Source organism: Lissotriton vulgaris, chromosome 11 (assembly GCF_964263255.1).
Source record: "Lissotriton vulgaris chromosome 11, aLisVul1.2, whole genome shotgun sequence".
NCBI classification, from domain to species: Eukaryota; Metazoa; Chordata; class Amphibia; order Caudata; family Salamandridae; genus Lissotriton; species Lissotriton vulgaris.
This window is the reverse complement of record NC_141699.1, coordinates 48,672,852-48,817,030: the sequence shown is the minus strand read 5'-3', so window position 1 is coordinate 48,817,030 and position 144,179 is coordinate 48,672,852.

The window sequence follows — 144,179 nt, the reverse complement described above, 5'->3', positions numbered from 1 at the left end:
GACTGTACACCAAAGATGAAACACTGCATGATGACGGGGGAAAAGAGTTACTAGCGAACATAACCACACCCACACTGTCGGACCAAGAACGAGACATCCTGGAAATGACCATAACGGGGGATGAGATAGAGAAAGCCATAGGAAAGCCTCAAAGATAACAAGGCACCGGGGCCAGATAGTTTCACAGCTGGCTTCTACAAGCAGTACCTAAACATACTCAAACCCACAATGAAGGAAGTATTCACAGCATGTGCCCAGAGCGGACACCCTCAATGGCGGAGGCAAACATAATAGTGATACCCAAGGAAGGGAAAGACACAACAGAGGCGAAGAACTTTAGACCGATCTCCCTCATAAATGTGGACTGCAAATACTGTGGACTGCAAATACTGGCCAACAGACTCAACACATACCTTCCGAAACTCATACACAACTCGCAAGTAGGCTACCTTAAAAACCGTATGTCACACGACAACACAAGACTTCTATGCCACATAATTAACCACTCCTCCCGAAGCGACAACGCAGCAGTCATGATAGCCCTAGACGCTGAGAAAGCCTTCAATAGAGTCTCATGGCCCTTCTTAGATCAGTGTATGGGGAAATTCGGGCTAGGTCCAAACTATAGGAAGATGGTGATGGCCCTATACGAGGACCCCAAAGCAAGGGTGGTGGTCAACGGGGGAACATCAAACATACTCAACTTGGGAAGGGGAACTAGACAAGGATGCCCTCTGTCACCAGCCCTTTTCCTACTAGCCATAGAACCGCTCCTCACGATGATCAGAACTAATGAGGATAATTGTAGGGATACCAATAGGGGGAGAAACTTTCAAGCTAGCGGCGTGCGCAGATGACGTACTAATAATCACAGAAGACCCAGAGAGATCCATAAAAGCACTTACTGACACCATTGACAACTACGCCCAGGTCTCGGGGTACAAACTCAACAGAGACAAATCTGAGTGCAAACCTTTAAACATCCACACAACAAGAACAGTATTAGGAACGTCAGGACTAACATGGCAACCGAAACCCATAAAATATCTGGGTATCCTCTTTGAGAGAGACCTAAGAATGACACTGGAACATAACGAACACGCTACAATACAGAAAATTAAGGACAAAGTAGAAGGGTGGTCCCCCAAGTTCACAACATGGTGGGGAAGGATAGAAGCAATAAAAATGATGCTGACACCGATGGTCAACTATATGTTAACTATGCTCCCACTGACTAACACAGAGAGCTTCCACAAGACACTTGACAAGATACTGAACAGCTTCCTATGGAGGGGGAAAAAACCCAGAATAAGCCTACACAAGCTAAGGCTATCAAAAGATCAGGGCGGCCTGAACATAACGAATTTCAAACGATTCCAGACGGCATGCATAGCTAGACAGGGGCTACACAGGAATACACCCCAGCATGGCTATCATTTGAGCGCGGACTGCTAAAAGGCATGAACCCTATAACACTCCTGACAGCTACACGACACCCAGCAGTGAAGGATAACCCCGTCCTCAAGAACACAAAGACAGCTCTTCTGAGCGTCGACAAACTACTGACAACAAGCATCAGGGGAGGACAATTTGAATCCCTCTGGCACAACCCCATTTTAAAATACAGAGATAAGGTTCTAGACATGCCTGAGTGGTACGGACATGGTATATCCACGGCCCAAGACCTTCAAAGACAGGGCGAGAACACACTCAAGGAATCGCACAACCTGCAAAACATAGAATTATACAACTTCCTGAAAATAAAAGTAGCAATTAGGAAGGCAAACCTTAACAGCCAGACACCTTCGCTCTTACAGCTTGCAGCCAATCTCAACACACTAGGACACCAAATAGCACACCTATACAAAGCCCTACGCCCCAAAAACACCAAACTTAATGATAAGGTCACAAACTTCTGGGGGACTTTAGCAGGGAAGGAACTAAGCGAGACCGAAAAGGCAGAATTATGGAGATCGACCACTAGAAAAAAGATAACTGCTTCACTAAATCAGACCAAATACTGGTTAGTGCACAAGGCATACTGCACACCGGCCCGCCTATCCACCCTGGGGATCTGAGAGAACGATACATGCTGGAATTGTGACAGTGGAAGGGGGGACTTAGAGCATCTCCTGCTCAGCTGTCCTCAGATCAAGGACTTCTGGGAAAGAACTGGGAAGCTTATCAATGAAATCACTGGAGTAGCCATACACATAGATTTCCCAAGTCTAGTCCTGGGCTTTGCATCCCCGTCCATCACAACAACAGAAGACCGCGACCTCATTGACCTACTGTTGACGGCTGCAGTCAAAATAATCCTAAGCAACTGGAAAGATACCACAAAAGCGACACCACAGGCGTGGCTCAACTGGGTCACATTCCTAAGAGGGGCAGATAACATTACAGCGAAACACTCACCGAAAACACACAGGCAATCAAACATATGGGGGCCCCTAGACCTCTACCTTTCATCACATAAACCCCCCTAGGCGCAGACACTAGACACTAGACATCCATCAAGGGACACACTATAGGGACCCACACTCTAACAAAAGAAACCTGCGAGGAAGAACACTCTCCTATCTCCTTTCCTACCTCTATCCCTCTCTATCCTCTCTATCGTCCGGGGCGTTATACCCACCAGGCAGTGCAAAAGGGGGGACAGAAGACAACGCCAAGCAAGACTCGGAAAACGGACTTCTTCCTTTTTTTTTGGACTATTCGAACTATCCGACCCCACGTACCATTGCAAAGATCGAACTATTGCAGGACAATATTGCTATACCCCCCCCCCCCCCTCGGCGCCTTCTTTTTCTTTTTTCCTTCCTTTCTTCTTTCACTCATGTATGCTCCATGTAAATATATATTTTTTTATATACAATAAAAAATTACAGAAATAATAAAAAAAAAGTAATTAGCATAGTTTTAGATTTTGAAAAATTAAGAGCCAAGTTGTTTGCAGACAGAAAAGCAGATAGCACCGATAGCTGTCTTGATAAGCCAACCTTTGTCTGACTCATGAGGACGATATCGTCGGCGTAAGCCAGATGTGTCAATTGTAAGTTGCCTAATTTTGGCGGGTGGGCGTTACATCCATTTAACTTTGCTGAGAGGTCCGAAATGAATAAATTAAACAGATGTGGGGCCAGGACACATCCCTGTTTTAAGCCAGATGTTGTGCGCACTTTTTTTGATAGTCGTGACCCGTCTCCTAGCCTTACTTGCGTCCAGGTGTCAGAGTAGAAAAGCAGCAGACCCCTTAATAAGTTTTCTGGAATCATCCAGGCTCTTAATTTCGCCCATAATAGGTTCCTATCCACGCTGTCGAAGGCTGCTTGGAGGTCAATGAAGCACAAGTTCAGATCTTGTTTAATGCGCTTACATTTATCCGCGATCATGGAGATGGATACAATATTTGTTATAGTCCCGATCCCTTCTCTAAATCCTGTTTGATTTAGTGGGATCAGGTCCCTCTCTCCTGACCACTTTACCAGATCAGCTAATAATAGCGATGCAAAGTATTTGGCTTCGACGTCCTGCAGGGCAATTAATCTGTAATTTGCAGGGTTGGATCTCTCACCGCCCTTGTATATTGGCATTGTGATAGAACCGCGCCAGCTTTCAGGCACAAGATTCTATGTTTGGATGTCTGAAAAGAGTTTCTCAAGTAATGTGCTCCAGTATTCTGGTGCATCTTTGAAAACAGCTGGCGGTATGCCGTTTGGCCCGGGGGCCCCATTACTTTTGCCCTTTTTAATTATTTTCATTATCTCCTCAACTGATTTTTTTCCATGTAATGCGACAGAAGTAGGATATTTAGGCTGGCTAGTGATTAGTGTTTGACTGGTGCTGGCTTCTTCCAATGTCTTTATTTGTTGTTGCGATGATAGCTGTATATTCCCAATGGCAATTGCTGGGCGAACTTTAAATTTGGAGGAGAGAAAGGTAACCCATTCGGATTCCTGGACATTTGAGGTCAATGCATTGCGCGGTCTTGTTAATTCATTTACTATTTTCCAGAATTTGTTTGAATTCGGAAGCTTTGAACTAAACGACAAAGTAGTCCAAAAATTTTCGTTAGACCTCCTTTTATGTTCCCAGACCTTCTTTTAATATAGACGTCTTTGCGCATAAAAAATGTCCCACTGCGGCGCGTCTTTATCCTGCGTCTGTAGCTTCTTTTGAGTTCTTCGCAAATTCCTCTTTAGTTCTAGAAGTGATTTCGGTAGTTTATTGTTGGGCCTTACTGTTTTAGCCTGTTTGCCCGGTAATTTCATTTTTGTCACCAATTTATCCAGAAAAAGATTCCATATCTGGATATTATTCTTTGACTCGTCGCACACCTCTTTCAATGTGGCCTCTATTATTGAAAACCAGTCTGTTTTATTTACTTCCGACCAGTTAATGCGCTTTTGGTTAATTGAGCTTAGATGACCCTCCAGTATGCATGATGGTTGGAATCTTTCCGTACTGAGGTTAAATTTAATATGCTGCATCGCATGGTCACTCAAGGGCGTGTATTCAATGTAGAAGGATTCTACTAAATGAATTAGTGGTAGGCTTACTACAGTGTAATCCAACGTTGAATGAGAATGTGGACCGTAAAAAGTTTTTTTCGGGGGACGATCTTCGTTGGTCCTGCCATTCAAGACGCGCATACCTATATACTCTAGTTCTGTCACAAGGTGTATGCCAAGCTGGTCCTTACGAGCTCTCGACATGCTACATATTTGCTGTGGGACGCTCCAGTACATATTATCTGCGGATAATATTTCGTCTTCCTCAGGGGAGTGTATCAAATTAGAATTAAAATCGCCAGTTAATATAATATTCCATGACGGCTCAGTGAAGCGAAGCCCCATTATGGCGATGCACAGCACTACATTTTTTTTCTTTTTGACTTTTAAATTTGGTTGTGTGTAGTAATTAATCAGGATTGTTGTCTTGGTGTCGGTTACCTTCTGTCCTGTTAATTTGATTATTTGAATGCCTGGGTCGGTGGAATTAAGCTGCTCAGAATTAATGTTTAGGGCGGTTGACACGTAAACTGCTAGGCCTCCAGTCGCTCGACCGTGGGTTTTGGATTTTTCAGCAGCTACAGTGTAATGGGTGAAACCTACTAATGCGATATCTTCTTGCGACCAGGTTTCTTGCAAAGCGATGATATCGCAGTTTGCCCATTCATCTAATGCTTGTCCTTCCTCCAACAGTCTTTTTGCTCCAGCGATATTCCACAATATTACGTGTATTCCCCTGTATGCCTCTTGGTTCGGCGTTTCTTTATTTGGTCAATGCCTCCGCTTGTCATTTAGCATACTGGGAAGCCACTTCCAATGGTCCATTGAGTGTTGAAATTCCTCGACTTTTTCCTCTTCTATTACTCCCTGAGTAAGCATTAGGTTGCTTCTACCTTTAGCATTGTGTAAGATTGAGTAGACTGGTTTCTGGATTGCAAGGTCTGTAATTTTCCTGGTAAACCGCGTACCACTTTCTTTTTTTAATGGCAATGGATAACGCGGGGCAATGGGTTGTGATAATTGTATGCCCCATGATAGAAACTGGTCTGAACACCCTAATATTAATTGGACAATCCCTGGGGTTTTCCAAGTGGTCAATGTTTGCTCGTTGCTTGTATCCTTTGACTCTCTCTGAAATTGAACCTGTTCCAGGTCTGTTGATTTTATGTTACTTAGTTCATTAATTTCTGCCATGAGTTTCAAGATGTTACTCCTATTTAATGTATCATGCCTGCCCTGTGTCTTATATTCGGGAGTAAAAATTAGTTGACAGCGAACATCGGCTGGCTCGTTTGGAACTTTCCTTGTGTTCTTACTCATTTCTCCATTTGTATGATTAATGTCCTTGTTTGTTATACTTATACTTAGTTTGCCTTGATTTAAGGCAACCGGGGTTTCAAGTATCAATCTTTGAGAGTCGTGGCAAACTTTTACTTCTAAATTATGTGTTCCGGGTTCAGACAGTGCTTGAAAAGTAGAAGCGAAAAGACCCTTTTCCTCTGTTTCTGTTCGGGCAGCGGCTTGTACTTGATTGGTATCATCATTTACTGCCCTATTGTCTCCGGCAGGGAGAATTGCGTCATGCTGATTAGAAGAATTAACGTTTCCTTTTGATCCTGAAGCTATCAAGTGACTGTACTTGTTATTATTCACCCAAACTGAAGTGGTGACTTGCGATGTGGTAATTTCTTTGTTGATTTCTTGGTGAGGGTTGGGGTTCTGATTTAAGTGAGATTCTTTGCCTTTTTCACGGTGAGATAATTTTTCAGAAGTATTTTCACTTCCTGTGGATGGCCCATTGTTTGTTGTTTGCGGTATATTATGAAGTTTATCAGTCATTTGTTTCGAACTAGTTGGGCTATCAGCTGGCTGTTGTCCTTTAAGTGCCTCTGTCGTCGTCAATGATGTATTGATGGACATGTCGGCATTGGCCCTTTCGTCTGTGCCAGATTCCATGATGCTATCCTCTGCTAGAACCTTTGTATTAGAGTTTACAAAAATGGGATATATGTTGAGGTTTGACCGTGAGCCTACTTCACTTTTTTTGTTCCTTGCTTTCCGTTCTTTTTTCCTTTGTCGCTTTGTCATAGTTAGCTTTGTAGGAACTAAGTTTGTGACATCAGTTTTAATTTCTTTATGGATTTCTTCATTGATTGAGATTTTTTGGGACTTGGGAGGTTCTTCTATTCTGGCGTTCTCTAATAAGAGGTTATCATCTTTAAGTTCGTAGCTCTGGGTGTTACCTTTACCAGACTGGTCAGACTCTATGACTGGATGGACAAGGCGCTTGTTTAACGTAAAAATCTGGTCTAAAACTGTAGGTAATGTGCTTAACTTATCGAGTACTGGACCACAGGTACATGATGATTCAAGTTGGAAGGTATTAGCTTGAGCTCTAATAATCAGATTATTCAAGTAATCCAATTTTGTATTAATACCGGCTATATAGGCAGCTATTACATTCATTAGATCTATTTGAATGTCCAGCTTATCGGATTGCATTATTAATGCTGTTGTTGATGTTTGAAGTGCTTGTAGTATAGGCGCAGCAAGGGCCAGAGGACCATTATCTTTGTTATGCTGTTTATTGGTATCTGTGATTGCTGGATTAACATTTCTCTTCTCTGATGTAGACATATGATTTTCACTGTTTCCCCGCTGGGAAGTCGCGGATCCGGTTTGCTGCTTTTGATTTCTACTGGAGTATCTTATTCCTCCCAAATATGCTTTGTATTGGCCGAACGATCGTTCTCTTTGCCGTGGCAATCTATCAGGCTACGGTCAGGCCATAGGTGAGAGAGCGAGTTGTGGCTCGAGTGCATAACTTGTATATGATCCTGGCTTGCTCCTGAATCCACTACTTTTGTGAGTGGTGTTGGTTGTATAGTGGTGATATTGGAATCCCCGATGGCTGAATGAACCATTGCTGATATGGTAACTAATCTGTCAGCATCAGGCAAGATTATTCTTTTGGTTGTGCTGACTTGTTGATCAGGGCCTTTTGCGGATGTTAATGTGTCGCAGTACTGGTGGTGTGATTTTCCTGCAAGGGGTGCTTCCCTTGCATCCACCTCGCTTTGATCTTTTGCTACTGTTACTTTGACAGGAGCTAAGGGGGACGATAGCCCTTCAACGTCACCTGTTGTTGAGAACAGTACTGATCCTGGATCCTTTAAAAATTGAAATCGCATTGCCGTATCTTTTCTTAATGCAGATTTTTCAAATAGGGATGCGATTGGCGAGATTAGTGGATTTTTCGGGGGGTTGTTTGCCTTGTTATCATTAGATTTATCAAGCCTCCTTCGTTTTGCTGGCCCCTTTGGGGCGTTGGTTTTATCTCCTGGGGCCCTTCTCACTTTGCCAGATCGCATAATAACTTATAGATACGGCGCAGATTTAAGCCTGGTTTGTGCCTGGTTTGTGCCGCGGTATCTGGCGGTTCCCCGCCGGATGTTTGTATCTGGCGTTCGTGTTCTCTGTGTTCTCTGTGCTCTCTGTGCTCAGTCTGTGCCTCCTCCCTCAATGCTCGCTGAGGTACTGCAGCACAGCCGAGAATTACAAGGAATGAGAACGACTGCACAACTGCACTAGGACTTGGAGGACTGGGAGGACTATGGCAGATGGATCGCTCCCCGTTCCAATACTGCTCACGAGAAATACTGTCCCCGAGTTTACACAGATCTTCAACAGTAGAGCTAATGGGGGGACCAGGCGTTGTGGAACAAGACTACGGTGGTGTTATCGCAGCGCTTGACACCAAATTTAGCGTTTAACGTTATGCTCTCAGCGCTCACTCTCACCTGTAGTTAATACAATGGCTGCTTCACTGCTTCACTCATATGTGGCATGTAGCTAGTTGTCCTTATTGTTGCAGGGGCAATCTCCACTACTCCAAAGAAATGGCAGACAGATGGATCCTGCCGGGCTGGTTGCTGGTTGCAGGTTGCTGGTTGCAGGTCGCTGGCTGCTGGTTGTGGGTCGCTGGTTACTGGTTGTTAGCTGCCGGCTAGTTGAACTCTGGACGATCCAGTCCGGTCCGGTCCGGTCCGGTCTCAGGTCTCAGGTCTCAGGTCGAGTCTCAGGTTGCTCCCGCGCCGTGCCCCTTCACTCCTTGCGCCTTATTAGGAGAATTGGCGGGGGAAAGGCAGGGCAAGGGGAGACCAAGTATACCGCCCTGTCACTTGGTTGCAGTGCTCCAGCTCCCCCCTCTCGCAGCCCCCCTCGTGAGGGCGTAAATCTGAGAACAATCCGGGGTAGGGCGGGGACGGAGCTGTGTAATGCTGTGCTGTGCAGTGGGTCAGCTCCAGGCTCTGACCGTTGCTGCGGACTGGTGGTGTGGCTCTCACCCCTGCGGAGCCGGTGACTCTGGTGACTCTAGCGGCTCCTGCCGTGATTATGCAGTCACGGTGCCCTTGATGCCACCCTTGATGCTGCCCTTGGGGGGCCCTTGGGGGGTGAAAAAGGACAAGAATACGAAGCAAAGCGGAGCGCTCCTCGGAACACAGAACGCGGAATGCCGACCCGTTCGTCGCTTCGTTGCTCCGCGCGCTCGTCTCTCTGGCTCTCTCGAACGCAGCTCAACAGCGCCACACAGTGGTTCATATGGGGAGGCGTATTGCTACACAGTTTGCCACTCTTTGGTGAGTGAGAGGATCAGTTGAGCGTCGTCAGCGTAGGAGATGATGTTGAGATTGTGTTGGCGAGCGATGGCCGCAAGGGGGCTCATGTATATGTTGAAGAGGGTGGGGCTGAGTGACGATCCTTGTGGCACGCCGCAGATGACTTCAGAGGCCTCTGACTTGAATGGTGGGAGGCGGACTCTCTGGGTTCTTCCGGTGAGGAACGAGGTGATCCATTCCAGTGCTTTTCCTTGGATTCCGACGTTTCTGAGGCGCTGTAGAAGGGTGCTATGACAGACTGTGTCGAAGGCAGCGGAGAGGTCGAGGAGGATGTGGGCGACTGTGTCTCCATTGTCCAGTAGAGTTCGAATGCCGTCTGTTGCTGCGATAAGTGCAGTCTCAGTGCTGTGTTTGGCTCGGAAGCCGGACTGTGAGGAGTCGAGGGATTTGTTGGTTTCGAGGAAGGTGGCAAGCTGGTTGTTGACAGCTTTCTCGATGACTTTGGCAGGGAATGGAAGAAGCGAGATGGGGCGGTAGTTTTTGAGTTCAGTGGGGTCAGCTGTGGGTTTTTTCAGAAGGGCGCTGAGTTCTGCGTGTTTCCAGCTTTCCGGGAAGGTGGCGGAGTTGAGGGAGCAGTTGATGACATCTCAGAGGTGTGTTGCTATGATGGAGTCTGCTTTGTTGAAGATGTGGTGAGGTCATGGGTCAGTTGGGGATCCTGAGTGGATGGAGTTCATCAGGCGGATGGTGTCCTCAGTGGAGATTGGGTTCCAGTCATTAAGGATGTTCAAGGGAGGTGAAGGTCCTGCAGAAGGTTGGGTGGGTTGGTCTCCGGGTCGGTTGTCGAAGCTGTTGTGGATGTCTGCGATTTTGTTGTGGAAGAAGGAAGCTAGGGAGTCGCAGAGGGCTTGGGAGGGGTGATGTCGTTGGAGTTGGCTGATGGGTTGGTAAATTCTTTGACGATGTTGAATAATTCCTTGCTGTTGTGGGCGTTGTTATCTAGTCGGTCTTTGAAAGCGGCTTTCTTGGCAGACCGGATTAGTTGGTGGTGCATGCGGGTGGCGTTTTTGAAGGCGTCCCTGGTGCTGGTGTTTGGGTCTTTTTTCCAGGCCTTCTCGAGGGAGCGACAGAGTTTCTTCGATTTCTTAAGATCATCATTGAACCAGGAGGCGTTTTTGCTGCCTAGTTTGATTTGACGTTTTTTCAACGGTGCTAGGATGTCGGCGCTGTTGGATAGCCATTGGGTGAGGTTAATAAATGCTTGGTCGGGTTTGAGGAGTGGGCGGGGGGGTTTAGAAGAAGTGATGAGGAGATCTGGTCGATGGTGATTTTGTTCCAGTTTCTTCGCAGGGTGGGTTGAGGATGGTTGTGGATTGTGGTCTTATTGTAGATAAAGTGAACGCAGCTGTGGTCCGTCCAATGAAGAGCTGTGGTGTGACTGAATGAGACATGTTTGCTGGAGGTGAAGATAGGGTCGAGTGTGTGACCTGCAATGTGGGTGGGGGTAGTGACAAGTTGTTTGAGTCCGAGGTTGGCGAGATTGTCCAGAAGGGTGGTGGCGCTCCTGTCATTGCTCTTTTCCAGGTGAAAATTGAGGTCTCCCAATAGAATGTAGTCCTCGGAGGGGAGAGCGTGTGGGGTGATAAAGTCAGTGATGTCGTCACTGAAATGTGCCCGGGGTCCTGGAGGCCGGTAGAGGAGGGTGCCTCTGAGTGTGGTCTTGGGGTCGGTGTGGATCTGGAAGTGGAGGTGTTTGGCGCTGGCAAGGTTGGCGTCTGAGCTGGTTGAGATGCGGATGGCGTTCTTATGGACGATAGCGATGCCTCCTCCTGTTTGGTCGATGTGGTCCTTACGGATGATCTTGTATCCTTCCGGGATGGCAATGGTGATGTCTGGGGCTGAAGAGGCATTCATCCATGTTTCTGTTAGGAAGGCGACGTCCGGTGAGATGGTGTCTAATAGATTCCAGAGGTCGATGGCGTGTCTGTGGACCGAGCGGGTGTTGAGCAGGATGCATTTTAGGTGGTTGGTGTCAGGTCTCTGTTTGGTGTTGGTGGATGAGGAGTTGGTTTTGGTGCCGTCGAATTTGCAGGAGTTGCAAGAGAAGGGTCCATGGGTGTGTCCAGGAACGGCTTGGACGCAGTTGGGGGAACAGCCGGGGTTAAGGGCTAGGAGGGTGGTGGCATCGTAAGTGATGCGAGTGGGCTGGGCATTGCGGGAACCAGGGGGTCTGGCGCTGGGCGCGGTCCAGGCGCGGACAGGCGTAGAAGGGCTTACCTTTGGCGCACCTTCGGCGTGACCGCTGCACGTGAATGCATCTGTCATGTATGGATAGTGGAGGGGGAGGGGCGAGGCAGGGTCAGCTGGGAGGAGGGCGCGGGGTGTAGCTACAGCCAAGTAGGCACAACAAACAACAACAAAATGGCTGCAGGGAGGGGAGAGATGGAACTGGGTGAGCCTGGGGGTAAACAGAGGCACAATCGTCATACAGTGCTACAATGCTCTTAGCCACCAATGCGCAGCGTTACCAGTGCACTACCGATAAGATGACAGTCAAGGAATCACAATGCAGCAACTACACACGATAGGATGGGAGCGAGCAGTGCAGGCTATGGCAGTAATGCGGGGGAAGGTCGCGCTGGGATTGAGCCTCTAGGCGCTACGATACCGCAGGTCAGCAAGCAACAACCAGGCGCTATATTTCTTCAAAGCCAGCAAGCCTTGGGAGCGTGGTGGGAGGCGACCTCTTCTGCAGCAGGTCAGGAGAGTCACGGCGAGGGATAGGAGAGGCAGGTCTGTTGCTATCTGTGGGAGGCATGGTCAGCTGGGAGGCGGGCGCGGGGTGGAGCTACGGCCAAGTAGGCACAACAAACAACAACAAAATGGCTGCAGGGAGGGGAGAGATGGAACTGGGTGAGCCTGGGGGTAAACAGAGGCACAATCGTCATACAGTGCTACAATGCTCTTAGCCACCAATGCGCAGCGTTACCAGCGCACTACCGATAAGATGACAGTCAAGGAATCAAAATGCAGCAATTACACACGATAGGATGGGAGCAAGCAGTGCAGGCTATGGCAGTAATGCGGGGGAAGGCTTGCTTTTGTCACACCTTCGGCATGCTGGCAGCGCAGATGCGAAGGGGCCTCCATTAAGCAGTGGTCGGGCAGGGCAGAACAGCTGGGAGGGGGGAGTGGGGAAGAAGCAGCGAGTGGGAGGGGCCGCAGGGGCAGCGGGAAAGCGGCAGAAGGGGAAAGGTACAGAGGGAGAGAGAAAAGAGGGAATAAATAGGTATTGAAACTAGAGGACCGTGTGACAGGAGGTAGTATAGGTAAACCAGGGAAGAAAAAAGATGAAAAAGAAATAAAAAGAGAATCTAGACTTAACAGAAAAGACAAGAGCAGTCCAGGGGCGAGGCACAGGGCCTACAACCGCTGTGTGCGGTAATTAGAGGTAGAGCACTGCCTGGGTGAGCTGCGGACCTTAAATATTGTCTACTTTATATCCCTATTTTTCGTTTTGGTTAGTCTGAATTATTTTTTACCCACTTGGGACAACTTCATTTAGATCAGGACTATTGTGGGAAGATAGCCAGGTTTTTGTAAAAAGAATGTATGTCAAATGCCAGAAAGTGTTATAAGACTGCCATGATTGGCAAAGTTAGCAGAGGATGAATCCCGCTGGCTGCAACTCAAGGAAGATAGCATAGCAATGGATGTCAAGTCCTTCTGGTCCCTAGTTACTTGGGGGTCGCAAAGCAGGAGCATATTCACACCCTAATTATATCACTGGCCAGGAGTGGTATGACCACTTTTGTAAGCTATATTTCCCAGTGGAAATGGTCGAGCTTTAGGGGCATCCTTCAAATCATAAACTCTTTTCCCTGGGAGAAATAGAGGCTGCAATAGCCAGAATAGTGCCATCAAAAGCAGCTGGGTTATTTATTCCTACCCAACACCACAAGCTGGGTCAGATATATTCTTCTCTTGGCAAACACAGTAGCCAAGGGTGCCCCAGTCCCTACATCCTGGAATGGCGCAGACGTGGTGCCAATTTAAAAAAATGAGCTGGAAATGACCTTGCAAACTATAGGCCCATAATCCTGATCGAAAAGAAGGTCTTCAGCAGAGTCCTCCTGCAGAGAATCCATTTGTGGGCAGATGCCAATGGCATACTATTTCAGTATCAGGTGGGTTTTAGGCAAGGACAGGAACTTCTGAACAGGCATTTCGGCTCCTTCTTATTTATTGGAAGGTGGTGGTGATTGGCAAAGGCAGTGTATACCTAGTTTCATTGATTTGAAGACTGCTTTTGGTTTAGTCCCAAGGAACGAACTCTGGCTGGCACTTAAAGAGATGGGCATCCCCCCATTTATTCTTAACCTGGTAGTTTGGTTACATGAAGAGAATTAAGCACAGATATGGTAGGGGTGCTAGGACAACTGCCCGATTGTATCCCTGTCAGTAGGAGAGTTCGATAGGGCTGTGTTCTGGCTCCCACTCTATATTCTTTCATATGAACGGAGTGGTCAGCTTCCTGCAAGAAGATCCCGCAGATGCACCAACCCTTGGGGGTGAGAAGGTACCAACCCTCTTGTTTGCAGATGACACCCTGCTGATATCAAAGACTCTAGCAGGGTTGCAGTGATTACATAATAGATTCTAACTCTTCTGCAACAATAAGGGGTTGGTTATTAACACCACAAAATAATGTTTGTCCTTTAACCCCCATAAGTCATATAGAGGCAGTCCATGGCTGTGTGGGACTCCCATGGAAAGAGTTGACACCTTTGACTTTCTGGTTTCCGACTCTCAGATAAGATGTCTTGGAAACCCCACCTAACCAAGATGCTAATGGGTTATAAGCGAGGTGCAGAATCTCTTGGAAAAGAACATTGCTCCTCATTAAGCAGACTGATAACCACAGCTCTACAGGTCTATAAAGCAAAAGTTGTAAGCACAGCTCTGTATAGAGCAGAGCTTTCGGGATTTGACTAGGCCCACGATCTCTGCAGGTCCAAACATACGTTTTTAAGAGACCTTGGTATGTTGCAGCAAAACGCTCCCCTTCCTCCCCTGATGCTAGACATAGGTAGGATATCCATTGTGATATAGCAAGGTTATGCCCCTGCTCTTCTGGGCTGGAATTAGGCGGACCCCAGACTCTAAGCCATATGGCAAAGCCCTATCCGTGGTCATCCAGATAGACCTAGAGGCCTTTCAACTTCCCCAGATGGTCTCCCAGCCTACCCATTCGGGGGGGCATATTTTAGATCCCTTGTTTACCAATCTGCCGGGGACTAAAATCACCTCTATCTTACCGGTGGAATGGACAGACCACTTCTTGGTGTCCATTCTTTGCCCTGTCTCAGCCACCCCCTCCATCTCCTCGTCTAGACGAGTACAGAAGAGGGCCTGGAAGAAACTTAGGTTAGAAGATTTTCATCGTCTTCTACTAGAGGAGCCGCTGGGTCCTTTGACGGATGTAGAAAAGGGGTATGACCTCTTCTGTTCCTGGATCACTAGGGCCTTGGACTCTCTGATACCCATTGTATCGACTAAAATCAACTCTAGAGAGTCGAGTCCCTGGTACGATGGCGCCCTTCGTGCCTTGAAGGGTGCCTGTAGACGGGCTGAGAGGGCCTGGAGGAAGACCTATGGGGCTGATTTAAAAGCTGAATATGCCAGGTCCGTTAAGCTCTACCATCGGGCTATCTGTCGAGCTCGAGCAGCTTTTTATGCCGCAGAATTCTGGAACAGTACTAATCCATCAAAAGCCATTTTTAAGGCTGTAAAAGATCTCATGGCAAAGCGGACTACCTCTACGACCGTAAGTTCTCTCTCCCACTGTGATTCCCTTGCCTCTTATTTCCTGGGGAAAGTCCAAGCTATTTATCGGACATTCCCTAGCATAGGGTCCGGACGGGAAAGCACCAGTGGGACCCCCCATCAGACTACTCTGCTTGTCTTCCCCCCCCCCTCACCTTGGATGGGTTTGATAAACTTGCGTTGCAAGTCAAATCTGGATCCCCATCTGATCCAGTAAGGCCTGCTCTCTTTCGAGATCAGGCTTTTATAGGACGTTCAGCTGTATGTTCCCTTGTTAACCTTTCCTTGGAAACGGGAGTAGTTCCAGCTAAGTGGAAGCAAGCTGTGGTGTCCCCAATTATCAAAAAGCCCTCCCTGGACCCGTCCAAGCCTGAAAGTTATCGCCCCATTTCGTTGCTACCCTGGCCAGCCAAGATCACAGAGGCCGATGTCAATCTGGCCCTGTCTGAACATCTTGTATGGACCAATGCCCTCGACCCCACACAAAACGGCTTCCGTGCCGGTCATAGCACGGAGACCGCGTTACTTGTGAGGGTGGAACATCTCCGTGCAAGGTTGGATGCTGGTTAAACGGCGGCGCTTATATTGTTAGACCTTAGCGCCGCCTTTGACACGGTAGACCACAGCATCCTCCTGCATCGGCTTGTGGAGACTGGCATTGGCGGTCAGGTGCTGCAATGGTTCCGCTCCTTTCTAGATGACCGCTCCTTCTGCGTTGCCATCCCTCCCTTCAAGTCCAATTTCCAACCGCTGGCCATGGGGGTTCCGCAAGGGTCCTCGCTGAGTCCCACGTTGTTCAATCTTTAGGTGAGACCGCTGGCTGATGTCGCTAGGCAGTGGGGCCTAACTTTGGTCTCATATGCCGACGACACACAGCTGGCGGTTACTCTCAGCGGGGATGCAGAGATTGAGGCCCCTAGGTTTCAGTCTGGAGTGAAGGCGGTGGCTAGCTGGTTGACAGGCAACTGTCTCCAGCTAAATGCCACAAAAACGGAGGTGATGGTTGTCGGTAAGGGAGTGGAGATGTGGGGCGACCAATGGTGGCCCTCAGAGCTGGGACCCACTCCGACCCCGGTATCGGGGGTGAAAAACCTGGGGGTTTGGCTGGATGCGGGCCTTTCCTTTGTAGGGCACACTAAAAAAACTGCGGCCTGTTGTTTTGGACTGCTAAGGGGCTTGAGACCTGTTCTCAAGTTCTTTGACGCCCCGACCAGGCAGCTAGTGATCCAGGCAACTATCATCTCTCGCCTGGATTATGCTAGCTCTCTTCTGGCTGGGGCCAACCAGGCCGAGTTAACCCGTTTGCAGCGGGTTCAGAATGCTGCGGCTAGGGCGATTGTTGGCTTGCCCAGATTCAGCTCGGTGGCAAATGTCCTTCGTTCTCTACACTGGCACCCTGTAAGGAAGCGCATCCTCTTTAAGGTTCTGTGTCTTGCCTTTAAGATTCTGAGAGGTATAGGCCCGGAAATCTTGTCTAGCTGTCTCTCCTTTTACGTTCCCACCCGTACCCTCCATTCCCAGGGCTTGGCCCTTGCTGTGGTCCCCAGATTCAGGCTCAGTCGCATGGGAGGCCGCTCGTTTAGTGTAAAAGCCGCATCAGCATGGAACTCCCTTCCTGTTGAAATCCGCCTGCTGGAGGACCTCTTGACTTTCCGGAGGGCTATAAAAACATTCCTGTTTTAGCTGCCTTTATGTTTTTCTATTTTCCTGTTGTGTTATGCTCTACCTTGTCTCTGCGCCGGGTCGCTCCTTGGCTGGAGTATCTGTGCGCATAATAAATTAATATAACATAACATAACATAACATAAATGCAACAAATGTAGGATGGATCTCCAACGTAAGGAAGTTGATGGTGGCACTGGGCCTCCAAGGGACAAGCAGGACCCATCTTGGAAAGAAGAGATTAAGCGTCTCTTTTGGGAATGGGTGGATCATCAAGAATCCTGCAAACCTAGCCTGGGGATATTAACTACAGAATTTTATCTAGACAAACAGTCCATATATGTAAAGCCCTTTCTATATATTAATCAGGTCCCTTGGGACATGATGTTATACATCCATTTTTGATTTGGGACACTCTCCCTCTGTGAGAAAACATCTAATCAAGTGATCCAACACAGAGAGATTGTCCTTGCTGCAGGGACCCAGTAGAAAGTGTTTGGCTGTCAGGCGTATAATACGCCAAGGAAGAATTTGCTAAAACCAATCTGCCAGCAGCTGGCCAAACAGGACTACAGGGCTGCCCTGCGCTTTCTCAGACCAGATCCCAGATCACTCCTTGCACGCAGCGTAGCCAGGTTCTTAAGCCTTGCATGGCTTATTAGATGGAAGACCCAGGCAGGAACCCTATAGCAGCTTGCGGTATGAAGACTATTGGCACCTGTTGGTGGGCTCTGAGGCTGGTACCTGAAGATTTTTATATAGATTATGCATATGCACTTTATAGCTCTTGGTGCTGTCAAGAGGAAGGTTGGAAATGCCAACTATGGCCCATTGGGGATTGTTACATGGGTCCAAATGATAAAGAAGTATCACAATGCCTGTTTCCCCCCATCTTAACTTGTTTTTTAATATGTTTTTACTCTTGAATTGTATGGCTCCCGGACGAGAGCCCCTCCACTGAACTCCTGGGTTAAGGATCACCTATCGGTTTTTATCCCTGTATAACCCGCCCATTCATCCCTTTCCGTCACCCGGCTGCCCTCGCACGCATTCACACATTCAAATAGAGTTTACTTATTTCCTGAAACACTGCACAGACTAACCCCGACGGACCCCTCTCACCTCATCTGGGACGTCGGCCATTTCTCACTGGTGCTGACCGTTGGCTCAGAAGCGCTGCCTCGCCGCTGTGGACAAACAGGCCCCCAGTCGATTGACGCCTCGTAAATCCAGCGGACTGGGACTGAGGGCTGGGCTGCTGAGGGATGGACCCTGATCGCTTGCCGATCTGCTGGCTTGTTGGGTCCAGTCTCGCCCTCCCCCTCTGTAGGCCTCCATCGCTTTTGGGCCCCGAGCCTGTGTTCCCGCCGGAAGGTGTACCGGGCCTTTGGTGAGTCCTCCCTCTGGTGACAGACGCGCCGGCTGAGGCACTGAGGAGATTTTTGCTTTGTTGCCCTTTCCCGTCACAGTGCTGCCTCGCGCTGAGAGAGTGCGCTTGGAGACGCTAAGGACCCGCAAGGTGGTGTCGTTCTCCTTCGAGCCCGGACGATTGGAGCCTCTTGGAGCTAGCGGACTAAGTTAGGAGGCTGGGTTGTGGAGAGCTGGACCATTGGATGCTTGCCGGATCCGCAAACTTGGTGAGTCTGGTCCCACCCTCCCCCTCTGCCCGCCGCAGGCCTTCATCTCTTTTGGGCCCGTGCCTGTTTTCTCACTGGAGGGTGTGCCGGCCCTGAGGCGAGTCCTCCCTCTGGAGATGGACACGCCGGGCTCCAGCAGAGGCACTGGGGAGCTTTTCGCCTCACTGCCCTGTCCCGGTTCACAGTGCTGCCTTGCACGGTTGAGTGCTGGGAGAGTGCGCATGAAGACACTGGGGAGCAGTTTGCTGCCTCGACCCCCCTCTTTTCCAAGGTGCCTCACAGCAATTGTGCTCATGCCAGCAGTGATATCGGAGTGCATACAACCATGACCGGCAGTTGTCCAATCTGTTAGTGCAAGACTTTTGAACAATACTGTGATTATAAACTGTGAAACATGCCCAGAATTAACCTTAAAACTTGATTTTTCTCGGTTTCTGTGAAAACTTGTAAGTGAATTTATTTTTACCTCAGACCCTCTACCCTACAAAATGGCAGCTCCTGGCAATGACCACAGAAAGAGGACTGCACTCTAAAAACTTATTAGGGCCTACAGCTGTACCCCAGCCTAGCATGCTCAGACAGTGGCAACATAAATGGGACTGCACCAGCACAACAAGCTAGCCTACTTGCTCAGGTGGCAGCCATCTTGAAGTGGTACTGTCCAGCTGCAACATCCAGTAAAAGACTGATTGCTCCTTGAGAAAGTCCCGGGAATTTTCTTCTGCTTTCTTCTCACTTGTGACCTGGCAAATTTCATACCCCCAAACAGTTACTATCTCAATGACCGAGGTCATAAGGACATCTGCTACTTACTGACCCGGTCTCTCCTACTGTGCCCTTTCCTATCTTACATGGTTGGTCCTGGCCTGACCTCTACTGGGGCAAACTCATACACCCTGGCTTACCCCCCAAAACTCTCCAAAACCGCTACAAAAACCTTCCAACCCCTCACCCTGAAAAACCACCCGAGACACTGATCTCTGACCTACGCCTCAGTGCGGACAACGGAACAGTCATCAACGACCTCGTCTTCTACTCCAGAAGAATTCCTTCTTGGTGCAATGCCTTTTTGCATCTCCTTAATGTATGCTCAACCAGGAACATTCCTTACAGCACTAAGCTCACAATAGCGCCCTCCGCAATCGTGCGAGCTGACCTCACAATCACCCTCTACAAAAGAGGATTGTATTGATCCAAGCCCCAAACAAAAACCCTAATAAATTTGCGGACCGTTTTACCCTCCTCAGAAACCATGTGCATGACACTGGCAAGATGACCAACACCTGCCTTATCGATCGTCCGATCCTCCTGCCCGGGGCGACTAACCCCCCCCAACCTTGTCTCAAAGGGTCTCCAACACAGCTCTTCCTATTCCCTCCAGTTCAGTTACAGGCCTTGCTAACTCTACTGCACTCAGACCATTGGTCTCTTCCCCTCTATCTCCCCCTAGGGTCTCCATTGCTTCTAACACAGCTCATCCTAACCCCCTCAGTTCACGTACCGGCCATGCTAACTCAATCGACACAAGACCCTTGGTCTCCTCTCGCCAAGCTTCCCACTTGGACTCTGAGTCAGGTACGCCTCTAACTACCTACGATGCAGGACAAGCTAACCCTGCTAGGCTACAAACCACACCACCTATCTTCCCTAACACAGCCCACCCTAACCCTCATAGCACCTCTTCCGCGCCCTCCCCCATTTATGGACACAGATTCTCTGCACTTCAAAGCCACCATATTAATTCAGAGCATCCATCACTCCATCAGGGATCTAACGAACCTCCTTCACCTCCCCGAACTCTCCTTCGCCAGCCTCAAGCCCCTGCTGAATCCCACTTCCCCTTCTATCTCAGAGCTCCCCAAATACCCACTGCCGCTTTATATGAGGCACCTTCGCCCGCGAAAGCAACCTTGCCACCTATCCGAAGAGGAAACGCTAGCTCTTGCCCTCTCCTACAACCCTTCCCTCACCACACCAAACCTGTTAGACCTCACTGAAAAGGAAATCCTTGCCATTCTCCAGGACCACAAAGCAGCCCCAGTTACCCCTTTTCTAGAAGTCGTGAGGGCAGAACATCCCATCCGCACGGTCGCTATCAACCCCTGCAGACTAGCTCCCCTCAGTAACAGAAGTGTGATCAGAAGTAATTTAGCGCCTGTACACCTGTCTGCCCTGACTCCCGACACCCCGTCTGACACCTCCCTGACTGCTTTCCTAATTAACTGCCGATTGGCAGTAAAGCATGCCGCCGATGTTGCTGCTCTCATCCTGAACAACAACCTCGACTTAGCAATTCTAACAGAATCATGGCTTAATGAGTCTTCATCCCCTTGCCTAGACCTCCTAGACCCCACAACTATAACATTGCTAGACTAGACAGACAACATAGCAAGAAACGAGGTGGCATCGCCTGCATCTACCACTCTGACCTTCTTGTCACGGAGCTTCTGGCGGATACCACCGACGCCTGCGAATACCTCGCTCTCTCAGTTTGCAGTAACACCTCCCTATTGTGCAACCTGCACATCTTTTACCACCCCCCAGGAATTAACGATTCCTTCACTGACTGCCTCATGGAAATTCTCACAGCAAAGACCTTCTCCAACGCCAAAGACATTTCCCTTGGCGATTTCAACCTGCACTGGAACGATCCTAAGGATCCTCATGTCAACGCCATTAAAGACCTCCTGACCGATCAAGTCCAGACCCAAGCTTGCTCACTCCCAACACACTCGAAAGGGGCTACTCTTGACTGGATCATCTCCAAGGAAGCTACCATTAGGCTTATCTCTATAGACCCCTTTGTCTGGTCAGACCACCACACCATTACCTTCCTTCTACCGGGTACCCACAAGTCAAGGGCACCCCAACCGGTGCTTCCTAAACGCTAGGTCAGAGACACCAAGAACCTGGACCACAAGGAACTTGAGCCTTGTTGCAAATCTGACCTCCCTGCCCCCGCATATCACATCTGTCAGTGACCTCAACGATCACTACTCTGCAACTATGTCGACCATTCTGGATGACCTTGCCCCGCTAAAACTAAAAAGAACTCAAGTCAAAGATAGAAACCCCTGGTTTACCGGGTCCCTCAACAATGAGAGGCGATCCCTCCGGCAATCCGAAAGAATCTGGAGACAGCACCCCTCTGCCGCTCATCTACAACTTCTCCAAAAAGCCAGAAATACTTACAACAGGAATGTCCTCAACTCAAAAAAATAATTCTTCAGATCGGAACTAGGGAACACCCAGAACAGACCCCGCAAACTCTTTGAACTGATCAAACACCAGTCTAACAAACTAGCCAAAACATCGAAAGAAAACCCCAAGTCTCTAATTTTATCCGATGAATTCTCCTCGTTTTTTACGAACAAAATCAAAACATTTGGCAATGAACTGAGTTCCGCCCCACACTCTCTACCGCCCCCTGACATGCCTCCTCCACCCACGCCGCCTTAGCAGATCTCTCCTAAGAATCAAGCACACTGGACCAACTTCACTCTCTACGATGAAGACTCTATTGTGAAAATCCTTTCCACCTTAAATCCGAACAACCATTTCAACGATCCGTTGCCCTCTATGTCTCGCTGCCGCCGCTCAATCCATTATTCCTTGCTGGACTGCGATAATTAATGCCTCTCTTCGGCAGGGATCAATCCCTGACTCCCTCAAAGCGGGTCAGGTCCTCTCCATTTTGAAAAAGCCATTGCTGGATCCAACCTCCCCAGACCTATTTCCAACATTCCTCTATTAGCCAAAGGGCTGGAGAAATGTGTGCAACTGCGGCTAAGTCATCACATCAACAACTTCCACTTACTTGATGACTGCCAATCCGGATTCCGTCCTGGATACAGCACTGAAACCACCATGCTCCACCTCGTTGATGATGCCCTCAACGCCCTTGACCAAGGCAAAACCTGTCTCCTAACCCTCCTAGATCTATCCTCAGCCTTCAACACGGTCAACCATGGGAAGCTACTTGAACACCTCAAATTTAGGAAGGGATTAGATGGCCCTGTCTTCGAATGGTTTAAATCCTTCCTCCAAAACCGATCTCAGAGATTCCTAATTAACAGTAACCTGTCTGTTCCCTCCACAGTCACGGTTGGGGTCTCTCAAGGTTCAACGCTGTCCCCCACCCTCTTCAACCTTTTTTTAGAACTCCTTGCTGAAGTCCTGCGCACCGCAAATATCTCCTATCATATTTACGCCGACGACACTCAGATCTACATCAAAATCTCATCTCTCGAAGATAATCTCTCCCTGAATGAGGCACTGAAGCTGAACGTCCAATGGTTTTCTTCCAACGAACTCAAACTAAACGCAAAGAATACAGAATTTCTTCTAATTTCCCCTACTAAAATCGTCCCTGAGATCCAGACATGGATTAAAGCCATCACAGCCTTAAATTGTCCACTGACCATCGTGGACTCAGCCAAATTGCTGGAAATAACCTTGGATTGCAACCTGAACATGCGAGACCACATCAACTTAATAGCCAAATCTGCCAGATTTCACCTGAGCTACCTATGGAAACTGAAACCCTTCCTTGATGCTCCCGGCCTAAAACTGGCAGTACAAGCAGTAGTCATTTCTAGACTGGAATATGGCTGTTCCACCCTCTGGTTTACCCAAGATCTCCCTAGCACCTTTAGAAGCCTGCCTCAATGCTGCCGCCAGACTACTTACCGGCACCAGGAAATTTGATCACATTTCCCCACATCTGAAAGCATTGAACTGGCTTCCTCTCCAGGTCAGAATACAACTTATGCTAGCATGCATCGCACACAAGGCCCTACACTCAAACTCCCCTGCATATCTTGCACAGAAACTTGTGGTATCTGGAAGAATCAGAAACTCACGGTCTGCCAGTGACCTCCTGCTCAAGCCTTCGGAAAAAAAAACTATAATCGGGCATTTGCTGGGGCTGCACCACGAATATGGAACTCCTTCCCACCCGCCATCAGAAGAATCCCTTCTCTTGCAAATTTCAAACAGGAGGCCAAATCCTTCCTTATGGGTAAATTCCTCGGCTAAACCCCGTTCCCCCAACAACCACAGAGACTATTGCCTTCCTCCGTCTACCTTCGGCCAACCAAGAAACTGTAATACTAACTGTACTGAATACTTCCATCACTCTTGTACTCAGTACCCCCCCACCCTCCCTAATGTATGTTATACTCTTGTGATCCCATGCCTCTTGTACAACTCAATGACTCTAGAAAGCGCTCAAGTTCGCGCTCTATAAACACATAAAAAAATAAATATTTATAGTTTTATCGTGAACTTGTTGATTTGCATACTGTATTCTGGGTGTTGTTGGACACTTGATGACTCGCTTACACATATCTACTTGCAATGTGCTGTTGTATGGATTGTTTACATCTACATTGTTTTAATTCAATATGGTGTTTATGACATGAGCTCTCGAAATAAAGCTTATAAACTATGAAACGATGTCAAATAAAACGGTGAAATATAGGTTCTATATCATTTCTTTGAGCCATAGTTGAATAGATATAAGATAGGATGGTTTTGATATTGTTTACATTTAATGCAGAGGATTAATAGCAGGCTGAGCCAAGCTTGGTTGTTTGGGAACTAGCGAATACACTGGACTTGTTAAGTTTTAGTGTCTTAATGTGCCGATGGCCATCAGATTTAATCTAGGAAGTCATAACAAAGGGTAAATAGCAGATGGCTTGTATATCTTTGATGGATCTTTCTTGTTTTGTTTCTTGCTCTATCTGACCAGTAAAGACCACCCACCAGCACTTCTAACAGCATGGTGCTATGTGAAGATAGAGAACCGTAGGGCCTAGGAAAATAAACTAGGCGAACACATGCTTAATGCACTTTTTCAATATGTTCATAATTCTGCAGTGCATAATCAAAGTGTACATTGGTTAAAATAGTTTTAAAAATGTAAAATATGGCCCATAAGAATCCAGCCTTATGTAAAATTATCAGAGAGCTGTAATGGTTCGCTTTTAGGTTGCGCATATTCCCGAGTAAAGAGGTGAATGGAGGTATTATTCAGATTGTACGGTTGCGCATATTCCCAAGTAAAGAGGTGAGTGGAGGTATTATTCAGATTGTACGGTTGCGCATATTCCCAAGTAAAGAGGTGAGTGGAGGTATTATTCAGATTGTACGGTTGCGCATATTCCCAGGTAAAGAGGGGAGTGGAGGTATTATTCAGATTGTACGGTTGCGCATATTCCCAAGTAAAGAGGTGAGTGGAGGTATTATTCAGATTGTACGGTTGCGCATATTCCCCAGTAATGAGGTGAGTGGAGGTATTATTCAGATTGTACGGTTGTAATTAATGAGTACTTGGATGAAACAAGGAAGTCTGGAATCACTGCGCTGTGGCATCACTTTGAATACCTTCCTCTGAGGTACAGAAATACCAGGTTTTTGGAGGACAGCAGGAGGTGGAGGACGTTTAATCCAGATCGCGGTCTCTTTCCAGCCTGATGACACAATGAAATAAAAGACAGATGCTTGACGCTAAATATAGAAGCAAGGCTAAATCGAACCATGAGCGCTCTCTTAATCTCATAGTCCATAGACCTGCCTTTCATTATAAGGCAGGGAGAGGCTAAAGAAAAGTTAACACCTCACCACATCCTTGGAGTTATGGTATTTGGGAAGAGGAAGACAAAAAAAATAAGTAGGATGCGTCCTCCCACTTGAACTTGGCACTCACAAGTATCTTACAACTTGTATTGCCATTAAATGGCCTAATCTTTCAATGTATGAAGGATGCTTAGCTCTGTATAGAAGGGGTGAGTGCTTCTTTTGTTGTTAGACCCTCACACACTCTATTAGTGGCATGTTTCATCATCAGATCTCATCCTGAGCCCTAAAACCAGGATGAGTTCAATCATGTTCAAGGGAGCAGTTCGGATAATCACCTACTGGGGTCTTACAAAGAATTCAAAATACCTTAGCACAGCTTGCATTCCCTTCATGGTAGGTCTACAGGTACAATTAGTGAGGTGTTATGGAAATAATGGACCTACATCTTCTAAATAGTCAACGTGTTTCAACCATACATATAGTACCTGATTACAATTTTGGCAAATCGTGGTGTGGTTGTATGATGTTACAACACAAACCTTTAAAATGAGACTTCGGAAACTATGCCAAAATAGTGTTTTTTAAGCCCCAAAGATATATATACATATTGAAACACTACTTTTTGAGATCGCAGTAGGAATAAGAATACGACATAGCCATATAGCCTGCCGTAGCGGGCTATACCGGCTATTAAAGGCCTGCTGCAGCGTTAAAGGCCCGAGCCGAAGGTGAGGGACTTTAACAAGACAGCGGGACTTTAATAGCTGGTATAGCCCTGCTACGAAGGGTTATAAGGCAATTAGAACATTCTGCCATTAGATGGCAGAATGTACTAACAAATTAAACAAAGGCTTCAGGGAGCGCGAGGGGATTGAAATCCACTCAGCCTCTCTGAAGCCTTTGTTCACAAACAGAGCTGTGAACAAAGAAGCATTGGACTGTTGGAGCTCCGGGCTTATTCCAGCCATTAGAAGCCATGGTGCTCCCAACATTCCAATGTTCTAATAATGAATATGTTTTGTATACATCAATGATAAAAAATGTTATCAATATAATACTGCAAGCAAAAACAGCAGGGACATTACAAAAGCAACTTTTCAGATGTCCTTTCTCTATTTTAACTCTATGTCTGAATTCTGTCTAACACAATGGCTATCATTCTTAACAGGAAATAAAGAAGCAGTGTTTCTAAACAGTTCTCAACAAATATAGCTTTTTGACAGAGCTAGAATCCCAGTTAAAAATACATTTGAAATAATGTATTGTTTTAATTCATTATTCACCACACAAAGCGTATAAATGGAGCATAGTGGAACACTGACTTCGCAGGTGTCCTCACACATCGGATTGAGGAGGAAAAGAAAGAGACAGTGCCACCCTCAGACTGAGTAAGTAATTCAGTTACAATAAACACACATACAAATGAAGTAGTAAAGCCATAAGCATTTGGTAATAACCTATTTTTAAATAATCCACAGACATTTCACAGACTATCTGCAGTCTTGAAAATAACAGCATTCAATGAACCCTTACACAAGTAAGTCTATGCAATATAAATATGTAGTAACCTGCTTCTTATGTAATGCATCTCCCTGGCCCTGGTTCTCTGCCTGGTGCTCTGGCTATATGATGTCATTTGGAATGTTATGGATGTTTGTACTTGAAGGTGGAGCTGTTGGAGAAGAGGGGCTGAGCAGCCAGGAGGCTGCTCCTGGTGGGGCTAATATTAGGACTTACATTGGAACTTACTAAGATGTAACTTGAATAATAAACTACCAACTACCAGAGCTGTCTACGAGACTTCATTGATTTCTACAATGGAGACAATTTAAAAGGAAAATAACTTATGCGTGGAGAAAAGAAGGCTATTTGATGGATACTGGAACTTAAGGTACTAATATTACTAAAGACATTTATTTATTTATTTATTTACAAGCTTATATAGCGCTGGAATTGACTCCATCAGGAGTATCTCTGCGCTTTTGGGCCAGTTAACAAATACAGATGAAAGTACTGATATGGTTTAGATCTCGTTTTTAAATAGAACAGTTTTAAGGAGTTTTCTAAATTGTAAGTGAGAGGTACAGAGTCTGAGAGTTAGGGGGAGTCAATTCCATAGCTTGGGTCCTGCTACGGACAGTGCTCTGCCTCCGTGTCTGGTCTTTTTGACACGAGGAACCACCAATTGATGGCTTGTGCTGGATCTGAGTGGCCTAGACCGGATATAGGGGGTGAATTTCTGTTGCAGGTAGGTAGGGCCTTGTCCATTTATGTTTTTATGTATTATACAACAAATTTTAAATTGTACTCTTTGTCGTATGGAGAGCCAATGAAGTTGATGTAAAAGGGGTTTGGATGCTGTTCTTGGTGGGGCATTCAGGACTAGGCGCGCCGCTGTGTTCTGGACTACCTGAAGTCTGGCCAACACTCCCTCGTTGGCAGATAGGAGCAGGCCATTGCAGTAGTCAATGCGACTCAGAACAAGGGTTTGCACTAAGGTCTTCCTAAACGTGTCTGGCAACAGAGGAAATATTTTTCGCAACATGCTGATGACATGAAAACACGAACCTGCAACAAGGTTGGTGTGTTGCTTTAAAGACAGATCCTGATCGAGGCGGATCCCCAGGTTTTTCACGACCTGTTTGGGATCTGGGACCACACCAAGATCGGAAGGCCACCAATCCGGAGCCCATAGAAGCTTGGCTTCGCCAAAAAGCATAACTTCTGTTTTGCTAACGTTGCACTGTAGATAGTTAGTGGACATCCACTGTGCAACGGCCTTCATACCAGCAGAGAAGGAGTTTTTTATCTCAGCAGTGAGAGTTTCAAATGGGAAGAGGAGCTGTGTGTCATCCGCGTAGGATACGGGGATGAAACCAAATTTTCGCATTACTCTTGCCAGGGGAGCCACATATATGTTGAAAAGTGTTGGGCTCGGGAATGAGCCCTGTGGCACCCCTTTAGAAATCTCCACCTCTGCTGACCGGTGAGCACCCATGGTGACAGTCTGTGTGCGCTCAGTTAGAAAACTCCTTATCCAGTCAAGGGCTCTGTTCTTGACTCCTACATTCGACAACCGGTCAATAAGGATGTTGTGTGGCACGGTGTCGAATGCTGCCGACAGATCTAATAGCACTAGAATCACGGAGTAGCCTTTGTCTTGAAGCATATGTAAATCATCGGTAACAGACAAGAGGGCAGATTCCGTGCTGTGTTTCGGCCTAAACCCAGATTGGGAATAGTCTAGGCCGCCAGTGTTTTCAACATAGTGGGAAAGATGTTGATTTACATATTTTTCCGTCAGCTTACCCAAAAAAGGGAGCAGAGAGATGGGCCTAAGATTTGTTAGTTCAGTCCATGGAATGGCGGTATTTTTTCTAGTAGGCCTAACTAACGCCTGTTTCCATTGTCTTGGGACAGAGCCTGTTCTAAGTGAGAGATTGATGAGTTTTTCCATCGTGGGGCATAATACCTCCAACAAAGAGGGCATACGTCTGGCAGGGATTGTATCATTGGGAGTACCACTTTTGATTTGCGTGGTGAGTGCTGACAGCTCCTTTGGGGTAATGGGGGAAAAATATCCAAGGTGTGATCATTTTGGTTCCTCTCTATTTCGTAAGAAGCAAGGCCTGCTTCACAGATCATAGTTTTATTAGAGTGCATGATTTTCTTATAGATCAGGTCTATCTTATTAGAAAAGAATTGAGATATCTCATCACAAAGCTTTTGTGATGAAGTGTCAGGACTTTCGCTAGCTGTCGGTCTGACAAAAGATTGTAGTATTTGGTACAAAACCCTGGGGGAATTATCTGCCTCTGAAATAAGAGATGTTATGTGGGTTTTCCTTGCAGTACGAATAGCTTTGTGGTATGTACTTAGTGACTCCCAATAAATGCTTCTATCAGTATCTGAGTGAGAGCACCTCCATTTTTTCTCTAACATTGAACTATTTAAGGTTTCTGGCACCCGCCCACCAGTGACCCTGACAACAGTCGCCCTAAATAATTTTAGGTGCCAGATCCACCTGTGTATGAAACTGTAAAGTATATCTGCAGTCCTGTTTTAAAACTGTGAAGTCCAATGAAGAGGTATGTGCTAAATCAACCTCAAATTGTCACTAATGCTGAATGGGCATGGAGTGCTGTGTTGAAATGGACTATGATGTAGTGATGTTGGGGGCACACATCAAGCCCCGGTAGGGGCAAAGGTCATGCCCCGGTGTTGAATGCTGACAAGGCTCCGGTGTGCCCTGATAAGTGGCTGCACATGGTAGAAAATAATCGGGGGCAGATTTTGATCACATGCTTTTAAAGAATCATCAAGCCCCGGTGTTAAAAATGTGACACACAACAAATGTGGAGAAAACTTTGGATTGTAGTCTACAGGCCTTTGCACAGTCTATTGTAACTGTGCAGTGTTTGCCAACCACGACTGGTGTCTCCATGGTATTGAAATGGAATTGCAAGAAGGCCCCAGTTTGTTGTTGTGTCTCTGTGCTCTGTAGCTGACCTGGATTGCCATCAGAGTTAATTTCGTGAGTCAAGTACTGGTGATAAAGATGATTTTAATGTGAGGGTTGCCATGAGCATTGCTGCCTGAAGACCGTCACAGGTACTGTCATTTACACTAATTGAAAACTACATATTACTGAGAATGTCGCTTTTGAAAACTTAGAACTAGCGCAACAGCGGCATCTTCTGGCTATGGAGCGCAATTGCACCAAGAAAAGGAATTAACTGGTTCGCTCAGAGAAAAGAGGATTCAAAATTGGAACAGTAATGAAATATTTCTATAAGCAGTTAGAGTGTGGGTCAAAAGAAATAGGAAACCCAGAACTATACTGTGTGAGATGATTGTTAAGTATTAAGTTACTCACTTGTTTGTTGTGGTGCATGTGATGACAGCTAAGTCACTTAGTGACACTGCATTGAATTTGGTGATATATGCCAATGTTATGTATATCTGCTTTTGATTTGCAACGTGTCATTCTAAATTGATACTCAATGGGATTTTCATTTTACAGTATTATTATGGGGAGGTAGATTCCCCCTTTACAACTATTTGGGAGGTTACTGCGAGTCTGTGGTTTATAGGGAGGTGGATTCCCCCTTTACAACTATTTGGGAGATTAATGCGAGTATGTGGTTTATAGGGAAGTGGATTCCCCCTTTAAAATTATTTGGGAGGTTTCTGCGAGTCTGTGGTTTATAGGGAGGTGGATTCCCCTTTAGAATTATTTGGGAGGTTACTGCGAGTGTCTGGTGGTTTATAGGAAGTTGGATTCCCCGTTGGGAGGTTACTGTGTGTGGTGGTTTAGAGTAAGGTGTATTCCTCCTTGGGTTATTGTGTGTGGTGGTTTATAGTGAGGTGGATTTCCCCTTGGGTTACTGTGTGTGGTGTTTTATAGTGAGGTGGATTCCTCCTTGGGAGGTTACTGTGTGTGGTCGTTTATAGGGAGGTGGATTCCCTCTTTACAATTATTTGGGAGGTTACTGCGAGTGTGTGGTTTGTAGGGAGGTGGATTCCCCCTTTATAATTATTTGGGAGGTTACTGCGAGTGTGTGGCAATAGGGAGGTGGATTCCCCCTTGGGAGGTTACTGTGTGTGGTGGTTTATAGGGAGGTGGATTCCCCCTTGGGTTACTGTGTGTGGTGGTTTATAGGGAGGTGGATTCCCCCTTGGGTTACTGTGTGTGGTGGTTTATAGGGAGGTGGATTCCCCCTTGGGTTACAGTCTGTGGTGATTTATAGCTGCTCCTTGTGGGGCTTACATTGGAATTTACTAAGTTGTAACTTGGAGAATAAACTACCAACTACTGGAGCTGTCTACGAGACTTCATTGATTTCTACAATATATTTTCATATATTTTTTTTTAAATGAGATCAACTAAATTACGATGGTGGTGTTAAAAATGGCTAATGGTACCTACAAAACAGACAGTAGCATTATGGTATGCAGCATTGGCGAAACTGGGGTGGAAAAACAAACTCACCCCACTATGGGACACCAAAGCACTGGGACAATTACGGAACAGCAAGGGCTTCACACAATGGGACACTATTGGGATCTCCACGGTAGGTGACATGTGGGATAAAGGGACGGTGATCCCATTTACACAACTCCAACAACTATATGACTTGGGTCAGAATGAAACATATAGACATGGGCAAATTAGGCATGCATTGTTGACTACACTCCCAACTGACACTGACATTCCGGAAGCCTCACCACTAGAGAACCGTCTACTCACAGATTTCATGCAGCAACGCGCAACGTCACTCACTTACCGGAAACTACTTAACAATATGCCCAACCCTACACTGGCACTCTGTGAAAAATGGACGGTCGAAGTGGGAGAAATGGACGACATGGACTGGTTGATGGCCCTGGCATCCCCTAAAGAGGTGGGCATATCGGCTAAATTCTGGCTGGTGCAACTCAAAATATTACATCGAGTATATTACACCAGACCCACCCTACACAAAATATGATGAGCGACACATCCCTTCTGCCTTAGAGGATGCGGGGAGGAAGGTACACTTTTTCACATCCTATGGGACTGTCCAGTGATAACCGAATACTGGCGACAGGTACTGCGTACTATGACACAGACATTAAATGTCTCTCTCTTGCCTGAACCACGAAGGTGTATTCTGAATATATGGGACCCCACTGACCTCACTCGCAGGGACAAACCTGGGCTACACTCAGCATCATAGTAGCTAAGAGAGACATTGCGCAGAAGTGGGGAGTGACAGGCCCCCCCATGCTAGCATCATGGTGTAGAAATATGGATCTGATCATGGTAACAGAGCACACAGTTTATAAGACCAGGGGAAGCCTGCGCAAATGGAACAAAATTTGAGCGCCGTGGAACACTTACAGGGGGAACCTCCGTGAGATGCTACCAGAGGAAGATCTAGATAGTTCAGATGAAGAAGACGCAGAGGCGTAATGGTTGCAACATGTTGGAAGACCTTCTTATTTAATGGTACACTGTATGATGTAACAACTGTCTTGGGGATTGTAAAATTATATACGCATTGCTGATTTAACATAACAACATAACTGCTGTCAAACGAATTATTGAATAACATGAGATATACTAATCAAACTTATCTGCATATATGATCACTGTCATATCTACAACAGTTTTTTCTTCAATAAAAACATTTTTTTTTAAATTACTAATGGTACTATGCCAGGGGCTGTCATTTCGAAGTTACTGCTCAGTTTACCTCAAGAAAGGAGTCGGATGGAGGTGGGATAAAATGTACTATTCCTACTCTGACAGATGTTTGCCTCAGGGTGGGCGCCTGATAGTAGTGGGGGCAAATTTACTATCCCTACTCTGACATGTGTTTAAATCAGTAAAGTATTCATACTCCTCTGGGTGCTGTCCTCCAAAGAATGTATACAACTTTACTTCACTATGAAAACGAAAGTATGAGCAATAAACAATAGTTACATTATCATTTTTTTAAAAGATATTTGCATTTCTACCGTCCAAATAAAAGGACCCAATACCACAAGAGAACAGAAATCAAACATTCCAAAGAGTTTAAGAATATTGAGAGAGATCAACAGGTAAAAATGATGTTAAATACTTTTTAATTCCATAAAGTATCAACATCAGTAGCAATATTTAAAGGGAAATATAATATATCTCCAATTCAAATCTACCTAAACAAAATAAACGAATGTGTCACAGTAAATGCAGTGCATACAAACTAACTGTAGCAAAGTCATTGGGGCAGATTCATGTTGGGAATGCGCCACGTTTGCGTCACACAACTGCGGCGTAAACGTGGCGCATCCCTACCACCCATTTACAATGTGACGCATCTAGGCAGATGCGTCACGTTGTAAAGCCCTGCGCCACTTGTGGGCGTTCCAGCGCAGGGTGGGCGTTCCGGGGCAGGTGCGCCTCGCAAAAGTGGCTGAGTGAAATCTATAAGATTTCACTCAGTCACTTTCAGGCCAATGCTGCGTCAAAACCCTGCACCAGCTTGAAGCAGGTGTAGGTCTTGACGCAGCATTGTAAAGATGGGGCACCCCCGAGCCTTGCTGAAGCTGCGTCGCGCTTGCGACGCAACTCCAGCAATGCGCCATCTTTACGTCACAGATGCGTGACACATCTGTGCCGTTTTTGCCCCATGGTGCTGCGTCACACATCTGTGCCGTTTTTGCCCCATGGTGCTGCGTCACACATCTGTGCCGTTTTTGCCCCATGGTGCGCCGCATTGTAAATGCGGCGCACCATGGGTGGTGGAGCAGCGGCGCAAAATAACAGGCGCATCCCTGGAAATGCGCCAGTTATCATAAATCTTCCCCCTAGAGTCCGGGCGCACGTGCCCGGGGCCAGTTACTGCACCAGACTACCGAGTGGGTGTTTCAGTTACTTCTCACATTGTGGGCCTGAGGCCCAAACTCTACACTGGTGACGAGGGTGGGATGTGCCCGCGTGTGTAGCTGTTGTTTTGAAGGTGGTTGGGGTAGAGAAGGAGGAGGCCACGAGTGAACTGCCTGTAAGGTGTGTGCGAGGGCCCTGCTCACAATCGGAAAACAGAGGAAATACCCTGTGTCAGACCTCAGAAAACAAAATGACTGAGGAAGCGGGTGTTCCAGGAGCAGTGAGGCAAGATGGAAGTGGGCGAGAGAAACAGCCTGCGAGTTTCACCCCTCCCCGCCCGCATTAGTAAATGAAACAGCATTAAAGAAAGAGACACTCACCGTGGTGCCGAGGGAGCCCCTCGGTGAAGTCCGGTGACTTCGGAGTCCCCCGCAAAGTGGATTTGGACGGTCGCCTTTGGCTCATGACTGCTGAAACGAGGCTCGCAGCATGGGCAAACAATTGCTGAGGCCCATCCAGTCTCTGAAAAGGTGACTGCATCCCAGACAGCCTTCACCAAAGCACCGAAGTGTCTGCGGTATGTTACTGTTACATCGCATTTTTTACATCGTAATGCTGTTACAACGCAGCTATTACAACGCTGGTTCCATTACATCGGATGCTATTACAACGCAGGATATTACATAGCAGATGCTATTACAACGCATACCATTACATCGTAAGTATTGGTAAGTATATTATTTTTTTTTTATTTTATTTAATATTATATAATTAATTTAATTATAAATAAATATATTTATTTATGTTTTTTAATATTATAAATTAAATATATTAATTTAATTAATTTTTATAATAAGTATGAGTATAGGAGTATATGTTTTGGTGTACTGAGGTATATGTTTTGGGGTGTTTGGTTATTTTTAGGTTTTAGGGCAGTGTTTGGGTTTTGGGGTACAGGGGTGTTTTTAGGTTTCAGGGCAGGGTTTGGGTTTTGGGGTACAGGGGTGTTTTTAGGTTTTAGGGCAGGGTTTGGGTTTTGGGGTACAGGGGTGTTTTTAGGTTTCAGGGCAGGGTTTGGGTTTTGGGGTACAGGGGTGTTTTTAGGTTTTAGGGCAGGGTTTGGGTTTTGAAGTACAGGGGTGTTTTTAGGTTTCAGGGCAGGGTTTGGGTTTTGGGGTACAGGGGTGTTTTTAGGTTTTAGGGCAGGGTTTGGGTTTTGGGGTACAGGGGTGTTTTTAGGTTTTAGGGCAGGGTTTGGGTTTTGGGGTACAGGGGTGTTTTTAGGTTTTAGGGCAGGGTTTGGGTTTTGGGGTACAGGGGTGTTTTTAGGTTTTAGGGCAGGGTTTGGGTTTTGGGGTACAGGGGTGTTTTTAGGTTTTAGGGCAGGGTTTGGGTTTTGGGGTACAGGGGTGTTTTTAGGTTTTAGGGTAGGGTTTGGGTTTTGGGGTACAGGTGTGTTTTTAGGTTTCAGGGCAGGGTTTGGGTTTTGGGGTACAGGGGTATTTTAGGGTTCAGGGGTAGGTTTGTGTTTAGGGCTGATTAAATTATATTTACCATTTATAAATTAATTAAAATATATTTATTAAATTAAATTAATTATATTATATTAATTACATTTTTTAATTAAATTAATTAAATTAAATAAATTTTTTAAATTAATTTAATGTAATTACTATTTTAAAAATATTTAAATCAAATTAATTTCATTATATTTTTTAAATAAAATTAATTATAATTTTTTTTCAAATTAAATTAAATAAATTGATTTTAATTTATTACATTAAATTAATTACTATTTTAAAATGTATTTTAATAAAATTAATTAAATTAAATTAATTAAATTAACTTAATTAAATTTTTTTTAAAAAGGTATACTTACCTATACTTACGATGTAATGCCATGCGTTGTAATAGCATCTGCTATGTAATGCCATGGGTTGTAATGGCATCCGATGTAAAGGAGCCTGCGTTGTAAAAATTCCGATGTAACGGAATGCGATGTAAAAAACCGCGTTGCACTGACACCAATCCGTGTCTGCAGCTTGGTTTTGGAGCCGAGGGAGCTTCCAGAAATAAAATCCCAATGTTAGCCCTGCAGTGCCATCTAGTGGCCGTTTTGTGCCACCGCAGTTAGGTGCAAAGACAGTATAGTCTAAAGAACAAGTCTGCAACAAGGGAACCAATTGCTTCAGACTGCCTGAGATTAGTGCTGGAGCAGGTGGGGAGAAACAGCTGATTCCTATCCAGAACAAGAGCAAGATGATGGTATTAAGTGAACCCTGAAAAGAAATTCAAGGTGAAAGGCAGCGCAAGGACAGTGACCCTCAAATCCATTGACAGTGAACAGGACATCGGCACGAAAGGAACTGTGAGGACACATTAAAGACTGCCAGGACAGGCAAAGACTGAAAAACGAGCGGCAACTCCATAGGTAGATATTGAAAGGGAAACCCAGCACCAAACAAGTGCGCATCAGCACAGGAATAGCTGCTACAGTCTCAGGAACAGAAGACTGAACAGCAGCCAAGCTCATGAACGCACGGTGCACAGGAGAGACCCCCAGGCCACGATAAAGAAGACCCCAAAGAGGCCAGACTCGAAGAAGACCCCGAAGAGGGCAGACTCGAAGAAGACGCCGAAGAGGGCAGACTCGAAGAAGACCCCAAAGAGGGCAGACTCGAAGAAGACGCCGAAGAGGGCAGACTCGAAGAAGACCCAGAAGAGGGCATACTCGAAGAAGACCCAGAAGAGTGCAGACTCGAAGAAGACCCCAAAGAGGGCAGACTCGAAGAAGACCCCGAAGAGGGCATACTCGAAGAAGACCCAGAAAAGGGCAGACTCGAAGAAGACTCCGAAGAGGGCATACTCGAAGAAGACCCAGAAAAGGGCAGACTCGAAGAAGACCCCAAAGAGGGCAGACTCGAAGAAGACCCCGAAGAGGGCATACTCGAAGAAGACCCCAAAGAGGGCAGACTCGAAGAAGACCCCGAAGAGGGCATACTCGAAGAAGACCCAGAAGAGGGCAGACTCGAAGAAGACCCCAAAGAGGGCAGACTCGAAGAAGACCCCGAAGAGGGCATACTCAAAGAAGACCCAGAAGAGGGCAGACTCGAAGAAGACCCCAAAGAGGGCAGACTCGAAGAAGACCCCGAAGAGGGCATACTCGAAGAAGACCGCAAAGAGGGCAGAGTCGAAGAAGACCCAGAAGAGGAAAGACTCGAAGAAGACCCCAAAGAGGGCAGACTCGAAGAAGACCCCGAAGAGGGCAGACTCGAAGAAAACCCCGAAGGGACAGAGTCAAAAAAGACCCAGAAGAGGGCAGACTCGAAGATGACCCCGTCGAGGGCAGAGTCGAAGAAGACCCCAAAGAGGGCAGACTCGAAGAAGACCCCAAAGAGGGCAGACTCGAAGAAGACCCCAAAGAGGGCAGACTTGAAGAAGACCCCGAAGAGGGCAGAAGAACAAGACCTTGTCAGAGAGATGGTACCAGCAAAGTTTCCAAGAGGAAGTACAAGTCCTACCAACAGAACAGACCTGAGACAAGTCCACAGGGAAGGTGAGACCGTCTCGTGTGGCAGGTTGCCACCTCCAAGTGAGATCCTAGTCGAATGAAAAAGAAGAGAATGACATGAAGTCACTCCGCGGAGAGAGAAGGAACAGTGGCATAATGCCACACGACAAACTACCACTGCAGGCGTGCTGTAGGAAAGGAGCAGAACGACATCGGAGAAGACTCGTACCACCACCAGAAGAGCACACCCAGAGACACCAGGCAGTCACCTGCCGGACCGACATCCAGAGGGACAGCCCATGGAGAAGACCCAACTGGAAGTTGCAGCTAGCATGAACAGAGTTTCTCTTCAAAGTGTTCCAGTGAGACCGTCCAGTCCTGAAGCCAGACCGACGTCCCTGGAGATAGCCCAAAGAGGAGAACCAATCGTAAGCTGCCAGCGTAAAGCCAGTATCTCCAGCGTTTCCCTGCGCAACCTGCAGTCCCAAATACCGACGGGATAAGTCAGATGTCATCACTGCATCCCACGGCAGAAGACACTGGCGAAAGGCAACCTCAGCAAGATAAAGGCAAGCTGCGAAGTCCCCTGTAGCCCTTCTTGTTCCACAAACAACACAACAGACTGCCACCTGCTGCCAAACTGAGAAACAATCACCGCTTATCATCACCACCAAGAAGCCTCACACTACCAACATGAATCCACACATTCCAGATAACCGGAGTTCTATGAGCGACTCACTCAAGAACCGTCTGTGTGTGCCCCCGTTACCTGTAGCATACTGAAGTAGAGGGCACCCGACCATTGGAAGATCCACCCCTGGGATTACGCAGACTAGGCTGTGGCGCTGAGGGGAGTCCTGCAGTGACCCCTAAGTTCAGCCTACTCAAAGGCCTGCGCAGCACACTTGGTGACGTGGAAATCCAGGGGCAAGGGGCCTCGGCCCAGTTCCCTTGAAATGTGACTCTGAACAGGAGAAATGAGTCAGCAGCAGCTCCTCTGCAAACACAGGATTCAGGAAGGTCACAGTCAAAGACCTCTAACCCGAAGACCAGGAGAGGAAGGCCTCACGCACAGAGATCTTCCGGAGTGGACCCCACCACAACTCCCAGGGCACTAATGCTGGACTTTGTACATGGACTTTGACACTGCGAGAACAGACCGGTATAAAACTCTTTGCCAGGGCCAACTAAAACATCAAGACCACGCGGACCAAGGCTCCAGTGACGCCTGGCTGATGGCCTGAAGAATTTCAATTAGTGCTATTGTTGTTTGTTTCTCTTCTAGGTTAAACTTCTGTTCTTTTTTATTTTTATTAAGGTGGGGGGGATGTAGTGTCTAGCTAGACACTGTCTAGTGTTCCCCCTGCTAATGTAACACACATTACACCCACCCAACAACAGGCATCACCGGTCAGGCGATCCTGTAAATAAAAAGGGGCCGGCGCACGTGCCAGGGGCCAGTTACTGCACCAGACTACCGAGTGGGTGTGTCAGTTACTTCTCACCATGTGGGCCTGAGGCCCAAACTCTACATTATGTATCCTGGTGACCTAGACACAATTGATGTTTATTGAATGGACATGTGTGCCGCCCTTCAATGCTCTGTACATTCATTGCATTACTGTTCACCCTTATATTATTTCCATCTCCGAACACTCACCCTTTGTACTGTCACGTGGACTACCATAGAAGAATGGGATATTATTGACTGTCGAAATAAAATAGTCGATATTTAGAATGTTTACCCAGCAATATACCGCAACCTGCATCCTGGGCCTCAAACTGGAGCCACATCGAAAAGGTGAACTTATGGGGAAATTAATAGCTGCTAGTGATACGTGCCTCCACTGAATCATTGTGAGCACTGACCATAGCTGCCCCCCCCTCTATATTTGGAGAACTGATTTGAGAACGGTCAAGTGATGGCCTCCTTGGGTTTCTGAGCAATCATCGGCAAGCCAAAGCGTCCAGAAGAGGCGGGCACATGGGGACAGTGATCTGGTTGTGATGGAGGTGAATGACTCCCCCACAACTACTGATACAGTAGCCTTAAGGAACATATTGTAAATTTGAGGCTATCCTGCAAGCCTTATTGGATGTCAAGTCTACGTTGGAGCAAAAAATAGATGCAGTGGCCTTGAAACTAGCGTTAGAGAGAGTGGATCACAGAAAATAGTCGGAACATCATGTGGCAATCAATGAATCTGCACTAGCAACCACGAGACCTTCAGTGCTAGTCATGCAGACACAAATTCAGGAGCTGAAAGTGGATATAGCAGGTGGTCGAGTTGTCGCTCTTGTAGGAATAATGCACACATGTTAGGGTACCGGAGAGAGTAGAGGGCCCCAGCGCAGGTTGTTACCTGCAAAAAGGCCATGCAACAGTGCTAGCCAGTAATCAATCCAGGTTCTTCTCCATAGTGCAAGCATGCAGGGTCTCTAGATAATCACCACTACCTGAGGCAACCTAGAGCCACTCCCAGACCAGGGGTTGCGCGGCTGTTTAAGTACCGGAAAAGAAACAAAATCCTCCAGGTCTCTCACAGCAAGGGCTCCTTGACTGTTGAGAAGTACAAAGTGTGCATACCTAGTGATTTAATGACTGAGGCAGCCACGACCAGTGCAGGTCAGAGTGGTGGGGCCTGAAGGAATTTCAATGGACAATGATGAGGGAAAATTAATTATTTATTTAATTTTCCCTGGTCGTCGCTCGTTGAAAATCCCTCTACAGGGCCCCACCTCCCCACTGCTCTTACCTGCATGGTCCGCGGCTGTACTGAGGTCCAGAGAGAGACACAAACTGTCCCTGGAGTTCAAGAAAGATGACAACAACTAAACTTACGCTTTTCATTGACGCTCTTGGATGGCAGTATCACTAGATACTTCACCTTGCCCCAAGTGAGGTCTGGACTCGGCTTGAGTTCAAAGGGGAGCATTGACCAAATGGCCATCAGGACTCTGATGCTGGATGACAAACCTGGAAAGGCAGTCATACAACATTTAAGAGAATGTGCAATAAAACCACCTCAGAGCAAACCACTAGAGGACAGCAAAAGAAGTAAAGGAAGAAGAATCACAGTATAGCCCTGAAGTGAGGCCATCAAATGACAAAGAGGCTTCCCCTCAGGAGAGGAGGTAACAGAAGCCAAGGATTTCATGGCAGCCTTAAGGGGTGGCCCAATCGTACTTCTATGGCCGCTGAACAGGTCATGTGACTTCAGGATACTGTATGTTTTTGTTTACTGTTCCTCTTTTCTTTCTCAACCACAGAGTAGTAATACTCTGTTTCATGCTGGAGGGGGACATTGCATTGATATTGAAGTGGGTGAAGACACAACGATGCCTAAACAGGAAATCACAAAGTGTTTCCCATGCTTACTGCATTTAGAGGCAAGTTCTGTTGCCCCATCAGGGATTGGAGTTGGGGTGTTTTTGTTTTCTTGTCATGGTTGACCACTATGTCATCTTTCATGATCTGATAGAAATGTGGGGGGAGGGGGAGCAAGGAGATGGCTAATTGTCCCTCCTAAGAGTTCATGGCAGAAATTATTAGACACATCTATGTCTGTTACATGCAGGGGTGGGCATGAGTGCTGTAATTTTCTCTAATTTCTGCAAAATTACTTAAAATGGTGCATAATAATGAGAGAAGCTTAATCCAGCATTTGGAGCTATTTTGTAGTGAAAAATGCATCCTTGCAAAAAAAATGGGCCAGTGAATGCATTTTGTGCTAATGCGCTGCAGGGCACGTAGAGCTGTAGCCAGCAACTACTCGCTCTTTCTTAGTTTGTTGTTCCTGTGCTCCCGCAACAGCAATTCTTTCCCAAATCACTCTTTATTACTCAAGCCAGAGTAATAGCATAATTTGGGTAATTTTGCATCTCAAGGTAATGCGTAACTACTGAAATTACACTGGTTACTCTGGTATATTTAGAATTTATGTAACCAGAAGGGGGTATTGAATAACACAGGAAACTATGGCACCTGCAGTGTGTCATTTTTCGTCAATTAGTACAGAAGTGAAACGGTGCAACAGGTGAGGGAAAAACCCCTAAAACCCTCCAATGAGGACCACAAGGTCCAAAATGCAAAGCAGTCAAATCCTGTGCACACACGTATGTGTGGTTTGGAAAATCTGATCCAAATTACAAAGCCAAAAAAGTCTAGTCTCAATGCAAATGTTATTTTTTCCCATTTTAAACCAGAAACATCACAAAGTCCAGCCAACACGTGTTTCGTCTTTGGGGTGTAAACCCTAGACCTTTGGAGGTATGCGTCAGACCCCCCATCACCCACAGCCTTACGACTCGGACACAGCAGCACAGGCATGTACGGTGCAGATGGCACCGATGCGTACCCACTGTAGGGGGCGCCCTTGTGTGAGATGTCCCCATTCAGTCAATTGGAGCCCATGTACGCGTCGTACGACCGGCCCCCTTGACTTCTATGGGAGTCCGACCGAATAGAGTCCGGCAGCATGCTTCTGCATGGTACTTGCTCGGTCGGACTACAGGGGTCCAGCTCGGTTGGAGAACACTGCGGATCGGGCTTGCTTGGAGAGCTTTCCGACCCGGATCGGAATCAGCCCCTAAGTATTGAAGATGTAAGTCATAACAGAGGATATGGTGGCATGACGCAGGTTTAATGTGGCACAGGGCTTAACAATGTGACGCATCTCCCTAGATGCGTCACATTGTAAATAAGTTGCAACAGCTGCGTAAATGTGTTGCAAGGGGCTTGTAAATCTCCCCCCTTCGTGTACCTATGGCAGACTCACACTAAAGCAAAATATGTCACTTAATTAATATTAACCAAAATGGCGACCATGTTTAAGAGCCTGCACATGCAGTAAGGTGCTAATAAACAGCTTGTTCGTGTCCCAAGTTCCATCAAAAGTAAAACGTTTCAGGCATACCCCGTCCCATCTAAGGTGGGACAACTTTGACTGATTTGGCATTCCAAGGGATAGAATAAAAAGAAGGCCCCATATAAACTCTGCGTTGGGAGTGTGGATGTGAGCACTGAATACATGCTGAGAGGGTTAAAGGAGGCACTGTGGCCATGTCAGCATTGGGGGCGCCTCCTGCTCTGGTGGAGCCACTGGCTGCCCAGTTCTCCCTGCCAGGCAGGCACAGAGCTCTAGATGAGGAGGGTGGTTCCCTTCTTGTGATGGCAGAAGGGAATGATGAAATGCCATAATTGTGGACACTGGGGGAACGTCATTGTTGGAAGTAGCTTCATTCATCCACACACTGGTAAACATATTCAATTACGGAATACAGTAGTTTGTAACTCCAGCATTGTGGTTTATGCCATCAAATGTCCATGCGGGCTAGTATATATAGGCCGGACAACGAGAAAAGTAAAAATCTGCATCATGGAACATAAGAGTATGAGCAGGACTGCAAATACTAAATCAAACTTAGCTCTACACTGGGGAGAAAAACAGCACACAATACCACAACTAAGGTTTACCATTCTTGAAAAGGTTATTGAGTCCGAACATGCTGACATCAACTGATTTTTGTCACAGAGAGAAACATTTTGGATCCGGTATTTGAATACATTAATCCCCTGTGGACTGAATGATAAGATTGAGATGCTTTGCTTTCTGTAACGTTTTTTTCTTATTGTTTACTCATTTTTCACATTATATAATGATTGCATAAGCAAGCATGTAATCTAAGTTAGCGTGTAAATCTATATTAGGTTGTAATACAATGTGGCCTGAACATTGAGATGTGAGTCAATTATAGTGTACAATTTTTAAGGAGATAACACACTTTTCACATATTAGGCACTGTTTGGGAACTTAAGTTAGGGTTTTATGTATATACTTAGTTTAGCAGTTTTTTATTATTGTTATACATTCATTTGCATTTTCTCACATTTAACTCTTTGGTTGAATTGAATATGCAGCAGCGTCATTTTAGGACTGTTTAAGACTCATATGTGCAATGGCCTTGTAAGATCGAAGGCAGTATTGTGTTAGGAATCCCTTATTGAGTTAGGAGTCCGCCGTTTGGCTCGGCTATTAAGAATAACGTTACACGTCACCAAGGGGAGCCAGTAATAGCAACACATGGAAGTCCATTGTTTAGTTTGATTAACCGCATGTGTGTTACGTCCGATGCCAATAGTGGACGCGGTTAAATATCTAAGCACCTGGAGGTGAAGATTGTACGGAGGTAACGTTTGAATCTTGTCGCGGTGGACTAAGAAAATGGCTTGGAACATAAAGTAAGAGGTACGGTGGCGAGGTCCCATAGACATGCTTTTTGTATCTCCGATTACACTATTTTCATAGGAGGCTATAAAAGTTGGTACATTGGTTTATTTACCCTGCAGAATTTACGACTTGTCTGACAGCAGTTTGGGAACAGTTTCTGTACACGCGGCTCGTAGCAGTGTTTGGCGAAAGTATGTATCAAGTGGTTTTGAGAGATACTTGGCAGGTTTTTTGCTGAATAGAAAAACATGTAAGTTTATTTTGCACACACTCGCTGTTTTGCAGACACAGGTTGTTTGCCCGGCATATAGGTTAGTAAAGTATGGCTTTCAATATGAAAGGTTTACAGGACACAGAGCGCATCACATTTGAGTTTATTGGTGGCACATCACATAGATAATACACTTAGGGTAACCTGCATTACTGGATTCACTGCTCGGTGAGCATGTTTACAATGTACAACAAGTGTAGTGGAACGGGTCCTAACCCTTTCTTTTATTGTAAGAAGGATTCAGTTTTGATAGACCTGTTTTTTATTGATAGTATTCCCCTGATGAATGCTAACAACCGAAATGCATTGGGAAGTATAAGAATGTCATGACTTATATGTCTGGCAAAGATATGAAAACAATAAGAAGCAATTTTATGAAGAAATAAAAAGAAGACCAAGAAAGATTGTTGATGCGTTGATTTTTTTTTTAAGGAATTCCCCCAGAAAATTTGTTTGAGAAGTTTAATAATAGAACACAAATTGTGAAACTTCAAAAGTTTGTTATGATGTAAAATGTAACATATATGCTTAAGATGTTTAAGATGAATGCACCCATGGGGCTTGTGTAAAGTGTGTCCTTTAAAGTACAGTTTTTGTTCACTTCAGAAGGGGGTCTCCACCATCTCAGCAGAGTTCTTATAATCCTTTGCATGAACATCACTCAACCCACCCTCTGAATCTTCATAAATCTGTCATTTCTGAGTTTGAGGCAACCAGATACACTCAATTTCACATTCTGAGCTGGATTTTAATTATTCACCTGGAACTACTGGGAGGTCTGATGAGGAAGAGAGGGAGGTGCTTTTCTTAAACATGTTTGTAGGGAGGTGATCAATCTGGGTGTTCATCAAGAAGAGTTCCCCCAAAAGGACACACATACTTTTAGCTTTCTATGGATGTGTCAAGTATTGGTCACCAGGTCAGTCAACCGAGTCATCATAAACTATCCTAAATGTTAATATACACATCCTGAAGTCAGCTGGGTAGCCTGGAAGAGTTCAGAGTTGATTATGAGCTTTTGAGTGTGATCTGGTAGCACACATGCCACAGTAGTCACAAGGAGATAACAATGGGGACACATGGATATTCAAAAGATTTGACGACAATTGTTCTCACACATTAGATTCCTTTGCAATCAATATAACCTGTTCTTTCTGGTCCTTTGCTCACAGGGGGAGCTGATACTGTCCGATTGGTGAATTCTGGTGACGCCTGCAGTGGGAGGGTGGAGATCAAACACGAGAATCGCTGGGGGACGGTCTGTGATCGTGAGTGGGATAAGAATGATGCTGAGGTGGTCTGTAGACAACTCAACTGTTGATCAGCATCCAGAGCAGAAACAAGAAATTACATATTCAGAAATGGCGTCTTCCCAGTTTGGATGAGTAACGTCAGGTGCACTGGAGCAGAAAAGTCTCTGTTTGATTATCCACTCGCTTCCTGGAGTGCAGTGCAGAGGTAAGAGAAACCCACAGCAATCCTTCAAGGCCATCAAAAATCACAGACTAATTAAAAAAGTAGATTTGAATTAATCAAAAAATGCACGAGTCATAACAACAACACATTACTATCGAAATCAAAAGAAAAATGAATGAAACAAGAAAATATTCATCTTACTTGATGCAGAAAAATAATTTGGCAAACTGATTGGATTTATTAGGAGCTGGAGAGTCTAGCGATGTCCTTAGAGATTGCAAAGTCTTTGAAGGCAACAAAAGCAGAAGGAGAACAAGTGCAACAACCCTATATGCAGATAACTTACATCTAGCATCAGACCCTATCACGTCTGTCCTTCAGTATGTGCAGGTTATGAGGTAAAGACAGGTCCATCTCAAGGCACAACCAAGAGTTGGAACAGATTTGTTTTTCCTTTTCAAACTTAGATTGTTTTTTTTATTCTACATTGAAAAGCAACAGCGGGCTCGAGGCATGTTTTGATACAATAACTCAATCAAAGTCATGAGAAAGGATATATAAAGATGATGCTGAAGACATCATGGAAGAAAGAAGCGTAAATTCAAAGTAAGTAGCCAATACATGTGTTATTTCCACCATACTCTGTGTCAAGGAGGCTTTCCATGGGCATTGCAGTGGTTTTTCCCACGCAGCAGTCATAGATTTTTACCTAATGATGTAGACCCCGGGCAGCGCCAAAACCTTAAACCTCCCAGGAGCAGGCAGAATGAAGAGAACTATTTTCTGCATTCTGCAGCACATATCGAAAGATGAAAACTCCTCTCAGAATTGCTTTTGTGCAGGGAGGCATAGTCCTCTTTCTAAGTGTCCTGCATTCTGCAACACACATAAAAAGAGGGGGCGCGCCCACGTAATGCCCACAGAATGCTCTTATTTCCTGAGTTCAATGCTATTCATGCCCTACCTGTAGACTCTTACAGTGATGACATGCTATGGAATGTTGGGAATCAAATAGTCACAGTTAACTGGGCTGAGCAGCATGCTGGCTGCTCCTGGTGGGGTCTTGATTGGGTCTTTTCTAATCTTGAATAAAACTACATGAAAATTATCACTTGCACCTGACTCAATCACTACAAGTTTTTGGTGATGATCCTGAGAGAACCTGCGTCTGTCACCTCTTCAAACCTCATGCAACTCCAAAAACAGACTCTACAGTAACTCAAGCTAAGCATCTGCCTCAGCTGGCATCCTTGACCCCACCAGTGACCTACCATCGGTCACCCACACCAGTCTGCCAGTTGTTCCTGTGCATCTGGGAAGTGCTACTTCAGGAGCTGCCCTTTCAGTTTTGGGCGTCTACTCCCCATCATCACTACGCCTTTGTGCTGCGCCTTTAGTGAGGGTAAGCCTGTCATTCAACAACGTCTGCGTCCTCTGCTGGGCCTTCAGTGAGGGTAAGCCTAATCTAGTGTGTTCACCTGCCAAGTATCTACGTCTTCACACTGTCTGAGGAAGAAGTGTGCTGTTATATGTGTGCACCAGCCAAGGTGTCTACTACTATCTGGATGTCTGTTCCACTTATCAACATCTATGCTACCTTGGAAGAAGAGTGCTTCTGGGATTGTGTTATCTCAAGACAGTTCTTCCTGTGGCTACACCATATCCTCAAACGAGGTAATTGAACTGCTTGTCCTTCCAGGCAGTTCCAGTCAAAGTGTATTTTCTCTATTGGTTAGCTCAGCGGTATCCTGTGTGCCCTTCAACAAGAGGGGGTGCTTTGCTCGAGTATTTTCTTGTGCACTGTAAAAAACGGACATGTGATAGCAAAGTCAGTTGTGGTCAAGTTGTTTTTTTAAACTGTGGGGAGGCCGAACTCTTGGGGAGTCGTGTTGGTGAGAAGTTCTCTACCCAAGTCAAAAAGGAAGATCATCCTGGAGTGATTCTGAAGTCATTCGATGACTTCAGCCAGGCGATTCCTGCAATTAACTGGGGATGTCATCCGAAGCCATCCCGAAGTCTGCCCACAGGGCAAAATATTTAAATGGGATGACTCTATCTAGAGTCATCAGAGAAACTACTCCAGGATTAGGGCCTGATTACTTCAGTGGAAAAGATGTGATTAGCTTGAACTACTGCCGGATGATCCCATGCTGATTACAGGATTAGGGTGGATTACTCCAGGATGGGTCTCTGATTACTTTAAGGGAAAACATGCGATGACCTACTACTCCAGAATGATCCCACAATTATTTCAGATTAGGCTGGATTACTCCAGGATGGTCCATTGAGTATTTCAGGATGGGGCTGTATTATTACAGAATCATTTTGTGATGACTTCAGAATGAGGCTGCATTACTCATGGATGATCCGAGGATAACTTTAGAACGTGACTGGAACCGTACTAGTTGATTCATTAATAATGGGTATGTATTACCGGAGGATGGGTTCTGGCTGTATTACTGCATGGAGGTGTAGTAGTAATACTTGTTTGCCATTCACAAGATGTTAAGAAATACAGTTTTATTAATTTGTTAGCAGAGCAAATCCCAATGGTTGCTTGTTGTGTTTTTTTGTTATGGTGGGGCATAAATAACAGGAGAGTGATGGTCAGTCAGTCAGTGAGTGAGAGTCAGTCAGTGAGAGTCAGTCAGCCAGTGAGAGAGTTAGTCAGTCAGTGAGAGAGAGTCAGTCAGTGAGAGAGAGAATCAGTCATTGAGTGAGAGTCAGTGAGTGATAGAGTCAGTCAGTGAGTGAGAGTCAGTCAGTGAGTGAGAGTCAGTCAGTGAGTGAGAGTCAGTCAGTGAGTGAGTCAGTCAGTGAGTGAGAGTCAGTCAGTGAGCGAGAGTCAGTCAGTGAGTGAGAGTCAGTCAGTGATAGAGTCAGTGAGTGATAGAGTCAGTGAGTGAGTCACTCAGTGAGTGAGAGTCAGTGAGTGAGAGAGTCAGTGAGTGAGAGAGTCAGTGAGTGAGAGAGTCAGTGAGTGAGTGAGTGAGAGAGTGAGTGAGAGTCAGTCAGTGAGTGAGAGAGTCAGTGAGTGAAAGAGTCAGTGAGTGAGAGAGTCAGTGAGTGAGAGAGGCAGTGAGTAAGAGAGGCAGTGAGTGAGAGTCAGTCAGTGAGAGAGTCAGTCAGGGAGAGAGTCAGTCAGTGAGAGTCAGTCAGTCAGTGAGAGTCAGTGAGAGAGTCAGTCAGTGAGAGAGTCAGTCAGTCAGTGAGAGAGTCAGTCAGTCAGTGAGAGAGTCAGTCAGTCAGTGAGAGAGTCAGTCGGTCAGAGTGAGAGTCAGTCAGTAAGTGAGTGAGAGTCAGTCAGTCTGTGAGAGAGTCAGTCAGTCAGTGAGAGTCAGTCAGTGAGAGAGTCAGTCAGTGAGAGAGTCAGTCAGTGAGAGAGAGTCAGTCAGTAGGAGAGAGTCAGTCAGTGAGAGAGAGTCAGTCAGTGAGAGAGAGTCAGTCAGTGAGAGACAGTCAGTCAGTGAGAGTCAGTCAGTGAGAGAGAGTCAGTCAGTGAGAGAGAGTGCATGGGTGAGTGATATTTACAATGACTGATATGGGTGAATGGTGTGAGACAGTTGGAGAGTGAGTGGCTGAAGCTCATTGTTGGTGTGAGTAAAAGAATATGATTGAGGCTGTGGTTGATGGTGGGTTGGGTGAATGACTGGTGTTGTGAACGACTGAGAATGGATAATCAAAGTTGAAGGAGAGGGGTTTGATTAAAAGGAGGCAAACATTTGAGGTAGTATGCAAGTGATACAAGAAACAAACAAGTGCTAAAAGAGTTATTGAAATGGGTCAGTGTACTGACTTAGTAGTAAAGCACCAAAGGTGAATGGCTACTGAACATGTGTGTACTGAAAGTGGGTTTGTGAATGGTCTAGGGATACAAATGCCTGAGTAAGTTGGTAAGCAGTGAAGTTAGTGGTTGAGATGAAAGGTAGTTGTCTAGACAAGTTAGCATGTGTTTGTGTAATATTGTGACTGGTGGTTGCTGATAGTAAGTACTGGTGCATCTTCCCTGAAGGCTAGAGAGTGGAGCAATTGACTGGTGCAGTAGGTGGTGCTGTGAGTGTGTGTCATTGTGGTGTCCTGAAGGGATGACTGGTATTGCATACGGCAATGTGTTTTGTGAGGTGTCAGTGAATGAGTGATGGAGGCAAGTGGTATTCCATCTTGTGCATTTAGTGTCTAAACTGGTGTAACGGTATGGTCGGAGTCAATGGTGTTAATAATTTGTTCTGTGAGTGACGTATCAGTTTCTGCTGATGGTTGCTGTGTAGTGCTGAAAGTTGCTGAGTGGTGCTCTCTTAGGGTGTTATAGTGAATGAGTGAGATGAGCAATGAATGTTGTGATATAGTATATGAGTGATGATAAGAGTGAGTGGAATGTGCCACTAGCAGGACTAAGTTTGAAGGTTGGGGGATGAATGCTGTGAGCAGGCGATTGTGTGACTGAGTTATAATGAATGGGTATTTTTGAAGATTGATATTAAGTGAATTTTATAGGCAATTAGCTTTGCAGAGGTGAGTGTGGGGATAAGTGATCCGGCCTGAAGTGGAGTTATGGTACAAGTGTTTCTGCCCAAATAGATGGCTTGGTAATTATGTTCTGAATTGTATTGTATGGTTAATAGTAGGCAATGGTACATGGATTGTAACAAGTAGATTGCAAGTCCATGTAGGAGGTATGACTATTTAAATGGTGAGAGTGAGCAGTGTCGCAATTGTACAAATGTTGATCTATTGGTGTGTGCAAGTGAAGCCTAGAACTTCTGGGAATGGTGAGCGAGGGGTGATGTAAGTGTGTACAAATGTTGATCTAGTGGTGTGTGCAAGTGAAGCCTAGAACTTCTGGGAATGGTGAGCGAGGGGTGATGTAAGTGGGTATGGTAAATGCTTCTGGTGCAACAAAAATGTGTGGCTAAGTGGTGTAGGGGAAAGGGTGGTGTTGACTGGATGTTGACATGTAGTCAGAGCATCTTAAGAGTTACTGAGTGATACCAGTACTAATCAGTGTTAAGAAGCTTAGTGGCCCGGGCTATATGTCAAAGTCTTAGCAAAGTGACAAGGGAAGATGTGAGTGGTGTTAATAGGCATAGGAGTCGTTTTAGGAATATGGGGCAATAATCTCACTCCCCATAGTTTTGGACACTTTCTCAATCCTGAGCTTCTAAACTACACATTTTTGATACATGGTGTAATAGTCTAATTAGTTCAGTGAAAGCAACTCAGGACTGCAAGGCATAACATCGGAGTGGACTGTAAACCGAATGCAAAATGCCATGGAATAAAGTGAAATAACTGGTTTCGCCCTGATTGGCTGAGATTAATTTAAGCATTTCATCCATCACTTTTTTTGTGTACTTCACTGTGTCGTCCAGACATTCTGCTATACCTGGCCGAAGAACCCTAACTTGGACAAAACTGGTCCTGGGTTGCTTGTGTTCCGGTTAAGGGGGGGCCCTGGCTTGGTAGTTCAGACTCGGTAGTTCAGGTTCAACTGTTCCCACTAGTACAGGGTCAAGACTGATTTGCATATCGCTGGGCCTGAGGTGCAATGGTGTGGAAAATGAAGATGGATTGGGGTGTGGCCCGAGTAATTACCAGTGGCTGAGATTAACGTAAGCATTCCATCTATCACTTTTTTCATACTTGATTATTACATGGGACTGACAGCTGTCTTAGAGTCTGCATACGGAGGACATGTTATAACATCAGAAACATGAAGATATACCATCCATCGTAGGACCAGGTAAGATAGTCAGTGAATCTGGCTGCTGGCACTGGTGAGTTAGCCCTGGTAATAGATTCTTTGCTGTGGAGCTTCTTGATGTGTAATGGAAAGAAGCATACAGAAGGTATTGAAGAAAGCAACAACCATGCATGTCTAAAGGCTACAGAAAAAGGTATGGTGACACTGGAGTTCTCATTCACAGCCAAGGCCCAGCCGAATGACATCCTGAAAAGACACTGGACATGTCTTCTAGCCACCGTATTACCTGTGCTCTCCAACATCCACCAGCACCTGGTCTCTTCGGACAACATATTTGAATTTTGTAATGGAAGCCTTTTCTTCTTTCGAAACACTGCTTTAACTTTGTATTGAAAAGTGTGGGAGGTGGAGAGTATTTTAATTGCAGCAAGAAACAACTTTTTTTCTACAAATAATCATAAGGCCCACAAACAATTGTCATGACTTTAATGATTCTATAGGCCATCCTGTCACATACCCCTTTCATCCCTCTGTCAACTACATCACTGGATATGTGCTACTTTTGCCCATTCCATAATCAGTTACTGCTCTCTGATGCCAGTAGTTCTGCTAAGTTGGGATCACTCGCTCCACTCTTACCGCAGTCTCTCCCTTCGTGGAAAAAGCGCTTTGATGCCTTATCAGGGGTAGTAATCGCTATATAAATCAATTACAATACAATACAGTGCATGAACTATCATTGCACTAATTATCAAGCATGTATTGCAACGTGTAAACACTTACTAATGTGAGGGTAGGAAGGAAGAGTGGCAAAGGAAGGAAGAGAGGCAATGGAAGGAAGAGAGGCAAAGGAAGGAAGAAAGGCAAAGGAAGGAAGCAGACAGATGGAAGTCATGAAAGATGGGCAAGAAGGAAAAACAAAAGGAAGAATGTAATGGAGAAGAGATGGATGCAAAGGCACACAAAGAATTTGAAGCGAACTTGGGAAAGCAGAGATAGGAGTACAAGATTGGTGTGGAACATGGTGAAAGTCAAAAGAGGAGAAGAAATGAGTGAGAGGCAACGGAAGAAGAGCAGTCCTAGAGGAAAGGGTGTGAATAGAGAGAATGAGGAAAAGATGTGAAACTGAAAAATAAAAAGCGGTGAGAATAGGGAGAACAGAGAGAAAGGAGTAACTCTGAAACAGAAGAGCATGAAGGGGAGAAGGATAGAAGAGAGGTGAGAAGGGCAGGAAGAAAAGCTGAGTTTAGGAGAGAAAAAAAGTGTAGCTATTGAAGGACTGGGTTCTTTTGGACCCAGCGGTGCCAGGGCACAACACCTGAAACCTTCGTGGGTAACCTGCTCCGGCGTACAAGTCACAGAGACACGGGACACTTCCTTCGGCGTCAAAGAGTCAAGGTTTATTTACTGCAGGGAACACAGAAGTCACAGGAAGTACATCGAGTGTAGTTCGGGGAGACTGCTTCAAATTGGTTCTGTGGATCGCTCCTTTTATACAGTTTTTACCCATAGGATAACATTGAACACAAAAGTTTACAACCCGGTTCCCACATTTAGCTCTCAGAGGGGTCGCTTTGGTCACTTTGAAACACACAAGGTCCGGAACATAAGTGCGGAAACATTTGGCGGTTCCCAACTGTAAAAACCCATCTTCCCACCATTAGCAAATTCCAATCAGCAATAAAGTAGATCGAAAATAGGAACGAAGACAGGTGCAGAGGAAGACGGAGACAGTGGGGAGATCGGAAAGGGTGTAAAAGGGGAGGTATCGAGAAACACGAGATACAGGCATCAAAGGGACGTGCCTAATGAGATGCACGGCTGAGACAATAAGTCCGTGCGGCAAGATGAGCCTCGAGCGGCGCCATCTGCCTTACAGCAGCAACCCCCTCGTCATAAAGACACTTTCAAAGAACATGTGTCTTCCGCAAATATCTTGGGAGTCCCAGGGTCGCGAAGCGGACAGCGTCCGTTCGCTGACTACTTGAGGGCAAGAGACAAAATGGATGCCGTATCTAAGATGGAACCCGTGGGTACAGATGAAAAACCCACATAACAAACGAACGGTTTAAGTTAGCACAGCGAAACTGCGCACACTTACTAAACTCGTCATTTGTGGTTCATAGATACCAGACTCGACCATATTCGTGCGAGTCGAAAACACCACTTACAATTGTCACGGAACCTCAGACGCTCCTTTTGCCCTCATGTAGGCAAGCACTAGTCGGAATCATATTCGATATTCATCAGACCATCAAGATGTCGTTGTAGCATAGCTCTGTCCAATCGAGTCCCCTTGGTAACAGATGGTTGTCTCATACACGTTGTAGCACAGAGGCCACATAAGGCAGGACCACACTGCACACAAAGGCAACACGTGAACAGGAACACTACCACAACCCCGATGATCATCAGAATCTTCCAACCCCAAGTCGACACCAGGCCCCAAAACCACCCAAGTAGCGTCCAATCCCCTACATCCACGTGTATGGATTCGGAGATCTTATGCAACTTCGAGATGGCTTGATAGACAGTAGGAGCATTATCTGGAATGAAAATGCAGCAGCTCGAATGGATCACTTTACATACCCCACCGCGATCTGCCAAGACGACATCTAAAACCATTCGGTTTTGTAACGTCATAAGTCTCTCCGCCTGAAGTTCTGTGGTGATATTACCAAGGGCACTGGCAGTAATATTAGCTGTCGATTCTACCACTCGAGTCAAATGTCTCAGGTTCCTACTATTAACCATAGGTCCCCAAAACGGGAGGAAACCCTTGAAAAAGTCTCCTGCCTCTTGACCGGCAGTATCCTCTTCGCTAATTACGCCTCGTACAACTCTAGTCTTATGATAATCGGCATCTACAGTGAACGTCGGAGGCAACAGATTTGCAATGAAACATGAGCCCATGAAGTCTGCGGGCAACCATGTGTATGCACGATCATGACAGATAAAGTAGGTACCCTTGGCAGCCAGAAACACAGGGGACGGGAACATTGGCAGAACGTAACTTTCAGTGCAAGCACTTACTCCAAGTGAGGCTTGCGAACCACGACCCACAAGACAAAGATTACCAGTGTGGGGTACGACCCATATTGGAGGCGAGCTTTTAAGCTGCTTTTCATTAGTGAACATACTGTATTCCCCTCTACTTAGGACCCTATAGGCTTGTACCTCTTCTTTAGGGATAAGAAAAGGATCATGGATCTCGTCTTCCATATCCTCTATTGCCATCGATAGCAGCCTCTGATACGAGGTAGGACCAGAGTTGGGGGAACGTTGTTCTTGAGTGGGGTGGAAACCCAGTGCGCTTCGAAACATTGTTTGGAATGCTCGAGCTGACCCTTGGGAACTATACGGTAACACCAGATATGGAATTCCCTTACCCGTAGTATGTGGCATCAACCCACACACCCAACAATTAGTAGTGTTAACCACTAACTGATGCTGATGGAGGAGCTGAATAAAGGAATTGTTGCGGAATTCTACACGTCTAGCCTGCTCGTGTTCCGGTAACATATGAAAGGAATGAGGAGAAGCAGTAGAAGTAGTAGAAGTAAGGTTAGGGTAAGGAGTAGGAGTAGGGGTAGCAAGTAAGAAGTAAGACATAGTGTAATACACCCCACCCGCCAAAAATGCAGAAGCAGTCAAAAACAATACAAACAATTGGAATATAAAACATTTCGTACGACTGAGTTTCTGCAGCTTGACTCTGTACGCCTGAGCTCCTTCCAAATCATTCAGCTTCGAAAATGCCATTCCCTACGACCGTCCGCAACGTTTCTTGACGCACTTCGTTCTGTGCAGCAATAGTCAATCCCCAGGAGTTCCTAGGAACCGACGGCCTTTAGCCTAGCGTCAAGACCTACTGTCCAGAAGGAAGTACGCGCGCGGCCCTACGGCCCTCAATACACAATATGTATATATTTAGCACAATATTTCTCAGCTGTGGAAGGAAAAAGATACAAGGAAGAAGCTTGATATATGTACAAAAAACTTTCAATGATACGAATGTTCAAAATTGATCATGGGAAACGAGGATATTGCAGTTATCAATTTCAGCAAAGCAAGAAAATTTTATTTGTCCTTAGTGTGAGATCGCAAAGAATATCGATGTTTCCCTGGACGTGTCTGCTCGTCGAACAAAGGATCCGTTGAAGAGACAGCGTCCTGCTGATCAGTTGGTTGATCTGGTCTTGAGTCTTTTGCTGACAAGTGTTCAACAGTGGCTTTCTGCTGCGCTGAGGGTTCTCCAACAAGCTGTGCGTCGCTAAAAGGTACAAACGCCGGCAATGTTTCTGTTTCTGTTGACGCAATGCCTTTCCTTACCCACGGGTCTGCCGGCAAAGGAATAGGGACTCGCTTACAATGGGTAGCATGTACCCAATTTTTCCGCCCCTCAAGACGAACGGCAGTCCTCGTGGCCAGGAGTACCTGGTAAGGTCCGGTGAATCGGGGGTCCAGATTGTTTTTGCGTGAGAAGTTACGAGTAACCACCCAGTCCCCGGGCTGGAGCTGGTGGCCTGGACCCTCCGTCTGCGTCGGCAAGGCGTCGTAAACCTGTTGATGAATTAACCTCAGTTTAGCAGTCAAGTCATGTAAGTAATCAATCAACATCGGATACTCAAGATCAGAGAATATTCCTGGCCTAGGAACCCCCCACACATTCGCAGGACGGCCGAACACTATTTCATAGGGACTAAGCCCTATTCGGGAGTGTACAGTCGCCCTAGTTGACAGTAGTGCTAGAGGCAAAGCATCAGGCCACGAAAGTCCAGTCGTAGCCTGAATCTTCGCTAGCTTTAGTTTAAGGGTGCCATTGTACCCTTCAACCAATCCAGCTGACTGGGGATGATTGGCGCTATGGAATTTCTGATTAATTCCAAGGCCCTTACACACACTCTTCATCACACTTCCAACAAACTCACTTCCGTTATCTGACCACACGACTCTAGGCATTCCATACCGAGGAAAGTATTCCTTCAGTAGGATTTTCGCAGTAGACAAAGCAGTATTGTCTTTGAGGGGATAGGCCTCGATCCATCGGGAGAATGCGCAAACCACAACCAAAACGTATTTCAGGTTATTGCATCGCTCCATATGGATGAAGTCCAATTGAATCACCTCAAAGGGATACGAAGGAGGAGCAAAACTGCCAGGGGGAGTTGGGGTTCCTTTGCCAGGATTGTACATTATACACACCATACAATTCTTCACCAAACGTTCAGCACACTTTGTAATGCCATCATTCTTCCACACATCAGCCAGCAACTTGCAAATACCTTTCGCGCTAATATGTGCTAACCCATGTGCCATTGTCACAACGGCCAGTACATACGCATCAGGCAACATCCATCTTTTCTGATCCGACAAATCAATCCAGCAACCATTCACATCCAACTTTCCCGTACTTTCTTTCCACTTCGTCTTTTCAGTGTCGGTGGCCTCATTCTGAATTGCTTTCACGCTCTCTATGGTATCTTCACACATACTTGATTCTGCAGGCCACCTAACCGAACTCGTCACATACATTCGAGTGCTAAGGTTCCGGGCAGTCTCCTTAGCAATCTCATCTGCAAACGCGTTACCACGACCAACATCATCCGTCACTTTACGATGCGCACTACACTTAACAATTGCAACTTGTGCAGGCAAAGTCAATGCATCCAAAAGATCGTTCACAAGCTGGCCATGCTGTATTTTCGTGCCATGCGACGTCAAGAAACCACGCTCTCGCCACAACCGTCCAAAACTATGCGCTACACCGAAAGCGTACTGGCTATCGGTGTACACATTCACACGTTTACCTTTTGCTAACACACATGCTCTAGTAAGAGCAATCAGCTCTGCAGCTTGGGCAGAATTCTGATTCAATCTCGCAGTCTCAACAACAGTATTCAATGTCACAACAGCATAAGCAGTAGTCACATCGCCATTCGGCAACTTAAAACATGACCCATCCACATACAGAGTGCCATCCGGATCCTCCAATGGGGTGTTTTTAAGGTCCACTCGACCTTTTGTTTCCTCTTCTGTCCGCAAGTAACAGTCATGTTCTGCTACTTCATCTGACTCTGCACTAATTGGTAACAAAGTTGCCGGATTTAGGACATTACAACGTTTTATCTGAATGTGGCTTGCCAAGAGCGTCAATTCGTACCCAGACAACCTCGCACACGTCAAGTGCTGAGTTTTCGTACGATTTAAAAGAGTATCGACTGCGTGCGGAACCATCACTGTAAGCATATTATCCATGACCAATCCTGCTGATTGTCGGATGGAGACCGCAGCTGCCGCAGTTGCTCTCAAACAACTCGGCAATGCTCTAGCTACTGGGTCTAAGGTCGAGGAAAAATATGCACATGGACGTTGCTTACCACCAAAAGGTTGCGTTAAGACACTCAAAGCACAACCTTCCCTCTCGTGAACATATAACGTGAACGGTTTGCTGTAATCAGGGGTACCTAACACAGGAGCCGAACACAATGAATCACGTAATTCAGAAAAACTTTTCTGACATTCTTCCGTCCATGGTAAAGGAGTTGAAACATCCTTGCACGTAAGAGCCACCAATGGTTTCGCTAGCAATGAAAAATTAGGAATCCACTGCCTGCAGTACGACGTGATACCTAGAAAGGCACGCACATCTCTTTGGGTTTGTGGCACAGCCATTCGCGCAATCGCTGCAATTCTCTCTGGGGTCAATCTCCTTCCCTCCTTTGACAATAAGTGACCTAGATAGGTTACTTCTTGACAACAATATTGGAGTTTAGAAGGTGACACCTTGTGATTTAACTCACAGAGATGTTGCAGCAACGACACAGTAGCAATTTTGCAAATGTCCTGAGTATCAGCAGCCACCAATAAGTCGTCGACGTATTGGATTAAAGCCGCACCAACCGGCAACCTAAACGCATCCAGTTGACCCTTCAAGGCTTGACTGTAAATCGATGGACTTTCACAGTAGCCCTGAGGAGCGCGTTTGAACCGGAAGCTACGTCCACCAAGAGAGAAACCGAAAAGGTCCCTGCTCTCTTCGGCAATCGGGATGCTGAAAAACGCATTTTTCAAATCAATCACCGAAAACCATGAAGCAGTAGCTGGAATCAGAGTCAGTAGCGCCGTGATGTCAGGCACAACAGGGAATTGAGGAACCACAATTTTATTTACCTCCCGTAAATCGATAACAAAACGATAAACAGGCGGTTTGGTAGGATCAGTACGTTTAAGAATGGGCAGTACAGGGCTATTGCACACGTTTCCCCGAGTTTCTTCAATGACATCTTTCTCGATCAAGTCATAGATGATCGCTAACAAAGCTCGTTCACCATCAAGGGAGATACGGTATTGGGGAATACGTGGCAATCGCACATTAGATTTCAACTGAACAACATAAGGGGAGATATCAAGTAGGCCCACATCATTTGGACCCGTCGCCCACAAAGACGCAGGAAGAGAATCCAATTCCGGTGGAAGCTTATCGAGAGACAAATACATGGGAGAGACTACTCTCTCTCCTAACGTAAGCTTTACACCCGCAGGAGAACAATACAAAGTTGCATACAAGCGTTTAAGCAAATCCAGACCCAAAAGATTTTCACCACAACCAGTAGTCAAAATCAATGGAGCTTCGAGCTCACGAGGCCCAATTTTAAGGGGCAAAGGGCGCGAAACTGGATTGCTAACGGGGGCGCCAGAGAATCCAATGGAAACATTTGTTAAGCCAGACAAAGGTGCGCCAGGGAGTTTCGAATGCATGATAGAACTTTTCGCTGCACCAGTGTCCAACAGAAAAGGCTCAACGACGCCCGATGCAGCAACTGCGACGTAAGGCCCTCTCTGATCAACCGGAACTGATACCACTCCCTCTCCTTGTCTTTGGCTGTCCTAGTAATTACTATCGTCAGTTCCCTGATCGACGTAATAATCGTCTACATTGTACTGCGCAGATCGTCCTTGCGATGATCCACGTTGATCGAAACAGTTATTAGAATTTGATGAATGGTCAGAGCGATCATTCTGAGCACCACGACCTCTACCACGTGATGCGTGCTGTGCACCACCACGGCCTCCTCTAGACGAATTACCACTATTACGGTCATTTAAAGCAGGACAATTAAATTTAATGTGTCCCTCCTGTCTACAATAAGCACATTGATTGTACCCTAATGAAGATCTTTGGAAAGAGGAATCATTACGCGGCTGCGATCGATTCGATTGCGACTGTGATCTATTCTGCTGAGGCGCATTCTGATTAGAACGCGGCGGATACGCTTGTTGTAACAACACTTTAGTTTTTAGCTCTTTCGTCTTTTTATCAGCACGGTCATTTTCCTCTTTCTCTCTATTCTCATAATATTGTGCCGTAGCCAATATCTGAGCTGAGGTAGAAACGGCCCACGCACTTTCTGAATTCTTTAATTTATTGCTTAGATCGGGCAATAAGTTCGACACAAATTTATCCACAAACAACCTCTGTCCACCCTCAGTACCCATATCCTGTCCACTATGATCAACGAATGCTTCCTCGAACCTCGTAAAGAAATCGGAAACACTCTCATCTTTCTTCTGCTTACAGGCTGACAACTTGTCCCAATTTACCCTCATAGCTGGCATAAGCGTTTTCATTAATGTAATGATTCGCTGGGGAAGATCAGCAATCAACTGATCGGGTTTAGTAGCAGCCACTTGTCCAGCGTCTGCCGCTGTAATGGCATTCCAATCACCACCTAATTCATTTGCGTGATCTTGGTGACGAATCTTAGCCCATACCGGTTGCGGTACGATATTACCAAACAACATGTCGATATCGGCAAGATTCATTATCGTAGCGTCTACGAGCTGCGATAATTCCTTGTAATACCCTGCAGGATTTTTACGAGGATCGGGCAAAGATTGTTTCACCTGAAGCACTTCCGATCTTTTCCATGGGAGGTGTATCCACACTCTCTGGAAATGTGCCGCTACTGGCTGGGCAGCAGTATTATCAGCTGGTATCCAAACCGGCGGAACTTCACGCATAGGATATTGGCCAGACTCATCTTGTTTTTCAATGTCCTCAACGAACAATGCATGAGGAATAGGAGCGGGACGAAGAGATAGCAACCGCTCAATGGCACGTCGGACATTAGTGTCGACTATCAGTCCAGTTGCGAACTGAAGCCGAAGTTCAGACAGGGCGGTCAGCACCTCGTCAGGCGCATTGGCCACTATCTGATCATGTAGGAACTTGCACATTTCGTCAAACACATACCTCTGAGTTGGTATGTTGAATTGATCAAACGTTTCGAGGACAACACGAGGTGGATTTCTAACAGGGTTTACCATCCAACCCATCGCCATATTGTATAGCGCAACACGTTCTCTATTACCAGGAAGCTGGCTACGTCTCTGAGGACCATCAGAACCAGCAGAGCCAAAAACAGGTCCGAGCGACTGAAAGAAGTTTGTCGCAATGGGAGAATTACGATTACGAGTAGAGGGAGAAGAGTAAGACACAGGACTAACAAGAGAAGGAGTAGAGACATTAGCAACGACAGGGGTTAACAACACAGGAGCAGTAGCGGGAGCAGTAGCGGGAACAGGAGTATGTGGAAGCGGAGGAGCAGTAGGAATAGAAACAGGCAAAGGAGCAGGAACAGTCGGAAGAGCGGGTGCAGGTTGAGGAACAGGCGGAGGAATAACAGGTGGAAGAACAGGTACGGCAGGGACCACAGGAGCTGCGGTACCCTGTACGTACGGAGGTGGCGACTTCATAAGATAGGACATTAAAGGATCCTCAACTGCCTCTTCCTTCTTATCCGACTCCGTAGGCAAAGCAGGATAGCATTTATCTATGGACATACGTTGTAGTCTCTCAAACACTTCCTTATCCTTATCCTCCTTATCACGCTGAAACTGCTCAGCTTTCTTCACTATGGTAGCAACAGTATCTCGCTGACTACGTTTATTTTGTCTGATCTCTTTCTGTCGGGCTTCTTTGCGCCACAACCGAAAGGCATCAAACATGGCCGGCCTAGATTTGCGTTCGAACAACTTTATTTCTAAATTATCTAAGATCGACGCTTCGAAGCTACCGTGAGGTGGCCAACGAAGATCGCCGTCTTTCTTTGTATATTTAATCCAATAATCGTTAAAAGCAATCGGGCCTAGCCCATGTTTGCTATATAAGTCATAAGTAGGAGTTCCAACCGGAGGTATCGGACACGAGTCCTCCAGCAGGGAATCCGCACCACAAGGTCTACAACAACTGAACAAAGTACTGCGACCAGGCATCTTGCACACTAGCCGAGTTTCACAAACTTCAAGGGTTACGGGATTTACCAAGTCCCAGCAAAGAACTAAACCCTCGGTCTTTGGCGGCTGCAGTCGTCAAACAAATACAACAACAAAGTACGCTAGCAAAGTGTCACCGACAAAAACACTCACACAGCGTTTACAACAAAAACACTCGCTAAAGTGTTTACAACAAAAACACTCGCTAAAGTGTCAACAACCAAGAACTCTGGGAGCGACCCACAAATACTTAACTCAAAGATCAATGGCGTCCTCAGGAAGGCCCGTCAATCGTCTCGCTATACCAAGGTCTACGCCAGGCGCCAAAACAGGTCTACAGTCAGGGCAGCAGTCCGTCGCAGCCGTCAGGAGGCGGGAATCTTCGCGGGAAAAGTCTTCGGGCCACTTATTTCGACAACAGGATCGATGAAGCGGGGTGCACCTTCCCTCGGAGATTTCACACGAAGTTCCTCACGATCGTCGGGCTTGGACCGGTACCACTGATGCAGCCCCACGTTGGGCGCCAACTGAAGGACTGGGTTCTTTTGGACCCAGCGGTGCCAGGGCACAACACCTGAAACCTTCGTGGGTAACCTGCTCCGGCGTACAAGTCACAGAGACACGGGACACTTCCTTCGGCGTCAAAGAGTCAAGGTTTATTTACTGCAGGGAACACAGAAGTCACAGGAAGTACATCGAGTGTAGTTCGGGGAGACTGCTTCAAATTGGTTCTGTGGATCGCTCCTTTTATACAGTTTTTACCCATAGGATAACATTGAACACAAAAGTTTACAACCCGGTTCCCACATTTAGCTCTCAGAGGGGTCGCTTTGGTCACTTTGAAACACACAGGGTCCGGAACATAAGTGCGGAAACATTTGGCGGTTCCCAACTGTAAAAACCCATCTTCCCACCATTAGCAAATTCCAATCAGCAATAAAGTAGATCGAAAATAGGAACGAAGACAGGTGCAGAGGAAGACGGAGACAGTGGGGAGATCGGAAAGGGTGTAAAAGGGGAGGTATCGAGAAACACGAGATACAGGCATCAAAGGGACGTGCCTAATGAGATGCACGGCTGAGACAATAAGTCCGTGCGGCAAGATGAGCCTCGAGCGGCGCCATCTGCCTTACAGCAGCAACCCCCTCGTCATAAAGACACTTTCAAAGAACATGTGTCTTCCGCAAATATCTTGGGAGTCCCAGGGTCGCGAAGCGGACAGCGTCCGTTCGCTGACTACTTGAGGGCAAGAGACAAAATGGATGCCGTATCTAAGATGGAACCCGTGGGTACAGATGAAAAACCCACATAACAAACGAACGGTTTAAGTTAGCACAGCGAAACTGCGCACACTTACTAAACTCGTCATTTGTGGTTCATAGATACCAGACTCGACCATATTCGTGCGAGTCGAAAACACCACTTACAATTGTCACGGAACCTCACTATGCATTATTTAACAGATAGTTATTTAATATGTATGGTTGAGGGATGACACAGTAGTAGCATACTTGGCATGCTGCAATAGTGGCTAGTTGTGCTGTCCAATACACGCAATAATAATTATTTAAGTGGGTTAAGGTCTGCTGAATTTAAAATATATTTCTGTAGCATCACCATAGGTGCGCCTGATGCGAGATAATAAAGTGCCAGTAATGCCATCGGTATCAAACTTTGGTGGAGATCGGGTTCTGAATATTGAAAGAGTTATATTACATGATTAGGCTAGAAAATACATAATTCTACTGCCACCTCTTTCAAAATGAAGTAATTCGGACAGGCTTCCACGTGCACCATAGAAATAATTAAGCACGAAACTAACCCACCTGAGTCAGCTCAACGGTTGTGTTGAGATGTGAACAAACATTACCTGCCCCCCCCACACACACACACACATTTGCTGCAGTGTCTTAAAGTGCCAAGCGCATTCAGCAATATATTACTGGTTCCATTCGCACATTTTGAAGTAATTAAAGCACAGAGGAGCAGTGGACTCCTGCTTCCACCACCGCTCCCAAACAGAGCGCTACATTTTAGCTCCGAATATTAAAGAGTAGCGGGTTCCCGCCTTTGAAGGACATGGGGCAGCGTTTTCCAAGGAACCCAACGTGCGAGAAGAGGTGGCAAAAATCAAACCCATCGCACTTGCTGCCTCTTCCCCCTGCCCCACAGCCAAAATACCGAAAAAACAGAGGAACTATCTCTTCTTTGCCTCTTTAGAACGGTCTCCCCGAATCTTTACAAGGTGACCAAGAAGAACTTTCTCTGCTTCCAGTCGGTTCCCAGCAGCCTGCGCCTCAACTTCCGCTTCCGTCTGATGCAGAAGAGGCACTACTGTGTAGTTCAGGAAATAGAGAAAGGACTAAAAAACGGTATTACGGGTGTGTAGTCATCAAGCCCTGGCAATGACAACCGATGTACTTGCCTCATACAATGCAAAGGTAGGGGAGCCTACAAATTACTCCACGCAGCTGGTGAGCATCAGAATTAATGTGGAGGACTTTCAGCCACGACGAGGCGGCCGTGTTGCTAAGATAGCATGTGTAACACAGCAGTTTGTAACAGCGCACATAATGTGACACAATGCAATGTGCGTGATGAAATCTGTGAGAGTGCGTACCTGTGACCGTGTGTGCATAAAGCCATGTGAAAGTGTGTGACATCATCATTGATTCTGTGAGTAACAGTGTGCACTACAGTACACGTGACAATGTGTTGCTTTTTTGCCGTATGCGTTCGAATGATTGTCGTATACCTTTCATGCTTGCAGACTTGTACCAGTGTGTGTAAAGTCGAGACTTTCCCAATAAAGACTCCACAAATGGTTTAGGCTTAAACTGTGTTTATCCACTTTATGAGCCCTAAAGAGCGCTGAGCCGATCAGCCGTCAGTGCCGGCTTTCGCGCCTCTAATCATCGGTGCTCGCGCAGCCCCCAATATTGCCGCCAGCACGTCACGTCACGGCGTGACGTGCATCAACTAGAGCGCAACACCACATATCCCCCCTTTTTCCAAACAATGAAACTGTTAACTTACAGTCCGCTGTTCATGTCAAAGTCTCGAAACCTTGCCGGTTTCACCACCGCTCTTCCCCTCCGGGTCAGCCTCACCGGGGTGGATGGTGTCTCCCTCTCCTGAGTCTCTACGTCCGCTCCTTCACTTCCAAACGCAGCCGCACTCTCGTCTAGTCTCCTCATGTCTCTTTTCCTCGCAGCTCCCTGACTGCGTCATCAGCTCTCTCTTCCTGCTGCTCTCCTCTTCTCTCATCCAGCTCCATATCCGCTTGCTCCTGCTCCACGTTTCTTTCCTCCATGTCTTCTAGATCTGCTCCACCTTGGCTCCATCGTAGAATTCTGTTGCATCTTGCCATGCGATCCTGGGACCACACGTTTCCGTCGCTTAACAGAGCCGCTCTGCCATACACCTCCTTGACCTGCATAGGCTTACTATACTTGCTGTCTCTCTTTCTTTGTAGCGTGGCCAACTTTACTCGCACCCAATCACCACTTTCCAGTTCTGTCTCTTTCACATTTCTGCGGTTGTTGTAGTGTCTCGAGTAGATGGCCTGTGCCTTTTCTAAATTGGCTTGCACCACTGCTGGGGACCACTCGCTCATTATGGTTTTTTTCTTCCATACGCGGTTGTCCCGTGTGAATGGTTCACAGCCCCTCAGAATTTGGAAGGGGCTATGTCCTGTCCCTGTGGGGGTGATTCTGTACGCCCACACCAAGTGCCATATCTCCCTTTCCCAGTCTTTGTTGTTGGAGATGGCTGCCTGCACCGACCCCATCACTACCCTGTTAAATCGCTCCACCAGTCCATTTCCGGTCAGATGGTAAATAGACGTATGTTTGGCTAGGACATTCCTCTGCATAAAGTTCGTCCACTTGTCCGACCTGAATTGGGGGCCATTATCACTCAGGATGGACTTGGGGATGCCCTCTCTCACAAAGGTGTCAGACAGGAACTTTATGATGGTCTCTGTATCCTTCGCTTCGTCCACTTTCACCTCCGGCCATTTCGAATATCTATCCATGAGGACGCACACGTATTTTTGAACTCCTTGTTCATCCAGGATCGGGCCCAGGATATCCACCGACAACTCTTCCCACGGATTCTGCGGGGGGTCAAATTTTCCTATTGCTGGGCATAGCAGTTTGAGTGTTTTATCTGCTCCTTGGCACTGTAAGCAGTCCCTGACGTGTCTCTCAGCACGTACATCCATCCCTGGCCACCAGTAGTTTTGCTTGGTCCTCAACTTCATTTTACCTATTCCCAAATGGCCTTCGTGGAGCATGCTTAGTAATTTGGGGATGATGTTTGCCGGGGGGATGACCTTATCTCCCCTGTACACGAACACTCCTTGGTCATCCATCGACAACTCTTCCCCGACTTCGTAGTATGGTTTAAGGTCTGTCTTTTGTCCGGCCATCCCTTCGTGATGTATAATTTCACTTTCTTTATGGTCTGGTCTTCATCATAAGCTTCTTTCCACTCCTGATTTCCGATTACTCTTTCTTGGTCTTCTGTGAGTGCTACCAAATCTTCCGTCCCTTCTTGGTCTTCCTCGCTCTGTTCCTTGGCCGCCGCCCTGCTTAAGTAGTCTGCCACTCTGTTCCTGCTACCTGGGATGTACTCTACATCGTATCTGAATTCTAATAGTTTTAGGGTCATCTTCGAGATCCTGGGCGTCGCACTGGCGTGTCCGCTGGATGTTAGTACTTTCAGTAAAGGCTTATGATCCGTTTTTAACTGGAACCGTGTCCCCCACAGAAATTGCCTGAACCTTGTCATTGCCCACACGACTGCCAGCATCTCTTTTTCTATCATGCTGTATTTCTTTTCCGTTTCGCTGGCATCGGTAGAAAGCACTGTCTTTCCCTGGGGGTCGTATCCCTGGAGTGGTACTGCTCCTACCACCTCCCTTTTGATGACTTCGAATTCACTTTGTGCCTCCTTCATCCAACGGAACTCAGTACTTTCTCTCGTCAGCTGCCTCATGTGATGTGTCTTGGTGGCAAAGTGTTGCACGAACTTGCTGTAGTATTCCGCCATGCCTAAAAATGACCTGACCTCCTCTTTGTTGGTGAGCGGTGGCGCTTCACAAATTGCCTTTACATTCTCTGCTTTAGGGGTAACTCCTCGCACCCCGATTTCATGCCCTAGGTAGGTCACCAACTCCATGCCTATCCGGCACTTGGCCCATTCTGCTGTGAGGCCCTTACCATCTAGGATCTTCAGTACTTTGCTGAGTTTCACGTCGTGGTCTGGTTTGTCTCGCCCCATTACCAGGATATCGTCCTGAAAATACTGGATGCCATCCATGTCTTTAAACAGTTGGTGCATCAGTTTCTGGAACACCGCAGCCACTGAGGCCAGTCCGAACGGCATGCGGCGGTACTGATAGCACCCGAACGTTAATTTCCGGCTCTCTGGGTGTAATGCAATCTGATGGTAGGCTGAGGTCAAGTCTATAATGGAGTACCACTTGATTCCTCTGGTCTTGGCCAGCATTTCTTCAATTCTAGGTAATGGGAACTTCTCCGCGACAATGTTCTTATTCAATTTGCGTAGGTCGACACACAGCCTTACTTTCCCGCTGGGTTTCATAACTACCACCAATGGTGCCAGCCACTCCGCGCACGTGATCGGATCGATGATCCCCTTTTTTTTCTAAGTCCTTCAGCTCTCCCTGTACTGCCTCTCTCACTGCCAAGGGCACATTTCTCACCTTATGGACGACTGGTACGGCTTCCTCCTTTAGGATTATCTTGTGTGAGAATTTCTCCATCCTTCCCACCGTGCCTCCGAATACTTTGGGGTACTCTCTCTTCTATTTGTCCAGATCTGGCCAGGCTTCAAGATCGGTGAGTAGTATCTGTTCTTTGCCCCCTGGATCCAGCTTAATGCCCAGGTCGCATTGGTCCAGCCATCCTAACACCGAGGGCCCTCTCTCCGATATGTATAGCTTGCAGAAAGCGGAACGGCCTCTGAACTCAAATTTTAAGGGTCTGAATCCTGCCATGGGTATGCGGTCCCCATTATATGTGACTGGACGGATGTCCAGCTTCTCCAGTTCTGGGCCTAGATGTGGCACAAAGATTTCATTCCACACCGCTCTCTGGACGATGGTGTAAGGCGAGCCTGTGTCTGTCACCACGCATATCGGTACTCCCCCTATCGTCATTTCCAGTACCGGTTTCGTCGTTCTTCTGCCATCCACGCTCAACACTTGGTCGTATATGCAAAGTACAGTGACAACGTCCTCCTCTGTGCCTTCTTCCTGTTCTTCCCCATCTTGGCCAATGTATTTTACCATGCTTTTAGAAGATTTCCTCTGGCATACCTTCTCATAGTGGCCCACGATGCCACAGTACATACATTTGGCGCGGAACGCTGGGCACTTCCTGTCGTGCGCCTCGTGGGACCAGCTTCCACATCTGTAGCATGATTTCTTGTTGCTCCCCGTCTGCTTTCCTGGAGGGCCCGGGTTGCCTTCCCATTTGTTGGGCCCCTTCTCTGACGACCCCTTGTACTTGTAGTCTCTGCGGGCTCCTCCTCGTCGACTTTATTCACCATGGTGCTGGGCGCCGTCTCCTTCTTCGTCGCTTCCGCGCACCTGCGCGTCAACTCTGCCCTCTTGACTATTGTTATGTTATGTTATGTTATGTTATGTTATTAAAATTTCTATAGCGCACAGCTGCCCCAGCAAAGGGGCGTCCTGGCGCTTTGACAGATGCTGTAACATAACACACAAAAGAATTTAGCTAGAAACTGGAAAGAGGAAAGTTTTAATCGCCTGCCTGAAGGCGAACATATCCTCAAGAGCTCGAATGTGAACTGGGAGCGAGTTCCATAGGCCTGCTGCTAGTACCCTGAAAGAACGGCCACCCATCCTGCTCAACCTAAAGCGTGGACAGACAGCCAGATGAAGCCCCTCAGATCTCAAAGATCTCGACGGCACATAGGGCGTGAGTAGAGTGACAAGTGCCGGTGGCGAAGAAGTTTTCAAAATTTTGAAGGCCAGACACAGCACCTTGAACATGATTCGCTGTCTGACCGGGAGCCAATGCAAGGCAGAGATGGTTCCTGACACTGAACAGTGTCTGGGGAGGCCCACAATGGCTCGTGCCGCGGCGTTTTGTACTCTTTGGAGCCTTGAGGCTTCCGCTTGATTCACCCCTAACAACAATGAACTGCCGTAGTCCAGCCTAGATAGTATTGCGGCCTGAACTACAAGCTGTCTGGTAGGGGGATCAAAGTACTTCAAGACTGGCCTAATACCCCGCAGTATTCCGTAGCACGTGGCAGCCACCTTCTTGGTGTGATCCCTGAAGGTGAGCGCAGAATCCACCCAGACTCCTAGATTTCTCACTCCAGTCACTGGAATAGGAGTGACACCAAGCTCTGACGGCCACCACTGGTTGCCCCATAGCTCAGCGTGCTTCCCTAAGACCAATACCTCAGTTTTGGTGGCATTCAACTGGAGGCAGTTGGTGCGAAGCCAGCTGGCTACTGCCAAGAGACCCGCACGGAATCTCGAAGCTGCTACCTCGGGGTCTCCGCTAAGTGTCACCGCTAGCTGAGTGTCGTCAGCATATGAGGCCATCGTAAGACCCCACTGTTTGACGACACCGGCCAACGGTTTCACATAGAGGTTAAAAATTGTAGGGCTCAACGAAGATCCCTGTGGAACCCCCGTCTTCAGGGGGTAAGTGGTGGATTGGCCAGGTGGTATAGCCACTTTAAAAGTACGGTCAGCCAGAAAGGACCGAAACCATTGGAGAGCGACCTCAGTCACTCCCGCCTCCTGTAAGCGTTGGATAAGTATTTGGTGGGACACAGTATCGAAGGCAGCGCTTAGATCTAATAATATAAGCGCTGCAGTATGACCTGAGTCAAGTACCTGGCGAAGGTGTTCCAAGATGTAAAGAAGTGCCGTCTCGGTACTGTGTCCTGACCGGAAGCCGTTCTGGCTGGGGTCCAGAATCTGGTTGCAAGCCAGATGCTCAGCCAGAACCGAGTTGACATGCGCTTCTGTTACTTTGGCGATCCAAGGCAACAGGGAAATAGGTCGGTAGTTTTCTGGCAGACGGGGGTCAGAGTTGGCTTTTTTTAGTATGGGAGTGACCACTGCCTGCTTCCAAGCCGCGGGTACAGTTCCAGAGGACAAAGACAAATTAATGAGATCCAGTATGGGGTTACGACACAGTGGGGAAAGTGTATTAATGAAGGCAGGCTTTAACGGGTCCGCCGGGGAGCCTGATTTGACCCTGAGGCTGAGTCTGTCAAAGGCCTCAACCGACAGTTCAGGTAAGATAGCCAAGGGCTCAAGATCCGATGTATCAGAGACAGTGACTTCTCGATCCTGGTGGAGTGTGTCGAACCCGTGATATATTTTTTCCACTTTCTCCACAAAAAAGGAGGCCAATTTATCACAGTGTGAATCTGTGCAAATCGCCTCTGATGAGGATCTGTTTTTCATAAGGTCCTTCAGTACCTTGAAAATCAGTTTTGAGCGGTTAGTACTAGTGGCGAATTACCATCACCTCCTTCAGCGTGGTTTCCCCGCTAGCCCACAGCTTGTCCTGCTGTGCTCGTGGTGTTCATCACTATCTGATCTTTGATGAATTCTTCTTCCCATGTATCATATTTGCATGTGGCCGCCAGTTTCTTCAGGGCCGCCACGTATTCCTCTACTGTCTCTCCTGGACGTTGTTTCCTTTGCTGGAAATTGAACCTGTCTACTGATACACACACTGCCGGCCTGTAGTGTTCGTTCAGGTCATCAATGCCATGGGCATACACATCGTCTGCGCTTCCTCTTTGTTTGGGCACCAGGCTCTTTTAAATTCTGAGTCCTTCCGGGCCTCGGTTGAGTAGTAGGATGCACTTTTTCCTCTTGGGGTTGAACTGCTCCTCATTTTCATCTTCTAAGACTCCTATGAAGTTGTCAATACACTCCCTCCAGTCTTCCCACTTCATTAGTGGGTCTCCTGGCCTGGGCAGGAATTGCACTGGCGCCATTGCGTATCCCGCTTGCTCGCTCATCTTTTCACTTTTAATTGTGGGTGGTGTGCTTCCTTGACTTCTGGGACTGCCTGGTGTATTGTCTGGCTCCTGTTTTCTGGCTTGTAACTGGGGACTATCTGTGTTAGCCCCCTCGCCTTTTCCTAAGGCAGCCAGCACGGTTTCCCTTTATTTTTATATGGTTCACCGTGCAATCTGGTGTGATTACGCTTGATTTCGCTTGGGTCGTTTCTCTCCACCCCCTGCGTAATTGTCTTTCCCTCCGGGGTGGGTTTGGGCTCCGCCGCGCTCTTTAGGGTGGGGTACCTCGTGTGGTTGCTTGCTGGCCTCTCCTCGACCGTCTGCTTCCCTCGGCCACCTGGCACCGCTGTCCTGCTTCCTGTTTTGGACCTTCAGTTCACCGGTACCAATGATGTTTCCCTCGGTGTATTTTCTATTGTTTTTTTTTTCTTTGGTGTGCAGGGGTTCAGGATCCCGTCCTCGTCGCCATTGTAAAGTCGAGACTTTCCCATTAAAGACTCCACAAATGGTTCAGGCTTAAACGGTGTTTATTCACTTTATGAGCCCTAAAGAGCACCGAGCCGATCAGCCGTCAGTGCCGGCTTTCGCGCCTCTAATCATAGAGGCGCGCGCAGCCCCCAATATGGCCACCAGCACGTCACGTCACGTCACGGTGTGACGTGCAACAACTAGAGCGCGACACCACAGTGTGTACTTGTGTTTTATGCTTTTCAGCGGCTTGAGACCCTCATTATAAGAACACTTATTGATTGATATCACACGTCAGTCCTTCGGCGAGGGCAGTACTTTGTGTCACTGACATAGGCCAGATCCAATTACGTTTTTCGACGTGGAGGAAGGAAGCAGAGTGGTGCAAAGATACCGCGCATAAACAAGTTTGTGCATTAGATGCAGACATTTCAACCCTCCCGATTCAGACGGGAGACTACCGATTTCAAGGCTAGTCTCCCGCCTCCCGATTGCTGCAAGCCAAAACCCAAGTCCTCGGGGTTTCAGCTGCCAGGGATAGGTATTGTGTAACGTGCTAATTCTTTGGGCCATAGTCAGAGTGGCATGCAGGGGCTTTAGAAGGGGTGAAAAACCAACAAAGCTTCATTAACAAGCGAATGGTCTTTTAAAGACTTTAAGAAGTCTTTTAAAGACCCGTGAAGTATAGGGGGGTGGCTGTATGTGCCGGGGAGGCTGTCTAAGCCTGGGCTGCCACACAGTGGGGTGGGGTGAGGGGTGTTGTGTTCTGCCAGCAACCAGGCTAGTGCACAACACTTGCATCTTACCCTCTCTCTGCCTGCCATTGCGCTCAATGCTTCTGAAAGGGAAGAATAAAACGTGCATGTGCATTTCATATGTCCGATCCTGCAGCAGCCACTTCCAAAGCCCATACATGGCAGGCTCTGCTACTTAACTGAAGGGTTAATTTATTACAATCATTTTATGATATAAATGACTGGTCCAACAAATTATTTTTAGCGCGGCCACACACATCAGTTAAATGGAGAACATTGATAACATGTTCTCCATTTAACAGGAAAATCAAAACAATATTAATATTCTCAAATATATTAATTTATTATATTTAGGCAGGTGGCGTCTTTTAAATCGGCTTTAAATATCCGTGGTGGGGCCCTCATTGCGCTAGTGCGCTGTGACAACACTGGTACCAGAATCTCAGTTTATATGTACCAATTAAATAGTTTCTTTTAACATTCTGGTAATTTCCTCGACAAAGCTGCTGCCGGGTGGCGCTCTGGCCGAGTTAAATTACAGGAAGACCGACGCCTGTGTTTGACCTCCTGACCTTGACACACAAGTGTAGGTTAGTGTCCTTCCATTTCTGGTGCTTTGCAACACTTTTTAATTCTTTTAGGGGTTATGTTGATCAAATGCGTGTAATTATATTTATATAAATATTTCCCTCATCTTCATTGCTTGATTTTGCTAATAAGAAAGTGTCACTCAGAGTCGTTGATATGTCACTCTTAATTACACTGAAATTATAAAAATGTCACACATAGCAATCTGAAACCTTGGCAGACCAGAGTTACGGGTTGGCTCAGGCCGTAAAAGCTGGTGCATGAGCACAGTTAGAAAATATTTTGTGTCAGCATACAACAAATATCATGTTACATTAAAATACGGTGTCTTTACAGTTCAATTAAATATATCTCTTTTATATGCTGAATTGTGGTAAATCATATTATTTGCTATCTTTTAAACGTAAAAGTATACTGAGAAACATTGACTTGTCATAAATGTACAATGTTAATATTAAATACTCAATTTCAGTAAGACAGCATACTACACTCTACTTCCTGGTGTGTGAAGACCCCATTAGTATGAAGCAACATTTATTTATATGTAAATGAAAACTTGTGAATTAGCTAAATGGCGTTCATTGTTCACTAATCAACAAGTAATTCTTAAATTATTACTAAGGCGAGAAAGGTTCTTCAAGTAATAAGCAAGCTGTCCTCAAAACATCAGGGCCAGTTTAATTTGGTGAGTGCCTCTGAAGTAAACAGATAGTCATCTTAAAAGCATCCTCAAATCATCAGGAACCCTTTCTCATCTTGAGACGTCATCGACTGCTAATCCTCTGATTATCAGAAACAATCACACCTTGTCATAAGATACTCATTTTCAACTCCTCCTCAAATCATCAGGCTCACTTTTCTAAGGTCTGCTGATGACCTCAAGAGCTTGATGATGTCTGATGATGTGGAAATGACTTCTAGAGTAGTTGGATGGTCATTTAATGACTCTGGGATGGCTTCTAAAGTGATCCTGTTTGACCCGGGATCTGCAGTGATCTAGAGGTCACAGATTTTAATCATTGTGAATAGAAATGTCTATTATTAAGTGCCAATAAACACATGCCAATGGTTGTTTCATGTGTCAGGCTGTGGCACATTCAGCAGTTGTGGTTGTAGGACACAAGGTGGGCCAGGAGGGCACGGCCCCCATCGGGTTCCCCTCTAGAGATGCCAGTACCTCGCAAGATAAAGAAGCGCCCACCTTTCCTCATGACTTCGTGCACACACAGATACAGAGCGCCCTTTTTACAATAACATCTCTAGAATGCTGGACTTACAATCAACATAACTGTGGTAGGAAGAGCTGTGTGGCTCTTAAAATTACACGGCCACATCAAAGTGGAAAGTTGCATAGAAATCTATTAATCGGGTACATTTAACAGGCCCTGCTCCACTAAATTAACCATCAGTGCTTGCCTACATCTACACTACAACCGCAGTGCACAGTAACTCACATTGCATCCATGTATTAAAGGTGTTGCACTTTGTTGCTTCTGCTGCTTACCTCCCCTGAGATATGCCAATCATCCTGGGCAAGTGACCAAGAACAGACTTTACTAGTGCCCAATAATGGCGCTCAATTAACCTACCCCAAAAGGTATAGAGGATGTGGTTTAAAGGCTAGAGGCCTACCATGAAGCTGGGGAAGTAAGTTTGCGTCTGGCGGGAGGCTCAAACATCCTGTGATTCTGGGCAAATCGACTAATCTCCCTGTTCCTAAAAATGAATGTGTCCGTCTTTAATGGAACTGGTTGAAGTACCGAAAATTATTTACCACCTCCCAGTTATAGTTATATTCACAAAAAATCCCATGCCCAATTACCAATAATCAGTCAGTTGGCAGTGTAGAAGGTCCAAGCATTTATTAGACAAACAATACTCTGCCAGAGGAGCTCCTTGCGACCTAACCCCATGAGGTCCGCCAAGAAGACTGCTGGCACACTGTCAGGACATCACATATATACAGTTGCATTTGCTAAATCATGGCCCAACATGGAAAAATACAAGCTGGTACAGGTTGGTACAAAAGGAAAGGCCATATATGGCACACAAAGCACTCTTAGTTTAGCTCATCCCAGATTGGCAAGGTCGAACGGGTGACTCCCTTCTGCCAGCTCCTAGACAGTCCACCCCGCTCCCCTCCTGGAATGTGCTTATCGGGCCTCCTTCTGCTACCTACAACCTTGACAGGCCTAACGAGCTGAAACAGCAATTCTGCAACAGTTGGGTTATTTCTGAGGAGAACGCTTTCAGCAGACTATAATGAATGGGGTCTGTTAATGCAAGGCATCGAGTGAGGCCACAAAATGGCGCTGGTTAGGCTAAGGAAGTGTGAATTGCGGGGAATGGTGAACGCTAGAGTTCTGAAATATGACAGGTGAGTTTATGCTAATGTTTGCGTCTATATGCTAAAGCATTTAGATACATCATGCTAATTATAAAGTATAGATTAAAGACACTGTATAGTCGAAAATCGATGCCAGTTCCTCAAACCCTCCTTTTAGCGTGGTGTAGCTAAATACAGAGGTCATGCTTGTTAATCCTTAAAAACATCTTCGTTAATGGCCATCAATTCATGAATCTCCTTCTGCAGCATCTGTGCTTTGGATGGCACGGGGACAGGCACACAAATGGTGGTGATCCGGGAAGCACAATAGGAGCAACACGCCAGACCACATTGTATCAGAAGGCAACAGGTAAAAATGATACCAGCTGCTCCGGCAAGAATCAATAATAACTTCCAACCCCAGGTGGATAGGAGCCCCCAAAACCACCCAGACAATGACCAGGACCCATTATCAACATGCATTTCAGAGGCAATGCGGTGCAACTTTTGAACGGCCAGATGAACAGAGGGGGCGGAGTCTGGAATATACACGCAACAGGAGCTGCCAATCACGCGGCATGCTCCACCTCGATCAGCTAAGATGACGTCTAAAACCATACGGTTTTGGAGCGCAACGAGCCTCGTCGCCTGAAGCTCAACAGTGAGGTTGGTCATGATATCAGTAGTTATGTTAATGACATTTTCCACTATCCTAGATAACCTCCTTATTTCCCTGCTATTAAAGATGGGGCCCCAGAATGGCACTAAACCCTTGCTAAAATCTGTGAATTGCTGTAAGGAGGTGTCAGTTTGGTCGACCTCAGTCTTAATAAGCTGCCTACGTGGTCTTTGAGGTACCGCTGAAGGCAAGGGACCCACGGGTCGTAATTGGTGCGTCCTGTGATAATCGGAAGGTGCTATGTATACAGGTGGATAGAGGAAGGACATGTAGCACCGTCCCGCCCAGTTACGTGGTAACCAGGTGTATGCATTTTCGCCACAAACAAAATAGACGTTGGGTGGGGTGACCAACGGAGGGCTGATGCGTTTCTGTAGACGATAGGTGTAATTGCAGATACTATCTCCAACCTGTATACGGCCTATCCCTTGCACACAGAACACTAAAGAAACATTCAAAATAGGAATAGGTACAACACGGTCTCTTGTAACATGTCGTTCGATAAAAAGTTGGAAATATTTGGAAGCATTGAAATTTCTAAAATCATAAAGTTCTTCCTCCATCCAAGCTTCATCCCTAACCACCAGGTACCGCTGCATACAGGCCTGCGGGTCTATTGATCCTCGCCCCCCATTACCCATTTTCTTAAAACCATAGTGTGCATCGATGTAATCCATAACCATGTTGTGCTCATTGATATCAAAATCTCTACGCTGTTCACCCCAATGACAGTATATGGCCTAAAACAGTCTAAACCATGCCTTACAGCTTCCCAAGTAGGTCATAGGCAAAGAAAGGAATAGATCATGGTTATGAACCACCGAGGGCAGGAGCCCACATACCCAGCAATCAGTGGTGTTAATTACACTGTGTGTTTGATGAAGCATCTCAACAAAAACATTCTTAGTATAAGTCTGACGATGTCGTTCTTTGTGGGGTGCTAACGTGTACAGTAAATGCTCAGGTGGGGCAACAGTAGTCGGCAGGAAATCTTGCAAAGGGTACTTATGTTCCAGATATACAAATAACCCCATAAACACAGCTATTATAACAGCTATAACCACTACAAATGCTACTTTGACCTTTGTGGTCCATGTGGAGAACATTGGCTCATAAAACGGTATATAGCGTGGAACAATTGGAATTTCTTTGTCTCGAATAATGCGGCCAAATGGGTACATTCCTAGCTAAAAGTCCAAAAATAAGCACGGGCCTAGCAGACCGTCCTGCCAGAGGGTTCTTCTTCCCTGTGTCCGTCAGAGTCTCACAGGCAGACTCCTATCATTCCCAAGAGAACCCAAGTTTGGTGGTCATAATTATTCCGTTGTACAACCTGGCCTTTTGCTGACGTTAGTCTTTCTTTCTGAACAGAGCACAGTGATCAAAGTTCCAGCTCTCAACGTGTTCAGTCCAGTGTCTCGCTCAGTACCTCAGACCAACAAGTTAGCAAGCTCTATCTATGCAATCGAGTCTTTCCTAATCCCCTGATGTTGGGGTCTGAGGCACAGTTTTTCTGTTTTCTTGGCCGTAGGTTGTATCGCACATTACCCAGCACTTCCTGATCAGGGAATAGTACACCAGGCGCTTCTTGCACATGAGAATTCTCGTTTGCCGGGGTACTGGGAACAGGATTCAAAGCGCTTGCAGATTCAGCAGAGACCAAGTCATCTGGTCTCGTTGCTCCCTCCTCCAGCCTTGTTTCGATCTCACAGGCATCAGAAAAGGGTACAAATGCAGCAGCTCTCTCACTCTCCTGTGTCAGAATTCCCCCTGAGCGTTGTTGATCATAGGGAAGTGGAAACGGCAGCCTCTTCAGTTGGGAGACATGTATCCAGTGTTTTCTCCCATCCACTTTAACCGCCGTCCGGGTGGCCAGGAGAATCTGCCGGGGCTCGGACCACCTTGGAGCTAGGCTGTTGTCTCGTTCAAATTTCTTCACCAGTACCCACTGGCCGGGCTGTAGTCGATGTCCGGGGCCCTCTGGCAGCGGCTGCAGTACGGAGGCTACCTGCTGATGAACAGAACGAAGGTCTTTAGTCAAAGCATAGAGGTAATCGATCAACATTGGATATTCAATATCAGAAAAGGATCGTGGCCTGGGTACCCCCCATACGTTAGCTGGCCTACCGAAAACAATCTCATGAGGAGAAAGGCCAGATCGGGAATGTGGGGTAACACGTAGTGCCATAAGGGCTAGAGGCAAGGTGTCAGGCCATTTCAACCCTGTGCTTTCCTGTATTTTGGCCATCTTGAGCTTGAGAATACCGTTATATTTTTCCACGAGCCCTGCAGATTGTGGATGCTGGGCCGCGTGGAACTTTTGCTTAATCTGCAGGCCCTCGCAGATATGCTTAACGAGGGCCCCATGGAAGTGCCCCCCGTTGTCCGAGCAGATCAAGCGGGGCAAACCAAAGCGGGGCACAAACTCTTTGAGAAGGGCTTTAGCTGTGGCCATGGCAGTATTTTCTTTAGTGGGGTAGGCCTCAACCCATTTGCTAAAAGCACAAACCACCACCAAAACATATTTCAAGTTTTTGACGCGCTCCATATGGATGTAATCCATTTGGAGTACTTCAAAAGGCAGCGTTGGGGGTGCAAAATTCCCACTCAAAACATTCTCTCCCTTCCCCGGATTGTGCTGTAAACAAACCATGCAGTATTGGACCAACCGGACAGCCGTCCTTTGAATATTTGGGTTGTTCCAAACTGGATCCAGAAGCCCACAAATACCTTTCGCTCCTATGTGTGCAGGGCCGTGCGCCATAGTCACAACGGCCTGTACTAATGCGTTGGGCAATAACCATCTTTGCTTTTCTGTCAGATCAACCCAACAATTATTTTCATCCAATCTTCCTACCTCTTTTTCCCACCTTTCTAATTCTGCGGGTGTAGCCTCCTTCTGTAATACTCTCACACTTTCCATGGTATTATCGAACAGTTCAGGCTTCTCCACCCACCTTGCGGTAGAGTTCACGAACATTGTTGGCATTGGGGACTGTGCTGTCTGTTTGGCCACCTGATCTGCGAAGGCATTACCCTCCCCTACCTCATCCACTATTGTTTTCTACGCACTGCATTTAATGATGGCTAGTTTCTTGGGCAAAGTGAGGGCATCTAACAGTCGCAAAACCAAGGGGCCGTTCTGTATCTTCTGACCATGGGAAGTAAGAAAACCCCGCTCCCTCCACAGCCGCCCAAAGCTATGGGCCACGCCAAAGGAGTATTGGCTGTCTGTGTATATGTTGACTTCAAGTCCTTCACTCAGCTCACAGGCTCGCAATAAGAACATGAGTTCAGCTGCTTGGGCTGACCGATGAGGGACTCGGAATGTTTCAACCACTGTCTTCAAAGTTGTAATTGCGTATGCAGCTGTTGTTGTTCCATCTGCTAGTTTAAAACAGGACCCATCTACATATAACTCCCCTTGGGGTTCAGCTAAAGGAGTGTCCGTGAGATTGATCCTGCCCTTAGTTTCTTCCTCAGTGCGATAAATGCAATCATGTATGTCATCAGTAAGTTCACTCGTAGGGAGTGGTAACAACGTGGCAGGGTTTAGTGTTGCACATCGGGTGATCGTAATATGTGGTGCAAACAATGTAAGTTCATATCCAGTGAGGCGTGCACTCGTAAGGTGCTGTGTTTTTGTTTTATTTAGCAATGTGTCCACAGCATGCAGCACCATCACTGTTAGGTTGGAATTTAGGATGAGCCCTTCCGACTGCCGGATTGCCACCGCAACAGCTGCTGTGGCCCTCAGACAGCTAGGAAGTGCTCTTGCGACATTATCCAATGTGGCTGACAGATAAGCGCAAGGTCTTTGCTTACCACCAAAGTCCTGCGTTAACACCGAAAGTGAGCAACCGTCGACCTCATGCACGTATAGTACAAAAGGTTTACGGTAGTCAGGAGTGCCCAAGACAGGAGCGGAACATAGAGCAGTTTTCAAAGAATCAAAAGAGTGCTGGCATTCATCCGTCCAGGGGAGGGGTTCATGCACGTCTTTAGTAGTCAGATGCAACAGAGGTTTAGCAAGAAGGGAAAAATTAGGTATCCATTGGCGACAGTAAGAAGTTATGCCAAGAAAAGCGAGAACTTCGCGTTGCGTGCAAGGAACTGACATTTTAGCAATTGTAGTAATACGTTCAGGTGTTAGTCGCCTACCCTCCTTCGATAGTAGATGACCTAGGTAGGTCACCTCCTGTCGACAGTATTGAAATTTTGACAATGATACCTTATTTCCCGTAGCGGCTAAATGGTGCAGTAGTTTAACGGTCACAGTTTTGCAACCTTCTTCTGTGTCCGAGGCAATCAGTAAGTCATCCATGTATTGCAAAAGGACGTTGCCCTCTGGCAAGTCCAGATCATCCAATAGAACCTTAAGGGTTTGGCTATATATGCTCGGACTTTCAGTATAGCCTTGGGGTGCGCGACAGAAGCGGAAACTGCGCCCAGATACTGAGACTCCGAAAATCTGTCTGCTATCAGGATGAATGGGGATACTGAAGAAAGCATTCTTCAGATCAATGACCAAAAAGTACTTGGCAGTGGGTGGAATCATGGTAAGAATCGTGGTGATGTCAGTTACCACGGGATACTGTGGTACCACAATTTTATTGACAGCTCTAAGGTCAATCACGAAATGATAAGCAGCGTCGGCTCACCAGAATCAGAACTCCTCTTCAAAATCGGAAGAATCGGGCTGTTACAAAGATTAGCAGCTGTTTCCTCCACTACTCCCTTGTTGATCAAGTCTTGGATAATTGACAGCAAAACCCGTTCCCCTGCAGGTGCTATTTTGTACTGCGGGATGCACGGCATTTTCGCACCTTGCTTCAGCGTGATGTGAACCGGGGGGGATATCCAATTTATCTACATCAGCATCCCCTGTTGCCCAAAGCGTGGCTGGGATGCCATCGAACTCTGGGGGAAGGCGTTCGTTTTTGGCAAAACTCTGCTTCATGTGGTCAGTGCAGGGTTGACTTGTCAAATAAACCCCGTCAGCAGAACAATGTATGGTCGCGTTTAATTTTTTCAACATGTCCAAACCTAATAAGTTCTCTCCACAATGTGAGGTCAACAAAAGAGGGGTGTCAATGGTGGTGGGACCAATCGAGAAGGGGAGAGGTCTGGAGATGGGACTGACAACTGGGACTCCCGAGAATCCCACTGAGACATTATTTTGCCCGGACAGAGCCGCCCCTGGAACCAATGATCGAGCAACAGAACTATTCATTGCTCCCGTGTCAATTAGGAAATTCTCAGAAGTCCCCATCACTTCCCCTTTTACATAGGGTCCCTTTTGATTGACCGGGATCAACACTTGGCCCCTACTCTGTCCCTGGCTGTCCTATGCTTGTATATACGTATCCTGATCCTCATATTCATAGTCATCATGATAGTACTGTTTGCTCTGATTGTGATCGAAATGATTACGCTCAGACTTGCCTGATCTGTCTTCTCTGCGCATGTCACTCCGTTCAGGACCTCCTCGTCCACGTCCACACCCTCGGACTGCTCCATTTTGGGCGAGCAACAGTGGACACTGTGCTTTCCAATGTCCCTCCTCTTTACAATAGGAGCACTGGTTCAAACCCACAGTAGGAGCTCCGCCCGCGCTTCGGCCTGTACCCGCCCCTCTGGACATGGGCCCTCTAGCTCCTCTTCCCCCTCCTTGTCCCCGGACTACCTGTTGTAACAATACCCGAGTCTTAAGGTCCTTATTTTTCTTTTCCACCTTCTCTTTAAATTCATTCTCTCTATGTTCATAGTACTGGGCCATACTTAAAATTACGGAAGGGGTAGAGGTAGTCCAAGTACTTTCTGCCGCCTGTAAACGTGCTGAAATTTCCGGAGCCAGGTTCGTAACGAACCTATTCACAAACATGCTGATTCCACCTTCCGTAGCCAAATCCTGCCCACTTAAGTCAATGAAAACTCCTTCAAATCTAGTAAAGAAATCAGACACACTTTCTTCCTTTTTCTGCCGACAAGCGGTTAGCTTGTCCCAGTCAACCTTACGCGGGGGTAACAAAGAATGCATAAAAGCAATTATGTTTGCAGGCAGCGATGTTATTTCGTTCCTAGGCTTGTCCCCTGGTTTACGATCTCGATCCCACCCTCGCAACTCGTCCCACGTCCCGCCCAGTTCAGCATGATCAGAGTCATGCACCTGCCGCCATATATCAACGGGCACAAGTAATCCAAAGAATAGCTTGACATCTGCTAAGGTCATTACGGCAGAGGCCGCAGCTTCGGTCAGTTCCTTGTAATAGGTGGTAGGGTTCTTTCGGGGGTCGGGCAGTTGGGATTTTCGGGAAAGGACCTCACTCCTTTTCCATGGAGTGTACACCCATTGTTCCTGGAATCGGGCATCTACCCGTTGCCGAGTAATGACTTGGTTATCATCACGTAGTTCAGGAACCTCGGGATGATAAATAGGATGCACCTCTCGCATGGGGTGCTGCGAGGTCCACTGAGTTAGTGGGTGTTATGAAGTCCACTGAGGGCTTTTTAAGAACAATCTCCCTCTATACTGGACCAAGATGACTACATTTTTGTGCTCTTCTTGTGGGGCCAAATTAAATCCGTAATCCCAGTCTCGAATCTCCTATAGTATTTGAGGAGCGCTCCCGTCATTGAAGCTAACCTCCCAAGACCAAATAAGGGAATTAGACATTTGGACTATCACATGCTGTTGCATTACCGGCTCTAAATCTTTGACTGTACTCCATATGTCTTCTACTGTATATGCATCATTCCTTATCCATTGGACAGCCTGATCTGCTAACACTTCCTTCTCACCATATGCCACAGATGATCTAGTGAACAGTCGTTTACCATCTAACCCTCCGGATGCCCCTCTCGGGGTCTGATCCGCCATACCGGGCGTGGTGCTGGCCGAATGGGAGACCCCCACAGAGCTCGGGACGCTCAATTGTACGCGAGGAAATGGTAGGGTCTGTCTAGGGTCAGGGACAAGGGTGACCAGGTTCCCCGGGGTGGGGGTTGGGATGCCGGCATCATGCTTACGGGTGACAGAGCGTTGTTCCTCCGGCGCAGATGCTTGGGACGCGGCCGCCGCTTGAACAGGGACCGCTGGATATATGCGCTGCGGGGCATATGGTGGAGGAGGTCTCTTGTCCAGTAAATCCTCAATCTCATCCTCAGCTTCATTTCGCGCTACATAGCTCTTATCCACCTGCAACCTAAATCGCCTATCTTTTTTTCAATATTCTTTTCTGTTCTATTTTTGTTGTGTGCAATGGCTTTCTGTGTTAGTGTTTGCCCTTGCTGTATCTTGAGTAATTTTCCTGACCGAATACGTCTTCTCTTTGCCTCTTTCTGCCATTTGTTAAGAGTGTCAAACATGGCCTGTCGGCTACGTTTAACAAAGAGGCGCTCTTGTAAATACTGAATCTTTTTCTCATCAAAGGATCCAGTTTTTGGCCACTGTAATTCTACGTTATCCTTGGTGTACTTATGCCACAAGGAATTAAAGAGAAGGGGGCCAATACCGTGTTTGCAATACATATCATGGCTGGGTGTCCCTTCCGGAGGGGCAGGTTAACTTTCGTCTAACCTCACGCTCTCCCGGTGGATACATCCGAAGCATAATTTACTATAGCACAGCATTTTCCTTCTCTATTCTCCGTGAGCTGAAAGGAAATCGAATGTTATTCACAGAATACAGAATCAAATATAATTAATTTACAGTTCTCTCATTCACATGGCCATGTTTCCATTCAAAGTCACACTCGTATTGCAGAATTATAACCTTTCAACTTGACATATACCACAAAACAGATAAAACAAAGGACAACAAAGCCAATGCTGCAAAAGGTGGAGCCCGTCGACTCCCACCTATGGAGAACTCTTTCAAATATCCAAGGCTGCAAAGAACATTTTCCAATAACAGTCTTATCCTTAGACTGCCTGGAGATAGTCTACACAGGTTTCTAAACCACAGACCAACCAACGGGCCATCCAACAGCATTCATGGTTCACCTCCCAGACTATGCTGGCTAAGCCTGCTTTCTCAAGCACCGCTCCAGATGGAATGTGCCTATCGGGCCTCCTTCTGCTACCTACAACCTTGACAGGCCTAACGAGCTGAAACAGCAATTCTGCAACAGTTGGGTTATTTCTCAGGAGAACGCTTTCAGCAGAATGAAATGAATGGGGTCTGTTAATGCAGGGCATCGAGTGAGGCCACAAAATGGCGCTGGTTAGGCTAAGGAAGTGTGAATTGCGGGGAATGGTGCAAGCTAGAGTTCTGAAATATGACAGGTGAGTTTATGCTAATGTTTGCGTCTAGATGCTAAAGCATTTAGATACATCATGCTAATTATAAAGTATCAATTAAAGACACTGTATAGTCGAAAATCGATGCCAGTTCCTCACAGGGTGCCTTCTGAGAATAAGAGAAGAAGCCAGAAGGGTGAGATGTCACTAGAAGAAGATTTACAAATGATGAAGTGGATCGGTCCAGGGACAGCCTTCATTGGTACCCGGCAGTAGCAGAGTTTGACACTAAGTACAGTGGTAGAGAAGAACTCTGAGGGGGCATTGATGTAAGTTCAATGATGGCAAAACATGACCAGACTTTGGCTTAATGTGGTGTGTGAAAGGTAGCACAGAAGTCGAGGAGAATAAGGACAGATGAAAGAGGGGCAGAGATAACAGAGGGTATGCAGAAAGGGAGGATGCTGAGAGGAGTTTTAAAATGTATCCTGCTTGGCTGATCATAGAGGATGTGAAGAGATGCTGGTGGTAAGGGAGAATAGGACCCTGTGGAGGGCAAATCTTTGAAAGGTTTCAGTGAAGAAGGTTTGGGGGTTACAATGAGCGTCAGTGAATGCAGTGGTTGTGACATTTTCAAAGTAGGGATGAAAGGTGGACCCAAAAAGCAGTGACTGTCAGCTAAGTGAGATTAATTGAGATTGTGTGGGGCCACTTTCTGCTGGCATCTTATGGGTATTTATGCAGCCATTATTACCCCTAAAGAGGTGCTAAAGCATTTTGTGGATTGCTAGAATAAGGGGTCAAGTTTGTCATTCTGTTTCCATTAAGTGTCATTCAATTTGTAATATTCCTCTTGTACTGACTTGTGAAATTTTGTTCACACTACATTTGTGGTCGCTAATTTGAGTTATTGGGATTTGTAAGAGTCATGCCTATGAATGCCAGCTGTTGTGCTGTTTGCTATCTGGTTATCATGCCATTCATGCGTCGTTATCATGACACGTTTATAGTGATAGGTTCCACAAAATACAAACAGCATAACAGTGCCATTTAATCTGTTAGGTACGTTGTTTGAAACTACAGGCCTGATTTATATGTTGGCGGGAAGGGAATTCCGTCACAGCGACAATGGTGTTCTGTCTCTGCAAACATAGTGGTCTGCCTGCCCGACCTATATGCGGGGGACCTTAAGTTTGGCTATTGCAGAGACTATTACGTCTCTGCTGCGGTAAAAACCTCTCCGATGGCACTGCAGAGTAAGGGCCATTGGAGAAATGGCTACATGTCTACCAGCACAGCATCACTCGGGGCCACATCAGTATCACCCAGGGCCACATCAGTATCACTCGGGCCAAATCAGTTCCACTCGGGGCCACATCAGTATCACTCAGTATCACCTTTGCACTAGTACACCACCGCATCATCATCACTCAGCAAGACCTGAGTATCATTCAGCATCACCCCAGCATAGTCTCTGCACCAGTCACCACCACTACCACCTCCGCATCACTCAGCATCACCACCGCATCATTCGGGGCCACCACCGCATCACTCGGCGCCACCACTACCACCTCAGCCCACTCTCGGAATGTATTTATTCTCCCCTAGCGTCTGCCCGTTGCTAGTGTTATAATACAGGTACCAGTTCCTAACCTTCGCCCTCCGGTTGTTTATGCCCCCTCAAAAAAAGCTTAACAAACAACCATTGGAATAGGCAGAAACAAGTTCCCAGCATTGCAAGAACAAAAGAAAACAGAGGACATTTTTTATTGCAAATACTTTTTAGATATGGTTGTTCAGTTGTACATAATGCCTTCTTGGTCATATATTAGGTAACAAAAATGCTTCTGTCACTATGCAACCTCACTGCCATTAGAGACCCATACTGTGTAACAAACACTTTTTTCATTTCTCACTTTCTTTTCCTATGCGCTGAGCCTCTATTTGCACCACACAAACATAACTTTTTATTTACTAAGAAGTAAGAAACAGCAGCTCAATTCACTGTTCGTAAATGTGCATATCTTTAGAGCCAATGTTAAAATCTATCAAAGGTCACCTAACGACCTAATCTATACTAGCCTGAAGACGGGAACTTTTTCCATAATACTCATTGACCTTAATTCAAAATACCTCCATGCTTCCTTCACTTGTATTCTAGCCTGGCAACAAGGTATTTGAATTGCCCGTATTTGTGTGGAAATCATAAAAAATGCATTTTGCCAGGCCCCACTTCAATTGGAATCTCTGAGGGAAGGTCCTGGTGGGCATGATGTTTCTCCGCTTGTTCTTACCATCCTAGCTCTTTAATTCTCCCTGCATTATTTGGAAGAGGCAGATGCAGGACTGCGCCTCTTTTATGATGTTTAACAATTGTGGCTTTTTTGTCGTGCGTAAAAGACCATGAAACAGGTGTAAGAGGACCCATGTAACTACCTGTGCAGGGTTAGAATGAGGGCCAAAAGTAAAGAGTACCAAGTCACGGCATCAGTTTACAAAGAAATTGAGAAACTTCCAAAAGCAGCATTTGCAATGCAATAGGTCTTGCCTTTTAGTTATATGTTTTGTTTTGTTACGCACTTTGACCTTTCCAGGTTTTCTGAACACATAAGTAAAGGCATTGTCATTTACAATGTCAATAGCTCAGACTGTCGTAAATGCGAGACCTATTGCATTTCAAATGCTTATCAATCTTGCAACTACCTTTCATGGTTTCCACCTCTGTTTCCGCTGTTCCTTACACCTCCATTTGAGAGTTTTTGCACACTGTAATCCAGGTCTGGTATATTAGTAAAAGATGACTTATTCACTGTGGAGATGGCTTTTACATTTTTGTGCAGTATTGGTATCACCCAGTACTGTTTGTTCAAGATTCAGCTGCCCAGTCTAGTTCTCACTCAGACTCCTGGGAAACTGCATCATGCAGTCTTCTCCAGACAGTGACCACAGCAACAGAAAAAAATTTCAACTTGCCTCCCTCACCCAACCAGCATAGACCACAAAACGTAGAGTCACTCTCTCATGATGACGCTACTGCTCAGCAACAGTCACAGTGAGGCCAAAAAGTAACAGGCTGGGTAGAATCTTGTGTCCCTTGCACATGGCGCCATTCCTTAAAAAAATGGTTGCCAGACCTACCATCACTGCCTGACTCCCCCTCAACTGTGTGACATGCTTATAATATTTCCAGTTGTATACTGACGTCACCCTCATTTGGATCTTGAAATATGTACATGTATTTAGCTGTTTGAGTACATTTTGACTGAGTTTGAATGTTCTAGAATATGAAACAAACAATTGTAAAGCTAATAGGCATTTTGGCTTTGTTATTGTTTGTTTTCTCACAGTTTTTGCAAATCTTTATTAATGTGGAACCTATCGGCCGCACATCCATATTTTTTTAAAAAAAGGACTAAAAGCAAATATATTTTTGATCTCAAAAGGACGCTTTGCCATTGTAGTCACTGACTCTAAAGGGCACTACTTTGTGTGTGGATTTACTTCTTGTGAAGGGAAAGAATCCCATCACACGCAGTAAAGTTAGCCAATAGCTTGGCTCACTGTCCTGTCACAAGCTGTACGCTGCAGTGGAGGGATGAAAAATGGGAAATGACACAATAATAGACCAATTGATGAGAGGGTTGGCTGAAAGCCTCTATAGCTAATTCGGTGTATGTATATGTGTGTGTGTGTGTGTGTGTGTGTGTGTATATATATATATACATATATATATATATATATTACCTACTGGCGGTCGCCAGTAGGTATATATAGTTAGGATTTTTTCCCTATGGGATTTCTGAAAATTCTACGTCTAATAACTTTGGCATTTGTGGACGGAATCGGCTGAAATTTTCAGGAAAATGGCACATTTTGTTTCTGAGCAGCTCCTGGAAATTTGGGGGGGGTTCGTCAAGGGGGGGCCGAGAAAAAAGGGGGTCCCAAAACGCGTTTTTCCCATGTTAATTTCCATAGGGCGGTTGGACTCACTTTTAGCCCGAACGGCTGAATGGATTTCCACGAAACTTGGCAAAATTGTAGGGACTGTTAGCCCGATGTGCCTTTGCTAGGTCTCAATATATGTGCTTCAGTGGATTTTGAGAAATTAACGTTTAAATCAAGATATATATCTGTAACAGCGGTCCGGGCAGCGATCCGGTTCGCGTACTTTTCGCGTAACGGAACTTTGCGCACGGAAAGCTGATTGGCTCTTCGGTGTCTGTCAACATTCTAAACAGTCCGGTGCAGCCGCCATCTTGTCTCTCGGTAGGATCGAGAGACAAGAGGAGGCCAAAACAAAGGGGGAAATTTCCATAAGGGGGCATAGTAGATCCTCCCTGACCCCCTAGGTTTTATGTGGAGGTTTTAAAAGGGCCCAGCAGGGTCAACATTTTTTTTTTTTTTTTTTGCGCGATGAGCGCCTAGTACGCGAACCGGAAAGTGTTCTGGGCAGCGTACTATAAGGATAATAGAATGATACACTTTTCAAAGACTGTATGTTAATTGTTTGTTGTTTTTGTTGTTTTTTTTTGTTTTCTTTATTTTTAAAGTTTTTTTTTTATTTTGATTGTTTTTCATAATTTATTAAACTTTCTAACATTTCAGTGTCTGAAATGTCATTATTTTCTTGAAATATTGTTTGCAATCTGTGAGGTTGTAAAATGTCCTCATTTGCAAGGAGGGCATCTACTGCTTGGACACATTGCAGCAGTTCATTATCCAAATTTTCATCCATAAATTCCATGTCAATTTGTTCAATCAATTCCTGGCTGCTCTCTTGCAGGTCCATTTCAAAAGAAACTTGGTTTTCGCCTTCCATTTTGCCTGAAATTTGGATTAAAAAAATATATATTAGTAGAGATAGGGCACTGTTGGGATTAATTTTAGATAGGCAGTTTTTATCAGTGAACTTATCTTTTGGCAGTGTATAGTATCAGAGTGGAAATAGGACTATAAAAAAGTGTATGTGATTTAACCAAGACAAGCCTAACTCCATTCATAACTATAACAGAGAAGTCTATCTAAATACATTACTACTACAGAGGGATAGTGTATATCTAGCAGAAAAAGTCTACTATATTAAGTTATAGTGCACAATATATTTCGTTTTTAAAAATTATAACTTACCTTCACAAAGAAGTTGAAGTTTTTGGAAGCTATTGAAATGTGATGTACAACAAGAAGTAGTAGTCAAAATGGCTGTGTTTTCTTCTCTTCCTTTATATATATTCAAGTATATAACCAATCAAATGTCAGGTAATAAAAGTAGAAAACGAAAGTAACATTTTCATTGGTTGTCAATTCCAACAGTTCAGATGTGTTTTGTGAAGTAATTTACCTCACGGTACTTGGAGAGGTCTACAGGCTAAATGGCTAAATGAAATTTCAATCAAATTTGTGAGAATGAAAGGGATTGTTATGTAGTATGAGCTAATTTATATTTGGTGAGAGTGTCTGTAGTCGTTTTTCTGTAAATTACTTTCCCACCTTTTTTTTGGACCGCTTCCCGGAAAGCGGTCCGGCCTGCGAACTAGGAGCGTAACGGGAGTCCACCATTTTGTGTTTCGGTCGAATCAAAGTATAAAATGGAGGGTAAATAATGTTCTGAATGGGTAGAAGGGGGCATGGTACAAGTATTTTGCCCCCCTACGTTTTCTGAGGGTGGCTGAGGAGGACTATATGTGCGAAGAAAAAACTTTTTTTTTGAAATTTTGCGCGGTTAGCTTCCAGTTCGCGTACCGGATAGCGCTCTTTGAGCGTAGTTTGTTGAAAATTACAGAAAAAAGTTAGAAAAAAAATAATAAAAGTGTGTGATCAGATGAAGGGTAGCTCTGAGAAGAGCTTTTGGGTTTATGGTACATTTAGGTACTTATAAGTAGGTACCAATGCACAGTCTTAAATTCAGAATGAAAATTCTGTTGCCCTCATCTGAGAAGTGAACTCCATCTCCTCTGTAGATATCTTGCATGTAGTAACGCAAGTTATTGTTGTACAGAGAGCCCATTCCATGGTCTCTCATGAAAGCTGAAACAGATTTGTTTACATGCTTCCTCGCTTTCTCAATTTGTGGACAAAATTGGTTGGACCACCTCCATTTCTGTCTTTGGCATATATTGGAATATACCAAGGCAGTTTGAGGAAAAAGTGCCGTTAATTGCTCAAAGGTGTCCTTTAAAAGCATTTCCAGACCTACCCCTGTCAAAGTGCCCAAATCATTACCTCCACAGTGCACTATTAACAGGTCAGGTTTTGGCAAATGCATAAAGGTTTTCACCAATGGTATCAATTGGTGACATTTTAATCCTCTTTGGCCCAACCACTTAATTTCCACATCCTGTAAATTGAGGTTAGGTAAATTTCTGTTCTCAGCATACCTTTGAGCCCAGTGGATGTAACTATGTCCAACAATCCAGACCTTAAACATGGTGGGAGAAGGTTGTTCTGCAGTCAGATGAAGTGTGGTAATGAAAGGGCAGTTGAAACAGTAGGAGTTTCTAAAGAAAAAAAACTGTGTGATTTCCAATGCTAATGAATCATTAGCAGTGATTGGTGCATTTCCATTTCTGAAAACAGAAAGTTAGGGTGCATGGATGTGTTCTTTGAAAGATGTAATTTGAATGGTCAAGGAAGAAACATTTAATGAAAGATTGCACTGGATACGCAGGTGCACTGAGAGTTCAGAGTTCAATTGAAACATTGTTGTGTGAATTTGCAAACATGAGAGGTCTTCCAGGAGGTGGTTGCTATGGAAAAAAGGCAGAGAGGGCAGAGGGGGGAAGGGTTTTGATTTGAAAAAAGTGAGGGAAGAGTTATGATTGGCTAATATGAGAGATATGTGAAATGAATATCTGTATTTCTGTGCTTTCAATAGCTGCAGCCTCTGGAGTGCATCCTTTTTCTTCTGCTGAAGACAATTTGGTGTATTTCTGAGACTGTTTTCAAAACTCAAAAAATATTTGCTAAGGTGAGAAAAGATTTATTTAATTTAGATAGAGAATAGTATGATTTAAGGAGAAAATGATGAAGAAAGCTGTGTTTTTAAAATGTGGTTTTGTCTCTAGTGATATACAAATAGAATTAGTTTCTTTGAGAAATTGTAATTGCATATTCGGTGTAGCATTCTGGCATGCAGTAACACAAGTTATTGTGGTACATGGAGCCCATTCCATGGTCTGTTATGTAAGCTGAAACAGATATGTTGTTTTTAAAAACGATTTTAGAAATCAATTACATTTCTGGATATGTACTGCTATAGCTTCATAGGTTGTTTTGGGCCATATTTATAAGGCATTTGAGTGTCTTTGATGTTATGTTTTCCTTTTAAAATGGAAAGTGTTCCTCATGGGGCAAGTGTCTTGTAAATACGCTCCCACTTGTGCTTTGCAAATTTAGATTTTGATTATGGGAGTTACATAGCCATGTTAATAATGTCCAAACAATGGTGGTAGGGCATTCAAGAAAACGCTTTCATGTGTCTCAAGGACATTTTCAGTCATTTCTCCATGAATGCAGGTATACAATTGATTTATATGCTGTGTTTAAAAACGAATTTTGAAATCAATTACATTTCAGGATATGTACTGTTAGAGCTTCATAGGTTGTTTGGGGTCATATTTAGAAGGCATTTTAGTGTCTTTGATGTTATTTTTCCCTTTTTAAATGGAAAGCGTTCCTCATGGGGCCCTGAGCAGTTCTTAGCCATGTTATTTAATAGGAAGTGGATAACATGGCTAAGAGCATGTGCTGGAAAATGCATGAATATCGCTGACTTTTCTGCGATATTCATGCATTGCGGCCGTTTTTTTTCACATTTGCGAGCAGTTCTTAGCTATGTTATCCAATGGGAGGTGGATAACATGGCTAAGAGCATTTGCTGGATATTGCATGAATATCGTTGACTTTTCAGAAACAAAACAGGTGATGGACCGAATGTGGATCAATGACACGCATTCACCCCAGTCCAAAGATCTGGGCCTAAACAAACCTTTAGATAGGCCACACCTTATCGTCATCCTGAATTAATCATTTAAAATATTAGGGAGAGATTTATGATTGTTGTATGCCTGTTTTGTACCACTGTGTGTCATTTTTGTGATGCAGTGCTGGTGCAAAAGATTTGCTATGTTAAATAATTAGTAGGGCATTAAGTTTTAGATGACTGTTATTCATTTACTGTTTGGTAATAGTGGTTAATAACATTTTTTATTATATTTTTCCACAGATTCAACTGCAGATCTTTTCTTAATTTGAAAAATGCCAACGAAAAATCGAATTAGAAAGGCTAGAAAACGTCAAAGACAGCAGGATGATGTTTTATTGCAGCAGTCCTCTTCCCCAAATACTTGTCAAAACACCAAGAAAGGTTCGGGTAAGAGCACGAAATCATTCTTAAGAAATATTTGTAGTAAAAAAAGTATTTCTCCAAAAAATGTTTCAGTCTACAAAAAGAAAAGCAATTTAAATGGAAAGGAGAGACCCATCAAAAATGTTACTGGTAGAGGAAGAGATAACTCTGTGCATGATAGTAGAAGGAAACAACAGTTTAGGGACATTCGAAATCGAATGTTCCGTAACAGGATAATAGTTAATTTATTGAAAAATATTAAAAAAAAAGGCCAACAGAAAGCGGCATTTTATAAGAAGAAGAAAAATGTAGAGAAAATTATTGATCATGCTTTTGAAATTAAGCGAAAGTTGTTTATTTTGGTAATCAATAGAATTAGGAAACTAAGCAAGGTAATTTCTGATTTCAAAACAAAAAGTAGATGGAAGAGAGTAGTAAATCGTACTAACTTTTGTGAAGTTTTTTCCGGAGAATGAATGCATAGTTCAAGTTGTGAGGCATTTTTTAATGAGGAGAGTTATTTTCAGGATAATGATTTGGTGTTTGCAGTTGACACCAGTGGTCGAGCTTATGAAGTGAAGGATGGTTGTCCAGTTGAAAAAGAACAACTTGTGACAACAGAGACAGAAGAGGCGCTAAGTGATGAGGTTTTAGGAAGACGTCCTAAGGGTCCTGTGTACATTTGGAAGTGTAGTTCTATTTGCAGTGTGCGACAGGTTTCCATCAATTTGCTTTGTGATTTTATACGGACATTTAATAAGAAAAGTTTGAAGCAGAAAATAAAGTTGTTGCAAGATTTAGATCCTTGCAGAGTGAGACAAATGACAGGTTTGCGTGGTCATTCACTGGCTTGTCTTTCCAGGAGAGTATGCCAGAGTGTTTTTCATCATTTCAGGATGCTAGCAGTGCATCATAATAAAGTGAGAAAATTAGTGAGAATGTTGTATTATGCTAAGAGTCCAGCAATTATGCTTAAACAATTATGTGCTGCTCTTTTGCATGGTTCTGAAATAGATGTGAAGAATATTTGTGAAGAAATTGAGTTTTGTTACTTTGGTAGTAGAGATGAGAATGTTCAAATTGACCCAGAAGTAGAGGGTTATGTTGAAGATAATATACAGGTTTCTAGTTCAGATAATTTTCAGAAGGAAATTGCCACGTTTCAGATGAAATCAAGTGAGAGGCCTAATTTCACTTGTGTATGTTGTCGACGCACTTATTATAAGAATCAGACTAAGTTAGTGGATTTACATGCAAAAACTGAAAGGGAAAATAATAGTGAATGGAAGGATTTTGCCACATACTTGATGGTAGAAAATTGTTTTGATTTGGGAGTGGACCAACGTGTGTGTACTTATTGTTGTAATAAATTAAATCAAAACCAGATGCCTGCTAGGGCAGTTCATAATAATCTGGAATTGGTTGAGATTCCTTCAGAATTGAAGGATTTAAATACTTATGAATCTATTTTGATTCAAAGTATCCATCCCTTTCAGGCTATTGTAAGAATGGAGCCAAAGACAGGGAAGTTGCCTCCAACAGATTTACAGGGAGGATTAAAGGGAAGAGTTGTTTATTTGCCTCTAGATTTGAACAAAAACATTAACACAATTGGAGTTGAGAAAGTGGAAGAGGAACCTCTGGTTATCTTGGTTAATGGGGTTCTGACAAAGAATAAGAAAATATGGCAAGATTTAGTGGATGTTAGGAAAGTGAAAAATGCAACTTTGTATTTGAAGAAAAATAATAAGTACTATAAGAATGTATATGTTGCAGAAGAGGAAGTAAGTGATGAAGAGGATAGCGTTTTGTGTGCTGGCCAAATTGAGAAAGTAGAGGTGTCTAATAGTGAAGAAATATATGAACATTATAGTGTTCATCCTTTGCATTCCAAGGAAGTCATGGGGAATGCTATTGAGTTGTTTCAAATGAAACAAGCCAAAGGGAGTCCCATTAGTGTTTGGGAGGAAAGTTTGGAAGCTCAGTGTTTCCCACAGCTATTTCCCACAGGTCAAGGAGGAAGATATGATGAGCGACCTCATCAAATTCCTGCGTCTGAATACCAGACTTTACGATTGTATGCAGAAGATCCTAGGTTTCGTCAATGCATTCCCTATTTGTTTCATCTCCTGTTTGAAAGCGATCTGTCAGGACTGTCATATGCAGTGAACCACATTTTAAAAAGTGGTATACAGATGCGAAACATCTCGGCAAGTGATTTTATGCATAAAATCAATGTCCAAGACAGTATTTTGGATTCTCACTTAATTAATCTCATGGCGTGTCAGCGTGGTACTAATGAGTACTGGTACCGTCGTCATGGTGATTTAAAATGTATGCTGAGGAACTTAGGAACTCCGACATGGTTCCTCACTCTGAGCTGTGCCGAGTATGGCTGGGAAGACTTACTTGAATTTCTACGAGAGGCAAATGGAAATATTGAAAACATTGAATTCAAGACACCTGGAGAACTGTGTTCTTTGGATCCAGTGAATGTATGCAGGTACTTCAATCATAGATTTGAAGCTATGATGTCTTTCATCACAAATAAGAAGAATCCACCTCTTGGAGAGGTGTTGGATTTCTTCTGGAGAAAGGAGTACCAAGCAAGAGGTGCCCCTCATATACATATGTTGTTGTGGATCAAGGATGCACCTAAATTTGGAACAGATCCGGATGACTTAGTGATGAATTTCATAGAACAGTATTCTACGTGTGCTGTTCCAAACGCAACGGAGAAGAAAAGCCTAAGAGAACAAGTTCTACGTTTCCAAAGCCATCGTTGTGGAAAGTACTGTCGTCGTAAATTCAGAAACAAGGACAAGTTCTACACCAAATGTTGTTTCAACTTTCCACGACCGGTGATTTCTAAAGGAAGAGTGAAAAGTTTGATGTCTTCGCTGCGACATAATGTGACGAGGAAATCACCCAAGAATACATACAATTTGAAAAGGAACGAAGAGTCCAAGTACATCAATGACTACAACCCAGTGATTTTGTCCATGTGGAATGCTAACATGGATATACAGTTTGTGGCTGACAACTGTATGGCTGTGGCTCGGTATGTGACATCTTACATCACCAAAAAAGAAAAGACAGAACTGAAGGATATGTGGGAGGACATTTCCCATGAAAAGAGCCTCAGCAAGAAGTTGTACAGTTTCAGTCTGAAGATGTTGTCGCATCGAGAAATCGGAGCTTACGAATGTTCTGATCGATTGTCTTCAGCAAGTCTCTATGCCAAATCCAGGAGTATCGTTTGGGCGAGTCTTGGTCTTGCTGCAACGCGAAATCGAGTTCTAAAACCGGTCCGGGAAATTGAGTATTTGGCAGAAAAGGAACCAAACAGTACCGACATTTTGAAGACCAACATGTTGGATACATATTATCCAAATCGAAGCAGTCACCTTGAGAATGTTTGTCTATATGAGGTTCTCCAAAATTATATATTCAAGAGGAACATCAAAGAAGATATTGAGAAAGGAGTGTATGCTGTAATTGGAAGTGAGGGATGCCTGGTCAAGCAAAAAAAATGCCAATTAGGAAACCATCGAAAATTGAGTGGTGAATCTCCAGAAAAAAAGGAGTTTTTCTATTTAGCACTTTTGCAACTTTTCAAGCCTTGGCGTGCAGAAGAGGAACTGCTTGGAGATTTCCTCTGTTACGAAGACTCTTTCAATGCAGCCAAGGAGTCCATAGAATGTCCTGCTTTTCCTAAATATCAAGAAATGCTAACTTTGGAAATTGAGCAGGAAGCAACGATTGCAGCCGAGATTGCCAGAGACAGTTCTCAGGACAGTCAGAGTTCTGTTTCATTGAGTCAAGATCCACTTGGAGGACCTATTATCGAAAATGAAGCTGCCACTGCTATGAATGAAGTGGAAAGAGCCATGGCACATGCTCAGGAGGATTCAGTTAACTTAGAAGACTTGGAAAAACAACTCAACGTTGAGCAGAGGAAAATATATGATGAAGTTACCAAGGAAATTGAGCACGGATTAAGTCATGAGAAGAAAGAGTGCTCATGTACATCGTTGAAGCCTGTCCGACTGTACGTGAGTGGAGAAGCGGGAACTGGAAAAAGTTTCCTCATTAAAGCAATTTCTTGTTATTTGCAGGAAAGGACTGAGTCATCGCTGTCTTGTGTTGTCACCGCTCCTACTGGACTGGCAGCACATAACATTAAAGGTATTACTTTGCATCGTCTACTGATGCTGCCAGTGGAGCATGACAACAAATTACAATACCACAAGTTATCTGGGGATGCTTGCTGTGAAGTTTCAAGAGTCTTGAGGAAAATGAAACTACTTATCATTGACGAAGTAAGCATGGTTTCCAATGTCATGCTTGCCTTTGTGCATTTGAGAATGCAAGAAGTACTTAAAACTGAATATGATGTGTTATTTGGTGGCAAACACATCATTGTTTTCGGAGATCTTCTGCAGCTGACACCAGTAAAAGGTCAACCTGTGTTCAAAATACTCACGCATGAAGATACCAGGAAGTGCCTAGGGAGCATTGGCAACGTCAATATATGGTTAAACTTCAATTATGCTGAACTGCATGAAAATATGCGTCAGGCAAAGGATGAAGATTACAAGAATATTCTACAAGATATTAGAATTAGAAAAGTGACCGAGCATGGGAAAGAAGCTTTAAATGCACGATTACTGTCAAATTTATATCCCAAACAAGAGATTGTGCCTGAGAATATTTTTCAGAAAATTACTGAGAAGAAATCCGGGATATGTTTGATGCCAACTCTTGCAGAATGTGCCATCTTCAACAACAAAATGTTGAATTTAGAAAAGCAAGAGATTGTGAAACTTGAAGCTATCGACAAAATAGAGCATATGGGATCAACAATTATTTTGGGACGCCCTGAGCACAGACGCACCTTGTAGCTGCAGCGGCACTTTCTTTGGACACCAGCCATCAGCCACTACTCGCCGCACCCGCTCCGCGGGTGCCGCTTCGACCCTTGACACCGGGTTGCACCGAGGGACTCCAGAGGACTACCGGGTGAGTGTGGTCAGCGGGGCTGCGAGCGTGCAGGGGACTCCATTGCCCAGGAGTCCCTGCAAGACCGTCCTTCCACTTCCGGTCCGCTCTCCCCGCTGCCGCCCCCGCCCCTCTGCAGCATTGAAGAAGCCCTGTCGCCTTTGCCTTCGCGGGACGCCCTGAGCACAGACGCACCTTGTAGCTGCAGCAGCACTTTCTTTGGACACCAGCCATCAGCCACTACTCGCCGCACCCGCTCCGCGGGTGCCGCTTCGACCCTTGACACCGGGTTGCACCGAGGGACTCCAGAGGACTACCGGGTGAGTGTGGTCAGCGGGGCTGCGAGCGTGCAGGGGACTCCATTGCCCAGGAGTCCCTGCAAGACCGTCCTTCCACTTCCGGTCCGCTCTCCCCGCTGCCGCCCCCCGCCCCTCTGCAGCATTGAAGAAGCCCTGTCGCCTTTGCCTTCGCGGGACGCCCTGAGCACAGACGCACCTTGTAGCTGCAGCGGCACTTTCTTTGGACACCAGCCATCAGCCACTACCCGCCGCACCCGCTCCGCGGGTGCCGCTTCGACCCTTGACACCGGGTTGCACCGAGGGACTCCAGAGGACTACCGGGTGAGTGTGGTCAGCGGGGCTGCGAGCGTGCAGGGGACTCCATTGCCCAGGAGTCCCTGCAAGACCGTCCTTCCACTTCCGGTCCGCTCTCCCCGCTGCCGCCCCCCGCCCCTCTGCAGCATTGAAGAAGCCCTGTCGCCTTTGCCTTCGCGGGACGCCCTGAGCACAGACGCACCTTGTAGCTGCAGCGGCACTTTCTTTGGACACCAGCCATCAGCCACTACTCGCCGCACCCGCTCCGCGGGTGCCGCTTCGACCCTTGACACCGGGTTGCACCGAGGGACTCCAGAGGACTACCGGGTGAGTGTGGTCAGCGGGGCTGCGAGCGTGCAGAGGACTCCATTGCCCAGGAGTCCCTGCAAGACCGTCCTTCCACTTCCGGTCCGCTCTCCCCGCTGCCACGCCCCCCTGTCCGTCCCGGCCAACTACTTAGTTCCTCAGCACTCCCGCAGCGCGGGACGCAGCGCCGGGGCGAAGACCGGGCAAAGAGCGGGCCGTTTGAGGCCGTTCGAGGTCGGAGAGTCCGGTCCGGGCCCTCTCTCTTGGCCCGTCTCCTTAAAGTCGATTGCCACTCAGAACAATGTGCACACGGGAAACAAGAAGCAAAACATCTTCCCTTGCTGCAAACGGAACTGTCAAAGGACCCATCGACACCTACTTTGCCAAAGCGGGCTCACTCCTGATTGAGGAGATTCAAGTCCTGGAGCGAAGAATATCGCAAGAAATTGACTGGGTAAGGAGATCGTCCATGGGTCCGATGGCACTAGCTAGAACGCCTGAAATTAGTTCGGGCAGGCCCATTATGCATAGTATTGATCAGTCATCAACTCAACCTACAGACATCATAACAAACAGCCCAGAAATCACTTTTGACGCCACAAGTGATCTAGAGGACATGAGCTTAATGGTGTTACCTAATACTCAAAACACCCAACCTATACCACCACAGAGTACCGAGGTAGCTCCTACCCTAGATTCCAATAGCGTTAACAACAAGGGAGCCAGAGAGGGAGCGATCCCAAAGAAAAATCAAGGGGTACAAAACCATGAAGAACCTAGGCCTAAAACCCCTAAATCCAAACAAACTAGAGGCAAAGGGAGGAAATTAAATGCCCTTGCCCCAGTGGGGGATAGACCAGGAATTCCATCCATCTCCAGAACACCAAAGTTAACCCCACTTCCACAACCTAATGACAATCCCCCTCTAGACACCTCCTCGGATGACATCACATTGGAGGATATAGGTTCATTACTCAGGTCTCTATTAAGTCCATTAGAGGCAAGATTGATCAAGATCGAAGCAAGACTAGTGAGCATCGAAAAAGCAACGGTACAACTTGCTGATGCTAGGAAAACCGACAGTAACACTAGTAAGACACCAAGGGAAGGTACAGGCTCCAACTTGGTTAAAAACAACAGCTTGCAGGTTGTATCAAACCCTAAAACATCGGACCTAAAACCTAGATCCACACAAGCTGTAAAAAACAACTTACCTAAGCCAATTGTTACACCTACAGTCCCGATACCCTCACAGCAATCCAAGACCACCACCCCCAAACCGGCCTCTCCATTGAAACCAAACCCAACTCCTCAGATTAAAACTAAGGACAACCCCCCACTTGAGGGAGAGAAGCCACCTATCAAACGAAAATTACAGTTTTTAAACCTCCCTCCAGAAGCAGCCCCCTACACAGTAGTTTTGGTTGGGGTACCAGAACTCGACCCCCCCACATTTGAATCATACACCTCACTCAAGAACAAAGTAATAAACTGGCTCTCGGTTAATAGACCACTACCGAGAGGTACTGTGAGTGATATATCCACAACAAAGAGAGTAGCATGGGTAGGGCACACTAGGAAGTCCATCAGAGGGGATTGCATTTTGGTCTCTTTTAGAGATCTCAACACAGCTGCATATATTTGCTCCTGTGCCTCTGATAAAGACTTTGGTAACATCATCCAAACACTCCCCCTCTCATTCTTTTACCCCTCTGATCTTTATGATTCCGAGGATTATAGGTGGGGGCACCATCAAGAGCTATTGGAGGGTTGGGAAACTTGTCATAGAAACACCAATACTTATCCTCCTTATAGGGAGAGACCAAATGAGTATACCCCTGGTTACGGGGAGGAGGCAGGTTGGGAAACCGTCACTAGGAGGAGGAGGGGGGGAGGTGGTCATAGGAGGGGAATACCTGGCCCATATAGAACGCACTACCCTGCCTACTTACCAACGCAGAATCGCTATAGCAATCTAGACATGGTAGATTGACAAATGGCTGGAGAAGGAAGCAATGCCCCTGCTAATTACTCAATTATTACTAATATATCGGCAATTTCTGTATGTGATATAAATTCGCATACATCGCCGGGTATATTACTAATAGGTCCAGGTGAATCGATCCAGACCCCAGTCATGGTGGACCCTTTCCCAGTTATTGCCACCAGTCCACCAGACGTTATTGCCATCAGTCTACCAGACATTATACATTCACCATTAACTTATAGTGCCCAACAAGAGCATACCGAAACTGCTGTGAGTCCGCCGCGCACCCAACCGCCACATATAACAGTAATTTCGTGGAATGTAGCGGGGCTCTCTAGCAAATTAGACTGTCTAGAATGGACTTCTTACATTAGATCTAAGAACCTAATACTCCTGCAAGAAACCTGGGCGCGAGAAAATATAGACATAACTGGCTTTGCCTCCTTCTTTAAAAGAGCCAAATGGGGAGGCAAGGGGAGACCATCTGGGGGGTTGATGATAGGGGTAGCAACGGATCTAGGTTGTCAAGCCTCTGATGTAGAGACTGCTTCCGACGACATCCTAGCTGTTCTACTAGAATGGCCGGACTCAGCAAAGCTACTAATCATTAACATCTACTCCAGACCAACTCAAATGCATAAAGAGTCGTCTACCGTAGAGGAATTAGCTAGATTCCTGGAGGGCATTCCGCGTGACCTTGCTTGTGTGGTCGGGGGCGACTTTAATTCTCATTATGAACCCCTGCCCGGATTACGCGACGGCCCCTCTTTTGAGGAAGATTCTTGCTGGTCCATACCTGAGACGGTGGCGCCACCGCCAAGGGCCTGGACTCCACTAGCCCTACAAATAAATGCCCTCACCCTTAACTTTGGTCTAAGGGCATGTAATGGTCGCTGCAGCTCGGACATACCCAGTAACCCGACCTATAACAAACTGGGTAGTGAATCCAGACTTGACTATATTATGGTCAAAACCTCTATGTGGACAGCAATAGTTGACTTCAAAGTGTGCCCAAGACACGATAGTGACCATAATTCTTTGGAATTGACTTATTTGCTTCCGGGTAGTAAGGACACTTCGCAGGGATTCGGGATTGATAAGTCGGGTCTCCTACTTGAAACTAACCGTAGGAAAGTGAAGTGGGAGAAGCTGGCTTGCAGCACAGACAAACTACCCCGCCTCTATGAAAGATTAATTCCCTTACTAGAGAGCGCATTCGACCTGGGCACTAAGAACCCGGACGATGACACCAGAAGGGAACTAGCAATAATACACCAAAACATCACAGATTCCCTTGAACAAGATCTGTTCACTACTTCTACTAAAAGGAGTGGCAATAAGCCAAAGATATCCTGGTATAATGCCTCATGTAGGAAGGCAAAAGCCCTCTTGATATCGGCTATAAAGGGACGCCTCAGTAGGGAGGTAATCCGTGAAAGAAGAACCAAGTATAAGGCCCTCCTGGTGAATGCTAGGATGGAATGGGACTTCGATTATTGGGAGAACCTCGTGAAGGCATTATCCACCAGAGACTCACGTAAATTCTGGCGTGTAGTGGCGAATGGCACGGGTGAGTTATCATCAGCAATAGAACCCAACATAGCCGCCACGGTATGGCAGGCTCACTTTGAAGCACTATACGCTGAGAGAGGGCAGGTTTCTTGTATCGGGAGCAATCTGCCCGCACCCAGCCCTTCGGGGGCTGCATTTACTGAAAAAGAAGTAAGGGAGGCGATTAAAGGCTTAGCTGCTGGAAAAGCCCCGGGGTTGGACGGGGTCCCGGGGGACCTGTTTAAACAGGAACCAGGGATCTGGGCTCCGTACCTCACGCTAATATTTAATGCCATACTGGAGGGAATGACTGTGCCCGATACTTGGACGGGAGCAGAGGTAGTCCCAATTTATAAAAAGGGATCTCCCCTGCTCCCGTCCAACTATCGACCTATCAGTCTGATAGATATTTCTCAAAAACTTTTTGGCAGACTGATTTTAAATCGTTTGCAAGCATGGATCCAAGAAATGGATATCCTATCCCCATATCAGGCAGGATTCCGGGAGGGTGTTTCTACCACAGACCAAATATTTAGGTTACAACTGCTCTACTGGAGAACAGCAACAATCGAAGGCGGCAGTCTCTATACCATCTTTGTAGACCTACGTGCCGCCTTCGATTTGGTGCCCAGAGCGAGGCTGTGGAATGTTATGAAAGATCTTGGGGTCCCCGCAGATATCCTGGCAATTCTGGTAAGACTCCACACTAACAACTATGCCCGCGTTAGATGTGGCAAAGGTGGTAAACTAACTGAGCGGTTCCCCGTTCGCAGAGGTGTAAGACAGGGTTGTGTACTTGCACCTACCCTGTTTTGCATCTTTGTGAACGGGGTAATAGCCCACCTTAACGGGATTGCCAACACGGACGCCCCCAAGTTGACAGGCAACAGGGTGCCCGCAATTATGTTTGCAGACGACACCCTGTTGCTGTCTAAATCCCCTATGGGGATTCAGCGCATTTTGGACGGCTTCCTTAACTTCTGCTCTGATCGGGGATTGGAAGTCAATCCCCAAAAAACAAAATTTATGATTTTAAATCCTACCTCCCGAAATAGAACCTCCCCCAAGCTCGGCACAGTTCAATTAGAACGGGTGCATAATATTGAATACCTGGGAATCACTATAAATGAACGTTTAACTTGGTCAACTCACCAGGCCAAAGTGACCATCAAACTAGCACAGTTGGCGGGTGGCACTTTGCGTCTGGCAAATAAATCTAGCTATCGACCATTCACCCCAGTCATTCACATATACAAAACACAAGCCAGGGCAGGGGTCACCTATGGGGGAGAGTTGTGGGGACACATGCCGAACTCAAAGTTACAGACTACGGAGAACAAGTTCTTGAGACAGGTAGCTGCCCTCCCCCAGAGTACCCCCTTACTACCATTAAGGTTGGATTTGGGAATTAGACCCATTACAGAGGAGTTAGGACTAAAACCCCTAAAATTCTGGAGGCGTTTGTGGACCAGTCCTGACCTCGTAAGCTATAGAGAAGAATTACAAGAATTCCTGGAACTACGGAGCACCAAGAAGATTCCCTGGTTGACTTACGTCAGAGGAACGTGCGAGGAATTGGGATTTCCGGAATTATGGACTGATCCGCTCAATTCTTGCACCAAGATCTCAAAAAAGGCGCTCGCGAACACTTACTATGCCATGATGCTCGCTAGAGCCTCCAATGACACTCGCGAGGGGTCCTTGACAAACCTTTTCTTGAATATAAAAGATACCTATTTTCTTGAAAAAACCCTAGATGAGATCTCTCCTGCATTAACCAGGAAACTGTTTTTACAATGGCGCTATGGATGCCTTCCTTTAGCTGCGTTTACAGCATCCTGGTCACTTTGCTCCACTACATCAATCTGCCCAATGTGTGCACATCCCAAGGAGGACGACATGCATGCGGTCCTCTTTTGCAAGGGTTACGAGCGGAGCAGGAAATATTGGCTTGTTCCGATGCTCAGGAACCTGGGGTTTAGATCTCACCAAACTGCTTACAGAGTTTTAAAATCTGATCTCTCCCCCCCTATCGTTTTTGCATTGGCAAAATTTTTAACTTCATTGTGGTTTACCCGTAGCCGAATGATGAGAAGTCTGGTATAAAGGGACATGTCCAGGGCGCTCCGTAAATGTTTTATCCTTATCTTAATCAATTGGATCACGTCTTGTTTAATAACTTTTTAAATGTATGTATTGTTCCTTATCTTTTATGATCTGTGATCGAAATAAAGATTAAATGAATGAATGAATGAATTTTGTCAGACAATTTGAAATCAAAATTGGATTCATTAGAGAAGACTATATCTAAAACAGCGGATTTTGAAAAGACTTTGAATGTGTGTTTAAATTGCCGAATCATTTTGAGAAGGAATTTACATGTAGAAAGAGGTCTGGTAAATGGATCAATGGGTAATGTTGTTGATTTTGAGAAATACAGAAATAGAGATGGAATAGAATTTTTAAAAATTAAATTTGATGGCATTGAGGAAGTACAGCTAATTGGTTGTTGTTCTGCTAGGTTTTTGCTTGTAAAGACTTATATGTTCGCCGTAAACAGTTTCCTGTTTGCTTGGCATATGCGGTGACAATCCATAAATCGCAAGGTTTAAGTGTAGACAGTGCATTGGTGAATATTGGCAGTTCTGTGTTCAAGGAGGGTATGGCATATGTGGCATTGTCACGTGTTAGAACTTTATCGGGATTGTACTTGATTGACTGTGATGTCACAAACATTTGTGCGGATCTAGATTGTGTTAAGGAATACAATAGGTTAAGAAGAGAGTATGCGCCACATTTGCCTCAATATCCTTTGTTTGAGAAACGTGTGGTAGGCCGGAAACGTAGAAATATCAGTAATAGTAGGGAGGTTGTTGCAAAAAGACTAAAAGTCAATGAACCGAAAATTGTTAGCAGAAAGAAAGTGGATTCTGTTGAAGATGTTGTCGGTTTTCAATTTGAAAACAGTTCTGGTGTCCACTGCTATGCAAATGTAGTGGTTAATGTTCTCTTTTCACTAGAGAGTTTAAAAGAACAGATTCTGTTGAATTCAGAACAAATTTTATGCTGTTTGTTGAATTCTGTTTTCGAGAAATGTAGCACTGATCGAACAAAAGTAGAAAGTGTGTCTGAAGTTCGTTATCTGTTAGATGAATGTTCAGGTCAAACAGACTTCTCTGAAAATAATCAGCAAGATTGTCAGGAGTTTTTAATGTATATGCTTGATGTATTGCAAGATGAGGGTGTAGATGTAGATCACCTGTTTGGGCTTTCTTATCAATGGCAGCATGACTGCGAGAACTGTATGGTATCAAGTACTACTAGTGTAGACTCAGAAAGATTTATATATTTAACTTTGCCAGACAGTAAATCAGTGTCCTTTAATAAGCTAGTAAATGCAGCGGATCACAACATGGAGTGTAGCCAATGTAAATGTGATATGATGTCAACATTATTTATACGTAGATATGGCCAGTATGTCATTTTAATGATCCAACGATGTAGGCCTGATGGATCAAAATTGTCAACTTTAATAAAAAAATTTGTGGCTTCTCAGCTGTCAATATCAGGGAGGACTTTTGTAACTGTAGCAATTATCTATCACAATGGTCCTTCAACAACATCAGGACATTATACAGCTTACTTAAAGTCTCGAAACGGCTGGTCATTCTGCAATGATTCTGTTGTAACTTTCAAAAAAAAATTGCCGTTTGACCTTAAAAATTCTTACCTGGTGTTTTTAAAACCAAAATTTTAAAGAAAGAATTTTGGGATTTCCTGTGAGGAATTGGAAATTGTTCATCAAGTAGAGGGAATGTAAGTCTGCAATGCTGTCTAGATTATTGGTCCAAAACTTTTAATTATAATGTCAATTTAAAAATCCAACTATATAAACCTGATGCAAGTAAGTCTGCTTCATAGTAAGCAGTATCAGTGTCATAGGAAAAGGAGAACATGAGTGACAAAGAAGAGTAAGATATTAGTAGTCCAGGATTGTGAAAATAATCTCAAATGTTTTCTTTTTGAAAGATGCGAAAATAGAAAATGACGGGATTTGATTGGAAGAATTACAAGAGTTGCGAATCGCTGCAACATGATTTGGCCTAGTGGAAACATGTGATAGAATGTGAGAAGTCTTTTCTTGTATGTAACATATTTTTCGAAATGATGGAGGTTTTCTTTCAGAAAGTGGCGGGCTGAAAATATTTATAGCACAACAGAGTGGATGCTGTTCATAGGAGATCCTTTGACATTATTGAAAGTAAGTTAATTTTAAGGAGTTTTGAATTCAGATTTCTTAGGTTGTATGGGTTTTTTAAACACAATCATTTTGATTGTGTTTTTTTTTCCCCGCTGTTACATGATGAATACCTTCAAATCACTGATTTAAGTGAAATTTGATACATTCTGAGAACAGCAAAAATAAACCATTTAACATGTATAATTAATGTTCTGCTTTTTGTACTTATGATATACATTTAGAAATGTGAGGTAGATATGGAAAAACTGAGTCTTCTGTAAGTGTCAATTCTAATGTTTTTACTCTTTTTATTCTCTCTATATTTGGGGGGCTTGCTTGTAGCTAAGGGGAAATACTTTGTTAGGCACACTGACACCGCTGCCACTCTAAAACTTTACTTTTCGGCATTACCGCTTTGTTCTAACACCGGCGACGGAGGGCGCCATCTTGAGGGAGGCAGGGAGAGCGCTCTAGTCGCGCTATACTCCCGCCCCCCTGGAATACTTAACCCGAGTCTTCCTCGCGCTCGGTGCCCTACAGTAGCTCTCCCCAGCGAGGCAACTGGGGCTGCGAGCTGCGTTTGAATTCTGGCAATTGTGGTGAATTGATTGCAACGTGGAAACTACGAAAAAGCCTCTGTGCAATTTTTAAACTTAACTGTTTTTACTCTTTTTATTCTCTCTATATTTGGGGGGCTTGCTTGTAGCTAAGGGGAAATACTTTGTTAGGCACACTGACACCGCTGCCACTCTAAAACTTTACTTTTCGGCATTACCGCTTTGTTCTAACACTGGCGACGGTAGGCGCCATCTTGAGGGAGGCAGGGAGAGCGCTCTAGTCGCGCTATACTCCCGCCCCCTTTTCTCCCTATATCATGTGCAAACCGGCCAGACGGCGCAGCGGGCTGGCGCAGCGGGCGCGCCGGATGCGCGCCGAAGCCGCACCTAAGCCAAGCCCGTCTGCGCCCGTCCGCGACCGGATCGCGCTGGGCGCAGGGCTCGCTGTCGGGTTGAAACCCGCCATCAGGTATGATAACAATTATCTACTGTCTCTACGCCCTCCATTTGCCCCCCACTACCGCGTTTGTCCCCATATTGACCCCCTTTCCAGCCCCCTGTTATGTCCTTGCTGTAAATGGACTCCCCCCATACCAACAAACGACGTCGCCGACTCGCACGTTCCTTCAAAGACCCGCCTCACCTTCTTTAAGGGAGGTCTGGTGAATGCCAGGTCTCTAGCACGCCATTGCCAAGACGTGCACGATTTAATATTAAGCCAAGAGCTTGATGCCCTGTTCATCACTGAAAGTTGGCTCAATGATTCCTCCAACCCTGACCTTGCTATTGCCCTCCCCCCTGGTTATGTTATGTTATGTTATTTATTATTTGTTAAGCGCGCATACGCCCTGGGGCTTCTTGGCGCTGGTGAGAGAATCAAACATAACAGTGCATAAAAGAAATACAATTATTTTTTACAGTAGGCCTGGGAAAAAAGAAGAGTTTTAAAGAAGATGGTTTCACCATCTTCAGGAGAGATAGACCCTCAGGTCGAGGTGGTGGGATAGCACTAATCATCAAGGATACACTTCCTTGCCACACATTTGAATTATACCATCTTAAGGACGCCGAAAGCTTGGGTCTTTCAATTAAAATCACTGCCTCGTTTTCCCTCTCGGTTGGGCTCCTTTATCGTCCTCCGGGCAACCCTTCCTCATTTCTCAACTCCTTAGATGAGGCCCTCGGAGCACTCATGCTACAAAACCCTAATTTCACGCTCCTTGGCGATATGAATTTACATATGGAATCTTCTACAGATCCCCACACTATCTCCTTTCTACAGTCCTTGAACATCTTTGGACTCTCCCAACATATCAACACGGCCACCCACAGTGCTGGACATACCATTGACGGCAAATGTTCCAATCTTCCCTCCCTTTCCACTTCCCCTCCATCGCCCCAAATATGGACCGACCACTTCTTCATCCCCTTCGACATCACGACACCTATTCCTACCCCACCTAGTCCTAGACATACACAAGCCACCTTCACAGTTAACTGGAAGAAAGTGGCTGAACGAATAAAGCTTGAGACAAAACCTCTGCTCCCACCCCCCACGCTAACTGGAGATGTCGAAGTTGACTCCTGCAACTTCCACATCTGGATGCACCAAATAGTCGCGGATAACACTGAATCTAAAAACAATCAAGGAAAGGGCCCCAAGAAGAAAAAACCGAATGCCCCATGGTACACCCAGACCCTTGCAGATAGCCACCTCCTTTGTCGGAAACTAGAAAGACACTGGAGACAAGCATACGACACGATCTCCAAAACACGCTATGTCCAACAGAGGAAAGTATATCTTTCTGACATTAAAGCAGCAAAAAAAGAATACTTTACTAATCTTATAATGGAAGCGCACCAAAATCAAAAAACCATCTTCACCATAGTCAAGTCCTTCACCCACCCGAAAGCTCTCACCACCGATATACCCCCCTCAGAGAGTCTTTGCAACCAAATAGCTGACTACTTCATTGACAAAATTGTCAACATTCAGAAAGACTTTCCCCCACCCCCGACAACCACTGTAGAGGTAACAGTTAACCACTCTCCTCTCTCCAGTTTCAAAGCAGTATCCTTGCAACAGACAAGCAAGGCTATCCTGGCCTGTAAATCAGGAGCACCCACTGATTCCTGTCCCCCAATCATTCTTCACCATCTGATGGACACAGTCAATCCCTACATTAATGGAATCATTAATGAATCTCTTGAATCCGGAATTGTACCTGCAGAATGGAAGAAGGCAACTGTCAAACCCCTGTTGAAAAAACAGAATAAATCATCTACAGATTTGACTAACATGCGCCCCATCTCCTTACTTCCTATTCTGGGCAAAGTCACGGAGCATTTAGTGCATGAGGAACTCAAAACTTTCACAGAAGCCCACAATATCTTGCACCCCCAGCAATCGGGCTTCCGCTCCGGTCATTCCACCGAAACAGCTTTAATCGAACTTGCTGATTCCATCAAATTCCTACAGGATGAGGGCAAGCAAGCTGTCCTCATCCTGTTGGATCTCACAGCAGCATTCGACACTATCTCGCATGTCATCCTAATCAATCGAATGCGAGAGATTGGCGTAACAGACTCAGCCCTAGCCTGGATTTCATCATTTCTATCAAACAGGTCTCAGACTGTGGCATTAGGACCACACCTATCCTGCGAAAAGCCAATCACATCTGGAGTGCCCCAGGGATCTATATTGAGCCCTTTATTCTTCAATATCTATATGGCACCCCTCTTAGCGGTGATAGAATCACATGGGATCCTGGTTACGTCCTACGCTGACGACACTCAATTGGTCGTCACCATTGACAAACAGCGTACTGACACAGATCTCCGGTTTAAAAACTGCCTCTCTGATGTCTTTGAGTGGTTAAATACCAACCATCTTAGATGCAATAGCGCAAAGACAGAGATCATCCCAATAGGTAAGAATCTTTCTTTTTGCCCGAAAGATTGGTGGCCCACAGGATCCGAGGCCCCTCCTAGTGCAGTTATATCTGCCAGAAACCTAGGCGTACAATTCGATTCTTCCCTTACATTTGACGATCACGTTAAGATCACTGCCGGTCGATGCTTTGGATTAATAAAATCCCTGAGGAAATTTTTTGATTTCCTCCCAATTGCAGCAAGAAAGTCAGTCGCGGTAGCTCTCTTACTTTCCCGACTTGACTACTGCAACGGCCTCATGGCTGGAGTGAAAAAATCTACTCTCAGATAATTGCAGAGCTTACAACATGCTGCAGCCCGACTGGTTTTACAACTCCCCAGAAGGTCATCTGCGTCTGCAGCCCTGAATGCACTTCACTGGATGCCTCTACATAAGAGAATTCTTTTCAAACTGCTTCTCACAGTCCATAAAACAATGCAAAACACAGGACCCCGTTACTTTGTAAACCGTTTTAAACTCTACAACCCTCCGCGCTGCTTGAGATCCTCTGGGACCAATCTGGTTCAAATTCCAAGATTTAAATATAAGACCAGAGGCGGAAAATCCTTCAATGTTCTGGCAGCTAACCTGTGTAAACAGTAGGCATAGCAGTAGAACTGGGTTGACTCAATATTTCTTTGACATTGCGACCTCTGGTGAAAGCGAACATCGGGATCTGGCATTGGAGAGGACCAACAAATGCCTGAGGTCTGAACTACTCAAACCCAAACCTAAAGAACCTTCGAACCGTATGGTTGTTGTTTCTAAATACTCGAAGATGTCCAAACAGTTTCAAGACATCATCCGGAAGCATTGGCCCATATTAACCATGGAACCCGACTTTCAGGGTCTATTCAGCCAACCCCCTATGTTCGCTTTCACCAGAGGTCGCAATGTGAAAGACATATTGAGTCAACCCAGTTCTACCGCTATGCCTACTGTTTACACAGGTCTCAAACCTTGTTACAACTGTAGCAACTGCAGTAATTGTATCCCTGGGAACAAAACCACTCACCCCATGAAAGGACACACTATAAAACTCAAAGTGAATGCTACGTGCAATAGCAGTAATGTGATTTACATGTTGAAATGCCCCTGTGGCAAGTGTTACATTGGACATACTGAAAGAAAAATCCGTGTGCGCATCCTAGAACACAAAAGCAATATTCGCACACAAAACTTGAAATCGAGTGTGGCCTCTCATTTTCTGGAAAACAGACACAGTGTGGCTCAATTGAAATTTCAAATACTTGAGCAAGTCAAAGTCACTGGGAACAATAAGAACACCCTTCTCAAAAGAGAAAACTTTTGGATCCGTTTTATGTCCACCATGGTACCTCATGGTCTTAACGATCGCATGGAATTTCTATGCTACCTGTAATGCAATGTCATACTTCATTTATGCATTTTCCTGTTTTACTCTTTTTTAGTTACATTGTTCATTATGTGATATCTGCTTTTGTTAGATACCCTCCTTTCCAACATGGCCTCTGCCTTCTACCTCTTTTGGGAGTGGTTACGTCTCTTTCCACCTTTGACCACCAGTCCTCTTTTCATGTCTTTGCTCCCACACGCCTATATTTCACTTCGGCTCAGCTGCTCCGTTGACTAACACTGACTCCGCGGAACTCCGCGTAGTTTTCCAACTTCGTCCTTAAGTAAGTACCCACCTTGGGACTACTCCTTTCCTCGTCTAACTTCTTTAACTTGGGTTGCGTTACTTTGGATCTTACCTTTCCACTGCTAATCTCGCTGTACTTTTATCCACCTTTTTCAACTGTATTAACACTGGGTGATCCTTTCTCCCATACCGGCTGACTATTTTCTAATCTTTCTCTACGTGTCACTATTCTCATTGCATGACCATTAGGTACACCTTCTTTTTTGGTGTTTAACTTTTTTCTTGCACCCTTTTCACCAACGCACTAATTGTATATGAGCACTTTTTCATGTTATTTTTCTCGCTATGACATTTGGATACTTGATTGAATTGTACTTTTTTGGATTGTTTTTGTAGAGTCTTCCCCTGAAGAAGGGCGTGGCCCGAAATGCATCGGGATTTGTGATAACCTGCTTCAGAATGATTTATCTGATGATGGAAATTGAATTTTGGATATGTTACGTTGATTATGAAGCAGTGATTCCAACAACTGTTGAATAAACAGTAAAGACTTAATGAACTAGTCGTCGTTTAATCTGCTTGAACTTTTGATGTTTAAATGAATTAGACCCACGAGTCTTGCTTGTTGTGCACAGAGGTGCTCACTCTCAACAGAGTGAGCTTTGTACGAATCACTGATGACATCTCAAATGACATCACTGATAAAATCGCTGATAACATCTCATTTGTCATTACTGATCACATCACTGATGATATCAATCATGTGATAATACGATTAACCTCTTCAGACTCTAATATAACCTTAGATACACTCAGAGTAAACAGACACTCACAGACTGTCACTCATCCATGGAATTACTCACACACCTAGTCAGTCATGCAAAGAATCAATCACACCTCCATTTCCTCAACTATACAGTTATACACACCTTACTTATTCGAACATATACTAACACATATTTACTCTTTTATACAATCCCTGATACAAGTTCACAATGATCCATACAGCCACTCACTCATTCACTGGCTCTTATGCACAGTAATTTATATATGTCAACTCTCACATGTACTGTGTTTTACATATGTACTTACTTTGACATTTAGCACTGAGATATCCATTCACACACCAATACACTCATGCAGACAGTCAACCGCCCATACAGCTGTTTCCACATGCACTTTTGAACCCATAGATCTAGTGAATCAACTGCTTACACATGTATGCACAGTCACACACCTCCCAGCCACCCACACACACACACACTCAGTCTCCCATACAAATACTTGGGCAACCAATCAATAACCCATATAGTTACTCATATAGCTACTGATCAACACATGCAGCAGTTTACAGAACAACAGACATAATGATGCACACATTAAGACAGTTTAGTCACTAACCCATGCACTCAGTGAGACACATTTAATCACTCTCTCATACAGTCAGTATGCACCTACTAAATCCTTCATCCAGACACTTATACATCCACTCATTCTTCAATATGTAAGATATATTTTAACTTTACAGAAACAGACAGCCACTGGATGATGTCATCAGTGATGTCATCAGTGATGTCACTGACCATGTCATGAATGATGTAATATGTGACATCATCAGCAGTGGATTGCGGGTGCGCGATATATAGTTAGCGCAACTAACTATATATGCGAATTTCAATGGTTTTATGCGAGTAAAATAAGGTTTTGTAAATGCTAATCCCTAACTATATATGGTCTATAACCTATGTTTTCTTCAGTGAATTTTCAAGGTCTTGTAAATGCAAATTCCTAACTATATATGTGGTCTATAACCTATGGTTTTTTCAGTGAATTTCAATGGTTTTTTAATAGCAAATATCTATAGCTGTAACATATGTTCTTATTCTAATTCACAAATATATTTTAAATATATTTGTATTATATTTTTTAAATTCAATTTACATTATAGTTTAAATTATTTTTTCTTGTTTCGCTGCCGATCCGCGAAACGGTAAACGTTCCGTTAGTGCAAATACCGCGTTAGAAAGGCACATCGCGATGCGTCCCGTAAATGCAACATATCGCGTTACTACGTAATGCCCCTTAAGACGTTCTGCATTAGCGCACCCGGAAGCGTTCTGGAACGCGAACCAAGGCGCGAAACGTAAAGGCCCGGAATCGATCCGAGGCGCAGCGCGGAACGCGGAACGTAAGCATAACAGGTCATGTGACTATTTCAAAAAACTTTTCATTGGTTCATTTTACTTTTAGTTTCCTAATGATGGAACGCTTGATCATATGACGTAAAATAAACACTTTTCATTGGTTTAGAACATTTTCTTTTCTCAAATGATGAAAGTCCCACCTTTTTTCCTCACTCCGACTTTCATTTTTATGAGAGAAAGACCTGTTTTTGTTTGCTAAGACATGGCATTTGTATCAGCTGCAGCTGGTGGATCTCCACCACCTCCACCACCACCAAAGAAGAGAGGATCGACTAGCCAGGTCATCTTCAACCAGGAAGAAGAAGAAGAGGAAGACGAGGAACAGGAGCAAGGGACAAGTGGCATTCTGAAAGAAATGCCAAGAACGTCCCATATCAAAGTGAATTTTATCTGGCAATTTTTTTCTCATCCTTCTCATGAAAAGAAAGTTAATGCCAGATACGTTACCTGCCTCATCTGCAAAAAAGAACTCTTGAGAGGGACCGAAAAAAATATAGCTATGGTAATCATACCATGCATCGGCACATGGAGAGTTGGCACCCTCTTAATTATTCTAAAGCACAACTTCGAGATCTGATGGATAACCCCCGACCGGCTAAAATATCCACCAATGACTTAGCAATAAGTGAGTCAGAGGCAAGAGAAACGGTCTAGCATGTGGAAAATTAATTTCATGCGGAGAGATGAGTATTACTTTAATAAATACATCTTTTGAAAATCATCAATGTCCAAAACGTCCAAGAAAGTAATTTTTTTTTTTGTTGCTTCTGTTGAGCCCTTTGAAGTGAATCATTTTTGTTTCCCCTTCCTCAAAAAAACACAAAAAAAATATAAAACATCAAAATGAATAAAAAAAAGTTCTTTTCAGAACTACCTTCCCTTTTTAAAAAAATTGCTAGAATATTTAGCACTCTAGCATCCTCTATTTCTTTTGATTCGCTTCCCGGTTAGCGTTTGGGTACGCGAACCGGGAGCGAACTAAAAAAAATATTTTTAAAAAAAAGACGAATAAATAAACAGAGAGTAATGTGAAAAGAAAGACAAATAGAGGGAGTAACACACAGTTACTGTTGAAAGAGGGACTGATAGAAGAAGTGAAAAGAGTAGTATAAGTAAGTAAAAGAAAAAGAAATGAAGGAAGTAGCAAAGACAGGAAACTAAGGGTTAAAGAAAAGAAGCAGTGGAAATAATAAAAGTTAAATCTGATAGACATGTAACGTAAAGAGTACTAAACACTTACCTTTTAATTGTCATTACCGTACTAAATTATCTTTTTTATACTTTTAATCTGTGTAAGAAAGAACAAAAAAATTTAAATTAATAGAAGGTGGTAAAAAAAGTGTGAGCATGAGACAAAATGAATGTTAAATGTTAAATGTGGTATACTTGTAAAGCGCACAGCTGCCCCAGCAAATAGGCGTCCCAGCGCTGTATACCGCTGGGGAACCCATCCTGGCTTTCCCTGTGAGATGATCCCTCCTGGGCATCCCCAAGGTGAAGCCAGGCATCCCCGGCACTGATGGGGCCGTTAGTAGAGATTAAGCAAGCTATTGCCCAGAGTTGCTGAGTGGGACCCATGGTTGGAGTAGGCACCGAGGCGAGAATTATCGATACCGCTGACCATGGCCCAAGACCCTCCCACGTCAGGAATCGAACCCTGGTCCCGGGCTGACCTCTGCTTCCGGGTCTGCCACCTCTAACCAGTGAGCAACACCAATCCATATACATATTATAAATCACAATTCAAAGTACAAAATTAATTAAACATATTTAATGGTTTATTTTTGCTGTTATCAGAAAATATCAAATTTCACTGAAAACAGTGAGTTGAAGGTATTCATCATATAACAGCGGGGAAAAAAAACACAATCAAAATGATTGTGTTTAAAAAACCCAAATAATATAAATAAGCAGAAATAGGAACTTCTCCAAAGTAACTTACTTTCTATGACGTCAAAGGATATCCTATGAACAGCTTATACTCTGTTGTGCTGTTACTATTTTCTGCCCGCCACTTTCTGAAAGATAAACTCAATTGTTTTAAGAAAACTGAGACATACAAAGCAATTTGAAACAGCACACTAAATTACAGCAACACCTAGAATCATTATAGTCCAATTACCTACCCTAAATTCTGACTTCAAAAAACAAGTCAAAAGGCAACATTGCTTCATAGTCAATTAGTAATGTTTGCTGAAAGACTAGCCATTTTATAAATTTTAAATAAGCTGTGTAATATCCAGTTGTTGTCAAAGGACCAGTATATTATATAATAGCTGCAGTTGCAAATGTTCTTCCTGAAATCGATGACTATGTAGCCACAACATTTTTAATTAGACTGGACAACTTATTCTCTTCCAGTTTATGTAGTTGAAATTGTAAAATGACATTTCATCCATAAGTTTCCATAAATAATGTGGACAGCATTGCAGACTTACATTTCCTCTACTCCTTATTTTGATTTGCTACTTGACTTTGCTTATAAAAACAAACAGCTTTTGCTCTGTACTACAATTATCCACAAGGCCATATAGAGTAGGAGCCATTAGAACATCTTGAAATTCCTCTGAACAAATCCCAAGCTTTTTTTCCTAAAATTTTGGTTGTAAGAACACCAGGTAAGAATTTTGAAGGTGGAAAGGCAATCTTTTTTGGAAAGTTAAAACAGAATCATTGCAGAATGACCATCCGTTTCCAGATTTTAAATAAGCTGTATAATGTCCTGAATTAGTTGAAGGACCATTATGATATATAATTGCAGTAGTTTTAAAAGTCCTTCCTGATATTGACAACTGCAAAGCCACAAAATTATTAATTAAAGTTGTCAATTTAGTTCCATCAGGCCTACATCGTTGGAACATTAAAATGACATACTGGCCATAACTTCGTAAAATTAACGCGGACAGCATTCCAGACTTACATTGGCTGCACTCCATATTTTGATCGGCTGCCTTTACTAGCTTATTGAAGGATACTGATTTACTGTCAGGCAAAGTTAAATATATAAATCTTTCTGAGTCTACACTATTAGTACTTGATAGCCTACAGTTCTCGCAGTCATGCTGCCATTGATAAGAAAGGCCAAATAGATAATCTACATCTACACCTTCATCTTGCAATACATCAAGCATATACATTAAAAACTCCTGACAATCCTGCTGAATATTTTCAGAGAATTCTGTTTGACCTGAACATTCGTCTAACAGAAAACGAATTTCAGACACACTTTCTACTCTCGTTTTATCAGCACTACATTTCTCTAACACAGAATTCAACAAACAGCATAAACTTTGTTCCGAATTGATCACAATCTGTTCTTTGAAAGTCTCTAGTGAAAAGAGAACATTAACAACTACACTAGCATAGCAGTTGACACCAGAACTATTTTCAAATTTAAAACCAACAACATTTTCAACAGAATTCATTTTATTCCTGCTTCCACTTTTGTGTTCATCGACTTTTGGTCTTTTTGCATCAACCTCCCTACTATTACTGATATTTCTTCATTTCCGGCCTACCACACGTTTCTCAAACAAAGGATATTGAGGCAAATGTGGCGCATACTCTCTTCTTAACCTATTGTATTCCTTAACACAATCTAGATCCGCACAAATGTTTGTGACATCACAGTCAATCAAGTACAATCCCGATAAAGTTATGACTCGTGACAATGCTACATAAGCCATACCCTCTTTGAATAGAGAAATGCCAATATTCACTAAAGCAGAATCTACACTTAAACCTTGCGATTTATGGATTGTCACCGCATATGCCAAGCAAACAGGAAACTGCTTACGGTGAACATATAAGTCTTTAACAAGCAAAAACCTAGCAGAGCAACGACCACTTAGCTGCACTTCCTCAAGGCCATCAAATTTAATTTTTAAAAATTCAATTCCATCTCTACTTCTGTATTTCTCAAAATCAACAACATTACCCATTGATCCATTTACCAGACCTCTTTCAACATGTAAATTCCTTCTCAAAATGATTCGGCAATTTAAGCATACATTCAAAGTCTTTTCAAAACCCGTAGTTTTAGATATAGTCTTCTCTAATGAATCCAATTTAGATTTCAAATTCTCTGACAAAATAATTGTTGCTCCCATATGCTCTATTTTGTCGTGTTGTGCCGCTCGCAGCTGTTCTTGCCTGCCGTGACTGTGCTGTGCTTTGTGTGCCTGCTCCTGCGGAGGACAACGGAGTAAAAGCGGCACTTGTATTGCTTGTTCTTAAGGCTGTTAGACAGGGGCTGGGACTGCGAGACCCAGGCTTCAGCGCGTGAAGACCGGAGCGCACCTGGTGTCTCTTCCCGCCCCTGCTCCGCCCTGTTTGCTGGCTGCTCGCTCCGCCCTGATCTCTTGCCTCGAGTACTTACAGCTCGCGGCCCCCGCTCCGTGGGTGCCGCTCGCAGCTGTTCTTGCCTGCCGTGACTGTGCTGTGCTTTGTGTTGCCTGCTCCTGCGGAGGACAACGCAGTAAAAGCGGCACTTGTATTGCTTGTTCTTGAGGCTGTTAGACAGGGGCTGGGACTGCGAGACCCAGGCTTCAGCGCGTGAAGACCGGAGCGCACCTGGTGTCTCTTCCCGCCCCTGCTCCGCCCTGTTTGCTGGCTGCTCGCTCCGCCCTGATCTCTTGCCTCGAGTACTTACAGCTCGCGCCCCCGCTCCGCGGGGGCCGCTCGCAGCTGTTCTTGCCTGCCGTGACTGTGCTGTGCTTTGTGTTGCCTGCTCCTGCGGAGGACAACGGAGTAAAAGCGGCACTTGTATTGCTTGTTCTTGAGGCTGTTAGACAGGGGCTGGGACTGCGAGACCCAGGCTTCAGCGCGTGAAGACCGGAGCGCACCTGGTGTCTCTTCCCGCCCCTGCTCCGCCCTGTTTGCTGGCTGCTCGCTCCGCCCTGATCTCTTGCCTCGAGTACTTACAGCTCGTGGCCCCCGCTCCGCGGGAGCCGCTCGCAGCTGTTCTTGCCTGCCGTGACTGTGCTGTGCTTTGTGTTGCCTGCTCCTGCGGAGGACAACGGAGTAAAAGCGGCACTTGTATTGCTTGTTCTTGAGGCTGTTAGACAGGGGCTGGGACTGCGAGACCCAGGCTTCAGCGCGTGAAGACCGGAGCGCACCTGGTGTCTCTTCCCGCCCCTGCTCCGCCCTGTTTGCTGGCTGCTCGCTCCGCCCTGATCTCTTGCCTCGAGTACTTACAGCTCGCGGCCCCCGCTCCGCAGCTGTTCTTGCCTGCCGTGACTGTGCTGTGCTTTGTGTTGCCTGCTCCTGCGGAGGACAACAGAGTAAAAGCGGCACTTGTATTGCTTGTTCTTGAGGCTGTTAGACAGGGGCTGGGACTGCGAGACCCAGGCTTCAGCGCGTGAAGACCGGAGCGCACCTGGTGTCTCTTCCCGCCCCTGCTCCGCCCTGTTTGCTGGCTGCTCGCTCCGCCCTGATCTCTTGCCTCGAGTACTTACAGCTCGCGCCCCCGCTCCGCGGGGGCCGCTCGCAGCTGTTCTTGCCTGCCGTGACTGTGCTGTGCTTTGTGTTGCCTGCTCCTGCGGAGGACAACGGAGTAAAAGCGGCACTTGTATTGCTTGTTCTTGAGGCTGTTAGACAGGGGCTGGGACTGCGAGACCCAGGCTTCAGCGCGTGAAGACCGGAGCGCACCTGGTGTCTCTTCCCGCCCCTGCTCCGCCCTGTTTGCTGGCTGCTCGCTCCGCCCTGATCTCTTGCCTCGAGTACTTACAGCTCGCGGCCCCCGCTCCGCGGGAGCCGCTCGCAGCTGTTCTTGCCTGCCGTGACTGTGCTGTGCTTTGTGTTGCCTGCTCCTGCGGAGGACAACAGAGTAAAAGCGGCACTTGTATTGCTTGTTCTTGAGGCTGTTAGACAGGGGCTGGGACTGCGAGACCCAGGCTTCAGCGCGTGAAGACCGGAGCGCACCTGGTGTCTCTTCCCGCCCCTAGCTCCTCCTATTTAGGACACGCCCTCCACGTCAAGCGGGACGCTTGCGGGACGCCGGGCTAAGCCCAGGCAAAGGGCGGGCCCTCTGTGGCCCTCAGTGGCCGAGGTAGGCTGGGCTGGGCCCGGTTATTTTCATCGTTTGTACTATTGTTTTAATAGTGATTTATCCTGTTTCCCACTGGAAATACGCCTGACTGTCTGCGGAAGAAACCTTTGATCTACATTGACTGTTAGCTTCCTCTGACTTCATTTTCGGGCATCCTTTGCCGCATCTCCAGGACAATTATTATCATTGTGGTATATTGCATTAATTTTATTTATTCATTCGGAGGTAATTCATCGTTATAACATAAATTTGTGGTCTCATTGTCGAAAACATGTCTAAGAAACTTCGCTCTGGAAGGGAAGTGGGTGGTATGCATACTGCAAATAAGGAAACTATTCGCATGAGAAACAAATCTGTAAATAATCCCCCCTTAAGGGTCAATGCCATTTGTATGAGCTCTGGGCTTTGCCCTCCCCGAAGAACGCTAATTTACCCTCCAAAAAAGCCGCCTGCGTCTTGCCCCAGGAGGTTCTTATGCAACCTAGTACATGCCTGGAGCCTTCTTCGTCTCAGCTCGCACTACAATTACCTGTGCCAGTGGTGCCATCTTCCCCTGTTTTTCTTGAAGGGAATGGGGAAAGCAAACTCTATTCATTAGTACATGAGAGGGAATCTACGAATCCTACATCTATGTCTCAAACCACGTTGAAGGATAAGTTGGATGGTGATTTATCCGTATTACTTATTGATCATGAACTTTGTGGCCGGTATGTAGATGTAGCGAATAGGGAGTCCCTGGCCCCTAATAAATCCCCCGGGGGTGCTACCCCATCTGGTCTAATGTTGTATAGTAGTACCCCCTCATTGAATGATCAGGATACGTCTGACTTGTTAGTCGCCTCTGGGACCCCGGGCCTTAATCTTTCTGGCATCTGCCGTCCATTGGAAGCATGTGAAAAACCTATTTCTGAATCCATGGTAGCTTTGGAACAATTATTAGCCTCTATTTTATCTCTTTTAGGGAAATTTGTTGGAAATTCGGATTGTATTTTGGAATCCGTTACCCAAATACTGAAGACTCTGCTACAAAAGTCACCGGATTTGAGGAATGTTCCCCTCATGACCGAACATGGTCGGCCAGGGGGGGAAATAAACGTGGCTTCAGTGGAGCTTGACACGAAAGCTGGGACATCGGTTGTGATACCACATACTGCGGCTATCTCCTTAACTGCAGTGCCGAACTGTATAAATAACTCAGTTCTTGTGATAATGGAGGAAAATAAATCCATTTCTGAACCTAAAGTGGTTCAAGACCTTTTTCCCATCTTCATGTCGGAAAATAAAAAAGATTCTCCTGAGGTTAAAGATGAGGCTAAGGTAAAAAATGTGAAATTTAGAAGCAACAAGGGGAATAGAAGGAAACCAACTCGTAAATATAGGAAGAAAAGGCAGCGTCGGATAATTTTTCAAAATTCAGTCTCTGCACTGGAGAATGAAGTGATTGATCTGGAGCCATCTCCTACTTCTGGAAAGGCAGATATTGATATGGAACGGAATTTACCCATTAGTACCTTTTTTAAGGTAGAAAGTGATTTGTGTCCCCCAATGTCTTTGGAATCCATCTCTCAAAGGGGGGGGCCTCCCTATCAGTCTTCCTCAACAACCAATGACTGAAGTTGTTATACAAAATTCATCTGGGTCCCTTAACCCTTTGGCCTCTCCGTTCCGTGTAGCTTCAGGGAATGGAGATCGCCATTTCCCGGATCGTTCTTTAACAACTTTAAACGCTCCACTTGAAACTCTTGTGTTAGACTTCTTACCTTTATTCGACGTTGACTTGCCTTTAAACAGAGCTTGGCTTCTTAAGCGCTTTAGTGAGATTGATAGTCTACACCATATCCAAACTAGGGATATTGAATTAGTCTCCATGTTTGGTGAAGCCAATGTAACGAGTATAAGGGTGAAATTTCATTCTCCTATTATTGTAAATCTGATACTTCAGCAAGCTGAGAACTTCCAACGTATAGGCATTGATATTCTCCCGATCTTTAACCTTGGAAATAAAAACTCGGCGTTTGGGGAGGTACCCAGAAGGGAGGAACAAAATGGGGTAGCCTCCTCTCTTAGGGACCTGAAGATTTGGGTAGCTAAGGGAAAACGCTTGGTTTCACAAGTGAAGCCTCTTCCGCTGACTCAGAACTCCTCTCTGGTAGAGGACAATAATCAGTGGAACTGGCTGCAAAGTGCCTTATCCACTAAATCAAAAGATGATCCAAGATTGTTCCGGCACCTTTAACACCCCACTAAATATTATCTCCTGGAATGCCGCAGGGATTCACAATAGCCCTGAGAAGTTTGAGTTGCTTTTTTCTCTAGGAGCAAATGTGATCTGCCTACAGGAAACGTGGTGTATTGATACGCTGAAGGTCTCTAAGGATTACTATGTTCTGGAAGTTCCCGCCGTTCCCTCTAAGAAAGGCCATGCCAGGGGAGGGATTGCTTGCCTATTATCTAATAAATTACATTGGAAATTCAGCCATTACATGGATCCTAGTAAATTGTTCCATGCTATAACTATCGACAATTTGTTTAATAATGGGATAAAATCCCCTATTGTAATTGTGAATGTTTATATTCCTCCGGAAGAGTGTTTTAATGCGCTTTTAAAGCAGGTATTTCGATACATTGACCTAATCAAAAATGTCCCATCCCCCCCGGACATTTTGTTGGTAGGAGACTTGAATTGTAAAATTTCTAATTGTAGCCTGAATCTATTTAGGAATAAACCTAAAGAAGAGGCGTATTTTGTTCCGCAGGCACTCTTCCCTGATAAATTAGTGACAAATAAAAGAGGGAAGATCCTGCTAAATGAATTAGAGGCTGTCGATGGACTTATATTAAATGGGAGATTTCCGTCTGACGTGCCTGCAAAATTTACTCACAAGTCTCCGTTTGGGTCCTCTATCTTGGATTATGTTATTTCAGACTACGGTTTGTTTCTTCTTGTTCAGGATATTAAGATAATATTTACTCCTTTGAGTGACCACAGTATATTGCTTGTTACTATTTCCTTAAAGCCACTGACAATGGCACCTTGGTCTCTTAAGGGTAGTGATGTTGCTTTCCATGCCTCCTCGGGAAGGTGCTATTGGAATCCCACCGCCATTAATGGGGTACAGGATTTTCTAGACGAGACCCTATTAATTTTAAATGAGTGGCATGGGAATGAAATAGCATATTTTGAAGAATGTGTACCTAATATTACTTCTTATGCCAAAAAAAAATTTCGACCAAGAAATAGGGTAGTGGTCCCGAGTATACTGCGTTGCCTGAATAAGGAAATAAACAAACTGGTTCGCAAACAATATCTTGATAGAGTCATGGATCGTGGTAAAGAAATATCAAGGTTAAAAAGAAAGAGAAGCAGAGTCCAGTTAAAATTAAAAAAAGTAAGGGAGGACAATGTATGGATTAATTTGAGGGAATCGGTGGTCCATGGTTGGACTAGAGATTTTTGGACAATAATTGGTAAGGGGTGTGGGTCTAGACTAGGCCCCTCCCCTATCCCTATAGCGGAAGAGGATTGGATATCTTATATTCGGGAACTCTATGCAGGGAATGGGATTTTAAGTGACGATATTGACACCAGTGTTAATTTAGGCAATGATATCGCCATTAGTGTTACTCCACTGGGTCCTACTAACTACCCCGTTGAGAAGGAAATTGAGATGGCGATAAAAAGCATGCGGGTCTCCGGGGCAATGGGACCCGATGAACTCCCTATGATGGTCCTGAAATCTGATCCTGTAAGGTGGAGTAAAATTCTGTTTCCCCTGTTCAAAGCATGTTTTATGACGAAAATGGTCCCTGATTCGTGGAGGGGTAGTATCCTGGTCCCTATATTTAAGAAGGGAGTTAGGGACAACCCCAGTAATTATCGTCTGATTGCTCTCCTCGACTCCATCGGAAAAGTGTTTGCGAAATGTTTACTAAAAGCCCTCTCCGGTTGGGTAGAGGAGAATAATATTCTGCCGCTAGAACAGACTGGTTTTCGTAGGGACCACGGTACGTTAGACAACCTTACCGCCCTTCATGTGGTTACTGATAAGTATGTTCAGGTGAGAGGTGGGGTGGTGTATGCTGCCTTTATTGATTTCTCCACAGCGTTCGATAAAGTGGACCGCGGAACGCTGTGGAGAAAATTGGCAGTGCTTGGTCTTCCATCCTATCTATTGGAGCTGGTGCGGGCTCTACATACAGAGACCTGGTGTAGGGTGTTGAGGGGGGGCGAAAGGGGTTTATCGGATATAATTCCCTCTTTGAATGGCCTTAAGCAAGGTTGTTTGTTGGCCCCCCTTTTGTTTTCCCTGTACACGGTGGACCTTCCCGCTGCCCTTTCTTCTAGTGAAGGCATTGCCCCGGTGCTTGGGGGGTCCCCTATATCTTGCCTGATGTACGCCGATGATGTTCTTATTTTTGATTTATCCCCTAAAGGACTTGCAAATCGGCTAAATGCGCTTCATATGTTTGCTGTGTCACATCATATGAAGATCAACATCACTAAAAGTAAAGTTATGTGTATAGCTGGTAAGAAGAGGTGCCGCTCTGTTAATTTTGGTTGGTTTATATGGGGCCAAAAACTTGAGGTGGTAAAGTCCTATACTTTTTTGGGGAAAATTATCATGGATAACTTGAGTGAGAAACTCCACATAGAGCATTGTACACGCAAAGCTATTGCCCACGGCAAAGGTTTAAACTCTCTTTACCATGCAACGGGGAAACAGCACTTTCCGATTTTATTGGAAGTGTACAGATCTAAAATCCCCGCAACAATATTGTATGGTATTGAACTTATAGATGTGAAAAAGTGGGACTTTTGCCATAAGATAGAGGGTAAACTTCTAAGATCTCTCTCTTCCCTAAACACCGCGTGCCCTTTAGCTGCCTGTAGGCTGGATTTCGGCCTTAGGAGTAGCTGGGTACAGGGACTATCGGCCCTTGTTAGATGGGTGGCCTGCCTTGCAAGAGCTGAGGTAGGGACAATGAGAGCTATCCTCAAAAGTGAATTATTGGGTAATTTAATGAGTTTTCTCAACTTGTGCGTAATTTTAGAAAAGCTGTAATCCTCCTAAAATTAGATGAAACTGCTTTGTTTTTGTATTCTTCTTTACAGTTAAAATTTGTTTTAAAAGCAGCTTCATGGGACTTGTGTTTCCAGACGGATAAAAAAGTAATTTGTGGAAAAAGGAAGGTAGATCATCTCCTTGATTCCTATCTGTGGAAACTCCCTCAACCCTATGTAAGATGGAACCTACCACATGGTATCCGTAGATTTTGGTTTCTTCTACGTTATGATTTATTACCGTTAAACCGACTGTTATCTAAATGGAATGGCTCCTCTCCTTTGTGTAATTTTTGTAAAGTAAATATCCAGGACTGTATGCATGTGTTGCTGATTTGCCCTGCGCTTCGTAAATTGCGCTTTAGATGGATAAAAGGTATCTGTCTGGATCTTGGCATTGTCACTTTGAACGATTTCCTGTTTGCACTTTATTGCCCTCCCAATGAAATGTTCTGCTTTCATATTTTTAACTTTTTTAAAGGGTTTTTAGCTATTTATTAATATGTCTCTGGAGATGTATCTTGACTGTCCGACTTATGTAGTTTTTGATCTATATGTCAGTTCCGTATTAACCTTAGGATGTTTTAAGGATATATATTTTTTCTCCGTTTTTGCTGCTTTCTTGGAGCAATGTAACTGTTGCGTTGTAATTGTTGTGTGTTAAATTCTGTATATTTTATGTGGCCCTCTTTGAGAGCCAAAACATAATAAATAAAATTGAGAATTGAATTGAAAATTGATTGCTCTATTTTGTCAATAGCTTCAAGTTTTACAATGTCTTGTTTTTCTAAATTCAACATTTTGTTGTTGAAGATGGAACATTCTGCAAGAGTTGGCATCAAACATATTCCAGATTTCTTCTCAGTAATTTTCTGAAAAATATCCTCTGGCAAAACGTCTTTTTCTGGATATAAATTTGACAGTAAGCGTGCATGTAAAGCTTCTTTACCACGCTCAGTCACTTTCCCGATTCTAACATCTTGCAGAATATTCTTGTAATCTTCGTCCTTCGCCTGACGCATATTTTCACGCAGCTCAGCATAACTGAAGTTTAACCATATGTTAACGTTGCCAATGCTCCCTAGGCACTTCTTGGTATCTTCATGTGTAAACAGTTTAAACACTGGTTGTCCTTTCACTGGTGTCAGCTGCAGAAGATCACCAAAAACAATGATGTGTTTGCCACCGAATAAAACATCATACTCTGTTTTAAGAACTTCCTGCATTCTCAAATGCACAAAAGCAAGCATGACATTGGAAACCATGCTTATTTCGTCAATGATAAGAAGTTTCATCTTCTTCAGGACTCTAGATACTTCACAACAAGCATCTCCAGATAACTTGTGGTATTGTAATTTGTTATCATGCTCCACTGGCAGCATCAGTAACCGATGCAAAGTAATCCCTTTAATGTTATGAGCTGCCAGTCCAGTTGGAGCGGTCACAACACAAGACAGCAATGATTCAGTCCTTTTCTGCAGATAACATGAAATTGCTTTAATGAGGAAACTTTTTCCAGTTCCTGCTTCCCACTCACGTACAGTCGGACAGGCTTCAACGACGTACATGAGCACTCTTCCTTCTCATGACTTAATCCATGCTCAATTTGGTTGGTAACTTCGTCATATATTTTCCTCTGCTCAACGTTGAGTTGTCTTTCCAATTCTTCTAAGTTAACTGCATCCTTCTGAGCATGTGCCATGGCTCTTTCCACTTCAATCATGGCAGTGGCAGCTTCATTTTCGATAACTGGTTCTCCTAGTGGATCCTGACTCAATGAAACAGAACTCTGACTGTCCTGAGAACTGTCTCTAGCAATCTCGGCTGCAATTGTTGCTTCCTGCTCAATTTCTGCATTCAACATTTGTAGATATTTGGGAAAAACAGGACATTCTATGGACTCCTTGGCTGCATTGAAGGAGTCTTCGTAACAGAGAAAATCCCCAAGCAGTTCCTCTTCTGCACGCCAAGGCTTGAAAAGTTGCAAAAGAGCTAAATAGAAAAACTCTTTTCTTTCAGAAGATTCACAATCCAATTTTCAATGATTTATCAATTGACATTTTTTTTGCTTGACCATACATCCTTCACTTCCAATTACAGCATACACTCCTTTATCGATATCTTCTTTGATGTTCCTCTTGAAAACGTAATTTTGAAGAACATCATACAGACAAGCATTCTCCAGGGACCGTCTCTATTTGGATAATATGTATCCAACATGTTGCTCTTCAAAATATCTGTACTGTTTGGCTCCTTCTCCGCCAAATACTCAATTTCCGGTACAGGTTTCAGAACTCGATTACGCGTTGCAGCAAGACCAAGACTCGCCCAAATGATACTCCTAGATTTGGCATAGAGACTTGCTGAAGATAACCGGTCAGAACATTCGTAAGCTCTGATTTCTCGATGCGACAACATCTTCAGACTGAAACTGTACAACTTCTTACTGAGGCTCTTTTCATGGGAAATGTCCTCCCACATATCCTTCAGTTCTGTCTTTTCTTTTTTAGTGATGTAAGACGTCACATACCGAGCCACAGCCATACAGTTGTCAGCCACGAACTGTATATCCATGTTAGTATTCCACATGGACAAAATCACTGGGTTGTAGTCATTGATGTACTTGGACTCTTCGTTTCTTTTCAAATTGTATGTGTTTTTGGGTGATTTCCTCGTAACATTATGTCGCAGCGAAGACATCAAATTTTTCACTCTTCCTTTGGATATCACCGACCGTGGAAATGAAAAACGACATTTGGTGTAGTACTTGTCCTTGTTTCTGAATTTACGACGACAGTACTTTCCACAACGATGGCTTTGAAACCATAAAACTTGTTCTCTTAGACTTTTGTCTTCGTTTGTCTTTGGAACAGCAAATGTAGCATACTCTTCTATGAAACTCATCACTAAGTCATCCGGATCTGTTCCAAATTTGGGTGCATCTTTGATCCATAGCAGCATATGTATATGAGGAGCACCTCTTGCTTGATACTCCTTCCTCCAGAAGAAATCCAACACCTCTCCAAGAGGTGGATTTTTCTTGTTCGTGATGAAAGACATTATAGCTTCAAATTTATGATTGAAGTACCTGCTTACATTCACTGGATCCAAAGAGCACAGTTCTCCGGGTGTCTTGAATTCAATATTTTCAATGTTTCCATTTACCTCTCGTAGAAATTCAAGTAAGTCTTCCCAGCCATACTCAGCACAGCTGAGAGTGAGGAACCATGTGGGAGTTCCTAAGTTCCTCAGCATACATTTTAAGTCACCATGACGGCGGTACCAATACTCATTAGTACCACGTTGACAAGCCATGAGATTAATCAGGTGAGAATCTAAAATACTGTCTTGCACATTGACTTTATCCATAAAGTCCCTTGCCGAGATATTTCGCAGTTGTACACCACTTTTCAAGATGTGGTTCACTGCATAAGACAATCCAGAGAGATCACTTTCAAACAGTAAATGAAATAAATAAGGAATGCATTGTCGAAACCTAGGATCTTCTGTATACAATCGTAAAGTCCGGTATTCTGAAGCAGGAACTTGAATAGGTCGCTCATCATATCGTCCTCCTCGACCTGTAGGAAATACCTGTGGAAAACTGTGGAAAACATAGAGCTTCCAAACTTTCCTCCCAAACACTAATGGGACTCCCTTTGGCTTGTTTCATTTGAAACAACTCAATAGCATTCCCCATGACTTCCTTGGAATGCAAAGGATGAACACTATAATGTTCATATATTTCTTCCTTTTTAGAGGCTTCTACTTTCTCAATTTGTCCAGGACACAAATCGCTGTCCTTTTCATCACTTACTTCCTCTTCTGCAACACATACATTCTTGTAGTACTTATTGTTTTTTATCAAATACAATGTTGCCTTTTTGACTTTCCTAACATCCACTAAATCTTGCCAGATTTTCTTACTCTTTGTCGGAACACCATTAACTATGATAACCAGAGGTTCCTCTTCCACTTTCTCTACTCCTATTGTATTAATGTTTTTCTTCAAATCCAAAGGCAAATAAACAACCCTTCCCTTTAATCCTCTCTGTAAATCTGATGGAGGCAACTTCCCTGTCTTTGGCTCTATTCGTACAATAGCCTGGAAGGGATGGACACTTTGAATCAAAATAGATTCATAAGTATTTAAATCCTTCAATTCAGAAGGAATGCCATCTAATTCCAGATTATTATGAACCGCTCTAGCAGGCATCTGGTTTTGGTTTAATTTCTTAAAACAATAAGTACACATACGTTGGTCCACTCCCAAATCAAAACAATTTTCTACCATCAACTATTGTTTTCCATATCACTTTTTGCATATATATCCACTAACTTAGTCTGATTCTTATAATAAGTCCGTCGACAACACTCACAAGTGAAATTAGGCATCTCACTTGATTTCACCATAAACGTGGAAATTTCCTTATGAAACTTATCTGTACTGAAAATATGTACACTGTCTTCCACATTACCTTCTTCTAGTGATTCAATATCAACATTGTTCTCTTTACCAGCAAAGTAACAGAACTCAATTTCTTGACAAATATTCTTCACATCTACTTCAGAACCATGCAAAAGAGCACTGCTTAATTGTTTAAGCATAATTGCTGGACTCTTAGCATAATACAACATTCTCACTAATTTCCTCACTTTATTATGATGCACTGCTAGCATCCTGAAATGATGAAATACACTCTGGCATACTCTCCTGGAAAGACAAGCCAGTGAATGACCACGCAAACCTGTCACTTGTCTCACTCTGCAAGGATCTAATTCTTGCAACATCTTTATTTTTTGCTTTACACTTTTCTTATGAAATGTCCGTATAAAATCACAAAGCAAATTGATGGAATCCTGTCGCACACTGCAAATAGAACTACACTTCCAGGTGTACACTGGTCCCTTAGGACGTCTCCCTAAAACCTCATCACTTAACCCCTCTTCTGCATCTGCAGACACAAGTATTTCTTTTTCAACCGGTTGACCGTCTTTCACCTCATAAGCTCGACCACTGGTGTCAACTGCATGCACCAAATCATTGTCCTGAAAATAACTCTCCTCATTAAAAAATGCCTCACTATTTGAACTATGCATCCATTCTCCTGAGAAAACATCACAAAAATTACTTCGATTTACTTCTCTCTTCCATCTACTATTTGATTTTAAAACATAGATTACCTTGTTTAGTTTCCTAATTCTATTAATTACCAAAATAAATAACTTTCGCTTAATTTCGAAAGCCTGATCAATAATTTTCTCTACATTTTTCTTTTTCTTATAAAATGCCACTTTCTGTTGGCCTTTCTTGAATTGTTTTAGCAAATTGACAATTACCCTGTTGCGGAACATTCGCCTATGAATGTCCCTGAATGCATTTTCCCTTCTACTGCCATGCACAGAGTTATCTCCAGCTGTAGCAGAAACTTTTTTGACGGGCCTTTCCTTTCCATTTAAATTGGCTCTCTTTTTCGGCACTAAAACTTGTTCTGTAGTTATACTTTTGTTTCTACAAATGTTTCTAAGAAATGATTTTGTTCGCTTACCCGAAGCTTTCTTCGTGCGTTGAGGTGATTTAAATGTAGAGGACTGCTGCAAAAATGTAGTAATCTGCTGTCTTTGACGTTTCGTAGACTTTCGGATTCTATCCTTCAATGGCATTGTCTAATTTCTCAATATTCTGCAGTTGAATCTGTGGTAAAATATAATAAAAAATGCTATTAACCACTAATACCAAACAGTAAATCAACAGTAAGAATTTGATTCAGCAACGCTATAAAGATGATTCAATAATTTTTTTTAAATTTTACTGTGATAGTGATAGTATTACAGGGCTTTCATGCAAATGACTACCCACCCTGCAAGAAAAAGCCCACATGAAACTTTACGCACATTAAATTGTGTACTTACCTGCAATAATCCATATGCCTGTCTTTACGTCCCTCCACCCTGCCCCTCCCCCTCCCCGCATGCCTGCCCCACCGTAACTCCCTCCACGACCTGCAGCTGCTGTTTTGCAACATGGTGCTTCTTGTAAATCTCTCCTGCATTACAAAAGTGATGCACCAACAGCACAAAAGAGGCGCACAACCATCATAAATCTGTCTCTAAGGGCCGGATGTAGGTCGGTCGGTAACGGCCGAAAATTGGTATTTTTGGCGGTTACCGACTGAGATTCACAAAATGGTATGTAGGGCCACATATTTTACAGATTCTGTAAATTTACTGAATCTGTAAAATACCGAATCGGTATTTTTACCGATTCGGTAACAATGAGATGTAGGTGGGACTCTTCTGAGTCCCACAAGCCTTACAGAATCGGTATTTTACCATGAAATCCAACTTCATGGTAAAATACCGATTCCGGTGTGCATGCACATGTGTGCATGCACACCTGTGCCATATGACAGGCAGACCTGCCCTTAGGGAAGATATGCCTGCCACATGGCCCCCGAATCTTTTTTGGGGGTGCTAGAGGGTGTCAAAGTGACACCCCCTGCACCCTTGTCAAAATCTGTATTTACCGATTCGGTAAATACCGACCGGTAATGCCCCATTCATTCCTATGGGCTTCAAAGCCCATAGGAATGAATGGGGCATTACCGGTCGGTATTTACCGAATCGGTAAATACAGATATTTACCGATTCGGTAAAAGGAACATCTGGATGTTCCTACATATCCACCCCTTAGATTTACCGATTTTTAATTACCGAATCGGTAGAATTCGGTAATTAAAAATCGGTAAATCTATTTTACCTACATCTGGGCCTTACAGCCTGATTCATGTACATGCCGTTTTGCGTGTCCCTAATAGCGAATCATAGCGAATCGCTATTGAGGACACGCAAAACGGCATTCATGTAGGAATTGCTACTTAAATAGCGATTCCTACATGTTCTTTATTTGCGAGTAGCAATTTGCTACTCGCAAATACTCCCCAATCATTCCTATGGGCCAAGAGGCCCATTGGAATGAATGGGGATTTGCGAGTAGCAATTTGCTACTCGCAACTGAGATAGCGATTTTAAGGGTGCCAGGGGTGTCCAAAGGACGCCCTGTAGCACCCCTAAAATGCACTTTTGGACAGGTGTTGCGCACACACATGTCCAAAGGACATGTGTGTGTGCTACATGCAACTTTGAATGATGCTTTTAAAAGCATTTTTCTGAGTTTTTGCTATTTACCGACAGGTCTGACCTGTCGGTAAATAGCGGCCCCAAAAGTCCAAAATCGCAATTTTGTTGTGTGTCATGAATAGCATTTGAGGAATCTCTATTAGAGATTCCTTAAATGCCATTCCACGCAAATATGCGAATTCTTACATAGCGATTTTTGCATTTGGTATCATGAATACCAAATGCAAAAATCGCACTCGCTAAGGGCCAGATTCTGAGAATCTGGCCCTTTGCGAGTGCAATTTACCTACATGAATCAGGCTGTTAGACTTTAAGGGCCAGATGTAGGTCGGTCGGTAACGAACGAAAAACGGTATTTTCGGCCGTTACCGACCAGATTACAAAATTTGTCATGTAAGGGGAAATATATTACCGAATCGGTAAAATTACCGAATCGGTAATTTTACCGATTCGGTAAAATAAAACATCAATAAATATACCGATTTGAAGCCACCCATATGTAGGTAGGACTCTTCAGAGTGCCAGGAGCCTTTACGAATCGGTATTTTACCATCAAAACCAATTTGATGGTAAAATACCAATTCTAGGGCCAGATGTAGGTAAAAAACATTTACCGATTTTAAAATACCGAATTGTACCGATTCGGTATTTCAAAATCGGTAAATGGTATGTAGGTCTCAACATCTGGATTCGTTACCGAATCCTTAACAATTCTTTAATTACCGATTCGGTAAATACCGAATCGGTAATGCCCATTCATTCCTATGGGATTTCTGTAAATGTAGATTTACCTACATGTGGCCTTGGATTTAGTCCTCTACATACCGATTAGCCATTTACCGAAATGGGCCGTAACCGGTCGGTAAATGGCCTGAAACGGCCACCTACATCGGGCCCAAAGTGTACATGCATTTGATTTCAAAAAAAGTTTTAAAACTTTTTAAGTAAAACAATTATACACCTACATTCATGGCGAATGGACTTAAAATGCCCTAATACACATGAAAACGTTTTCTTAAGGTTCTTGCACCTTTTTTTCAATAACTTTTTACATGGCTATGTAACTCAAACAATCAAAAACAAAATTTTTCAAGCACACATCGGGCGTATTCACCAGGGCCTTGCACCACGGGAAAAGTGACTACAAATGAACAGACACACATGGGGACGTATTTACAAGGCCCTTGAACCAGGGGGAGTGACTTGAAATGGCTAGGGACACATAGGAGAGTATTTACAATACCCGTGCAACACTTATGCATCATTTTTTACATATACACTGTAGAACAGCATGGGGCAATAACAACACAAATGCATCATGCATCTGTTCTGCAAAAGCGACGCATTGCAGGAATCACATCACAAGTAAATAAATTCTCATATTTTTTTAAAGCATGCCTTTTCCTTAAAAACGATTTTCAGATCATAATTTAAAAAAACACAACACAGCTCCTATGTACATACACACCTTATCAGTACTAATACTTTACATTAACTACAATTACAATTGGTAAAAGAATGCAAAATAGCTTTGAAAGCAGAATGCAAACACTTGACGCAAAACATCATTTTAAATACACAGCTGACTTTCTTATTTACTCAAAAAAGCATACTAGTATTTATCTAAAATATAGAAACGATAACTCACCTTTACAAATTCTTTTTGAATTTCAAAACAGTCTCAGAAACACACCAAATATTCTTTAGCAGAATTAAAGGTATGCACTCCAGAGGCTGGAACCAACAAAGGCACTGAAACGCTGATATTCATCACACATATCTCTCATGTCAGCCAATCAAAACTCTTCCCTCACTATTTTCAAATCAACACCCTTCCCCCCTTTGCCCCTTCTGACCTTTTTCCATAGCAAATACCGCCTGCCAGACCTCTCAGGTTTACAAGTTCACACAACAATGTTTCAAATGAACTCAGAACTCTCAGTACACCTGCAAATCCACTGAAATCTTTCATAACATCATTTTTTATTAACCATTCAAATTACATCTTTCAAAGAACACATCCATGCACCCTAACTTTCTGTTTTCAGCAATGGAAATACACCAATCACTGCTAATGAACCATTTGCACTTAAACTCCACAGTTTTTTTTCATTACAAACTTCACTATTTCAACTGCCATTTCATTCCCACACTTCATCTGACTGCAGCAAAAACTCCTCTAGCCATGTTTTCAGTCTGGATTCTTGGACATAGCTACATCCACTGGGCTCACAGGTATGCTGATAACAGAAATTTACACAACCTCAATTTACAAAATGTGGAAATTAAATGGATTGGCCGAAGAGGATTGAAATGTCACCAATTGATACCATTGGTGAAAACCTTTTTACATTTGCCAAACCCTGACCTCATAATAGTGCACTGTGGCGGAAACGATTTAGGCACTTTGACTGGGGTAGGTCTGGAAATGCTCCTAAAAGACACCTTTGAGCATTTGATGACACTTTTTCCTCAAACTGCCTTGGTATATTCAAATATATGCCAAAGACAAAAATGGAGGTGGTCCAATCAATTTTGTCCACAAATTGAGAAATCGAGGAAGCATGTAAATAAGTCTGTTTCAGCTTACATCAGGGACCATGGAATGGGCTGCATCTACAACAATAACTTGCGTTACTATATGCAAGATATCTACAGAGGAGATGGCGTGCATTTCTCAGATGAGGGGAACAGAGTTTTTCATACTAAATTTAAGAATGTGTATTGGTTCCTACTTATAAGTTTCTAGAACATACACAAAACCCAAAAGCCCTTTTCAGAGCTACCTTAACTTAGTGTACTCTTTTGAAATTTCGAATGTACCTTTTTTCACTTATTTTCACCTATATTCGCTTCCCGGTACGCTAACTAGTTCGCGAACCGGCAGCTAACCACGCGATAAAAAACAATTTTTTTTAACAACATATATGAGCCTCCTGAGCCACCCTCAGAAAACTTAGGGAGACAGGATACATCTAAACTACCCCAATCTACCCATTCTGAACATTATTTACCCTCCATCTTGTATCTCAATTTTACCGAAACACAAAATGGAGGACTCCCGTAACGCTGCAAGTTCGCGTACCTGGAAACACACTGACAAGCACTCGCTCAAAAAAGGTGGGAAAGTAATTTACAGAAAAACAACTGGAGACACTTTCACCAATTAAACAGTAGCTCATACTACATACCAATCCCTACCATTTTCACAAATACTGTTGGAATACCATTTAGCCATTTAGCATGTAGAACTCTCTAAAATCCCTGAGGTAAATTACGTCACAAAACATATCGGAAGTGTTGGAAATGACAACCAATTAAAAGATCACTTTCAATTTCTACTATTATATCATGACATTTCATTGGTTATGTACCCGAATATATATATACAAAGAGAGAGAAACACACCCATTTTGACTACTACTTCGTGAAGTGCATAACAACAAAAAATCAACTGATAACTTCAAGTTATATTTAAAAGGTAAGATAATATTTATAAAACTGAAGTATGTTCTGTACTGAAAGCTAATTAGAAAAACATTTTCTGACAGTTATATTCTATCACTCTGTAATACTTATAGAAAAAAATAGACTTCTCTGTTTTAGTTATGGCAGGGCCAGTCCTAGGATTTGCAAGGCCCTGGTCTAAAAAGGAACGTGCGCGAGGCCCCCTCCAATTTACATAAGTGGCTTCTTGCAAGGAGAACATTAACAGACACTGAGGGGGCCCCATTGTCCAGCATTTTGACGCCCCCACAGTTTTAACTTTTACTCCACATGCATTTCTCACACCTTCATAGGTGTGAGAATTGATTTTGGTCTAAAAGTTAAAACTGTGGGTGCGCAAAAATGCTGGACAATAGGGCCCCCTCAGTGTCTGTGAATGTTCTCCTTGCAATTGAGGGAGCGTCTCCTTCTCCCTCCCCTATACCTCCTGACACCATCCATGGGAGGCCCAAGGAGGGGGCCCCCTCCAATGGACCTTAATTGCAGGCAACACCTTTCTTTATGATAGATCTCCAGGAAAACAAAAAGACACATCACCAGTGCGTGGCCCCATGCTGGTGGGCTGAGTGCGAGACCATGAGCGGCAGCCCACGCTGCCCATGCCTAGCGCCAGCCCTGAATTAAGGATAGAGTTAGACTTCTATAGTATAATTCAGAATTGACTAAGAGTTTATTTGATAATTTTCTTCATATTTCTACTTCCAATTTGATACCATACACTGCCCAAAGAAAAAAACACTTTTTAATTAACCAAACTGCCTATCTGTACTGAGACCCAACAGTGCCCTATCTGTACTGATATATTTTTTTAAAAATTCATTTTTCAGAATTCAAAATGGAAAGACAAGAAAACAACTTGAAAACTGAAACAGAAAAACAAATGGAGACAGAAGTTGACAAGGATTTCTACGACGATACAATAAACAATGAACTTGTGCAATGTGTAGATGCAGTAGATTTTCTACCGAAAAATGAAGAAAAAAATGATCACGATTTTTTAGATTTTCTTTTAAATTTTGAAAAACAATCTGAAAAATAAATTTTTATTTCTTAATTCAAAAATTGTTTGACACATTATTTATTTTTATATGTATATTGAAAACTAGTAGCAAATGTATTATAACGTGAAGTCAGACTTAAAATATACTGTGCAACTTTTTTGTGTTACATACTAGCTTTGTTCATAGTTACTTCCTTTCTCCCACTATATAATACCCAATGTGTATTTAACATCTCTTTATCATCTCCTGCCACCATGTTGTTTCGGCTTTCTAGACAGACTATGGTTTCAATTCCATATACCACAATAACTTCTTTAACAACAGGCAAGATATCTACAAAGGAGACGGCGTTTATTAAATTATAGACTCTGCATTGGTACCTACATGTAGCTACGTAAATAAAAAAAACAAAAAAAAACAAAACGAACAATCAATAAACATACAATAAGTTAAAAGTCAATCATTCTTGTTTCCTTATAGTACGCTCCCCAAACCGCTTTCCGGTACGCGAAGCGGGCGCACCCCACGAAAAAAACACATTTTTTTGGTTTTTTTTGGGACCCGCAGGGCACTTTAATATCCCCCTCATCAATCCTAGGGGGTCAGAAGGGTTCTACCTTGCCTCCTTTCCTTCATTTCCCCCTTCGTTTTGGCCTCCTCTTGTCTCTCGATCCTACCGAGAGACGAAATGGCGGCCGCTACGGACTGTTTAGAATGTTGACAGAAACCGGAGAGCCAATCAGCTTCGCTTCGCAAAGCTCCGTTACGCGAAAAGAACGCGAACTGGTGCGCTATCCAGGACGCTGTCACAGATATATACATTTTTTAAAACGTTAATTTCTCAAAATCCACTGGAGCACATATATTGAGACCCAGCAAAGGCACATCGGGCTAACAGTCCCTACAATTTTGCCAAGTTTCGTGCAAATCCATTCAGCCGTTCGAGCTTAAAGTGAGGCCAAACGCCCTATGGAAATTAACATGGGAAAAACGCGTTTTGGGACCCCCCTTTTTTCTCGGCTCCCCCTTCACGAAACCCCCCAAATTTTCAGGGGCTGCTCAGAAACAAAATGTGCCATTTTCCTGAAAATTTCAGCTGATTCCGTCCACAAACGCCAAAGTTATTAGACATAGAATTTTCAAACGTCCCATAGGAAAAAAATCCTAACTATATATATATTCACTGAAAAAAACATAGGTTATAGACCATATATAGTTAGGAATTAGCATTTACAAAACCATATTTTACTCACACAAAACTATTGAAATTTCATAAATAGTTAGTTGCCCTAACTATATATCGCGCACCCGCAATCCACTGCTGATGATGTCACATATTACATCATTCATGACATGGTCAGTGACATCACTGATGACATCACTGATGACATCTCAAATGACATCACTGATGACATCACTGATGACATATCATTTGACATTACTGATCACATCACTGATGACATCATTCATGTGATAATACGATGAACCTCTTCAGACTCTAATATAACCTTAGATACACTCAGTGTAAACAGACACTCACAGACTGTCACTCATCCATGGAGTTATTCGCACACCTAGTCAATCATGCAAAGAATCAATCACACCTCCATTTCCTCAACTATACAGTTATACACGCCTTACTTATTCAAACATATACTAACACATATTTACTCTCTTATACAATCCCTGATACAAGCTCACAATGATATATACATTATGCACAGTTATTTATATATGTCAACTCTCACATGTACTGTGTTTTACATATGTACTTACTTTGACATGTAGCACTGAGATATCCATATGGCTGAGATACCCGCCACCCCCTCTCAACACAATCCCCAAGGATGGGAAACCGGAAACGGTTCTGAACTTTTGGAAGGCGGGAGGGAGTGACCCTCCCGGCCGTATTTATTAAAATATGAAACAAAATCAAAACATTAAAATAACAGTTTCATATTATGTACAATTTCATTTCCACATTACGATGTTTGGCTAACCTTAACAGATCTCTAATACAAAGGTTCTCCTAGCCGAACTAACATCCTACAAAAACATTTGACTTGAAATTGTACATCCTAACGTTAAGGGCCAACGGCAAGGTCGTAACCGGTGTCAGATCCCTAAACCAGAAATACCACCCTCACTTGTGAGGGGACCAACCGCACAGAGGCGTACCTCAAGTGCATCTACCAATTTCCCTTGGACTTGACGGGGGCCCCAATGAACTCGACGCCATTTAACGGTCGTCCGAGGACTCGTGTGAGGTGTCTAAGAGGTAGCGTAAACCCCCTCCCGAACCCCACACAACTTACCCATCTGCCGTCGCAGATGTCCTGGCCCCGGGAAATTCCCCAGGAGGGCCCGTAGCCCCTCCTATCCAGGAAGGGGCCTTGACCACCTTTCCTTTCCTTCCGGCGGCCTATCCTTAGACGGGACCGCCTCCCCGTTGAGGGGCCAATGGCCACCTCCCCGAGCGCTCCCATCCGTAATGGGTGACGCCCCCCCATAGGGATCTTCCAATTACTGCTCACCGATCATGACCTTACCGCCCGACAATAAATACGACAAATCTACCTAAAACTAAATTACCAAAAACAATTATAACTTATTACAAGCATGATTACTGATCAACACTAGTGCAAAACACTTTATTTGCCAAACATACTGAAAGTGACCATCTTTATTGCATATTCAAAATATCACGACAATCATCACAACCTGTAAGAAAATAGAGTTACCACATCAAAACTTTATTCAAAACAACTAGCTGTCCTCAGAGGCTGGTGGGTGGGTCAAAATTGGCTCTTCGTTCTGTCTCGAGCTCACGTGCAGAGGGGAGGTGCAGCTTCAGAGCACAGGAACAAGAGGATGCTTTCTTGGCTTGTTGCTCCTTTTATCCGTCTTCAGGGCGGGCGTAAACCCGCCCCCGCCTGCTTCCGAGGGCGTGGCCGGTCGCGTCAGTGTCTAGGACAACCCACTCCAGGGCGGGAAAAGGCGCGCCCCGGCTACGCCACTTCGGGCATACCAGCCGAGACTCGCCTCCCGCCCAAGATGGCTTCCCGGGGGGATCGTGGTACTCCCCCATACGTTCGGGGGGACCGAATGGTCGCCCCTTTCCATATGGCTGAGATACCCGCCACCCCCTCTCAACACAATCCCCAAGGATGGGAAACCGGAAACGGTTCTGAACTTTTGGAAGGCGGGAGGGAGTGACCCTCCCGGCCGTATTTATTAAAATATGAAACAAAATCAAAACATTAAAATAACAGTTTCATATTATGTACAATTTCATTTCCACATTACGATGTTTGGCTAACCTTAACAGATCTCTAATACAAAGGTTCTCCTAGCCGAACTAACATCCTACAAAAACATTTGACTTGAAATTGTACATCCTAATGTTAAGGGCCAACGGCAAGGTCCTAACCGGTGTCAGATCCCTAAACCAGAAATACCACCCTCACTTGTGAGGGGACCAACCGCACAGAGGCGTACCTCAAGTGCATCTACCAATTTCCCTTGGACTTGACAGGGGCCCCAATGAACTCGACGCCATTTAACGGTCGTCCGAGGACTCGTGTGAGGTGTCTAAGAGGTAGCGTAAACCCCCTCCCGAACCCCACACAACTTACCCATCTGCCATCGCAGATGTCCTGGCCCCGGGAAATTCCCCAGGAGGGCCCGTAGCCCCTCCTATCCAGGAAAGGGCCTTGACCACCTTTCCTTTCCTTCCGGCGGCCTATCCTTAGACGGGACCGCCTCCCCGTTGAGGGGCCAATGGCCACCTCCCCCGAGCGCTCCCATCTGTAATGGGTGACGCCCCCCCATAGGGATCTTCCAATTACTGCTCACCGATCATGACCTTACCGCCACAGGCCGGATAGTTGACCGGCTATCCGGACCCCCCACAACCACTCCTGCCTAAAGGTCATGTTATAAACTCTTTAACCAAGCTATGAGATCTCCTATGAGTAACTCATTCCCCACCCGGGACAAATGAACACCATCCCCCAAATACATACTGTCCCCTTTGATACAACCATGCGAAACAGAATGCAATGTACTTGAACGGAACAATCTACTCACTTTGTTATTTATTTTCCTTACTGAATGATTCAGAGCAGAAACCGAAATAGCCTCCCGCCACACTTTTCGTGGGATCATATGGGACCATGCAATTGTGCACCCTGGAACTCTCCTTGCCAACCAACTTACTGTAGAAAGCATTGCCTCAAGAAGAAGTCGTCTACCAGTGGCCACCAAATCGTTGCCCCCAAGATGGACTATGATTATAGACGGCGGTGACCTTGTCCGCCCTAACAAACCCTCGAAAAAGGATTGAAACTGGTCAATACAGAGCCCGCCCTTTCCGTAGAAGGACACACTGTACCCGTATTCTCCAGCCACGTGACTCATGTCACCTGCTTTGAATACGTCCGCGGCACGCCTCACGTATGAGTGGTCCACGACCCACACCTCCTTTTTCACAGCCGGTGATGTCTGACCGCTGGTCCCCAGGTGTCGGGTCGACTGCACAGTCCGCCCCGCCTCGTAGGCTTGCGCAACTGAAAACCAAACAAAAACAAGAAGCGTGAGTACATCATTACAGCTTCACAACATGTGCAACCGCACATACCTCTTATAACAGTTCGAGGACCAACGCCCCACACGTTTTACTTCTTCTACACTCAGACCCCTGGCCATAGCCTCTGTAGCAGCCCCTATCCGAAAGGAATGGGTCCCAAACTCGCCGGGGTTCAAGCCCGCGGCCGAAATCGACATCGCAAGCACCCGCTGGAACTGAAACCTCGTCAGTGGGGTGGCGTCAGCGTGTCTCAACAAGGTCCCCCCCCATGATGCCACCCTTTGCGCTAAATATTCCTCTACGCAAACCACAGGGCACATGGAAGACCCGGGAATCCTTTGTATGATTATGCAGTCCCCAATCGCACTCTGATCGGTTTTGGACCTGACAAACGAGACAGTCATCGTCTCCCCCTTGACCTGAATGTGCTCCCGGCACAGTCCCCCCATCGTATCCTGCTTGTTCTTCGCCACTAGTTCGCTTACCCGCATAGCCCCATGGAATGCTAGCGCAAAAGCGGCTCGGAATAACACTGTCTCATACTGTGATGAACACGTTGCAGGGAGTACGGATAATAACAGGGCCAACCTATCCAGACCTATCGGGTGCCTCTCATCTGCTCTGCGACCCTCAAGGCGTTGCCACCCACGTAGCGCTTTCTGCACCACGAAAGACGCAGTCGGGTCCTGGATCCCATGAGCCCTTGCCATAAAGGAAATTGCGGCCCGATGCCTCTGGGCCGTAGCTACTGATTTGCCTGCCTGATGTAGAGACAGCAAAAATTTTACAACAAGCTCCTCCTGGCCCCAAAACTCCCTCCTAGCAGCACCCAAAAAGGACCAATAGGAACGGAACGCCCCTTCGTATGCCTTCCTTGTCCTGGGTGCTAAACTCTCTCCCACGAGGTTTTGTAGTTCGGGGCACCGAGAGACCAGAGAGCTTCGGGAAAGGGTGCCGCCACCGGGTCCGCTGTGGGCAGAAAACCCCAAAAGGCCTGCATACGGAAACGAGAAAGCGCATCAGCCGCTTGGTTCAGTACCCCCGGGACATGTCTTGCCCTAACGAGCACATTCAACTGCATGCACAATAACACAATTTCTTTAAGCAGTCTCAGCATCCATTTGCAACTTGCTGCCTGACTATTGATACTCTCAACCACGGTCATGTTGTCAGACCAAAACACCACAGAGTGATCCCGGAACCCCTCAGGCCAAGTTTTCAGGGCCACCAAAATAGGAAAAAGTTTGAGAAAAGCAATGTTACTCGTCAATCCGCACTCGTGCCACCATGACGGCCATTTTTGAGCCGACCATTGTGTGCCGAATATGGCACCAAAACCTATACTCCCCGCCGAATCTGTCCACAGCCCCAGCTCCTCAGAGGACACCGCCGGTTTATTCCAGACAATTCGACCATTGACATCCGCCAGAAATGCCAACCAAATGCGCATGTCCCGGCGAACCTCCGCCGAGAGCCTCGTGCGGTGATGACCCTCCTTCAGGCCGACCATGGCTCGTGCAATCGAGCGGGAAAAGGGACGGGCCATCGGCATTACTCTCAGGGCGAAATTCAACTGGCCCACCACTTGTTGCAATTGATGCAGTTTTACCTTAGTCTCACTAATACATGTTTCAAGGGAAGCCCTGAATTTTAACACCTTTTCTCTTGGTAATCGAAAACAACCCTCTACCGAGTCGAGCTCGATCCCCAGAAACTCGAGGGAAGTCGAGGGACCCACGGTCTTACCTGGCGCCAATGGCACACCAAATTGTTTCATTAAGACACAAAATTCATTTAAAGCCTGTCCACATTCTGGATCCCCGGCTGCCCCCAGGAACAGAAAGTCATCGAGATAATGCATAACATGTTGAAAACCCGTCTTCTTTGTGAAGACCCATTGCAGAAAACAACTGAACTTTTCAAAATAGGCACAAGATATAGAACATCCCATTGGCATACATCTGTCCATGTAATAGCGACCCTGAAACCTGAAACCAAGGAGACGCTGATCGTCTGGGTGTACCGGGAGCAACCGGAACGCTGACTCGATGTCTGATTTTGCCATCAGCGCCCCGGGCCCCAGGCGATTCAACATAGCGACGGCCTCATCGAAAGATGCGTACCGCACCGAACACATTTCCAGGTCTATCGCATCATTCACGGAAAGACCACGTGGGGCTGACAAGTTATGTATCAGCCGAAACTCACCCGGGTCCTTCTTGGGGACGACCCCTAGAGGGGAACAAACAAAGTTTGCCACCGGTGGCAAATCAAATGGGCCGGCGACACGACCTCGAGTCACCTCCTTCCCAATCTTTACCTGTACCACAGCCGTATGCTGCAAGACCGATAGTTGATTCTTACAGTTTGCTACACCCTGAAAATCCCCCACTGGGATGCGGAAACCATATGAAAAACCCGTTTCGCAACACCCCAGCGGAAGCATGATCCGGGTATTCGCTGAGCCAAGGAATCATTGCCATGGTATCAATCGGAGTAGGTAAAGGCGCCCCTCGGACTATTTCAGACCTGTTTGGCGCTTCCCTTACCACCGTTATCACCCGTTTTGGCTCTGCACATGGACTCAGGATGGGATGGCTGCCCACACCCCCCACATTCATGTCTGAACTTGCATGACCCCTGGGGCCTCGTACATTTACCTCTGTTAAAATTCCTACAAATTCCCCTTTTACCTGCGTTGCCACTCGGCTTCGAGTGGTACTCGTTACCTGCACCCGTCCGAAAGGGTGTCCCAGAGTATTGGCGGGAAGATTCACCCCCGTTACTCCCTGACAATGGCACTTTTAACATTCCTGTACTCTCCATTTTTTGCCATGACACGGAGTCGTAACAATCCCAAGTCAGAACTGGGTCGTGTTCCTTAGCTTTTCTAAAAATATTATCATAGCAGAACCACTGATTGCCCCCATACGCTACGGAATACTCCATGATACGTGATTGATAAATAGGCAACTCGGTCAGCAACTCGGGCCTGCGCTCGCCCATGATGGAGGTAAAAATGCCCCATGCTCTGCCCCAAGTACCAATGTTTTCGTCAACCTTAAAGGCGGCCATTTTTGCGCGCCAAACACTCGGATGCATGAGCTCCTTTTGGCTCTTAACATGCTCCATCTCGTAATGGCCGGTAAGCAAAGAAAAAATATTAACATACTTATTCGCCCAAATCTTTTCCTTAATTTCCAGTGGAACATGCTGAGCCACCTTCTCCCTTCGTGAAGGTACAGACCCCTCCCCCGCGATCGGCAATGGCCGCTTACCTGCACCAGAAGCTATATTTGCCGCCGATCCTGGGCCTGTTGCATTTTCCGCCGCCGGAACCCGCGGGGTAACAGAAGATGGTGCCTTCACAGCCTCCCTAGATTCCCGCAGTTGTCTCATTACTGCCCGGGCGTCGTCAGCCGTGGTGCCCTCGCTATCTTTACCCAACCACGCTGCCAATTGCGCCGCTAACTCGGGAGGCATATCTTCCCCGGTCACGGGGGTGACCACCACGGGGATCGGATTCCCCTCCTTCGGCACCGGGGTTGGTTCCTCAAGTGGGGTATCGGGAACCGGGGTTTCCCCCCCAAGCGCCCCCCTTCTGGACCTCTTGCCTCTCCCACCGGGGACTACTCCCGGCAAAGGCCGTTTCGGTCCTCCCTCCCCGTTCTTTGCCGCCATCTGCTTCTTCAAATCGGCTACCTCCTTCATGAGCATTCGGAGCATCTGATCGGTACCGACCCGCTTTCCGACTTTCTTGGGCATTCTCAGACGGGATATCTGTAAGACAAAAAGAAAGATTATAACGCTCAAAATTGGCTCTTCGTTCCGTCTCGAGCTCACGTGCAGCGGGGAGGTGCAGCTTCAGAGCACAGGAACAAGAGGATGCTTTCTTGGCTTGTTGCTCCTTTTATCCGTCTTCAGGGCGGGCGTAAACCCGCCCCCGCCTGCCTCCGAGGGCGTGGCCGGTCGCGTCAGTGTCTAGGACAACCCACTCCAGGGCGGGAAAAGGCGCGCCCCGGCTACGCCGCTTCGGGCATACCAGCCGAGACTCGCCTCCCGCCCAAGATGGCTTCCCGGGGGGATCGTGGTACTCCCCCATACGTTCGGGGGGACCGAATGGTCGCCCCTTTCCATTCAGTCACCAATACACTCATGCACACAGTCAACCGCCCATACAGCTGTTTCGACATGCACTTTTGAACCCATACATCTAGTGAATCAACTGCTCACACATCTATGCACAGAGTCATACACCTCCCAGCCACCCACACACACATTCAGTCTCCCATACAAATACTTGGGCAACCAACCAATAACCCATATAGTTACTCAAATAGCTCCTGATCAACACATGCAGCAGTTTAAAGAACAACAGACATAATGATGTACAAATTAAGTCAGTTTAGTCACTAACTCATGCCCTCAGTGAGACACATTTAATCACTCACTCATACAGTCAGTCATGCACCTACTAAATCCTTCATCCAGACACTTATACATCCACTCATTCTTCAATATGTAAGACATATTTTAACTTTACAGAAACACACAGTCACTGGATGTTGTCATCAGTGATGTCATCAGTGATGTCATTTGAGATGTCATCAGTGATGTCATCAGTGATGTCACTGACCATGTCATGAATGATGTAATATGTGACATCATCAGCAGTGGATTGCGGGTGCGTGATATATAGTTAGGGCAACTAACTATATATGAAATTTCAATGGTTTTGTGTGAGTAAAATATGGTTTTGTAAATGCTAATTCCTAACTATAT